The sequence below is a fragment of the Phaethon aethereus genome (assembly GCF_964289735.1).
Source record: "Phaethon aethereus genome assembly, chromosome: 3".
NCBI classification, from domain to species: Eukaryota; Metazoa; Chordata; class Aves; order Phaethontiformes; family Phaethontidae; genus Phaethon; species Phaethon aethereus.
The window spans coordinates 76393777-76537569 of NC_138576.1; the positions used below are offsets into that span (position 1 = coordinate 76393777).

The 143793-nt window shown below is 46.2% G+C and overlaps 1 protein-coding gene across 1 annotated transcript; it reads left to right on the forward strand.

Annotated features, from left to right (window-relative positions):
• Positions 1 to 28993: 28993 nt before the first annotated feature.
• On the forward strand, positions 28994 to 103781 carry FNDC1 (fibronectin type III domain containing 1; the record flags this gene model as incomplete). The annotated part of the gene is made up of 20 exons (XM_081997929.1): positions 28994 to 29081; positions 57056 to 57265; positions 58916 to 59014; positions 60684 to 60798; positions 62011 to 62198; positions 62839 to 62946; positions 66723 to 66911; positions 67624 to 70002; positions 71736 to 71857; positions 73390 to 73501; positions 74470 to 74838; positions 79625 to 79690; positions 81490 to 81666; positions 83661 to 83891; positions 85304 to 85412; positions 96636 to 96715; positions 98816 to 98845; positions 100425 to 100586; positions 101653 to 101775; positions 103227 to 103781. 20 exons carry the CDS (start codon positions 28994 to 28996, stop codon positions 103340 to 103342), a joined length of 5073 nt encoding a protein of 1690 aa, XP_081854055.1. The 3' UTR covers positions 103343 to 103781.
• Positions 103782 to 143793: the final 40012 nt, after the last annotated feature.

The window sequence follows — 143793 nt, forward strand, 5'->3', positions numbered from 1 at the left end:
TTTACAGATAGCATTTTCCCAGCCGGGCTTTCTTCCACAGTGTTTTGAGGAGAGAGAGGAAGCTTCTTGAGCCCCGAAGAGTTTGATTTGTTGTTAGCATTTATTGTGTGGGGTGATATGTGGTACAGCATAAATCAATTGCTCCAGTGTTTTAAAACTCCAGAATGGCTTTTCTTTAAATACTCTTTTCTTGCATTGTCTTCCTGTCATCTGTACTTTGAATTTTCCCAATCTTTATTCTCTCTGATCCAACTTAGTTACTTTTTTTTATTAATGCTTTCTAGTCATCTAGTGATTAAAATCTTCTCTATGTTACACTAAATAATTATATTAATGTGGGGTTAGACACTGTTAATATGGAGTAGGTGATGCAGAGGTTTGGGAAGAGCTAAACTGTTTTGCCAGATGACTTCTCCAAATTTCTCTTCCAAGAGGAGCATAAGGGTTGCTCACTGCAACTTTGAAGTAAAATGCCTTGAGGTGACACAACCTTGGATCAGAGTACAAACTGAACCAATGTTGATTTGTCATTTAAAATAGGCTTTCTATTCATTTGTTATAGTAAAAGTAAATTTTTAGTTCTATTGAATGGGAAGACCTCGGAGTAAAACTGTGAGGTTATTGCTTGGAGAAATTAGTGCTCTCGTTTCTGACATTGGAGCATTGTAATTGTGGGTGGGTTGTTCTTTTGTTTGGTTTGTGGGTTTTTTTGGGGGGTGTGTGTAGTGTTTTTTTTTTTTTTTTACGTTGGAGAGGGAATTTGAGTGTTTTCTGATATATTCAGACTGTATGCAAGCTTACCGGTGATTTTTTTTTTTTTTCCTTAAATTGGTGATCTCAAAACTTCAGTGATAAACTTCTCACACTCTTATAAAACCTACAAACTTTAAGTTTTTTGGTCTTATAAAACTTAGTTTTATAAGAACTAAGCTATTCATAATACTGTAATAAAGTAAGAAAAAGCATGTGAGCTCCTGAGGCCATGTTCAAGTCAGTACATCCATCTTCTTGAAGAATTCAAAGATGACACTTTTTTCCAGTTTTGTTGTACATACTGAGGTGGGGGCAAGGGTAAAGTGGTCCTAAATAAATAAGTTTTACCTGCAAGTTTTGTGGGGAGCTACTGCAATTTCCAATAAATGAGGGGGTTTTGCAGAAGACTGGTTTGCATTTTTCATGCAAACTGGTGCTTGAAGAAAATCTGTTCCTCACATACTGAGGAACATGGCTGAAGGATGTTTCTTAACCAGGTTCAGCCACTTACTAGTAGGCATGCAATGCAGTCTTGCAAAAACTGAGCAAAATTTATATCTTAAATAGATTTTGTTGTTATTTTCAGTAGAAGTCTGTTCTATGACCAAGAAACTTGCCTTTTCCCTGTACTAACAGGCAGCGTGCTTAGCGAGAAAGGGGTGGCATGGGAGAGTCCCACAGGAAAAGCTGCTCCTCCTGTTTCCCTACCTTACATATACCATAGCTGCTTTCTCCGGAGAGGAAAAAAAAACCCAGAAGCATCAATTTTTTTTATTGCGTTGCCCCACGAGCAGTTCTGTAAGGTGTCTCGTCTGCTGGCAGCCAGCAGACAGTTGATGAGTGCAACAGGCAGTGATACAGTGGTTAATTCGCTGATGGCGAAGGAGCTTGAGCCTCAGTGCTGGGACTTGGGAGCTGGAAGAGCTGGAGTGAGAATACAGATGCTCTTGTAATGGATTGGAAACTGAACTTGCAATGTTTTGTGAAGACAAGTCTTGATTCCATCTCTTACATGGAAGGACGAACAAACTATGCAACTTAATCTGCTCCTGCCTAAATTAGAACTTAAAGTAACATTTCAAGGAAGATTTCTTTGAATATAAACTGCTAACAGTTAGCTTTATCTGTGGATACTTTCAATACTCAAATATATGGCACGTAAGTAAAGATTAATGCCCTCTTGGAGGCCAGGTCTTCATTGTAAAGGGCAAACAACCTTCAGGAACCAGAGTGGACTGGGAGTTCTGCTGGGTTTAGTCACTCAAGTAACAGTTAAGCATGTGCTGCTTTTAGAGTGTCCGTACTAAGTAATGATTGTGAAACATTACAAACACTCCCTTAAGGAACAGAGAAAGCCAAAGGGAAGTTAGAATTCTGAAGAATTCAAGATAAACAACTCTCTTGTTGGGAGACACTGAATGAGTTTCTGTACTATTTTTCCTAAATCCCAAAGCATTTTAAAAACCAATGAAGGCAGTGAGCAGTTTTACATCTTAGCATTGGAAAGGGTAAAGCATCCCAAGAACAGAGTTAGTTACCCATCCCACTGGGGTGCGTCTGTTTTTTTTTACCTCTATCCTCATTGAAAGATGAAGGGTACTGTTTGTTTAGAAATTGGTTTGGTATTTATATTATGTTCTTTTTACATCCAAGCAGTATGTCTTTAACTGGGCTTCCCACTGTGATCTCTGGCTCATTTTCCTGACTTTCTGTAGCTTAATTTCGTATCGTGTGAAGCGTGAGAAACAAAAACTATTTCCAGCACGATGTGCATTGTATTTGATAAGAAGCACTTTCAGCTGCTTTTGTTCTGCTAGTTAACATAACATTGTAAATTCTCTGTAGAGTAGAACATATATACACTTTTAATTTAAAAAGTCTAATAGCTATTGCATGTAGTGTTTAATGACTCTGAAACGATGTTATCTACAACTTACTAATACAGTGGGAAGTATGAGGATAGCAGGTGAAAGGAGAAAGGTTTGCTTCTGGTACCTTAATTATAGATGATTCAAGAGAAGAAGAACAAAGCTTGGCTCTTTCAGGAAAAGCATGCAAAGCTTCATGCTAAGATGGTTTATTTTACTTGTAAGGGTTATACTTAATCCAGAAAATATTACCATAGAAGTGCACTACCACCTTCATTTTTAATTATGTTTGTTACCATTCTCTTGGTAATGTGGTGGTCTTTTACACCAGCTAGGATAAGTATGAGGTTTACTAATTGTTTTATAAATAAATCTTGGCAGTTTACTCATTTTCTATATTCCAGTTACTTTCCATTGTAAGTGATTTTTTTCTTTTTTGCTACACCAGAGGGCAGCAAATGATGCTGCTATTCAACTGAGGGCACAGATAACTAATGGAATTGCATGCTATCTTGCAAAGTTCCTTTGAAAAAAATAGATGGATACTTTAAAAGATTGCTAAAACCTTCCAGTAGGCAGAAATACTTAGCTTTTTCCAATTATAGTTCTAAGGTTCAAAACATAAATTATACCTTTTATTCACCATAGGTGAATAGAGCAGTATGGGAGCTCTAGCACAGTACCATAGCTGTATAGTTCTGAATACCTTAATTTTTTTATTTTCTGATTTATCAGAGTGACAGCAGTACATTAGTTAACATTTGCACAGTGAAACAATTGCACTAGTGAGTTATTTTCTGCAAACTGTAAAACTTGGGCCACTTCTTTCACTGTAGTCATATTCAACATAAAACACAGTTGGTTTTCAGGATCATTTGCCTATATTAAACATACATATACTGTTTTAGCATCAGGATTTTACTTCAGCACATCAGGTAACTCCTTTTTAAAGCTGAGCTATTTTAAGCATCACTGGTTTCTAAATCCTCATTCTGTGCTGTTCCACCACTAATTCCACAGATTTTCCAAAGCAAAATGAAAAAAAAAAAAAGCCAAAAGACCTATTCAGTTTCATACATCACAAAGGGGGCTTAAATGTGCGTTTCAACTTCTTGGTTGTTAAAATTTAACCATGCAATATTAGTTTTAGTGCTATTATTATAATACATTCATAAATCTATGCTCTTGTGACTTAAAAATGCATGCTTGTCTACTGCCCTGAGGCTAGCTTTGTTGCCCACAATAACTTAAATGCATTTAAAATGGATCAAACTGTGGCACATTTCACTAAGTTAGACATCCTTGTTCTAAAATTCCATTAATGTTCACTTATTCCTTGTCTATTTGCCACTGTCCTTCTATATTCTTTTTGTTGAATTCAATCAGATTTGATTTGACAAAAACCCTACCAATATGATGCAGTAGAGTATATTCATTGGCACTGTTGGAAACTGAGCCATCATTCTATGCTATCATGAAGAAATATGTCGAGGTGCTGACATACCTGAATGGTTCTGACTGCTCTAAAAGTACAACTAGATTAATGTTGTTCTTGGGTTCAGAACTGTAACCTTTTGCTTTCTTATTTTCATGTCAGCTTGATAATTACTTTTTATTGCAGTAGCACACAAAATAGGCTGGACTTTCCCCCTCTCCTTGTTAACACATGCCAGAACAGTCTCTGCCACAAATAGTTCATAGCTGGAATTTATTTTGAAACGCACCTCAAACAGCTGGAATAGTTTACCTCAGATCTGTCTACTCAGAGTCCTTGGTTTTTGTGAAAAAGAAATTTAGTCTAAAGGATTGATGCTCTGATCATGGGTGAATGACAGTTCAAACTTCATCATCATCATCGTCGTCAAAGTTCAAACTTGCAAAAGGAAAAAAATCCATTTTGAGGTGATTCATGTGAAATTAGAGTTTTTGAACAGGTAAATTACAACAGCATTTACTTGGGTTCAAGCGAGGCGTAGTTGCCTGGTGTTTTCTTCTGCGACACAGCTGGCTTAGAAGATCTTCAGAGTCTGATGCCCCTTGGGTAATGCTGATATCGCTGCTTGTGGGGCTGCACTGTAAATCACATTGCTGCAATAGTGTTAAGGTTAAACTTGCAAAGTTAGCATTTGTAAACATCCTCCAAAGTCATGAGGTTACATTTAATGTCTCACTTCTGTCATCAGGTTTCTGGCTTGACCACACACAGCACTGGCGTAACTGAATAGTGAACTGCTGTGGATTGACTGAGAATGACCAATGGGATGCAAAAATGGCTTTAAGTTGCTTTTGCTAAGGAAGAAAACCTAAGGTGTTTCATATTCTGAGCCAGAAGTTATTACCAGCGGTGCAGAAACTATGGGGTAGTAACCCGCAGGCTGTAACCGGGTACACGCATAGCTAAGCACACTTGCATAGCCAGAAGAATCAGACCGCTATAGTTAAACATTAATAACAGCGCACAACAGGGCAGACATCAGATGGCATAGGCAACCAAGTCTTGCATTTCCTCATGTTTAAGTAGAATGTAAGTACTGTTCTTTTCATATAACATTAAAAAAATAAAGCTGCTTTCTGGTTTTTTAAAAGGGAAATGAATCTTAATGCTTACCAGCCTAGCCATTTTCCTATCATGTATCAGCAGCTATGCTTGATCCTCAGATTTTTAGTATGTGTCACATATTCTGATTGCTGTCTGAGCTACAGAATTAATGGAGAAGCCAAAGGCTATTTAGAGGAGCTGGAATGTTTTTATTAGATGTATTTTTCCAAGAACAAACAGTGAACTTCCAATGTCATGTTCAGGACATAATTAAAATGAGTTAAATTTGAAGCATATTTTTTCACATACTACCTTTTCCAGTGATAGCATGGACCCAGTGTTTAAATTTTCATCTTAATGTTGTTATTCTGATAAAATTTCCTGGAGAAACAAGAAACATTAAGAAAATGGTGGCTTGAACAGTTACTGTCTTACTAACTGGAATGGAAGGTCATGGAAGAAAATAAAGCAGCTTCTTTGGCCCTGTGCCAGTCCATGTTTGTGGGGGAAGAGAAACTAAAGAGGGTTTGTAAGAAAGATAAGGACAGGCTTTTTATCAAGGCCTGTTGCAATAGGACAAGGGGTAATGGTTTTAAACTAAAACAGGGCAGATTTTGACTAGATACTATTACACGGTGGGTGGTGAGACCCTGGCACAGGTTGCCCAGAGAGGTGGTAGATGCTCCATCCCTGGAAACATTCCAGGTCAGGTTGGACAGGGCTCTGAGCAACCTGGTTTAGTTGAAGCTGTCCCTGCTCACTGCAGGGGGGTTGGACTAGATGGCCTTGAAAGATCCCTTCCAACCCAAAGATTCTGTGATTCTAATGTGAGTGAGGAAAAATCTGATCTATCAAAGTATTTTAGTTAGTACCTTTCAAGCTGAGCAAAATAGAGTACTTAGCTTTGCTCTAGAAAGGATCAAAGCTGTTGCTAAGGTTATGGGGGTGCTCTCAATGTCTCTTTCGTGTCTTTCCAGCACAGGGCACGTGTCGTGGTTTAGCCCCAGCCAGCAACTAAGCCCCACAAGCCCCTCGCTCACTCCATGACGGTGGGATGGGGGAGAGAATCAGAAGAGTGAAAGTGAGAAAACTCGTGGTTTGAGATAAAGACAGTTTAATAGGTAAAGCAAAAGCCACGCACACAAGCAAAGCAAAACAAGGAATCCATTCACCACTCCCCATGGGCAGGCAGGTGTTCAGCCATCTCCAGGGAAGCAGGGCTCCATCACGTGTAATGGTTTCTTGGTAAGACAAACACCATCACTCCAAACGTCCCTCCACCCCATCCTTCTTCTTTGACCCAACTTTATATTCTGAGCATGACGTCATGTGGTATGGAATATCCCTTTGGCCAGCCTGGGCCAGCTGTCCTGGCTGTGTCCCCTCCCAGCTCCCCGTGCACCCCCAGCTTGCTCGCGGGCCGACCAGCACGAGAAGCTGGACTGTCCTTGACTACTTAGCAACAACTCAAAACATCAGTGTGTTATCAACATTTTCTCATCCCAAATCCAAAACACAGCCTCACACTAGCTTCTGTGAAGAAAATTAACTCTATCCTGGCTGAAACCAGGACAGCATGTGACAATATGGGATGAGAGGAAATGGCCTCAAGTTGTGCCAGGGGAGGTTTAGATTGGATATTAGGAAAAATTTCTTTACCGAGAGAGTGGTCAAGCATTAGAACAGGCTGCCCAGGGAGGTGGTGGAGTCACCATCCCTGGAAGTGTTCAAAAAACATGTGGATGTGGCGCTTCGGGACATGGTTTAGGGAGCATGGTGGTGTTGGGTTAGCAGTTGGACTTTATGATCTCCAACATCCTTTCCAACCTTAATGATTCTGTGATTCTGTGTGATTCTGTGAATATTACTTTTTAACTTAAAAAAACAGGCTTTCATGGACTGTGTTGAAGGACACAGCTGTCCTTCAGCTGTATCACTGCCAAGACAATATTACATGTAAAACATTGAAGCCTTTAGCTGTTACTCCGATCTCCATTTTGAAGAATAACCATAGCGTGAAACTCATCAAACATGTTAAAAAAGATCGAGGGTGTAAGTATATGTAGTAGCCATTCCTCCTTGCATCTTACTTCTGCAAAAATAGTCTTCACATTAGTGTCTGAAAGCTCTTAATCTATGGAGTAGCAAACCTCATAAGAGCTAGAGGGAAACATGTTTTTTTAGTATTCCTTTCCTCTTTCTGCTACATCTGTAAAGCAACAATCTGGTGAAAAACAAACTAAGCTCTTTTCTGCTATCTTAGCATGATACCATAACTTCCTGACACACTGTTGTGACTGCAGATAAGGCTGATGGTTAGCCCTGGGCTGAGCTGAAGCTGGTGCAGGATTTTCTAAACCTTGCAGCATTTGTATTTTATGTCCTATTTGGTATAAATAAATATTAAAAAAAAAAAGTATGATGCTGATGAATGGAGAATAGTAAATGCTTGTGTTTTCTGTTTACTGCTGACAGGGTACTGCTTGTATAAATTACTTCCCACTTGGACGTCTTGAGTGACATGCATGCAGATTCAGTACTTCATATATTAAAAGGCTGAGGGTGCCTTTGGCATTCTTAGACCATTTGTTCATGTTGGTTTAAGGGATGCATAATGAAAATGGCTAAGCTCACTGCTTCACCTACAGCTGCTCAACAGTGCCTTTGGGGCAGCTTTCAAAGCGTGGGACTAGACTCTGCAAGGTATCACTGGGTCAGACTTGGTTGAGCCAGTCTTCCATGGGCTGTCCTGACAGTGTGACAGACCCATCCACAGACCAGGAAAATGGCTTGGGCCCACACCAGAGCTTTGTGACTTTACTAAGAAGCTGCAACAGGCCTTCATACAAGTATTGCTTAAAGAGCTATATGCTGCTTTTCCTTGCTTGTTAAAATATTTTCCTTCTACGACATTGGTTCTGAAGCAGCTATTTGCAGACAAATCTGTGAGCAATTCAACTTGTTGCACTGCAGAGCTTACTGCAGCTGTCCTAGGATGACCTTGGGAAGCTGGAGTGAGTGAGCACTTTGGCAGACAGCTCCCCCAACACTCTGCTTTGTGATTTTATTCCCAGTATTTTGACTCCTTGTTTATGATGAGACCTTAAGGGAAAGAGATGATCCATATGCTCATCAAGCAAGCCACAGAAAGCAACTAGGCCTGTGGGATTTCAGCAGCATCATAGGATGACTGTCTTGGTGGAAAGTCAAGACTTGAGTCAGTGCAGGGCCACAGGCTGGCCTTACAAGGCTTTGCTCACTTGCAGGCTAGAACTTACCAACCCAAGCAGGGCACTTGGATATTTGGTCTATTAGTCCAGACCTGGATCTTATCCAGTTTTTGCCATCTTAGCTGGAGCTTCCTAATGAATCACAGAGCTTCAAGTACTCTGTGCAATACTCCAGCATCTCTCTGGATCAGGCCTTTAGTTGACTTCTCATCTCTGCTGCTGAAGTCTCGTACCCTGCTAGGTGCTTTGCAAGCAAGGGAGAAGCCCCAACAGGGCCTGCAGTCTATTCAGAAGAAATGTATGTGTGAAACCCATTGGAAAAGAGGGTTCCCTAGTTGATGGAGTAATAGCCAGGGACATCTCTTTCCAGCTGCATGAACTTCATAGCAAAATCTTGTGGCTGAGAACTCTAGAACTTGGACCCCATCCTGACAAAAGTATCACTCCCAGCTCCTGTTTCCTTCTCAGATATGGAGCACAGTGCAGATGAGGCAAAGAAAAGCCAAACTTAAAACTCTGAAAATGAATTGAAGCGTCACTCCCCTACACATGCACTCATCAGTGAGTGCCAGCACCAGCAGGGAGAAAGTCAGCAATGTATGAGGGCTGCGTTAAGGCACTGTTTTTTGGGCATGAAATATGTTTACTAGGAAATGAGGAGGTGAGTGGAAGGAGGGTTAAGGGATTACAGTGCTGAGTAATTCTTAGAGGAAGAGATTTCGTCTCTCATGCTGCCCATATGGCGGTTAGCTATAAGCCTTTTGCTGAAAGCTTATCTCCCCGTACTACTTCTCCAAGGACATTACCAGAAAAGCTAACATTATGAACCAGGAACAGAGCATTTTTCTTGGCTGTAGCCAAGAAAAGCTGAGCAGAGAACTTAAGGACTTTTCTACAAGTTGTTCCTGGCTGTCACTCTGGGGATACTCTTTTCCTGCAATTCTTAAACTGAAGATAAGGACTCAGGAACAAGTTACTTGTGATAAATTAACTGTGAGGACGCATCAGCTGCTCTGTAGCTAGTGCCCATTGCACATCCTCACTTCAGTGTCAAATACAAGGTCTTCTGCCTCTTTCCCTGGAGGCACTTTCCTTGCATCACTGGGACACTGCAGGAAAAAAAAAACAGGGCAGAAAAAGAACCCCCAGGCAGCTGCCACAAAGTAGTTAACTACAGTGTGCTGCAAGTTCAAACCCTGATTTCCCTTGCTGTAACTCGCACCTCTTTGGTGTGAGCCATTTAGGAAAACAACTGTGGTAATTCAGGGTAGGTCTCTTGCTGAAGGGTAAGAGTGCCTTGGGCTGTAGAGAATTTGGAGAATTTGCCAGGGGTCTGTGACGGGGTCCCAAAGACATAGGGGGTGGCAGCCAAGGCTGCAGGGCAGTCCTTCCTTACAGGCATCTCCCATTTCTCCCCGGTGGGCAGGCAAGACGATGGTTCAAGGGACCCAGGGTTACACACCCACAGAGTACTACTTCCCTTCATGTATGGCACAGCTTCACCTGGCTGGCTTTGGGGGTGTTTGGTGGGTCATATAAGGAGTTTTTATTAGGAAAGCGGTAGCCACCAGTCACAAGCAGAACGTGCTGCTTTTGTTGTTTGCCAGGCGAGGTGGATCTGTGGGCTGCCTTTGCCGCTGCAGGATGGGGCAGGGTGCCGTGGGATGTTTCCAAGGGCACATGCACCCACTTGCCCCACCAGCACTCAGCTTACCCCACCAAGCGGCAGGCACCCACCTGAGGCCCCTGAAAGACAGTGGTCAGCCCAGTAAATCTTTTATACCGTTGGGAAGGGAGTCAAGACCTCAGAGAGCAGCTACAGCCTTTGGTGTCCGGTTCCCTTTCCCTGCCAGCTGAGCCCTCTCTGACTTGCCTCCCGCTGGGCTACCATGGGGTGCGGAGGGTGAATTGAAGGAGTAACTGGGTTTTCTGCAGTTTTCTGCTTGGTTTGGAAAGTATCCTCATGTAATCCTGGCAGCTCTGCTCGCAGGTTTTCTTTTGTTACCTGCCAGGGTTCAATCAGAGATAGCTGTGTCCCGTCCGTGTTAGTGCACAGGGTTGCTGGTGCAGTAAAGGAGACAGCATTGCAGCTGAATTCCCAGAGAGCAGAGCCAAAGTGCCGCTATTTTCCCCCAAACTGGGGAACTAATGAATTCCAGGCCTCTCTGTGACCTCCTTCATGTATCGCTTTTAATCACTGTATCCCTGATGTCAGTGGGTCTCCAAGCACGAGGTCAATGCTGAGCTTGACTGTTGTCCTTGGTGTAGCCTCAGTGCAGCCCACTGCATCCCCCTCCTTACTCGGTCTTCTGTCTGTCCATTCCACCCCTTTTTTCCCCTGTAAGCAGCTAGTTATGCTGTGACACTGAGTGCTCCCTCAGTAAGTTTGCAGATGACACCAAGCTGTGTGGGAGTGTTGATCTGCTGGAGGGTAGGAGGGCTCTGCAGAGGGATCTGGACTGGCTGGATCGATGGGCAGAGGTCAGCTGTGTGAGGTTTAATAAGGCTAAGAGCCAGGTCCTGCACTTTGGCCACAACAACCCCATGCGACGCTACAGGCTTGGGGAGGAGTGGCTGGAGAGCTGCCCGGCGGAAAGGGACCTGGGGGTGCTGGTTGAAACGCGGCTGAACATGAGCCAGCAGTGTGGCCAGGTGGCCAAGAAGGCCAACAGCATCCTGGCCTGTATCAGAACTAGTGTGGCCAGCAGGAGTAGGGAAGTGATTGTGCCCCTGTACTCGGCACTGGTGAGGCCGCACCTTGGATCCTGTGTTCAGTTTTGGACCCCTCACTATAAGAAGGACATTGAGTTGCTGGAGCATGTCCAGAGAAAGGCAACGAAGCTGGTGAGGGGGCTGGAGCACAAGTCTTATGAGGAGCGGCTGAGGGAACTGGGGTGGTTCAGCCTGGAGAAGAGGAGGCTGAGGGGAGACCTCATCACTCTCTACAACTACCTGAAAGGGGGTTGTGGCGAGGTGGGTGTTGGTCTCTTCTCCCAAGTAACTAGTGATAGGACGAGAGGAAATGACCTCAAGTTGCACCAGAGGAGATTTAGATTGGATATTAGGAAAAATTTATTCACTGAGAGAGTGGCCAAACGTTGGAACAGGCTGCCCAGGAGTCACCGTCACTGGTAGTGTTCAAAAAACCTGTGGACATGGCACTTCAGGACATGGTTTAGTGGGCATGGTGGTGTTGGGTTGATGGTTGGACTTGATGATCTTGAAGGTCTTTTCCGACCTTAATGATTCTGTGATTCTGTGTTTCTGTGACACACCACCCACAGCAATAACACTTTTTTGCCACTGCTCGACATCCCAGCCATGCGACACTTCTTCCTGGTGCTGATACCTCAGTTTCCTTCTTTTAATGATCTTTGAGGAGATAAAAACAATCTTACTTTGGCAAAGCCCATTAGCCTATGAATAAATGCTCTACTTTGGGCTGTCAGTGAGCAACTGGCTTGTGTCAGCTGCCCGGAGGAATAATTTGGGGAAGACTGTGCCTCCAAATTAATGCTATATATACACTTTTTAAGATACAAATCCAGAATGGAGACCTTCCAGAACTGAGTTCTCCCCCACAGTTGCTGTGGCTAGAGTAAACAGCAAAATGCCATCTGTGGAGTTTATAAAAGCAGTCCAGATGGGGAGCAGTAACTCCGAGCAGCTTTTCCGTGGTGCCAGGGTTTGTCCCATTCCAGGCGGTGATAAACCCACACGCGCCCGTTGCAAGGTCGGGCACTGGCAAGATGCACTGGAGCCTGTAGCTGATGCACCGTGTCCCACCGGGACCTGCATCTCTTGGCCGCACCGGGCGGCTGGCGGCTGCCTCAGCGGCGGGGAGCGCGGCTGCAAGGCCAAGAAGGCCAGGCGCTTTGCCAGCTGTGAGTGCCCACGCCGGGATGGAAAGGGCTGGCTTCTTTCGGAGGACTTAGCTGGGTGAAGGGTGTACAGCTCTGTTTGCTTTTTGTGCTTGTGGTGCCCCTGGAGATCATGCCGAATCGCGCAGCCGGGCCCCTGGGAGCGCAGTTCGTACTCCATAGCAGGCTCGGTATCTACAGTGTTGTGCAGCATCTGCGTGCACGTAAGCCCGTCCCGCGGGGCTGTGTCATTTCCTGGACCCCAGGAGCATCCTTCAGCTCCCTGCAGCACCCTAGCTGGTTTGCCCACATCTTCCAGCTTCTCCAACAAGGGAAGCGCCATTTTACAGAGTCAGCTCCTTCCCCACGCGCTGCTGATAGGAGTGCCACGTGGGAAAGGTGGCCTGTTTCTGGGAATCAGCTGCAAGGTATCAATGGGGAAATGACTGAAGCTGATTAGGTGGAAGGAAATCTTTTACCTCTGCATGGATTTTCTGGGGCAGGGAGAGAGAGCACTGTGAGGAGGAGAGGAGTGGCGAGGACAAGGCCCCTTTTAGCCCTGGGCACCAGGCAGTGCAGTCGGCAGTCCATATGGCGTCATGGAGGACAGGCTGCATGGTCCAGCCCCAGTGTCCCATGGCGTGGCTGGATCCAGCTCTTCTCCTGCCTTCCAAAAAACACAAAGTGCTCTTTAAATCTGTCTAGGTTTTATTATTTTCCCTCTCGTGGCATAGGAACAGAGAGCCTCGGGGCTTTTAGGAGCAGCAGTGGTAAAAAAAATCTCATGCTGAGCTGACACTCTGTGTGTGTATGTGTGTGTGCATTATACACAGGCTGGGCCAGCAGTTGGATAATGCGTGTTTAAGTGCTATTTCTTCCAAGTATCATCTTGGCACACTCCAGAGAGATATCTTTCACTTTCAAATCAAAGGAAGACTGATTCATCTTGAAAATCTGTCTTCTAGACACAATGAAGTTGCGGCTTACGAAAGCACACTCTTCCGAAGGATGCGGCTTTGTTTATCATTTCACATCGCGGACATGCGTTGTGGATGTGCGGAGCCTACAATCATCTCACCTTCTTGTAAGGACACTGCAACTACTTGTCAGATGTGCCAGAAACAAAAATGTGCCAGAAAAAAACCTCAAAAAGGATGGGAATCTGCACCACAGATGATGCAAGAGCTTCAGCACTCTGAAGCAACAGGAGCTTCTGTCCTTCCGTTTTTACCCTGCTTTTCAAACTAGTTGATTTAACATAACGAGGTGGTTGTACCTGCTGGGAAGGCTACTCACCATTGTGATTTCTTCTTTGTTGCTGTGTGTACCTGGAGGAGGACCCTGTAACACCCATGTCTGCTTATTTTCAGCTTCAAATTCCTCCTTAAAATATTTTTTAGTTATAGTACTTCCAAAAGGCTCGACAGTGGTTAGATCCTGAGTGAGATTGCCACCTCTTGGCTGTCTCGCTGTTTCTTCACGCTCTTCCACATCTTTCTAGAGTCATCCCGTCCTCCAGGCTGTGGTTAGACCTTTGATGGTTATGGGGCTGGTTTTGGTTGGTGTGTGCTCACCTGCCACTACTGAGAAGAGAGAGAAAACTGCTTAAAATAGCAAGATTAAGTTATTTGAGTAGTTGGTTAGATGGGCTTTGAGCTATTGGTTCAACAGCGTTATCTGCATGTCTTTCCTCATTCAAACGGTGCCTGCTTCATGCCACCCGCTTGCTCAGGAGCTCATTCACCGGCAGGGCAGGATGTAATGCAGAGGCGCGACGAGCTGGCCTGCCACCGGTTGCGGTGGCATTACCAAGCGAGTTGCAAAACCATGGCAGCTGGAAGCCCTGGTCCCCACTGCCAGAGCAGGGTGACAGCCCCCGCACAGGGGGGCTGGCCGCGCACTCAGAGGGGAGTCCCACAGCCGCTGTCCTGCCAGCGCCCACCCTGCCAGCTGTGGGGCCCGGGCCAGACCCCAGGCACCTCCCGAGCTGCTCAGCCCTGCACGTCCGCTGGCTTCTGCTGTGCCCGGATGGGCGACGCAAAACTGTCACCCCGGTCCCTCTCTCCCTCCTACCCTGCTCCCGTTTTTGGCCTCTCCAGGGGCCAAAAGGCAGCCAAGAGACCTCTCCTCCGGCCCTCTGCTGCCAAGCTGCCCGTGCACATACCGTGGCTGAATTCAGGCACTGTGCTATTAATGGAAAGCTGATGACATGGCTGAACGTAGAAGGTGTCAGTGCTATGGCCCTGGCAAAATGTAATGTGCCATAACAGGCCTTTTGTGGGCTCTGCCAGGGAATACCTGAGTGCATTAGGACGTCCTCCTTCTCCTGTGGAAACCAGTTGGTTACTTAATATGTTCCACTCAAGGGCAGCAATAAAAGAGGTTTCTCCTGCTTTTCTTCCTTCTTCTGTCTCCTCCTTCTCTTTCCCTTCCTCCTCCTCCTCCTCTCCTTCCCCTTCTTTCTCCTTCTCATTCTTACCCTCATGCTGTTCCTTCTTTTCTCCTCCTTCTCCTCCCTCTTCTTTCTTTTGATCCTTCTTCTCCGCCTCCTCCTCATCCTTTTCCCGTTCTTGTTCCTCCTTTTTTAATCTTATTGACCCTGACAAACGTCAAAGCAATCTCTGTGATCCTTGTGTGAAGGAAGCCTCATTTTGCCCCCTCCATACCTGGCCACTCGCCGCCACCACTTCCCTGCTGCAGGGAGTTGCCACATCCCCTCATCGAGCCAGCAGGCCCGTAGCCACCGATCTCTCCTCCACACCAGGATCTGCCCCAGCAGCTGCCTGAAAAGAGGGCTGCCCCACTTGTGGTTCCCACTCTTCCCCTCCATTCCCACTTTTCTTCCCCGTACGTGTACACAACCCCTTTCCGAGACCCGCGGAGTAAACGTCGCTCACTGGTGTTTCCAGCTCCCTGCCCTGAAAACGGCCCCGTACCGGGCTGCCAGCCAGCGGCACAGTTTTGGGTGAGAGAAGTGGCAAGGGGAGGCTGCGCTGAGTGGCGGCGCGCCCTCTCCCCCGTGCCCTTACCTTCTTACATGAGCGGGGTGCAGGAGGTTCACCCCAGCGACCTTCTCCTGGTGCCTCCTGGCTGCCGGCACACCCTGGGAAGGGGAAGCTGTGGCCGGAGGAAGAGGCTGGGCTGGTCCGGGCGCTCACAGCAGCCCGTGCTGGGCCAGGAGGCAGGAGGAGGTGTGGGGAGAAGCGCAAGAAAGGAGAGGCCCAGGCTGACGGTCCAGGTCCAGATGTTCAGCTGCCTGTTTGAGCACTTCACCCTGCTGCCCGTATCTCTGTGCCATCCATACCTGGCGCTCTGGTTTGGCCTCCACGCTTCAATCATCTACGTCTTTGTGAACAGCATCCGAGGGAGGAACTTGGTGACGCAGACTTTGCCGACAAGCCGGGGACCCCCACGTCAGCCATATCTGCAGGTCTCTGCACCTGCTCCAGCGTGCAGAAAAGAGAAAAACTGGTTGGCCATGAGCAACACAGAACTTCAAGGCTCTGCAGTGTTGCCTGGGGAGTATCCCTTGTCCTCAGAGAAACTTTAACATTTCAATATGTATTTTTGTTCACTTCAACGGAATGAATAAAGAAAATGCTGAAAGGTTTTGTGTAACAAGGTATTCCAAATTGTTTTCGTTAGGGATAGTTGAAACATAAAGTTTATTTTATAGTATGACAGTTTACACGAAGTGAAGAAAATTGAATCCAACATAATAAAAACACTTGAAATAAAACACTACGATGCTTTGAAAAACGATTTTGTTGACACTTCGTTGAAGATCGGTGCATTCACCTGAAATATTTCAAGAGTAGTTAAGGCATTTTTCTACTTGAAAATTTTTCACCGTTTTCACTTGACCTAGAGCGTTGTCTCTTCCTGCAATCTAGCTGTTTACCAGAAGGTGGGGCTTAATGTCTTTTAAGTGAGCTGGAATTGAAAGACCTTTTACAAAGTCCTGTCAATTCGAGGGCTCGAAATGTGTCTTGTCTCCTCCCTGTTTTGCAGGGGAAATCCTTCTAGATCAGCATGACAGCTCCCCAAACCATATAACCTCAAACTCGGGAGTCTTAATGGTCCCAGCCTGTCTGGTCCCAGCACAATCTAATTAAGCCAAAATATCACCTAAAAGACATCGAAGTCCAGAACTCTTGTACCAAAATTACAATCATTGTGTCCCTGGAGGTGCTACTGTGACTTTATTCGGGGTTACTGGGAAACTAATGAATGGGAGAGAGAGGAGCGTTCGCCTCATGTTTCTGTCCCAGTCCCTGTGTACCTACAGCCAGAAGCTGGTCAGCTTGATTCCTGCGTGGTGGGTCACGATGCTGTGCTCTGTGTGCCTTTTGGCAGTCTTGGGCTCACACAAGCTCTCTCTGGCACCCAAACCACTGCCGCCTTGCAGTGGAGAGTGCTCCTGTGTTAACTTGTCAACTGCAATTGTTACGCTGCAGTAGCGGGAAGCCCTTTGGGTAGCATGGACCCCAGTGCCTCAGGGGCAAGTGTCTCAGATGTTGAACGTGAATCAATTCTCTGTGAAGCCATGACAGAGCAACAGGAGCGGATGAGGGTGTCTGCAGCGACCTGTGTTACTAGGGTGCTGGACAGCAAAGGGCTGCACAAAAAGGAGCTTTCTCATGGCTTTCTGCTCAGATGCAGAGTGTTGCACAAGCCCACTCTGGGTCATGCTAGGTCATGTTTAGGCAGGTAACTGGAAGCTGGCTAGCTTTGGCTAGCTGCTTTATGGATGTGCTCAGCATTAAGACTTCATCTGGAAGAGTACTTGACCAAAAACATCTCCCTCAGCTTTCTTCAGCTGTAGTTTGTGGGGAAGGATATCTGCCTTCCCTGGATGATGCAGGCAGTGTTGGACTCAGAACAGCCCTTGGTCCTCTTTTACGGGCCAGAAAGATGCAGTTTGGGTTCAGATATCCTTGGCACAAGTTCATTTAGATCCTTTTCCTGGAGGATGTGGGTGGTATGAGGTGTTGACACCTGCCTCGTGTGAATTTTCTATTGAAATTGGGTGAACAGAGCAGCTGCTCTGCGTAGTGGCAACTCACATCACAGCCACAGAAATGTCTTTTTTGGGTCACACCAAAGTTTCATCTAGATCAGTGTCTCATCTGGCAACAGCCAAAGGCTGATACCTAGGGAAGAGGATAAGAATAGAGCAAATGTATAGTGATTGTTCTCTACATTACTCCTCTGACCAGCAGTGATTTCCAGCTGAGGGATTCATTGAACTAGAGATGATGCTTTTATGTTTGATTGTCCTTCTAGAGACATAGATCAGTTGTAGAGGGCAGTTTTCCTAGCCCATGTTTGTCCTAAGGCTAAATTCCCACCTCCTCGATTTAGAGACACTTTGGAAAATGTTTAGCTGTAATGGACCCAATGGAAATCACTTCAGTGTTGAGTGCAACAGATTCCTTTGGTTAGCCATCTAGGTGCTGGCAACATTGATTAGTGAAGATCCAGTTCATTGAGTTTTACACCAATGTAAATTCTGATGAATGGCACAAACCCATTTGCTCAAGATAGCAAAACCCAAGAGGTGTGGCCAAAAATTTGACCTATTGAATCAGAATGAGTGTTTCAGTGTCCTCTCATGAAAAAGAAATGAGAAATCACTTTCTGCATATTTTATTTCAAAACAATAGTCTTATCTCTATTTCAACTAATGTGTGGTTTATTAACAGTGAAGATAAGTCCCACTGCATATTCAAAACATGCCTCTTTTGCAGCCTGAAAAGCAATCAATGGACTCATAGCAATATTGGCAGTTAGCAGAAGTTAACCACAACTAAGAGTGAGGTTGACACGGCAAACCCACTTGCTCAGGAAGTTCTTGAGACAAATCTGAAATGCAGTGTTCCCGTTTGGCAGCAGAGAACAAAGTAAGCATTTTTCTTAATTCTTAAAATGCATTTAAATGCCAGCATTCTCATGGGGAAAATTGGTTTCTGAAAAGAATTTGCATCAAAATTGTCTTTGTACCCACTTCCCTATAAAAGGAGTTGATTGTCCTTTATTTTCATAACCTCTGTGCTAAGTATCCCAAATATGAGGAAATGCTGAGTTCTGCATCCTGCTTGCAGCAGCGGTTTCCTATCAGGCAGCCTCTTCTGCCAGAGAACTGATGCCAGTTCCCCTTGCAGTATGGTTTGGATGGGGCACTGCCGCCCAGCACGGCCCTGACGCCGAGGCGCAGCAGCTATAGACATACAACAGCTGGGCACCGGAGACTGCTGAGAAACGGCCACGATGTGGTGAGGGTTTTTCAAAGGTGGGTGCCTGCACAGGTAGTCTGGATTACCTGGAAGTATAAATGCAAAGGGAATTAGTTAAATCTCATCTCCATCAATCTTCATGGGTGTTCTCAATTCAAAGCGAAGATGTCTCAGTTGATGTCATTAAGCCAGTTTCACTTCACAATTTCTGTGAGTTCCAGTGAATTTTTCTGAGTGTCCCAATGTGGACAGGCCATGGTACAACTCCCTTTCCAAGCTGGGGCTAGAGAGAGGAAGGACGGAAGGAAGAAGAGTCATTCTGCTTAGGCAGGGTTGGAAATGAGAGAGCTGAGCGCCTCGTTAAAGAGATGAGGCTTGAGCAGAGACCAGCCCTTAACAGCAATTTGTCACATGCAGAAAGTCTACACAGGAGAAAGCAAGGCAATGACGAAGGCTGAGGGGTGATAGAGGCTGAGAATGGTCACCTAGGGAGGTCTGAAAGGTGAAAAGAGAAGCCTTTGATGAGGTGGAGCCAGTGGGTATTAGGAAGGAAGAGGGCAAAACCAGAAAGTTAGGAAAATTATTTAGAGTAATGCTCTGAAGGGTGTGGGTGCAAGAGCAGACAAATCTGGAAAGGAGGAGGGCTGTGAAATGGTGCGAGAAGAAATTAAAGATTTTAGAGAGGCTGGGGAAGGTGAAGAAAACCGAGACATAGAAACAGTCATATCCAGAGGAGGGAGCAAGTGAAAGACGATAGCCAGGAAAAGGACTGAGGGGACTTAGAGGAAGCTGGTATTGACTTGTCAGACACAGAGAGCAGTGCTAAAGCAGACATCAACATCGCAGTCAAGCAGACCAACGAGGGAGCAGTCCATGGCAAAGGTGAGATCTGTTTCAGTGAGGATGAAACATAGACCACAGCTGCAGGGCAAATCAAGGGAAAAGAGGGAAGATGCCAGGTAATCAAATGGATGTCAGCGTGGAAGTGAGAGTTGGCGAGGGTGTGGTTGGGAGGTAATGATGTAAGGGAAAGTTAAAGTCCAAGGGTGGTTGTCAAAGAGTTATCATGGGACGGCAATGTCAGGATGGGGCAGGAAGAAGAGTTGGATGAAGTGGTGATGATGGGAAGAGAGTGAGTAAGAGCAGGGAGGTGCTGGAATTAGTAGTAACGAGAAGCCCAGCAGCTTCCCTCCACTTCCTCTCACTGCAATAGAGGACTGGACTTGGTTGCTAAGAAAGGTGTGGGAGAGAAAAGGAAGGAGTAAGAGGACCATAAGGATGAAGAAATGGTGAGATGCTATCTGGGGTTGAGGAATGAAAGGTAAAAAGGGAGGAAAGATGACTAGGCAAAGGAAAACTGAGGGACGACAAAGCAACAGTGCCGGAGAGGACAGGGAGGTGGGTGCATCTGGAGAAGAGCTTTTGAAAACTTGGACTCCAGGCTGCTTGCACTTCCTAACAGAAAGGGAAATGCAGGTCCCTGAGACTCGGAAGTGCCTCCTGCAGCTGCAGCATGCTCAAACCATCACTAGCTCTTCTTCTGCCAGACTAAGCTCCATCTCCTTTTGTGGCGCCTATGTCCTGACAGTCCATAATCCCCAGTCCCAGGCCTGGTGTCCCAAATTAAAATACCTTGTCCCTGAAGCAGAGAAAGAACTTCATCAATGCAAAGCTGAAGGATAAAACACCCTGAATAACACAAATATCACAGAAGACCTTTGCCAGGCCCTATGCTGTGTTTCCAAAGTGGTGCTTCAAGTGTGCAGAGCCATCACGTGTTGGAAAAATCTTTCTCCTAGGGCACCAGCAGCAGCAGCAGAGCTGTGCCCCTCACAGCGCGGTGGTCTCATGTTCAGTGAAGCATCCTCCTTGTTCCCGTGTCACAGGCAGAGACAGAGCGTGTTGGTAGTATCTTCCAGCCCCATCTGGCAGCCCCAGCTGAGCCTGGGGGGCATGGTGCCCTCCAGGTTGCCCCCGTAAGTTCAGCTGGGCAATGCCGTTCCACTTTGGGGCCATCCGCCCGAGCCTACGGGTCCAATGAAGATGCTAACTGCACGTTCAGGGAAACCTTCTTCGGGTGATGAGTCGTAAGAGCCAAATACCAGCAGCGCCTGCTGCCGAGCACTGTAGCAGAAATACCCGGCTTTTTGTAGGGTGGCAGCCAGGGCGTGGGGCGGGGATCTGGCCTTCCTCATGGCCCTGGTGACAGGAAGACCATTCATGAAGAAATCGGGCACAACCCTTCAATGTTTTGGGAGTCGGCTTGTGCAACAGCGGTATTGTTTCCAGTCGCCAGGCTGACATGAAGATTTAGGCAATCGGGCTGCTTGGCAGGAGGGCTCTTTCTGAAGAGGAAGGGGAAGCACAAACATCTCAGTGCTGCAGGAGACTTGGCTTGAAGTGTGTGAGGAACCAGAGGGGCTCTGTCTAATTCCTGTGTGTAAAATGAGTGGGAGGTAAGGAGGCCTTGGCCAGGTTCCTCCTTTCAAGCTAACATTGAAGAGCCTGTACTGTGTGTGGGTCAGAGTGTTTAATAGGTCTGAGTCACGCTTTGTCTTCATGTTCATCATATAGCATGTTGTAAAGCTCTTTGGGAAACATTGACTTGAAAATATATGTAACATTCATTTTTGGGTGTGGGGGGGAGGGAATTGTATTTTGAGGAAAATCTCTTGACCTCAAAAAAGTTCATTTGTTCTTCTTGTCTATCTAATTAACCAAAAGTCATGTCTGGTCAACACTTTTTCAATTATCTGTTTAAGATCTACAACCACAGATAACTCCAAATATTTTAAGTCTTTCTGAATCAGTTGCAAATCTTTTATCTTTCTTCCAAATGTCAGTAGATACACCCACAGTTGATTCCAGGTATTAAATACCACAGGTTCAAAGTCTCCTGACTCTGCAGATCACCGTCTGCACTTTACCATATTTTCAGGGTACTGTTACTGAGGAATAACATGACTTCAGTGATGTGACTGGCAGCAAATTCATGGGGTCATACTGTGTAACAACAGGAAGAATTAGTTTTGACTAGTGAGATGCCTCCCTGCCTTGTAGCTGACAAAATCAAACACTAGACTGAAATTCATTGCACTGGGTGCCTGCCAGGAAATGCAATGCAATGCAATTTATTTGAATTCCAAGTGTTCTAAGCCGGGCTGAAGCTGGAGTAAACAATATCCCTAAAAAAAACACTGCGAGAGCAAAGCAGTTGCAGTCATTAAGGAAAAAGTAACCCCAAGCCATTGATCAATCTTTTTTTTTTTCTTGCCAAATAGGGACATAACAATAGCCTGCTCTTTTAACAGAAGGCCCTCAGAGAAGGAATATGCTTTACTGCTGTAGAAAATAGAGTTGCCTTCTCACTCCCGAGTTTCCAGGAACGTGTGTTTCTCGGAGGTGCCTGTCGGGAGCGGGCTGTCTCTTGCTCCCTGGCGGGAAGCAGGGGGAGCGTTAGGGAAAACGAGCTTGGACATATCTCTAAATCAGCGGAGTTTATATGGGCCCAGCAGACATTTGTTAGAGTTGGGAGACTAATCCTCTGAGGCTCTTATCTTCACGAAGCACGCCTGATCCTCTCGCAACGCCTGCGAGTGCCAAGCCTGGCGAGAGCCCTTTCCTCGCAGGACCAGAGCCCCTGTCCCTGTCCCTGTCACCATCCCCATCCTGGTCACCATCCCTGGGCCAGCAGCACGGGAGCTTCCCTGCCGTCACTGCTCTGAGCTTCTGGCCGTGGTGTCACCAGGCGAAGGGGAGCAGCGAGTAAGAGCAGCCCCTCCTGTGTCCTCAGTACTCCTAATTTCTGGCAGAGTGCTGTAGCTCCTGCTGTAGGAGTTAAAGGTTGAGGAGGGTAAAAATGGGGGTCTAGGAGTCTGAAACTCCACTCACAGCCAGGCTGTGCTGCAGTGCCCATCCGTGCAACTCAGGAGCCCTCTACCCCTTGGAGCTGTGATGAAAATCCATTTATTTTGGCAAAGTGGCATATGTCAGGGTTTTGTGTAGAGCCGCAACCTCTGTCTCCACTTGAGACTTTTCCCAGTGCCGCATCTGGATGTTACCACCAGCTGCAATATGGATACAAAAGAGCCATGCAGGAACTGCAGCTTTGAAACTCTACATGCCTTGGCAGTTCAGTGATCTTCTGTTGTGGGGGGCTCAGTGCAGAGGGGTGAGGCATTTTCTCCTGTTCTAGCAGCAGCCACAGTCATGTTTACTTTGGAATAACCCATGGTAAGAGTGGGCAAGCAGACACGTCTTTTGTTAGACTGCTGCTTGCCAAGATGAAGCTTTCAGGACTCAATACTCCTCTGTGCTGACTGTGAGCTTTAGCAGTTGAAATGGTCTTGAACCTGGCCAGCCAGTGTTGCTGCTTTGATGGTGTCCATCATCAAACTTCATATCAGTTAGTCTCTGTCTTGACAGTTCCCAAGGTGTGAACACTGATGTCCGGGCATCACACTGGCAGCGGTCTTGTACCTCTGGGGACTGTGTGCTTCAGCAGTCAACAGCATCCAGGGCTTGCTTCATTTACCCACCTTGCTTTTCATTGAGTTGTCAATCTCAGAGCAGGGCTTAGGTTTTCTGACACCATGCCAGAGCAGAGTGAACTTGTTCCTGAGGCTTTAAATATAAATTTTGCAAAGACTTGCATAAGCAGCGCTTATATTCTGCTGTTTTGTTGCTGCCTGGTTGCAGTGTTGAAAGGTGCCTGGTGAAACAGCAAAGGCTACAACTCTACCTGGCTGAATCACATGGACTCAGTCTCCCCAAGAAATGAGGAATGGGGAATCATGCCATCGTATTCTTACACTCACTGTTCTGACAAAATCACACTGTAGAATAACACGGTGCTATCTCCATATCCATAAACACACAAAGGAAAACATTCATTCACTCTAGAAGCTGAAGGTGTTCGATGGGGAGGAGCAACAATCCCTTACTGCCACCCACTCTCACCGTGTCAGATAATCAGTCTCTATACAGGCAGTGTACAGGAAAGGGAAGATGGAGAATCAGGATTTGGAGGCGGATGATGCTACCATTGTAGCAGTAACTGAGACACTCCTCCTGAGGTAGGCTGATGAAAAAATGAGAAAAATGACCAGATGAAAGAATCTTTGAATACATAGACTAATATAACTAACTTCTGGAGGTGGCAGACTGAGGTGCCATTCCTTCCCGAGGCTGTGATGGCACGAACCCCCAGCTCTAGGCTCTCTCTCACCGTAAAACCATCGGCCTGAATGAAGCCACGGTGCTTCCCAACCGCTCTGCTCGCGCTGCTCTGCTTCGCATGGTTGGCTCAGCCTTCACCAAAGCCCTTCTGGCTGGGTGGCCTGACCAGCTGTCTCAACAGCCCTTTTCATGGGGCTTGCTCTCTGGACCAAGGCATGCTTGCATAGCACGTGCAGGCAGAACGGTATCTGCTCGGGGGAGAAGGTGGCAGCTCAGGTGTTGCAGGTCTGGAAACTAAACTGCCTTGCCATGGCTTTGTGGGAAGGAGGAGCTGCTAAAACGGAGGCAAACAGAAGTAGTGCCAGGCATTTTGCACCCAAAGTCAAAACATTGGCATTTCTGTAGGAGAATGGCATGGAGAAGATACGGTTTCAGACATAAATGACTCAAGAAGCAAGGCGCGCCAGCTCTACAGCTGCCTGAAAAACCTTAGTTGCTCTGTGTTTGTGTGCAGGCATTCTTTAATGACATAATCTCCTCCTCTTTAGCTTTTGTTTAAATGAGTCTACCAGATGGGCACACAAGAATTCAGACTGCATTGACATTTGCCTGGTAATTTCATTTAACTTAAACAGCTTTTCAATTTCTTCTGACAGTTTTTTTTTTAGCTTGTATCTAGAAGCTGAATTAGGTAAATACCCCAAATAGCTTCAGGAATATGGGCTTGAACTATTTTATTATTAAAACAATGGAAATCTTCCCTTTGCTTTCAGTAGGAGGGTTATCAAAGCATATGAACGGAAGTAGTTAACAAAGACATTAAAGAAACTGTTTGCAGGCAAGTGATCACCAGAAGAAGAGGCAAAATTCAGCAAATAAATTATTGGCTACTAGTGATTTGCCCATAACAAGTATATATTCTACACTGTCTTCTTTTTTAAAAATAAGCATTTCTTTTATGCGATGCAGCTATCTCTGCTTCTACCAACCTCTGCACGTGCTGAAACAGGACAGCCTACAAGGAAGAGGGGCGGCTACCCGGTGCGCTCGCAGGAGTTTTGCATGGCACGAAGGCATTTCTTGGCTCTCTTTCAGCCTCTTTTTCTCCCTGTTACTGGCCTTCAACAGAATTGTAGACTTCAACTCAAAAGCATTACACAATTAACATGCTTAAAACTCTTTCTGTTCATCTTGAAGTAAAATAGGTGCTTGGGCTTAAGCATATAAATAATCCTTGCGCTTTGTGCAGGTTTAATGTTAAACAGTCACAAAAAGTTTACAGGACAAGGGTCCCAAATCATTTAAACAAAGTTGTGCTGAGCGATGATCGCCGTTAGCATAAGTGGTCAGAAACTCCCTTAGCAGTGTTTAATGCAGCATTCCTACTGTCTTGTGCATAAATAAAGCAAATGTCACTGGAATTTAGTGAAAGGCTGCTATGTTTCTCTTGGATCCAAAGCTGTGATTGCAGCTTGTGTGGAAGCTAGCTCTCTTAGACACTCGTCACAGCAGAGGTTGCTTTAGCTGCTGTGTGCTGAACCATGCCTGTATCGTAGCCCATGCTGCCACATCCATACCTGTACTGATGCTGGGGCCGAATCCTGCTTGCGTGTGTCCAGGTGAGCTGCAACCAGCGCTCCAAATTGCAGGGGAGGGAAACTGTACAGAATCCTTGGTGTTGCCTAGGAATATCTGGACAATTTGGCTTACTAAAATTCTTCTGTCTGTCTGTCTCTTCTATTTATAAACCTGCCTCTACAAACTGGTGGGATTACCATTTCTACCCCAGAGGCTGCAGCTATCTTTCTTTTGCATTAATGACAAACATTCTAGAAGTCAAGAGTGAATAAGTTTGTTTGCCAAATGCAAAAAGTTGTTTCATTAGCTGGTATTATTAGCAGAGCTTAAAAGAGGGTGAAAGGAGATGAGGCAAGAAGCTTTGCTAGATTGTGCCAGCTGAGGATCTGCTCCAATGAGTTATTTAGAAATCCAGAAAGCAAGCTGCTGATGTGCTGCATCTTCTCTGCTCGGGGATTCTCCAGCCTACAGTGATTATTTGTCTGGCCTCGTGTGGCTTTAAAGAGAAACATTTGCATAAGCAAGAGAGGAAGTATCATCAATCCCAAATATCCCTTGTCTTGCTCGTTTGGGCTATAATTTAATCTTAGGTGTTACACTAATGTCAATGGGACTTATTACTGAAAATGCCTTTCCTGCAAAAAAAACCCAAATTCCACATTACCATAGGAACAAGTCCATGCTCATTGAAACATGGCATCTTGGTTGATTCCTGAGTTATTCACGTTGTTGATGGAATTCTGCCTTTTAAATGAAAAACCTCTAAGGCTGCACAGCACGTGCAGGTGAGCAGGGTGGGTAATTTCATCCAGGTGGATGGCTGCACCCCTGCATATTCAATCCACTGTCTCTCCTGGATGCACTTGCACCAGGTGAGCTGTGAAGAAACAACTGAGGGAAACATAAAACCTTTCAGATTTGTGAAGTCTGCAAAAATTCACCCTTTCTGATACCATGTATATACCATCTTCCCTCCAGCTGGAAATTACAGTGGATTTTTGCCCTTTTCAGAACTACTCTTTAAAAAGCAGCAAGTGGGCTTGAGCCTGCTGAGCTCCCGTGGAGGGTCCCCTGTGTTGCCTCTGCCACCCATGACCAGCCTGGGGGCGATGGGGGGGCATGTGGGTGCTGAGGTGTGCTGAGGCTGTGCCTGCTGCCTTGCCAGATACCGTTTGCTCCTGAGAGCAAGCTCAGATGTCCCTGTCTGGGAGCACTGGCACAGCTGCATTGTCCAGCATCTGCATCCACTGCAATTCCCAAATGGCACCATGTTCAACCGTTCCTTCCTCACACAGAAATGTTCTTGCTACAGATTTTATGCAGGATTTGGTTTTCTGTGATGCTGAGATCCCAGACTCTGACAGATCTTTACCCAGGTCTACCTGCTAAAACTTTTGACCCAAATATTCATATCTCTTGTTTTGGGTGGGGTTTTTTCCCCCTAGCTGTCATGCCTTGCTAGTGGAATTTACCTTCGCTCGGGAATGGCTGCTTCCCCACGTGAGAACTGCATATGTCAACTAGTCAGTGTTCAAGTCAGTCCTTGATTCATAATCCAGAAAAAGCCTTTAAAAGTTGCATTCAGGGCACAAGTGGCATTTAACGTACAAGGTTAGCTAAGCTCAGTCCCCCACTGCACAACTGCTGTTATTGCACTGCAGGCCCCACCCTCAGGAAAGGGAGAATTGAAGCCGAAGGGGGATAAGGAAGCAGTGATGCTCAAGCAACAGGGCCAGCATCCAGAGCAACGAGGGGAATGGTGAAAAGTGAAAAGAGGAGAAAGTTAGCAGTGTTGCTTGTTTCATGCAGAGCCAACAGGCTGCAACAGGCTGCAATATATTGAATGTGTGGTATTACAGATGTGCCTTACCTTGAGCTGTCTGAAACCCTGTCACCTAGAGAGTCCTTCTTTTTAATTTGCTGCTTTGTTTTTAAAAGCCTCTCCCAGGCAGCAGCATTCAGGTTCTGGGAGGAAATATTCCAGGAGTGGTGAAAGACAGTCTTCTGGAGACCCCCACAGCTAAGGGCTGGGACTGGCTCCCTTTGCTTGTCACGGCATGCCTTTGCTGTCACATAATTTGCCTCCCCTCTTCACTTCTGGGCCACGGTCCTCACCTTGTGCATAGTTGCTTAAATCTCAGCCCATTCCCGGGCTCCCGACTGGGGTGCAGTGATCACCTTGCTCTGAAACAAAACCCAGGTGCAGTTCTGCAGGGGGCTGCCCCATACCCAATATGGATGAGTAGATGCCAGGTTTGGCTCCCTGTGCCCCACAGAGCCCTCCAACACTACCCCCACTGTAACATCATCAGGGTGTGGAGCCCACAACATTTTTCTATGAAAGCACCATTCAGTGCGCCGGTTAACACTGTTATCCCCTCATTTCAGACAGCACAAACTCATGAAAACGCACACACGCAACACCCGGGGCCCGAAGGAGATGGTGTGCCCGCTGCTGGCAGTGGAGTCACCACCAATGCGCTCCCGTGGGCAGCGGGGTCTGAGCAGCTCGGCCAGGAGGGCCGGAGCAGCGAGTGGGTGTCCCTGGAGCAGGTATGTCCAGCAGCAGAGGTGTGGCCTGAGCTTTCGGAGACGGCACTGTGCCAGTCCCCCACACGCTCAGCCATGGGGCTGGGTAGCAGCGTGCCAGGACAGGTGTCAGGGCAGAAGCAGGTGCGGAGCTGGCACCTGCCAGGTGCTCTGCAAAGCCTGACCATGTTCTTTGCCTTTCTTTGAATTGTGCTTTTGCTTGTTTTGTCTGAGTGGTTTTTTTCACCAGAAAATGCAGTGTTTATTTTTCATAGTGCCTGCAAGAAACTCTCTGTATCTTACCTCTCCCTCCATAGCAGGCAAGATCTGTAATGCCCATTTTCGGGTTTTTTTGTTTGGGGTTTTTTTTGGGGCATAGTTTCCACGGCAGAGGACCCGTTATTAATAGTTGTGAAAATAGGGGTATCCTCCAGCCATGCAGCAAAAAGCAGGCGGGGGGTGAAGAACCAGAGAAGTCTGACTGAGAAGTGCCTTGTCGACCTGATAGCGCAAGGTGCCTGAAGCAAAAACCCGCAGCCGGGTGTGGGATGGAAGTTCAGAAAGAGCAAAAGATGGTACGAAGGACAGCCCAGCGTGGGAAGGGCTGTCTGGTCGTCCACAGGTGCGAACCCCGCGCCGGGCCAGGGCTGAACACCCACCTCAGCCGGGGAGTCGCAGTGACACAGGGGACGGGGCAAAAAGGAGCGTGGTGCGCGTGTAACACGCGTGGGCCAGCCTAAACTCCCGCGGGTGCCGAGGGACAGGCTCAGCGCTCGTGGTCCCCCCGAGGGGGAGTTTCCCGAAGGAGCCCGGCCAGGGGACCCTGGGGGTAGTGTTGGAGGGCTCTATGGGGCACAGGGAGCCAAACCTGGCGCCCCCTCACCCATACTGGGTATGGCGCAGCCCCTTGCAGAACTGCACCTGGGTTTTGTTTCAGAGCAAGGTGATCCCTGCGAGGCCCCACCGCCGGGGCGGGGGTGCCGGGGGCGGGCAGCGGCGGCCGGGCGGGCCGGGGCGCGGGCGGCGGGGCGCGGCGGGGGGGCGGAGGGCCGGCTCCCGCCTCGGCGGGGCCGCCCCGCTGCAGTCTCCCGGCAGCCCGGGAGGAGGAGACGGCGGGGCGCGCAGGAAGCAGCGGGGCAGCCCCGCGGAGACGGACGCCGGGCGGGCGGCATCTCCGCGCCCCGCCGCTCCCGCCGCCCGCGCCCCGCGCCCCCCCGGCCCTATGGCGGGGCCCGCCGCCCCCCGCGCCCCGCCGCGGCGCTGGGCCGCCCTGCTGCTCCTGGCCGCGCTGCTGCCCGCCGCCGCCCCAGGTAGGCAGCCGCCCCGGGCGCCCGCCCGCGGGTGCCGCCGCTCCGCGCGCGCGTGGGTGAGCGTCTGCTGGCCCACGCGTGTCGCTGCCGGCCCCTGCGCCCGGCGTTGCCCGGCTCGCCTCCGTGGGGTGCCTGGCGGGGAGGCGTGCGTTTCGAGGCGCTGGCGGCGGCGGCCGGCCGGCTGCTTTGGGGTGCCGCGACGGCATCGCGGGGGGACACCCCGCCTCGCCGGGCCGGGCCGCCTCCCGTGCCCCGGCAGCGGCACCTGCCGCTGCCTCGGGTTTGTGCCGGCACCTCCGCCGAGGCCGGAGCGGGCGGACCGGCCACTGCAGCGCTGTCCCCCCGAAGGCTGGGGTGGGAGAGACGAGCTGGGGGGGCTGTGTGTGTGTGTGTGTCTGTCTATCTGTTTGCAGAGCCGGGGCGAGCCCGGCACCGAGGGTCCGGGGGACCCCCGCGGCTCTCGGACACCGGGACCCTCGGTAGGTCAGCCCGCTGCGCGGGGCTGCAGCCTGCAAGGACGCACCGGCTAAACGTGAGCTGGGGGCAATGGAGGGTTGCTGCCCTCCTGCCTTTAGTCCGTGCGTGCCTTGATCCGCTGGCAGCGGGTGCCGGTCCCTCCCGTCCCCTTTGGGGTTGGCTGAGGAGCCCCGCTCCCTCGGGGTGATACCGGGCAGCCCCTGCGCTGCGCATCTCTTCAGAAAGGCAGGCGAGACCCCTCTTTTCTTCATTCCCACCCTCGGACCCCTCTAAGTCGGACCCTGGCGAGGCTGGGGCTGCTGTCAGGCTTTCCCGGGCTCTCAGCCTCTGGTTTAAGCTGCTCTGGAGTGGCGTGGGGTGGCTTAACTTCCCCGTCCTTTCCCGCGTTGGAAGCGGCACACGTTAACTGCAGCCCCCGCAGCACTCGGCACCGCAGGCAATGCTGAGCCCCGGGTCCGTCTCAGCCTGTGCCCACAAGGTCTTTGCACCAGAGCACTGCTGAGGGGCAGGTATAGGGGGACATATGGAGGCATTTCAGCACCAGATTTTCACTGCTGGGGTCACAGTGGCCGGGGCGGTACGGGCCCACCGGCTCACTGGCTCTGGACCTGGTGGCTGCCCCATCTCCATCCCAGTGCTGTAGCTGCAGCGGAGCCAGGCAAGGACGGCAGCATCTCACCCCGCCGGCAGCTCAGGGCTCGGCAGGACCTAACGTCACCCGCGGTGCGTTTTAGTGTGCAGTTAAGCAGACTGGAAAGATCTTCTTAACCTGGAACAAGGAAAAGATCTTCAAGCCTGGTTTGAAGACCCTGCGCAGCCCTCTCTTCGTGGGCTGCGGAAGGTGCGTGGCTTGTGGGGTGCACGGTCCCACAGTAGCGGCGGAGCGCACTTCCAGGAGGCTGAGCGCAGAGCAGCTTTGTGGGCAGGTGCCCAACCATCTCCTGCCGTCTCTCTTTCCGTGACGTGCTGTGCCCGTCCAGGCTAAGTCTGGAATCACTCTCCTGGAAGTGGGTTTGCAGTGGCTTTGTGGCGGTGGGGAATGGAGGGGGAACTAGATCTGCTGTTGCTGGGGCTGCTGGCTGGCAGGCGTGAGGGGAAGGAGGGAAGGGAGCAGGGGAGTTTTTGTGCTGATGGCATGGGTGACATCCGTGGGAAATGTCATCGCCTCTGAGGAAAAGTGCTAGCTGTTGAACACAGGCAGGCTGTTGCTTCTCTGGCTGTGTAATGTCTAAAGTGATTCTAGGGGAGTCTGAAACTTTATGGAAGTTGCATCCAAAATTTTCAGTACAGTCTTTCTTCATTTGCAGTCCCACACCAATGTGCTGTAAAACCAGGCCAATTTCTGAACAAACCCAAATGTCTTGGCATGGTGCTGTGCAGAGCCCTGCGTGCTTCCCCAGCTACGGACCTCTGGAGTGCACCAAAACCTGCTCGAGTGGGAACACTGTGCTCTTAACCCCCAGAGGGGCTGTACAGGACTTGGCTGTGGGCTGCATGTGTGCTCCTTGTCCCTGGTGGTGTGCTGGCCATGCTGAGTGGTCACCTCTTTCCTTCTCCAGTCTAGAGAGTGGTTTATAAGCAACTAAACCCAGACTGTGCCCTGAAGAAGTGCAGTCTCAGGAAGGAGAGCTAGTGGGTGCTGGAGCCCTTTCTCAGGGGTTAAAAGCTATCGCTGAGCTGCCTTTGCTGCCCTTGTCTCTGCTTTCTCATCTTCTAGCCGGTTTTGAAGTGGTTCCCTTCCCGTTCTCCTTTCCTTGCCTTTCCAGCACGCACCTTGTCTAGCTGTCCTGACCCAAACTCACACTGCACTTCGAAGCCTTTGCCCAAGCGTTGTGTCTGGGAGATGGGGAGGCTGCTGTGGAGGGTGTCTGACAAAGGAAGTGAAAGAGCCCTTCATTTTTGTCCGTGGAAAGAAAGATTTTTCCCCACTGAGGGTCTGGTATTGGCCTGTGCTGTCATTGACTTGGCTTCTGTTTATCAAAATGGAAAGTCAGCTTGGGGCCTGTGCCCGGGGTTGCTATGCACAGGCTCTCGGTCCAAGGAAGCGTAAAAGAAGGGTGTTGTGCTGGAGCCAGTTTAGGGGCAGATCCCATTTGTGTTTTGCCAAGAGAGATTTTTGTTGCTTGCTGCCAGATCCTGCGTGTGGGAGGATGTAGAGCACATACTGACAGCGGAAAGCAGTCCTCCTGTAGAAACCCTCCTTGGTTGCTTTTATACAAAACAATACAAGCACCACCTGTGGCCTGTGGGAGAAATTTGGGAGGAACGTTAAGAAGAGGCTGAGCTCAGAACAAGAGCCTTGCTGACTGCAGCACTAACTCTCATTTTCCTTCCTTGTCTAGACTGTGTGACATAAACAGAGGAAGCAGAAGGATCTCCAAGGGAATTTTCCACTTCATTTAGCTCTAAGGAATGTATCATCTTCTCAGTTATTTAGGACAATGCTGTAATGGTCTTAACTGTATAGCTCTGTACCAGCCTCTGGGTGTGTCAGAGGTATGAAAGCTCTTGTGCTGTCCAAGTCTGTAGTTCCAGCTCTTCAGACAGTGCATGGACTGAGGTTGGCTGGACATGTGGTTAAGAAGCTGAGCTATACGGACAGGAAATAGAGGAGCGCCGAGTAGATCATGGAGCAAAATAAAGACATGGCATGCTTTCTGTCTGCCTGGAGAGGGAATGGGATCTTGTCTGTATGATCCAGTGCATTGAGTGAGCATTCGTATGCCCCAAAAATATAGCTCCCTCCTCAGGCACGTTCAGTGCTCGAGTGACATTGACATTTCTCATGCAGGACACTGAAATGGTAAATGTGGCTTCTGAGTCTCAAGATAACTGAGGTTGGACTTCATGTCTGCTGCAAGTTGTCTGTAGCCATCTGCATGATCTGTCCATCATCTTCAGATCAATGAAGCAAAGCAGTTACTTTCACTAGGCTTCATTTCTGGTGCTTTTCTGGGATCCGTGGTTTCTCCAGCTGGCAGCTGTGTCACTGTGTCATCCAGCTCTCTCCATCACTGGGGAAGTGTTCAGGCGTATGGCTAAGGTAGCGTTGGGATGTGCTGGCAGGCATTGCGTCTCTTAAATTTACACTACTGCAGCTCAGGTATAACAGGGACTGGAACCTTTTCCTGACCAAAGACCTCTAGAGTGAGCCTAGTGTTTGGTAGCCCGGGTGTGATCCCAAGTATTCAAAAACTTGCAGCCAAACCAGCACCTTTTTTTTTTTTTTTTTTTGTCCTACTTTTGAAGTGTCAGGATCCGCTTATCTTGTTTAACTTGAGTTACCTATCTTCATAAATCCTTAACTCCCCCCTCACCTGCCCCAGCAAGCTGTTCATAACCAGGTGCACTTGTGTATCCCGGGAACATTTACGGCTTGTTGCGTGTGTGACTTCTGCGGAGGGGGAAGAGGGAGCATGGCCGTTCGGCTGTGCCTCCCGCCGGCTGCTGACCCACTAGCAGGTGAAGCAGTCCCTTCTCAAGAGGGAATGGCCTAGACATTGATGTGTCTTCCTCTCGGGAAGCTCCATGCGGCTGTTTTCTCCCCGAAGCTGCAGGCGTACTGTGCTCCGGAGGGCAGGCCCAGCCCTGCAGATGCTGCGCCCATCGCTCAGGCGGGTACCAGCGCTCCCTGTTCTGCTTTTCTCCCCTCCCAAATCGCCACTGCTCTTTTCTGGTTTACAGCCCCTGAAGCAGCAACGATTTCGCTGGTGTGTTGCAGTGCAGGATTGCTTTTGTTCCTTTGAGTGTGGTTGAAATTTTAGTTGCCGGGAACTGTGAATGTTTTCATTATTCCCCAAGATGAGAGATCGCTTCACCTCTGCAGCTCGTGTCCCTGCCCAGCGCGGGAGAGAGGGATGAACCGCCGGGTTGTGTGGCAGCGAAATCCCGAGGGGAGCAGCAGATCTTGAAGCTGGGGAGATCCTTTCCCTCTGGCTCATGAAGAGCTCAAGTATTTTGCTTCCATGTGGGCTGAGAACTTGCATTTTGGCTGTGTTTGCACTGACACCATAGCCTCTGAGGAGTGGTCTGGCTTACATTTTCAGGGCAATAGAGGAGTAATGGGTGTCTTGAAGAAATGGGAGGTCGTCTGGAAGATCCTTCACTACGCGTGACCCACTATAAAGCCTTTGAAATCACGTTTACATTTTCTTATATGTGTTATACCAACACTTATTCTGCTGCGCTATTGGCTGCAAAACCTGCAGTCTGTGTTGAATGTTCACAGACTGAAGTGCCAAAATAAGCACTGCCAAGATCAAGACAGTGGCTTAGAAAGCACAAGATTTAAAAAACAAGAACTGCTGAGATCTTTTGCATTGCTGTCTGTTCTCTGAGTCTCAGGACACACGTTTCTAAGCTTTCCTCCACACCCTGGATGTCTAGGGATTTAGAGGGACGGTATGGCTTAGCTTGCATCTCCACTGCCTGCCTCTTACCAAAGAGACATTTAGACCAGCAAGGGGATTTTGCACTGACCCTGTACTTGGCTAGATGGACTCCTGCCACTCTGGTCCCAGCTCTCGCATTTATTCTTACTTGCAGGCAGAGCAGCGTTTGCCTGCAGCACCTCCGTAGTTGGATTCATTTCCTCTGGGGACGCACAAGCACCTGGAAAGTGTCAGGTTTCCCTGCTTCCCTTTAAACTTTAGACAAGCTTGTAATGAAAAGGAGTTTTTTCTAAGGTGGACCACAGGGTTGAGTGCTTAACTACTAGACTGGTAGCAGAGTTAACAAGGGCAACATCAAACAGTGTTTACATGGTGTCTCCTTCATTGCGTGGTCTTGTCTTGCCTGGGGAGATGGGAGGTTCTGCTGACAGCTCATGTGTCTCTGGTCCCCAGCAAGACCTGTGTGGGCTGCTGAGCTCCGTCCTCCTCCTTCCTCCTGCAAGGACAAAGGCGTGCGGCTTCTGGGTTTCTGACCCCCATAGCTCTGCAGATGCCGATTCCTCCTCCCCAGTTCCCCGGGACTGCTCTTTGGGATGTAACGTTAGGTTTTCTCTTCTCCTCCTCTGCCCCTCAGAGTTTCTGCAAAACGCGTATTCAAGCTTCAGCATGCTTTGTACTGTTCACAGCATTTACAGGACGGTTAAAATCTGTGTAGGTCACATCATTAGTCTCCCAAGCAGCATTCACCGTACATCGCTCTCATCGAACTTGTAACCCCCGGCCCGCGTTAGCTCTTCGTAAATCACATCTGCGCCGTGGGATGCGGGACCTCTTCCTGCGTGCCGGGCCCGGGTGCTTAGCCTGGCTGTGTCGCACCCCCGCGCTGCGGTAAGCGCTGACCGCGCTTCAGTGCCTCCAAAATCGGCCTCTGTGTGTGGCTCCATTTCAGTGGAGGTGTTGCATTTGCTAGAGTTGGTCTATATTTAAAGCAAACAGCCCCAAGGAGTGGAGAAGCAAGGGAAGGTGGAAGAAAGACCCAAGCCACGTAGAAATTGTGTGCTCTGAACAGAGAGCTTTTCCTAAACGAAGAGAATATTGTTAGTTACATCAGACAAAATACTGAAATCCTGTTGAAAGGAAGTCAGTCCAAGCTTCTTCTCACCTGGGAAGAAAACCTAAAAGGTGCATCCAGATTTAATGATGTACGTTTTAGAAAGCGGTCTGGAAAAGTGTGCGTTTTAAATCACCCCCCTTCAGTGAGTAACTTGATCATCAAATCAGCTCTTCATTAAACAAGGCAAATTACCCTTTGAGGACTGTGGAGTGTGTTCATATTTCATTGTTCCAGCGCAGCTATTTCACTATTACTTAGTCATCAAGTCCTCTCGAGCATCTCACAACGGTCCTCGTTCCAGCAAATCTTTCTGACTGTTGTATTCTTCTGGCGTTAAACTGATTATTTTTCCACTGGAGGAGTCGGTCGTTCTCGATATATACATCTGCTGTAAAATAAGAGGCAACTCTTCAAATGTTTATTTTTTGTCATGTTTACTGTATAGTTGGCTGCAATATTTTGGCTGAAACTTTTTGGGAAAAAGTACAGAGCTGCTGGAGCTGGAATGTTAGTTTTTCCTTGTCTCTAAAAAGAAGACAAAAATAAGAGAAATTGAATAGTCAACATAATTTGTTGTGGTATTCTGTAATGAAGTGCTTTATCCCTCCTCTCAGAGTGGCGTCCTTGGAAGGGTGTACGGAGTGAGAAGGGGTTTAGCTGGTAACAGGCAACAACTGCGGAGTTTATCTTAAAACTCCTACAACAGAAGGCAGCAGATGTGACTGGCAAACCATGCTGCCATGGCTGGCGACCAACGACGCCCAGCCCGAGCCCCGCCACCCGCCTGGCCAGCCCCCGCAGAGCCCCCGGATGCTCCCGCTGCCGAGGGAGGGGCGCGTGGGAGCAGCACCCCGTGCCGCCCCTGCCGCCCCTCCGGCAGCCTGAGACGTAGCGTCGTGTTTCCAGCCTCGGGAAACCAGCGTTTTAGTTTTGCTGAGGTGCTTGGGCCGGCTCTGAGAGCACCTCAGAATGCAGGCTGCGGCCAGGTGGATGGAGGGCTGGGTTTAGGTGCTGGTTTGGCTGGTGGGTAGTGTTGTGCTTCACGCGGCAGCGCCGCTGAAATACCTTTGGGCATCAGCATCCAGCCCTGCATGAGCAACTGAGCTGCGCTTTCGCGTGATCTGAGTGCCTTTCCCTCTCACCACCTTTTGAAGCCATGCCGAGCTTGGTGACGTAATTGTGTGGTCTTTAGCGTCGGATACTTGGCAGATAGCCCCGCAGCTCAGGCACGGAGAGGCTGGAGCGGCGTGGAGGGGGACTTGGCAGAAGGCTTGCCGCACTTTTTCCGAGTGGGTGCTCTGGGTTACGTCCCCGTAGCCTTTACTGTCTGTGTCAGCTGAGCTTCGCAGCGGCTCCTCTCCTCCTGGGCTGTCGGTTTGACATTTCTGCTTTCCCAAAGTACATGTATTACAAACAATTTAAAAGCGAATGGCGGTGATGGAAAGGCTCCATCTGGCTTGACCGGACTGAGATTTTGGCCTTGATTGCAGGTTGCTTGTATTTTTCATGTATGTACTTGGTAAGTGTCCGAGGTCTTATTACTGGGAAGGTGGGCTGGGGGTTACAAGACCTGGTTTCTTTCATAGGTCCAAGAAAAACTTAAAAAAGTGACACCTCACCTTTCTTGGCCCTGTTTTAAAAATGAGTTGAATGCTTTTTCCACGCTGTGGTACCGGAGGACTGCCCAACCTAAGCCGCTGTTCTCTTCTACTTGAAACTTTCCAAACAAGAAGTTGCGACTGAAATAATTTGTGAGATGCTCAGTAATATCTCCTCAGGGTTTTATCAAACCTCAGTAAGAGACAGCTGCTTTTGTGCTGTCCTCACACGTGGCACCCCTGCAAAGCAGCGAGCTGACTGACCCCTGAGGAGGAGAGGGGTGCAGGCACTCGGATTCCCCTCTGGGACTCAAGACACAGGTTTTGATGCTGTCCCTGCTGTAGACCCCCTCTTGTCTATTGTGTATTGGGCTGTGATTTGCGACACGCTTACACACGTGCTTACCTGCCATGTGTGGTGGTACTCCCTGAAACCGCTGGACGTAACTGAAGGACATATATGTGTATTATCCTGCTGGATGGAGCCTGCAGACTGATGTGGCTTGGTGTCTGCCTCTCCCACCTGGGGGTGTTAATCCAGCTGTACCACAGAGAGGTGCTTGAGGATAAATTCAGTTTGATGATCAGGACACATTTCTCTGGTGACTGAGACTGTGAGCAAAGGCTTGGAGGGCCTGAAAATTTAGAGTAGCCCAGCTTTCCATTTGTTCCAGTCAGTAAACTTCAGAGTCTACTTGGGACTGTTTAGAAAGTGATTTTCAGTTCCTGCTTTTTGTTGATTCCTGTGTCCTTAGCTTTGTGAGTGAAATGATTTGCTATCAGTCCAGACGCTTGCTATGTTGTAGGTGCTTAGAGCAGCTTCAGTGATGCTGGAGCCCTTCTCCTGAGTCTCAGGCCCAAAGGTGTATGTATGCAGAGCCTCTGAGTGCGTGGCTATAAAGACCTGAATATCTTTTCCTACCACAATGACCCACCAATGGCATCCACACCTTGAAGTGTCTGGTGCTTGCAGACACAGAAGAAATTGCTGTCTTCCAAAGAAAACAAACCCAACAGAAAATGAAATAAAACAGAAACACAGCTCCTCTGTGATGGCACAGCTACCATATTGAAAATCTAGAAAGTCTAACCCTTAAACAGCAATATTAGCGAGCCAAATTTTTTTCTTAGATATGTATATTAATGTACTTTTTTGTTTGCAATGTGGTGATTGCTGTGCCAGAGCGCTGAGTTCCTGTTCATCACACTTTATGGCTACCGTAAATCAAGCTGGTCCTCCCAGGTCTGGCGGGCGTACTTACATCGGTGTCAGGGGACTGCTCCATGGGCACCCTTCACGAAAGCCCTTCCCAGTCAGGATCAGAGCTGCTGGGCTTCAGTCGCGGAGTGCAAGGTAATACCTGCGTATTGCCACGAGATGTCTCAGACCATACGTGCTCCTCAGCTGCCCTCGCAGCAGGTCAGCCCCCAGCGCAGGACGTGCCATGCCCGTGGAAGTGCCAATTGCCGAGGGCCAGACACCTCCCCAAACGCACTGGCTTTCCTCTGCAAAAACTGCTGTTTAAATTACTCTCGGGGAGGGATTACTCTCAGGAGTCCTGCGTCCAGCTCTGGAGCCCTCAGCACAGGAAAGACATGGACCTGTTGGAGAGGGTCCAGAGGAGGCCACCAAAATGATCAGAGGGGTGGAACAGCTGTCCTGTGAGGACAGGCTGAGAGAGTTGGGGTTGTTCAGCCTGGAGAAGAGAAGGCTCCGGGGAGACCTTATTGCAGCCTGCCAGTACTTAAAGGGGCTTACAAGAAAGACGGGGACAGACTTTTTAGCAGGGCCTGTTGCAATAGGACAGGGGGTGATGGTTTTTAACTAATAGAGAGCAGATTTCAACTAGGTATAAGGAAGAAATGTTTCACACTGAGGGTGGTGAGACCCTGGCACAGGTTGCCCAGAGAGGTGGTAGATGCCCCATCCCTGGAAACATTCCAGGTCAGGCTGGACGGGGCTCTGAGCAACCTGGTCTAGTTGAAGCTGTCCCTGCTCATTGCAGGGGTGTTGGACTAGATGGCCTTGAAAGGTCCCTTCCAGCCCAAATTGTTCTATGATTCCATGATTCTATGATGAGTGGTACAAGACATTGTGGGGTTCTGCTAGTGTTTGGTACCACGCTGTGCAGGTCGGGCTGGAAACCTGCATCTGATGATGTGACGTGGTGCTGAGAATGAGTGCAAAATCTCAGAGGGGTGGAAATAGATTTCAGACCATCACTTTAGTAAAGTGAAAAGAGAAATGGCTTTGTATTGGCTTAAGTCTTTCCTTGCAGTGGCGACAGGCCAGCTGTCCCGCGCTGTGCCAGCACAGGGCAGTCGTAGCTACACAGGAAGGTTGGTGTGAGCATGGCAGTGTCCGCACAGCACTGTACTGGGAGTGCGTGTGGGAGAGGATGGTTTCCGTGCTCCCCTTTGGGAATGGAGGGAAGCAACCATCACTGCATGTGTCAGTGGAGGGGAGAGCAAAGGAAATACAAGAGAAAACGAGTGGTTTTTTTCTAACACCAGCAGGGAGAAAGGAGGGATGCCAGCCCAGTGGAGAGAGCTGAAGCGAGACCTTAGATAACTGATGGACCTCAGGGTCTGCTGTGGGTAAGCATCAGAGTAGCTGATGAGTTGGTATGGATGTTTCCGAAAGAAGGTGGTGTGCCTGAAGAGAGGGGGGTTATTTTCAGCATGTTCCCACCATTCTACCTGCTGCTTTCCTTGGGGAGAAGCAAGTTTTTTCTTAAGACCAGAGTCTTGAAGAACAACCTGCTAATAATTGCAAGAAGTGTGGTAGAAACAGACCCTATGAATCCAAACATAAGAGCCTCCATAAAATTAGCCATAGGGTTTGCAAGACTTTTGGCAATTAGGAGCCATTTGGCTTTTGCAGCAAGAGAGGCCTCTTGCAAATATATATTTTAAGCTGCTTGTGCTATATAAATATACATATATTTAAAAAAAATATTATGGTTACAAGCAGTCCCTGTAAAGACTGAGAAAGCAAATAGTGAAAGTTTGAAATGTCTGCAGGAGCTGTTGAGTAATTTGGAGCCTTTGTATGGAGGAAAATTGCTGTGTTTCAGGAAGCTTTGCTGCTTTAACAAAATGTTTGTGCTTCTGAACAATAGCAGATGGCCAACTCAGAAGACGGTGGCAAGTTGCTTAAGCTACTTGTAAAGTAGTGCAAATTTCTTTGCCTTGCTAGTAGCGGCCAGCTTTGGTTTGAGGGGTCCAAGCTAGGGTTTTGTCTCTGCTGTCACTGCAGGGCTGCTTCACCAGTGTTGGCCATGCAGAATGTCCAGATCTAGGCTGCCCATAACTCCGTTGAGCAACGTCTCCTTGCGTGCCATGCAGATCTAGTTGAAGCCCTGTGATAGTTGTAGATGTTACTCTCATAGAAACAAGAGTTGATTTTCAGCAGGAGCTTATTAGAGGGACTGGCCAGTGTTGGTTGACGGGATGTTCAGAGCTCACAGGCAAAGTGGGCAATGCCGAATGGGTGTTCTGGTATTTGAAAACTTCATTGCCTCTGAACTGCACCGATGTCAGCTCAGTGCCAGAGGGTCACCTACAAGGAGTCAGAGACTGTACTGTATCAGTACATCCTTTCACTCCTCCCCTCCTTCCATATTTCCCACTTTGGATATTCAAACCTCCCACTTCGGATATTCATATGAGGATACATTAGTAACACAAAATGGGAGTCTGTGCATGTTGGTAAGGTATGGCTCTGGCAGGCTGCTAGCTATGGTGTGTTAAAGACTCTGGAAGTCTAGCATGGTCCTTTCTGAGACTTGCTCTCCTGATTTTTTGCAGAGGCTTTGTTGAGTTGAAGGGTTGGTTTTCTTCCCCAGATGTCCCTCTTGCTGTGTATCCCACCGGTGAGGGTGCTCTGCACTGCGTGGGGAGAAGCCACAAATATTGCACCTCAACATTGGAGGTCAAACCATCAGTTGCTTTGCAGATATTTTTATTTTCAGTTCTAGATATGCCTAGGCTGAACCAAGGAAGATGGCATGGATCCTCTTTTACAAACCTGCAGAGCTGTGAGTGCATCTTTTCAACATGTTCAGCTGCTTTTCAAGGGTGTTAATTGGGTAAAATCTTTGCTGACCATCCCAGCTAATAGTTGGCAGACCATGATGTGTAAATTGATGTGGTGACTGCAAGTGGCTGCTGCCGTTTGCCTCAGTCATGTCTGCTCAGCTATGATAGGACTAGTTATAGAGTAATGTATAATACAGCCTGGGGCTTTGCATGAAGACACTGCCCTGAATATGACTGCAGAGATTTTCTTTCTGAAAGTGAAATGAAATAAGAAGGTCGTTTATCGGTAATGAAGATCTGTGCCTATCCATTTCATATCTGAGCCCAACCTAGGGCAGAGCTCCCAAGGATAGTGATAATATTATTCTGGCTGTTTTCTTGGCATGCATTTAATTTAGTAGCTATGAATTTTGCACTTTGGGAGACTTGGAATGTGTGCCGCCAGCTTCCCCTTCCAGGGTACAAAGCTATGTATGTACTTTTTGGAAGATCTTTTACAATAAATAATGTGGAATAAAGTTATTTAGAAGAGTCAGGGCTGGTGTTATTTCAAGACATGAATTGTGAACAGTTTTATATTACAGGTAGGTAAATAATGTTTTAGTGTTTTGTATTTGTATTTTTTGTGAAGAGGAAGAAGCGAAGACTGTGTTATTTTAGAATGTATTTTTTCCAATCCCTGTGAAGAAACTTAATCTCTGAGAGCTGCTAATGAAAGAGCAGAGACTAGCGTTGAGCCAGTGTTTTGTTCTTACCAAACCTGTACCTTGGGAAACTCAAACTTTTCTGATTAATGAAAGGTTTGCAATGTGAAATAAAAATTGAGAGTTTTAACTTTTTTTTCCTTCAATGCATGAACAAGGTTGAATTCCTACTCTCTGACTTTGCGAGTCTGAAGCATTTTTGGCAGTTTCTAATGGAAAGTTGAACGTGTACTTCAACTAGAGATGGAATGGAAAGATTTTACATAAACATGTGAATCTCCGGTAGATTACAAAATCTGTGCTACTTTACAGGAGAAGGGAACAGGTTTAGATATATTGAGGTGATTTTGGAGAGGTGTAAACCAACCCCTCCACATACAAATAATCCAGAGCCCTTAAGGAGGATGATTTGATGAAGTCTGTGATATGCATGAAGGAATGAACCAAAAGCAGACCACACCATCCACATAGCCAATGCTTTGGATCCAAAGCTAATTTTTGCTTCAGAGTCAAAGTCTCAAGTCTCGCTGCCTTTTGTGTGTGTGTGTGAGTGAAAATCCCAGTTTAGGTACTTAAACAACAGTTGAAGCCATGAGTGTCATTGTGTGTCACTTGTCATTGTTTCCACAAATGGCTGATGTAGTCCATTTGGAGGGTGTTAAAGTGCCCAAGATGAATGGCATTTCAGAGGCCCTGCAGAGTGGGGTTGTAAGGATGAAGGTGGCTGAGAGCTGTCAGTTCCTCCCCACAACCCGGCACCCCAAACCGATACAGAGAAGGTTAGCATTCGTCTCCTGCTTTGAGGATCTGCCATGAGCTGAGCAAGGTTTGGAAGGAAATTAGGTGTTTGACTAGGAGTATTTCATTAAATGAAACTAAGCATATGAAGTGAATAATACAGACTAAGCTTTATGGATGTGGGTAACCAATGCTTGATGAGGTTGGAGCGCAAGCCAGTACGGATAGAGAACTGTGCTTCCAGCTGTGATCCTCCATACGCCTAGTCCATATCTTCCATCAGGATTATTACTCACAATGTTTTCTTTAGCCTTTGAAAGATGCAGGGCCTCATTCTTCACTTGACTGCCTCTGTAACGTGCCACTGATTTTAACGAGATTGCACTAATGTAAAAGCAGGGCACTGGAGCGAGGACTTAGGTTCATAAGAAGTAATCCAGGTGCACGGCATAAAGATGCTGCCACGGCTCGGTTAGCCTCCTAATGAGCAGTGCAATTTTAGTAGGCATGTTTTCCTCCCGGGAGATCTACGGCCGTGCCCGTGGGGCGCAGGACGGATGCCGGCTCACGGGAGCGCATGCTCTGGCACTGGCTCGTGTCCTCCGCCAGCCCGCTTCAAGGCCAGCTCAGGTGCCGGGGGAATGCGTGACAGCCTGGAAACTGTACTCTCTCTTTTTTACTACCTTGCAAGCTCCACGCTGGTGTCAGCGCTGGAGAGAAGGGCATCCGTGGGCTTGTGATCCTGCACAGCCGGGTGGCCCTTCCCGTCTAACCATACCTGTGTGGGCATCAGCTGTGGGTGGAGAAGTACCAGTTTCATCTTCAACTTGAAGAAAGCTCTGCATATGCGGAAATCTCTAAAGAAAGCTTTCGTTCGGTGGCAGCTTCACAGAATATGAGAAAGCCACTGGGATTAAGTCAGTTTGAGCAAATTTTTTGTCTTAAACCATGTTTTCATGAAACCATGAGAAATTTCAGATAAATGGAGCGGTGCTAGCAGATGATGTCGTTTCTTCCTACTGCCATGGTGGATTTTACCATGTGCGTATGTACCAGGGGTCAATTTGTTCTCGTAGAAACTCACGCAGAGATTGTGGTTCAGAAGTGGCAGCTTTCAGCATGGGAGTCAGTATATTTTACCAGAGGGTTAATATCCATCCTGGTGCAAGCTTTGTGTTATTTTTGTGCCACCTTCTGCTGTTGTCGTGGACAAAATTGCCAAATTGTTAGAGGAGAACGAGGGTGCTCGTCACGGGCTGCGCAGCCAAAATCCCACCTGGGCTCCAAGGGGCACTCCCAGTAGCCCCATGCCCCTGACAGCCTTTGAACTGTGTGTGGGACGAGCAGGAGGCTGGGGCAGCGGAGAGCAAAGGGAGCCCTGCTTTCCAGGAGCTCGCGGCGGAAGGGCCCGTTGAAACCCATGGCTTCGCCCTGGGCACCAGCGATGGACGGATGCTGCCCGTGCAGGCAGATGCGTTCCCGCCTGTGTGCCCTTGGGTCTGCCCCGAGGAGCTGTGGAGTCGCCTGGGGGGACCCGGCGGCAGCAGGGAGTGTCTCCGGGGGTCATTTCTTCTCCTGCCTTCTTCCCCTGCGCTCAGAGGGAGCAGTGTGACGTGGGCTTAAAGCCACCGTCTCTCCACCAAGGAGAGCGTTACCTCTTGTGATACCAACGGGCTGCTTTAACGTCGGTTGAAGTGTGCATCCGGGGCCAGCGCCATTAAGGGCCCCAGGCCTTGCCGAGGCGCCTCTGAGAAGTGCGTAAGGGTGGTGCGCGGGTGTCCGGGAGAGACGTGGCTTCCAAGTATTCAGCACTGTGCGGTGGATTTCTCTTACTGTGGTGCCCATCTCTTCTCTTCAATGGACGGTGTGTTTTCCATGCCTGATGTGAAAGCAGACTATGCATAAAAAAGCATTATGAGTCAGATGACCCTGGTTTTAAAGGGGAGACTAACCAAAATTGTACGTCTGCTAGCTTTGCGGCAATGTTATGTTTGCTCTTTACTTTCCTGACATGGTTTTGAGGTACTGTATGCTTCATTTTAGACTGTCAGAAACACAGAAGTGGCCTCACTTTTGAGTAAATAAAGAATGCAAATATGAAAACAAGAACAAATTGGAGGTACAAATACACAGCGTGGGAAGACACAAGCTTTGAAGGGGTGCATTCTGTTCCAGACAATGTCTTGCCATGGCATGAGTTGCTCGGTGTGGGTTCACGTTCTAATTTGCACAGGTAGGTTTCCTTCCCATCACTGAACTTCTGATTAGGGCTAGAGAACAGCCTATACAAGGGTTATCTAGAGGAAAACAAGCCTGGTTAACTTTATCCTGTGCTTTTGTCATGTTTGTGATTGCAGTCAGATTGAATTCAGACTTCACCAGCTAGAGCACCCTTAGGCTCTGATTTATCTCGGAAACAGGGCTTAAGATGTTGGAAGTAGATACCTGTGCTATTTCTGCAATTGAAGATCCACCAAAGCCAAGGAATGTGAGTTTCTTGCCTGTTAGGAAGGGTCTGAGCGTCACGGGAGCTGACAGCTGGGACAGCCAGAGTACTGCAGAGAGGTGCAGTGTCAGCACTGGGAAACCTCAGGTGCATCTTGGAGAAGTGCTAATATTCCCTCCTTCCTGAGGATGAGGGACCGAAGGGATGTGTGTGGAGGAATCAGTTGGGATCAATGGCTTTATCAGGCCCATTGACAGCTCGTGCTATTCCTCTTTGTCATATGGATGGTATAAAAGAAATAGGTTAGCTTTTCTATATAATGTTTTTCTGTTAAATCAGTGAGTCCCTTCTTGCAAACCAAATTTCCAGTGACAGGCATGATAAAGGACAGGTTCCCACTGAATCCAGGGAGATTTGGGTCAAACCTGGAGTACCACAGAGGTCCAGTCCCTCCTTACCCCCTTCCATTTTTAAGCCTCAAAAGGTTAGACTCGAAGTCAATAAACAAAGATTAAAAGGATACCTGCATATTCATTTGAAACTCACTCAAATAGCGTAGATTTGACATTTATTTGTTATCAAAAGTTTAAAGGCTGTAAGCCTAATTCTGCTGATGGTGCCACCTAATCCAGCTGTGCTCTCACACTGTGACTCTTTGCTGGACTCTTGAGGAACAGCCGGAGTCAGAGCTGTGGCTCTGTCTTGCATCGGAAGACAAATCCTTATGTTATCAGGGGTTTTGGCAATACCTCTGGTCTGTTCGCTTGAGCCATGTCAAAGAGAACGATACACCAGAAGTAAAATTGTTTTTGCTAGATGAAGAACTTCAAATACTTCAAATATAAGCAAGCCAATAATATCAGGGCCTTGAAAGATGTATTGAAGAGAATCCCAAAGGAAAATTAGAAAGAGCAGTTCTAGCAAGAAAAACAGAGTAACACCAACGTGAGTTAGTATTAGACAGCCAGGTGGAGGAGGTGTATCTAGACAAAGGGATAGTTCGAGTGGCAGGTTTAAAAGCCACTTTCCAGTGCTGCTTTTGAAGTAGCTGGTTTTAAAAACACTTATGAAATGGGTCTGCCAAATGTTCAGCTTTTTCCATTTTTTGTTTATTAGGGAGTGGAGAGTAATTAAAGTTTTCATGACATAACAAAGTACATTCTTCACTAAATGTCACTCCATTTTCTGTTAAAAATTGAAGATTCTATTATAGAAGGATTACAGCTCTACATACCATACCTGGTTTTACAGTCTATGCTGTATCCATGCATCTCCGTCTCACTGCCTTATGCTTGGAAGTTCTCAGGAGGCCTGGTGCTGGAATGGGTTTCACGTTTTATTCTCCCAGAAGTGGCTGCTGAGTCGAACAGGAGGCTGTAGTTCTCCAGGAACTGAAACAGTGGCCTGATACAAACCATGTGTTTTGGAGCCCGGGCCGTGAGCCTTGTGTGGGTGGCAGCAGGGAGCCCCGGGGGCCGGCGCCGTGCAGCCAGGAGAGCTCACAACACTCCTGCTCAATTCTTCTGGACTGTCGGGGTGGGTTTTTTGTCATCTCGGTGGACCTGAAGGAGCAATGATTTGATGCCTCTTCCTCCAGAGTGGGAGTAGGTTTCCAAATAAGCTGGAGACAGAAGGTGCTACCAAGGTTTCAGCTGGGAGTGCGCCAAAGAGCTTGGGGTGAAGTCTTGAATCAAAGAATTCAAATGCATGTTGTGAGTGATATTTTTAAGTGCTCGTGAGACAAACGTCCGTCTCCAGGTGACGATCGTAAGTGAAAAATACATGCTGTAGTGACACAATTACCTAAAATAAAGCAAAGGGGCTTTTCTTAAAGCATAGCTCTCCACAGCATCTCTTGAGAAGAGCGCGGAAAGGGAAAGATAGAAAATACAAGATTTACTTTTTTAAAAAATTACAACAGTGGTGAATCTGGGAGCTGTGTGGCTCAGAACAGATGGCTTTTGCTGCTACTGCTCTGGGCCCACTTGGAGGAACTGTTTCTGTGAATTTTTTGTTGCTCGGTTTGTGCATGCAGCAAAGCACCACTTACTGAGTCTCCGTTCTCCCCTGCGACTGTCATGTTTTTACCCCCTTGTCACGCCAGCTGTTGGCGAGACATTATCGAATGCCATTTGTAGTTGTCATTCTGCAGGTAACCGGAGGTGGGCTGTTTCTGTATTTCTGAGCTTGGTACCTTGTTGGTTTTGTCTGGGTGTCTTGGCTGACAAGCCCGTCCCAAGGGATACGCTCCGGACAGTCGCACTGATACAAATGAAGCTTTTCCATCTCCTGTGATGGCAGTTCAAAGCCAACCAGTCGGACCTACAAGGCAGCAGATTTAGAAAGCAGCTCTGTCCTCATGGCAACTGACAAAGAGGAGGTTGTCCTGCCGAGGAGCGTGCAAACCAGATAGCCTCACGCGTGGCTGCAGTGACTGTGTGCTGCGTTGCTTTCATGCCAGTGTCCTGCGTAGTGCCCATACCTGCTGGTGAGCAACACGGTCACTGATTTCTTCTTGCGGTTTAAAGTTTTTGGCTGTATAAATACACTAGCAGAGCTAGGTGCGCAACGTCGTGTTTGGGAGCAAGATACCCAAGGGCACAGTCTTCAGGGAGGACAGACAGACAGGGAAATCCCAATAAATCAACGGAAAGGAGTGAATTCTCTGTCACTGCCTGTAGGTCAGTTCCAGGTCCCTGTAGGGCATAATATAGAAAAGCAATGTGACACCTTCTGCGCTTGTCCCTTGGGATCCAGCTTGGTTCTGCTAGCTGGAGAGGCACTAGTAATTAATCAGGAGACAATCAAGTTCAGCTTGAGATACAGCAAGCCTGGAAAGCTCTAATCTTTAAGCAGAGAATTTCTGGAGGAAAAGGGACAAATCTCCCAAAAACTTGCCAAGAAAAGCAGGGAAGGGGCTTAGTGTCAGCAATAGTAGATATTATAAAGGGGATAACGAAATAATTTGTATTTAGCTACCCCTGTACAACACGAAGGAGAGGACCAACTCTTTAAGTGGAAAACTGTATTTTTAGAACTCATGAGAAGACTTAGGATTTTATATGGCAAATAGGGTATCTGTCGAACTCATTGTCAGTAGAGAATATGGAATCAAAATATAAGCAGTTGAAAAGGAAAGATACTTTTGTAACTTCCTGAATACATTGCATTGCCTAGAAGACCTAAGGAATAGAGTGTGTTGTAGAGAGTAGACGACTGCTGGTAACTCCTCAGAAATACTTGGATTCAATAGGAAGTGACCTCTGCAGAGATTTTGCCAGTGCTCCTCATGGGAACTCCAGCATCCATTTGGCATTACTTTTGCAGATACAGCCCATAGTGCCTCAGTCCCTGGGTGCTGTGATGTTTCTCCTTTATTCTAGCTCCAAGGTCATGTTTTCTAGGTCTCTTACTGTGTTTATAACTCTCCTCTTGACTTTCCTCAGTGGGCCTGTATCTTTCTTAAACACAGTGACTGACTATGGGACATAGTTCTTACAGCAGTGAGTTTTCACTTTACAGTAGTGTAGAATAATTTCCAACTGATCCAGCCGGCATTATATCGATTTTTTGGGGGATGACATCGCATCCTTATTTAGGTTAATCTGCAAGCAACTGCAACCACCAGATCCTTGTCTTGAATACTACCGCTTTGCGTGATATTCTCCATTTGATGTTTACTTCTTTGTGGTGTCTTTTTTTGATGTTTCCAATGTGTGTTGTCTGTTCTAAATTTCATCTGTGAGTCATATATCTGTTTTTTCTATGCATGTATATATATCCATAGGGAAATGTTAAGCCTGCAAGCACATGCATGTTACTAGAATGTCTTTATTATTATATGTATATCTTGTTTTTCACAAATGTTAGGGTTAAAAAGCCTTTAACAATAGAAATTCAGGAAACTCCAAGTTGAAGTTGCAGTCTTGCCCCCGTGGCGGTGCTGAAGTCTGTCCTGGAGGAGCTGGGAGCATCGAGTCCTCCATCTGCATTAGAGGGAACAGCCCCACACCACTTCTGCAGCAGAGCTCCTGGAAGCCTGTTCGTGTGGTGGGTTAGTTAAGTAAAAAGTCAGTCGAGGGTAAACGTTAAATTGTTGCTATGATTTATGGGCCAGCTACCAGGCTCTTTTTCATGGTCTGGAATAGTATTTGGAACGATTTTTGCTGTTAGATACTATCGTAGTAAAAGTATGTACATCTATCATTTTGGATTTGTCAGGAAAGGCAGGGATGAAGCTGGGGTCCCTACAGATGCCATGATGTCTCACAGAGCCATACTGCTCACAGGTCCTCTGCCTTGTCCTCCAAGCTTACTGATGTAGAGCCATGAGGAAAACATCTCATTTTAGTGTGTGTGTGTGACAATGGAGCCGTGAAGCTTGCAGAGCAGGACACAGACTAGTTTTGGCTTTGAACATGATTTCTTTACCATGCAAAGGACGAATGGAGGTAATGACCTGGGCTGGGGTGTGAGAAGGGGATCTGCAATGGAGACTATTTTGAAATAAACTTGTTGTGGCCCTTTTGCCCTCTGGCCCTGTAGCAAAAGTGCTTCTTAATCCTCCAGCTTGGCCCGGTGGTGAGGACAGCCACAGCCAGGGCATCGCTGCACCTTTGCCAGCTGGTTTCGCCTGCTCTGTCCCCGCATGGAGCCCCCAAAGGTGATGCCCCTCCAGTACCACCTTTCCTCCAAGTCAGTGAAGAGGCGGGTGTTGGGCAACACCCTGGATGGACGCTTGCAGACCATGGCCTGTGGTGTGATCTCACAGCCCCTTTGGGGTTGCTGGGGTTTTTTACCACCATGGTGGTTTTGTCACCGGAGAAGCCCAAACAGGAGGTGTCCAAAGACAGCGGATGTGAGAGAGGAGGGCAGCCCAGGCTCGGTGGGCTGCCTTCAAAGGGCACTGATGCAGAAGGAAACCTGTGCGAGGATGTCAGCGGGAGAACGTGAAGCCTTCAATAACTCACTGTCGGTTGTTCTTAAGTCAAAATACATGCATTAAACGTGTAGAAATACGTTCTTGAATTTGAAAAATGCCCTAGTCCTACAGTACTTAGCATTCAGAGGGCTCTTCAAAGGAAGCACTGGAAACTTCTGTTGATGCTGTCAACTTAATGAATGTCCTCCAGCTGCCAGGTAACTCCTTTACAGACGTATAATAATCGCTTTACTTAAATCAGACATTACCGTTGGATACTGGTCCCCTGCCCGAAACTCCTGGCTGGAGCCTGGTGAATTATGGCACACTTTCCGTTGTGCTTTGCAGGAACTAAACCGTTCCAGTCCCTGCTTTCTGCGCCAAGCAGGAGTGTGTGGAAATGTGCTGAGTGCTATTTTTTTTTCTAGGAGAAACAAAGGATTTATGTGTCACTTGTCTCCCCTGCTTTAATTGATTGGCTTATTTCCAGGAGGCGATCTGATGCGTAGCGTGTAAATTAGTGGCATTAAAAAGGTTGATCAGCCCACACAGGGACAAGGTTGACCGTGTGTTTTAAAATGCTAGGGGACCTCCTCACCCAGTAAGCCTGAGGCTGGATTTGTTCTCCCATTTCAGTCCTGCTTTCTGTGATCGTATACTTGTGCTTTTACACGTGTTAACTGCTGCAACACTACGAAGAGCCCCACTAGACCTAGTTCTGTGCTCTGTGCCACGGCTGGTCTGAAGTAAATCATCAAGCCCAGAGTCTTCTGGAGTTAGAGCAGTCAGCACATCGCGGTTCAGAGGGCCACATCAGCACTGTTGGAGCTGGCTCACCCACTGCAGGAAATATCTTTGCAGAGCGAACTCTTCTCGGGATGGCCCCGATCCAGCCGTCATTGAAGCTGGTGGAATTGCTCCCATTTTCTCAGCGGAGCTTGGTTCAAACTGTCAACTTAAAAAAAATAATCCAGTAATACTTTGCCAAAGTGACACAGTGCACTGATTTTTGGGTGGAAAACAAGTATCTTCCTATGATATTCTGTCTGTCTGCTTTCTTCTTTACTTCTCTGCTGATGTGGCCTTGGGATAGCTGTATGGAGATAGGTAACAGTGAGATTATGTGCAGGCGAGGAGCAAAGCAGCTGCCCCTGTGTGGATTGCTGGATGAGAAAGGTGGGATGTTCTCTTTCCCTTGTGCCTCTCAGTTATGGTAAAATGCTGTTTTTCTTTTCCTGTTCATGCATAACAATGGGATTGAAAGCCTTGAGTTGCAGAAAGGACTACAGAGCTTCAGTCACCTGACTCTCCTAGTAAAGCTCTACCTTCTCCTTTTTCAAATACACTGTTTCATAATCTGTTTCAAATCAGTTGAAAAAACAAAACGGTGTATCGGGACTGTCCCAAACCTTAAAGTCAATGCAGACAGTGATTTACCTGTTGGAAGACTGTAGAGCACCATGTGGAAAACAGCGCCCGTTGTGGGCATGAAGAAGAGATGGGTGATCATGTTGCAAAGTATTTTTGAAAACAATAAACTCTTTTTCCTGGCAAAGGGCTGGCTGTGGTACAGCCCTTGGTCCATGAACACTGCCACCTGAATGTGGGGCTTTCCCCCTCCGGTTTCCCTGTTGCCTCCTCAGGGCCTGGTGTCCCTCAGTCTTTCTGCACCCCGGGCAGATGCCTGTCTTGGTTTCATGAGTTGCCAAACAAGGACAATTGTAAAGGTGCCTTAGGATGTGCTTGCCACGTGTGCTATGAACTTGAGCTTTGCCACTCAAGCAGTTGCATTTAGGAGAGGCCAACGCAATAGGTTTTAGGAGTGTTGATGTTTTACAAAGGGTCTTATCTCAGAAATGGAGTTAGTTTGAGGGTTGCCAGCTGAAGAATCAAAATGTAGTGCCTCTTTTTTTCTATTCACTTGTTCACTATAATTTTTTTCTACAAGTACAGCTGATACCGTCATGGTGGTAGGGCTCGGACACTTACGAGAGTGCATGGTGTACAGGAGTGTTATATCCCAAAGAAATAGCTCAGAGATCTAGGAACCACAGCTGGCTGGGGTACTTTTCTAGCCCTGGCAATGGGTTTGGGGAGGGCAGCTGCAGAGTGTTCATAAATTGAGTTGCTGAGCTCTGAAACTGGATTGCTCTTGCAAATTGGCAGTGGTGCAAGGTTATTATCTCAGAGGACAATTAGTTGTGCTTAGGGAGCAGTTAAGGACTTCTTAAGACAAGGATCTGCTCTTTGAGGAGGGTAAAGGAACTGAGCAGTTTTGGCACATCTTATTTAATCTTCCATACTGTTTTGTCTGGTAAAGCAGAAGTAGTCTCAAATCCAGGGTACAGAGTCAGTCAGCCTCATTTGATGCTTAGAACTTGATTTTTAAAATAAAAATCATAATTAAAAACCAAAACAAGACCAAAAAAACCCCTAACAAAATGAAATAAGCAAAAAAATCCCACCAGTTTGCTGTTGCAGTGTAGAAACTGATTTTTGGTCAAGTTGCCTATGACAGGATTTTGTTTGCCAGCTGGCATTTTTGGCCTTTTCTAATGAAGTTGAAAGTTGACCACGTTCTGATGAGTTCATTATCTCTAAGCAGCTGCAACTTCTCTCTTCAAGCTGTTACTTTGCCCATATGCTGGGTCACTCCCAAACTTCTCACTGAAGTGAAAAGAGAGGTTGGTAGATGTTTATGGACTATAGAACTATGCCAAATATGTGTCCTTTCTGCAGCAGAACATGTTTTGTAGGTCCACTTTTCCAGTCCTGAAGTAATGGCACATAGAAGGAAAATGCAGAAAAGTTTTTGCTGACTAGAGAAGGCAAAAGCAAACATTTGGTATCTAGACTTGTGGTAAATCGAAGTGCCTGATCTTTTTGTGACCTCATATTTCAACTACTTTTCTTAGCGCTTATACCTTAATAGGTTTGAGTTGCTTGCGATATTTTTCCCCACAGTTATAGATTGGTTACTAGGGGTCAGTACTTCCCTTTTCTTCCGGAGCTATTTTGTGTTTTCCTTTGCTAGATAATTGATGAGGCCCTCTGAAGAATCACTGTGTGATTTGGCAAGTGTAAGCTGCCTCCTTGTGTGGTTGTTTAGAGGATGTTTTACCCTCATCTTAGATCTCATGCTCTGGGCTTACATCATTTGTAAAATGTTCTCCCACAGTCCTGACACGCACAGAAACTTTGGCAATATTAGTGGACGTTTCAACTGCAGAAAGTATTGACTGAGGCTTTAATCAGCCCTGCATTTTTGGACCCAAGATACTATACACAAATTTCTGGAGCTGTAGGTAATGTACAAGTACAAGGGAGTGACTCTTTCTCATTTTCCACAACATAGAAAAGGATTTGATTTTATTTTAACTGCAGGTAGCTCTTTAGATGAGGTCTGAAGATGTTTACCAGTTTATTTAGTTTGGCCTGTTGAAGATGGATGAAGCCCAGCATCCAGTGGCTACAGTTCTGCCTAGTCCTTCCCTCATTTCCACCCACGCTACTTCACTCTTACCCTTTTCTCAGTTTCAGCATGTTTCTTCCCGGTCTGCATCAGATTTCCATGCGTGTCCCTATTTCTGTGTCACCCTTAATATTATTATAGTAGTTCTTTCACTTTCCCCTGTTTCAACTCCTCCTCTCCATGCCTCTTTTCTTGGACCTATTCTTGTCCCCCTTAGTCTAGGATTGAAATGATGCCTTGATTTTTCAAGAGGTTTTGCTTTCTTTGTCCCAGCGTGACACTGCATAGTCTCTTGAGCAGGTTCAGATCTTGCCATCTCCAGGTTCACATCCAGCACCCGGATGTGCAGTGAATGGGATCCTAGTGATGCCAAAAGGTGATGGGCTGTGTCCTCTTAGAGCTTGACCTGTGGTGACAGCGACATCTTATTATTTTTTTGTCAGGTGTGAGCTGTTCAAGACTATTGTTCCTGGGGAGTTCAGTGTCCCCACAGGAAAGGGCTACTTTGGGAACCGAATGACTTAAATGATGCATGGGATTTATTTCTTCCTCCTCCCACCTTTCCCTGTTGAGTGTAGCTTGTTTAGGACAATGTTTTTGTTCTTGTCCCCCCCGTCCCCCCCGAAGAGGAATAACACTGGCCAGCAGGACCAAACTCTGGTCCTTAGGTCACAGTGAGCTTTTCTTGATGCTCAACCTCCGCAGTCCCAGGGTAATCCATGGAAATCCAGGCTATTTCCTGGAGCTGAGATGCGAGGAGGAGACCAGGGCAGGAGGGTGCTCAGGTGCGGGGGCTGTGACAGCAGGACCAGTGACTTGCTGTCCCATGGGGGGCTCAGGAAGTGGGCAGCGTCCTGCGCGGGGCAGCGCTGGCCCTGTGGGGTGCCCGCGCCCGGCGGGACGGCAGCCCTGCAGCTGCTCCTGCGAGCTGGCGCGAGCCCAGCTTCACCTTCCTCCGCTTCCTGATGGCTCCCGGGCTGTGGGCCGCGGCGGGGTGGGCGAGTGCCTTCTGCTGCCCTTTGTTTTTAATGAGAAATCCCTTTCTTGTCAAGCCTGGCACATACTTCACACAGAAATACTGTTTTTGATGGGTCAGCCTTTCCCAGCAAAGCCATTTAAACCGTTCTCTGGTAGCACCATCCTGGATGCCTTCAGATTCATGCCGGTCAAACTGTGACAAGGAAAGATAAATAGAAACTGGGGCTAACTAGTGAAATAGGAGCAATGGGCAGTAAAGTGTGGTGCCACCATGAGGAAAGTAAGCGAAGCCCTAGAAAGCCCTGGTTTTAAAATCTCAGCTGTTCCCCTGCATTCAGCATTAGGGTCGATAAACTTCTCTGCCTAAAGCCACATTTGTTTTAAATGGAATATTTTCCATATGGCACTCTGGCTGGGCTGGTTCCCTTTGTATCCTCTGTCCCTTACAGCTCTTGATCTTAATTCCAGTTGGAAGCTGCGGCTTTGACTGGGGGAGCAGAGCTGATGGGCTGCGGCATCCCTCCCGGCCGCGCCGGGCCCGTGGGCTCGCGGTGCTCCATGGCGTATGTGGCCACTGAGAGGAAACCCCAGCGGTGTGTTTGCACTGCGGCCCGGCAAGCCACAGGTGCCCGGGGCAACGTGGCTAGTTGAGGGGAGGTGTCACTCCCCTCCGGCCAGGGCTGGGCTGCTCAGGAGGGGTGTTGAGAGCTGGGGAGGGGGTGGCTACCCACAGCACATGGGCTACGAGGAGGGGCTGCGGGAGTGGGGCTGGCCCAGTCTGGCAGACAGGAGGGAAGGGTGACATCCCACAGCAGCCAACTGCTACGTGATCTGGAGCTGCAAAGGAAGCCACTTCTTGGTGGGGACACGTGTGATGTGGGGCAGCAGTCACAAGCTGCTGTTTGGGAGGTTTGGGTGGGACGCTAGGAAAAGTTTTCACCCTAGGCAGCTGGTGCGTGTCCACAGGGAGGATGTGCAATCTCCATCCAGGGAAATTTTGAAGACAGCTGGGGAAAATCAGGACTGTCATCACGCAGTGCTGAAGGTAGTCTGAGCAGGAGGTTGGACAAGACCCTTCCAGCAGACCCTTCCAACTTGAATTTTGCCCTCTCTCAGTTCTCCATGGTGGTGCTGTGAATGAAGGAAGGCTGTGTGCCTAAATGATCAGTGACTAATGGGCTTTTGAAATCTGTCTTGAGCAACTCTCAGGAGAGCAAGAAAAAGAAACTGTCTGAGAGCAGGTGTTTTTTCTAACAGAGCGCATGATTGAGAACGTTCCTTGAAAAGCGGTCAGGGACCCTCATGGCAACAACCATATTTGTTGTATAACAAAAAGCATTTTATTGTTTGTGTAAACACTTAGGGCCAGCTCCACTGCTGTGATCCAACTAGTATGCACTGCTCTGGCAACACAAAGCTTGTGTAAAACTCGCTTAATTGGCTGATTAGTCTGGGTTTATAGCTGCTTTGTTTTGCTGGAGTGGTGAGGAGCAGCCAGCAGAGAGAAGCTGTTGAAGCACATGTGTTTAAACAGGTGAACTATCTCTGTAGGCAAAGTGAAAAGGAAAGGTTAACCATGCTGCACCATTGCCCAGTGTTTCAGCAGAAGAGCAGGGTTCCCTGGGAGTGTGCTCTTCTCCGCATACGCTACATGCTCATCAGCACCGAAACCTTGCATTTCTCACAGGGTTTCAAGAGGAGCTCTGCAAACAGCTTTGGGAGTCATTATGGTTCCTCCCAAAGGGTAATTTAATAGAAGAACATTTATTGGGAGGGTGTGAGAAGATGCAACCTTGTCAGCAGGTGAAGACCCAGTGAACAGCTGGGTTATAGAAGCTGTCACTGGGCAGAAATATTGGAAAAGGACCTGCTTTTGGTGGGTATAAGGATATGCAGGCATCAATACATACTTAAAGTAATATGTTTAAGCGCTGTCAGGAACACATATGAGCTCCTGGACTGGTGCTGGAAAGAGGATCTCACTATTGCTCTGACAGGGGGTACTTTGGTGCCTTGTCTTTCGCTGTCTGTCCGGGTGGCTGTGGCTGGTGGCTGCTTCTGTCCCAGTCTCTTGCTCCCTTGGCATTGCTGTGGCTGCAACAGCTGGCTTAGCCAGCGAGTAAGAGGGTTTGAATACAGCGTGTAACCTCTGTGCTGGCAACCTTGCTCTCGGTGGAATGGCATTGCTAGAAGAGACTGAGGGAGTCCTGCTTTGGGTGTGAAATGTGAAAGATAAGAGGCAGAAAATGGCTGCAGGTGTGGGAGGTCTCCGTCCAGGCTGGTGCTTGCCAGCACCCTTCTTCTCGCTGTTTCTGGCTGCTCTGCTTGCCGCCTGCGCGGTAGCGTGGTGCAGGTCGTATGCAACGGAGAGTGCCTCAAAACCTGGAGATGCCACTCGGGGCAAGCGAACCGATTGCTTGAGTAATCCTTGCATCGGTGTCACTTCTTAAAAGAGCGCTGCTAACTTGCCAGCAAATGTTAAAATAAATGACTCGCATAAGGTACCTGTTACAGTGCTGGATGCTCAAGGGATCATATAATGGGAGTTTGGGAAGCCAAGAGTTGAAGCATGTGCAGAACAGACCTGTTAAAATACAAGGCTGTCAGAGAGCAGAACCATTAGTGATGGGTTTAGGAGAAGAGAACTTGCTTTTAATGTGGATTACTTTCTAAAAGTTTTAAAATAGTGAAACAGTTCTGTGCTTCATTTTTCACTGACCTTTAGCACTTGCCAAAAATATAATGTTCTGGTGTGCCTGAACTAGGGAAAGGGGATTTTGAAAAAAAGGAAAAGATTAAACAGGAAAGCTACAAGACATCCCCAGTTTCTGGCAGGAGTCTGGTATTACGATATGTTTTCAGTTTCGGTGTCTTGCACCGGTCCGTCTGAAGAGCCTGGGAATAGACGCCATTGAATATTGTACATCCCACTTGGAAAACTTGTTGTTACTGCAGTTGCATTTTATAGCAAAATTTAAAAAATGTAAAATTATGCCCTTTATTCTGATGTAATTTAATAGGTGTGCTTGCAACCGATGTTCACGTGCTTCATAATAACTGTGATGGGGTTTGTGTGTTTGTTTATTTTTTGAAGAGAAGGACATGCCAAACAGACCTCTGAGAGTGCGCGCCCAGTCTCCAGATGGCAAGTTATCTTTTCGGTGGAAGCCACCTTACGGAGCAGGCTTCAGGGGTCCACGCAGCAGGTCCCAAGGTTACCTCCGTGGGTATGGCGAGAACAGCCGAAGGATGAGCTATGCTCCACTGCTGCAAGAGCGACAAAACCAGGAAGCGAGAAAACTAGGTGAGTCGGATCTCCCTGGTAGCACCTGGCTGAGCTGGCACACTTCTGTAACCCCCCGAGGCTGCTAGGTGATCACAGATCGCGTGGTGTCATAGCCATCAAAATAACTTCTTCCTATGAATGGAAATGCTCGCTGTAATTGTGTTCTGTAACGCGTTCTTAACAGAAAAATATGATGACCAGGGCAGGGAGCGTAGCAGAACTTGACGCCATGTTCAAGAGATGCCATGTGCGAGTTACTCGTATTAATAGCAAAGGGAAGGGCTGGGGAGAAGAGGCTTAGCTCAGATTCTCCTTGTGTGTGGTGGGGCTGCTCTTAGATCCACTGTTTCTCATCCTCTTCTTACACTTTGTGGCCCTATGTTATTTCAGGCCAGCGGAGAAAAAAAAAATGCTTTAATTAAATGTGTCCATGTTACACTCGGATGTCCATGTTCTCTCCAGTTCCTTCATGAGGTCCTGGTCACTAAGGGCTCCTGAGATAGTCAGGCCGGCCACGTCTGTGCTCCCTGCCGTGCTGCGACGGTTTGCACTCGTGATATAAAGGATTTCCCATCTAATGGCAGCCGCGGGGTTTGCGACAGTTTTATTTCCCCAGGGGCTGAGCCTTTCCCGTTGTGCTATTTGTGCCACTTGCCTGTGTCGTGGACGATCTGTCTCTGTCCTGCTGCCGGAGCTCCTCTCGCCCGAGCGGGCGCCAGGTCTGCACCCCTGAGCCCCACTTTGATCCTCTTCCTGCAAGCTCCGGCCGCTTTTTGTTATTCGGGTGCGTTTGCTCGAGGTTAGGCTTCTTCCTCGCAAAATCTCTCCCATAGGCTGGGAGCCCGTCCCACAGATGGTCTGGTCTTGGGTTACAAAGTGGGTGGTGATTCCAAAAATCACACGTGGCTGCCAGAATTCCTGGCTTTGCAATGCAAATGTCTATTTCCCCTTCTGCTTCGTGGCTTTTGTATTAAACGCACGTCTTTATCTCTGTCCAAAGAGAGAGAACCCCTCAGTCACCTTTAGCAATTACTCCATCTTTTGCTAACAGGAGTCTCTCACTCATTTCCCATCCCATCTCTAGTATCCCTTCACTTTTTTATCTATCCGTGCACCGCTCCCGAAGAGGCAGCTCTGGCGTCGGTGCCGAGACGGCGGGGTTGGACACGTACGTCTAGAGGATGCTCCCCCTTCGTTTGAAGCTCAGCACAGACCACTGCTCTGCAGATTGAGAGCCTGTCCAGGCAGTACATAGACTTAGTGGGAGTTCAGTAACGAACTTAATCTTGATGAGAAATAGTATGTAACATGGTTTTCAGCATCTACCTCTTGTTTTCGTTACTTTTATACTATGTTTTTTTAAAGGAGAACAAATGCTTTTTAAATAATCAAATTATCAGGAGAAGAACTCAAACCTAGAATATAGGGCTCTTGTAATGGTCTTTTCATGTTAATAATTTGCTTCTAAAATACTAACTTTACTGTACTTACTGCATGCATATTGTGACTTCTGACATAGATGTTATGTATCTAGATAAATTATATTTCAAGGAAGTTTCCCCTTTTGCATCTCAGAAAATAACAAAACAGAGTTCTGCCTGAAAAGACAGACTTTTTTTGCAGTGTAAAGGGTTACAGGAAAGCCTCTGTTTTTCCCTTCATGTACAGCCTCTGAATCGGTTCATGTGGTTTCACTGCCATCAAGGAGCTCCCAGGGACGGAGCCAACCTGTCTATAGGTCATCTTTAACTAAAAGGAAAGTCACAGGTATGTTTCTTTCACATCTGCTGTCAATTCATGGAGACATTTGAACACAATGAGATAGCTTTGTGATTTTTAGACTGCAAGTCTTTTGGTGCTGGAGCTGCTAGGTTTTTGTCTGTGCATTAAAGAGCTTGATGGACATCTCCAATTCAAGCAGGAGATGTCCATCAAGCTCTTTAATGCACAGACAATTCTCTAATTCAAGCAGGAATAATAAAATGATACAAGTCTGCAACATGGTTGGTTGGGTTTCTGTTGTTGGGTTTTTTGTTTTGTTTTTTACAATCTCCTCCTTCTCCGCATGAGAAGACTTGATTCACTCAAAGCCAGGATCTCCACAATGGTATGCCTTCTTGTCAGATCTCCACGCCCTTTTGTGAAGGGTTCGTTTCCAGAAGCCTGAGCCTGGTCAGCATAAGTTTTCACTTTCTTTTGGAAAGAAGGCATTGCAGACTGCTGCCAAGGTTAAAAAGGATGAGCGACATTCTGAGTCATCTCCATGCCAGTGCCGCGTTTGTGAATAGGTCCCCTAAGCCACCTGTGAGTAGTAGATGGGTCCCCTCAGCCACGTTTGTGTAGTGGCTGTTTGGCTTGGAAAACCCGGGGTTGTCTGAGAATCCTCTGCATTAAAAACCTGATTGGAAGAAGTGAAATGTGCTTCCCTGCTGCCTGCCTTCTGTGCGGGCACTGCTGGGTTCTGGGGTAACGTGCCACCCGCTGAAGAGGAGGGCAGCTGTTCCCTGGAGAAGCGTCATACATGAGTAAGGTCCCTTGAGAACGAAATCATACTTGAGTTTAACTGACCCCTTTCCTTTCCTGAGACATCAGTGTTTTTCCGGCGTTACTGGTCTGTAAAACTTGGGCATGAAAGTAAATTGCACGTTGTGCATTCTGTGCCTCTGGGAGACTTGGGAATGGTCACTGTGACACTAATCGGAAAAGTAATAAATATTTCTTGAGGCAGGAGGTAGACTTGACTGGAAAAACTCTGATGGACAGATAGAAAAAGGAGTCTCATCAAAATTAAAAACCTCAAAAAAATCAAATTAGTTTAATTTCATTTTAAAGTTTTGTAAATTATTTGCACAAGGTGTCCTGATATGTCAAAACAGCCCACTTCAATGACTTAATTTTTTTTAATTTTAGTTTTTTATTATTTTTGCCCTATATACCATAAAAATTGTAAAGCTGAATTCAAACAACCTGTTTGAAGCACTCAAAAATGTAAAATATGCAGGAATTATCTCTTGTGAAGCATTTTTTCCAGTCCCTGGTTTTATCACTCTTCAAAAAGAAACAAAATTTAAAAAAATTTCAGAATTTTTCATTAGGCGAAGTTTCTGCTCTCCAGGGAGCTCTAGCAGTGAGTTTTCCAGAGATGATGAACATCAATATGTTGATAAGACATTTGTTGTAAGTAACAGTTTGGGGACTGATAGAATATTGAAGGGCCATAGAATATATTAGTACTCTGGTCTTGAAGCAGACAACTAACAAAAAGAAATGATGTTTCCATGAGGTACCATCCGTAATCAACGTACCTGGTTTTCTACTACTACTGTATTTGTTATTGATCTGTGCTGTGTATTATAACATCATTTAAAGACAGTTACTGGTTTTTATGAGAACTCCGATATTGTTATTGACATGCTGTTTTGGTTTGCCATTCCAGAGGAGGAAGAGGTGGAGCAGGCACAAGACATAACTGTTCGAGTTATGTCCTCTCAGTCTGTGCTCGTCGCTTGGACAGACCCACTGTATGAAAAACAGAAGGTTTCAGCAAATAGGTAGTCAGCCCTGTGTTTTCTTTTCCGAATACATACTAAAGGTGAACTGCTGCCAACACACTAGTGACTGCTTTTGCATTTATTTAATTACAGCTGGGTTTGTGAATAATTTGGCTTAGGATGTAGGAATTTGCATATCCCTACCTACAGCAGTGGCTGGTAGGGGATGCTCCAGAGAAGCTGTTAGAAACCTGACATGGGTGGATGTGGGGTGATGTACCCTCCTTGCCTCCCTGTGCCTTGGTCTCTGGTATTTAGAGGACTGTGTTAGTACTGGACTATGGGGGTTTAGATTCCTTCTGAATGTTGTCAGTACCAGCCAGGGATATTTTTGCTATTCAAATGCCATTCAAATATCACCGCGGTCGGCAAATCCCCACGCATGCATGGGGAAGGAAGAGGTGGGGATGGGGCACAGACCGTAGATGCAGAGGCGAGCTGTTGAGTTGGATTATCAGAACAGACTACAGCTTCGAGACGACCATACTGTGGGTGAAGGAAGCATCGCTCTGCAACGGGAAAGACACCCATCACTGTCCCCTGCATCTGCTGACCCTCCAGAAACCTAGTACAGCTGAGGCTGAGCGGGTTGGGGTCTCCCACAAGTGGGAGAGCTTGGCTGCAGCAGTTGGAGACCAAAACAAACAGAGAAATGGTCTGGAAACTGCCAAAGGTCTGAAGGTGCTGGATTGTGTTGCTCAGCCTGGGAACAGTGAAGGGCTGTCAACCCAGGGCTGAAGTACCCTGAGGGACACAGCAGGAGAAGTGGTAATTCTACATGTTCTCAGTTTCCTCGTGGAAGCGGTTATCTGGGCAGACACATGGGAACTGAGCCGCCAGTGCTGCTCTAGGAGCGAGGGACTCCCAGCTGTCCGGCCATGCTCGCAGCCGTGGGGCGGCAGGAGGGTGTCATGGAGGCCCGCAGGATGCCTGGCTTGGTTTGGAAAGCCCTGCAGCGTCCCCCTGGGGCAGGGGATGTTTTGAGTAAGAGGCTGGAAAGAGCGGTGCGTCCCTTGAGGTGAAGGCAGTCAGACTCCATTAGAGAGGAAGGCAGATGCTTAGAAGATGCTGGCTCTTGGTGGTGGTGGTACTTTGTTGTTTGTGCTTTGGTAGCTCCCTGGTAAGCCCCGGCAGGCTAGCTGAGGGGAAAACAGCCCTGCCTCCTTCTGATCCTTCTGATGCTCCTTTATTTTCACGTGTTTCTGATCCCAGGCAATACAGTGTTCGCTATCGGGAAAAGGGGGAATCAGCAAGGTGGGATTACAAGCAGGTGTCCAACCGGCGGGCGCTGGTGGAGAATCTGGTGCCAGACACCATGTACGAGTTTGCTGTCCAAATCTTGGAGGGAGAAAAGGAAGGAAAATGGAGTGTGTCTGTTTACCAACGGACCCCGGAGGCAGGTGTGTATGCAAAAGGTCCTTAGGGTAACACAAGTCTTAGGGTTTGAGCTGTGAAATACTGCTCGCTTGAGGGAAAGCCAAAATAAGTAGCTGCCTGGGGCAGCAAAGGGTTGGGAACATGGGAAAAGCCTTGGAGCTGCTGCCTGTGTCCCTGCAGCAGTGCCCTGGAGAGCACACCGGGGCTGCTCTTGTGGTGCGGGGGGGATGGTTTGGGTATTTCTGGGGGACGGGTCAGCACTTTGGACCCTCGCAGTTGGGTGCGCCCTCTCCTTTGGGAGGAGCAGCCTGGCTGCCGTCTCTGTCTGTGGGCAGCAAATTTAAATCCTGCCCCCACCACGGAGAAGCCGTGGGGCCCCTTTGGTACAGGGAAGTGGTCCGTAACAACCAAATTACCACATCGTTCCAGCTAAGCCACAGTAGCAGTCTGGTGCAGACAGCCTGTTCCTAAAAGTATGGAATAAAATTTCACAACAGGAGTCTGAGACAATACAGGCACACATGGACCTGAGCCATGTGTGCTCTTCACATTTATCTTGAAACGGCTGCATAGGAATTTCTGCTATGAGAAGAAGGAGCAAAAGGTGTATGCTTGTAGACCAACTTTTCTTACTTGCCTCTTCTGCCTATGGGTGTTTCACAGCTCCTGCCAGCGCACCTGAAAATTTGGATGTTTGGCCACTAAAAGGGAAACCAACCTCCGTAGCAGCGTCCTGGGATGCTCTCCCAGAGAGTGAAGGAAAAGTCAAAGGTAAGTCATCACTGTCAGTTTTTAACCCTGTCAAGGAGCCGGTCTTCTTGAAGGCAGACTGCCGCTCTGCAGCGAGCTGGAACCCCCGACTGTGCCAGGACTTTTTCACTTGTTAATGGCTTATACCCAAGGAAGATTTTCTTGTTTCCAGCCAAGCATCTCCACACCGCCACTGGGAAGCCATTGTCACCGTGTGCCTGGGATGTCACAGAGCTTCCCGGGGTGTCACGCGTGCACGCTTACCCCTTCTTCTGTTAATAAGCAGGTCGAAATGGAGCTCAAGAAGGAAGTTTCCCAAAGGATTTGTAACAGTTAAGTGAAGAAAGAAAAGTTGGGTAGTTGCCAAGAAAGTGAGTGGGTTTATGTTGTGTTTTATTTCTAGTTTATCGCGGAAGGAAAGCCTCAACTTAAGAAGCAAGTGCAAATAATTTAAACAGATATCATGCATAAGTCCTGTGTACTATACCATTATCATACATGGTCATAAAGCTAATTTGTCAGTGTCTATCTACTTGCATGGGATTTAAAAAAAAAGCTTTGTGGGATTTTTCTTTCCTTTCTCCCTCTGAAAATGAACCGCCCGATCTTTTGGCTGCTCCTGTTCTCCAGTGGTTGATGGGATTGTGTTCTCAAGTTACACAAGTTTCTGGAGGTGCCTTATCAGCACTGTAGCATCTCAGGATTTAAAAAACCTTTGGCCTGGAGGGAAGCGTACCACGTCTGCATACAAGACCTACTTTATGTGTTCTTCAGGGCAGTGGTGGAATTCCTTTCTCTTTGAAGTCAGTAAGAGTCTTGCCAATTGCTTCAATGGAGCTGCAATTGTGTCCAAGAATTATTATTTCTTAAAGTAGGGTCATGCAGGGACATTATCTGAAATTTCAAATCTGCTCCTAATTTTGAGCAGTCTGTAGCCCTTTGTCGATTTTTGTCCACTGACCTTTAGATGATTTATCCAAGGCAATCATTTAAAAGATACCTGATATTCAAGGGCTGAATGCTTATACATGTCTAACATATCATTGTTTTTCTTGACTATGAAGTATTACAGGAGATGTCTTATTTTTAAACTAAATAAATGACAAAAAATGATATTTACACTGGCTAAATGAAATCACTGAATTAGCACTTCGTAGTCATTTTGATAGCACGTGGTAATCAGGAATTTTTGCCTTTTGGTCCTTTTGTTTTTCAACCCCATCCTTTTATGTACTTATACCACATATTAAAGTAATGGGAGAAAATGCCCTCCAGTAGGCATTTGGGAGTTACCAGTGCCTCTGCAATTAAAGCAACTCCTGTATATCTTAAAACAACAAACAAAAACCCCAATCCAAAGCCTACCATGCCTTCTAATACATTGTGGTTTTTTTTCAACTGAGTATTAAATGCATTTGTGTATAAAATATTGATTTTTTTTCCCTTGATTTTGATGACCTATGTACAGCTTATTTCTTAACACAGTGAATATGGGTTAATTTTCATAAAAAATTAAGCTTCCTGTTTTTAAAGGTGTTATGTTCTGGAGTTTTCACATCCTGCCCCTGTGACTCCTCAAGTGTTACTGTATTTCTTTGTGTAGAGAGAGAAAACTGGCAGCCCTTGGAATTTACTTTCAAACCCGTTTTGCTCTGATACCCGTGCCTCTTACAGAGGACTGAAAAGAAAAGGAAGCCTGCTCATGGCTGAGATCTTCCCTACACTCCTTGGGAGTGAAATGAGAAGTCTCCTCTTCAAGCCTATGATTATTCCTGTGGGGTGAAAGTTCTCTCAATACAGAAAGCTGATACAGAGCACAGGTACCACAGCAATCCTAAAATGAAAGGTGAGCGCAGGATGAGTTAAGTGGCGACAAGACCTTGCTTTGCTCTCTCTGCAGTGGTGTTTGGGCCCAGCTATAGTTAAGCGCAGTGTGTCAGATTTTGGTTTTGTTGGGCAGGCGTGGTATTGCTACCATTTGGCAATAAGCAGTGCTGTTATTTCCTGGTACGCTTAATGAAAGTGTAAAAAAAACTTAATTTTTTTTTTGAGGGGGTGGAGGGTGTTAAAGACAATTTAATAGGACAGAAAACGAAAGGAAAATAATAGTAATGATAAAAGAATATACGAAACAAGTGATGTGCTATGCAATTGCTCTCCACCCGCTGACCGATGCCCAGCCAGTTCTCGAGCGGTGGGCGCCGCCCCCCGGCCAACTTCCCTCAGTTTTATTGTTCAGCATGATGTCATACGGTATGGAATACCCCTCTAGTCAGTTGGGGCCAGCTGTCCCAGCTGTGTCCCCTCCCAGCTTCTTGTGCACCCCCAGCCTACTCGCTGGTGGGGTGGTATAAGAAGCAGAAGAGGCCTTGACTCTGTGTCAGCACTGCTCAGCAGTAACTAAAACGTCCCTGTGTTATCAACACTGTTGCCAGCCAGCATAAATCCAAAACATAGCCCCATACTAGTTGCTATGAAGAAAATTAACTCTATCCCAGCCAAAAACAGCAAAAAGAACCTCAGTCATCCAGTCATTAATTTTGCCTACTGGCCTGCAGATTACAGCTAAAATCCCTCTAAGCAAAGACTCAGCTGGAAACATTTATATTTGACTGCAGTAATATTGTTCCCATGATTAAAGGAAGCACTTTGGTTTTTTCATGGGGTTGCCCCTCAGGCTCCAGCACTGCTGTAGAAGGAGTATATGGCCTTTGGAGCTGGTAGAGTTTCACCACAGTGGACTGGCAGAGCTGCTTTTGCATGACTAGGGTCTTAAAGTACAGTGCAATTATAGCTTTGTTGGAAATGTAGGATAAGAAAGTAAAAATAGTAATGAATAATGTCACCTGATTTTAATACTGATGCGTTGAAAAATAATTACGTGGATACACCATTTTGTTCTTCCAAGTAATTTCTGTGGGAAAGAAAATTTTTAAACATACTTACTTGCTGTTCACATAGCTACAGTCAGCAACACAATTGTGTGTTGTCCACCATTGTGAGCAAGTTATGTTTTGGAAGAATGTTCTCTGGATCCTGTGTTGTTGATTGCAAATATCTTGGTAGCTAATCAGTAAGTTCAAAATTTCTCTTTCTCTTGGGAAGTCTAAAATCTGCTTGTGGTCCATCAGCTGTAATAGCACAGGTATTCTGATTTTAGCAATCTGTGCTACCCAGCATTTGCACAACCTTTCAGACTAGGTTTCCACAATTAGTAGGACTGTGCATATTTTTCTGGCAATGTTTGTACATGTTTTCTGCCTACAGCCCATTTTCTCTTTGTAGATTTTCTCTGTTATTTCTGATTTAGGGCAGTTAGTTTTTTCAGAGGACCCATTTTTTTCCTGTTATTAGTCTGTGTCCAGAAACAAAAAAAGGTCTCCTGGTGCAGCACACCAAACCATGCAGTAGTCAGTGCTGTAACTTTCTCATATCCCCCACACCTCCTCTGGAATGCACAGCTGTCATCTGGCTCCTGTTGGTGACTCTTCACTCTGATGGGCATTGTTGCTTATGTATTTTTACAAAGGTATAGCTAACATATTCTGTCTCAGTTATAAGGTCATCGGTGTGATTTGGTTTTGTCTGTTAAGATGAACAAATGTCCAACTTATCTACGTATATATGTATATATATTTCTCTGATGTCTTTATACTCCAGCTGTTGACTCAGCGTGCATTGCTAGTGTATTAATTTTAGTAATGCACGTTCTAATTCATCCTACCCATACAGTCTGTCCGCTGGAAACAGGACTGTTTTCAGTTTCCTCCTTCCAACCGTCTGCCAAATCATTTCAGAATACATTCTTTCATACGCCCCGGCTCTCAAGCCATTTGGAGCAAAGTCCATCACCTACTCTGGAGCTACAACATCAGCCATAATAGATGGTCTGCAGGCCGGGGAGCGCTATATTTTCAAAATTCGTGCAGCAAACAGGAGGGGACCAGGTCCTCAGTCTAAGGCCTTCAGTGTCGCCATCCCAGCAGGTGAGCACCAAGCCATGCACTGATTGCGTTGTCTGTCCATTTTTGCCGTGGTCCCAGTCATGTTCATTCTTACCGACTTTTCTTAGCTTCCTCTGTGCTCCATCGAACCCTTGGGGTTTTACTTCCTTAATACTGTTTCTGTTACTACAGCATGCAAAAGGACATTTTATGGATGTTTTAACATCTTAAATAAAAGCATACCATACTCTTATTTCCTGCATGAAAACACTATGTGCTCTTGTTATCCAAAGGCCAAAGAATACAATGCTTTGAGTCTTTGGATGTGCTATTCCTGACAAGTCCCACTCTTGAAAGTTGGTTAGACTGGCTTACTCGGATACGACTTCCTGCATTTGCTTCATGCCAAAAAGGTGCTGTTGTGGCAATTGAACATTTGCTGAGTTAACTAAAAATGGGCCCACAGCGTCAGATGGGATAATGCAGCACCATGCCATCAACATGACTAAGCTCTGCTGAAGATTTGGTTCTACTGATAGGGTGATGCAATCCCTGCTTTTAGATATTTGATTTTAATTGCTCTAAGTTTTACCCAAGCTACAGTAATTCCACATAGGTTGGTTAATACAGAATTAATTATTGTCTCATATTCTCATAAGTCATTTTGTTCTTGCTACCTGGCTTGTTTCTTCTCTTGGTCAGTTTTTTGTGCTGCTTCTATTGTTGTGAATAAACACTTTTTTTTTCCCCCCAGCTGCTCACGAGGATTCAGTTTCTCAGCAACATACAAATATCCAAGATAATTTAGAGGCTAAAAAACCTGGGAATGCTGGCTCATCTCCTTCTCAAACTTCCTCTGTTTCTTCAAAAGCCCAGCCATCACTTTCCTCTAAGCAGTCATCTGTTCGTTCACCTAATGTCAATGATAAAAAGAGTCTTCTTTCTGAATATAAGAATAAAATCTTGACTCGAGGAGGGGTGCTAAGTAAATCTCAGTTACCTTCTAGAAAGACAGGAGAGCTGGAACCTGATCTCCAATCCACTGAAGTGACAGACGATCGTGATTCCTCCCAAGAAGTTCCAACGATGCCACCAAAAGCCCAGGATCAGAGGAGGAATGTTAGACCCTTGTCCCCTAGTCGGCCGGTGCACCCTGTCCTTGCCTCAGGGAGGACCCCTGTTCGAATCCACACATCAGAGGTGTCACAGCAGACAAGCACAGAGAAACATGAGCCACCAGCACTGTTACCGTCATCTGTGCAACGCTCTTCTGTCTCGTCTGTTCCTAAATACACAGATAATGAAACAAAGCAACTGAGGCAAAGCAATACTAATGTACCTTCTCCTAAAACCTCTTCCCATTCTTTGCCTGCCAAAAATAATGATCTTGCAGGTAATGTGGAAGGAAAGCCAGACCCCATGCTGGTGAAAGTGTCTTCTAAAACTTCAGAGCCTAGCCACATGGCTCTGCCATCAAATCGACAGTCTGCCATCTCTCATGAGGTTGTCCCAAGCCATCCCAGTAGGACTGGCTCTCTAGGTCATTCACATCAAACCTCTTCCAAATTAGCAGATTCCCATGCTCATGATAGCCGTAACGAGTTTGACAGTGAAGAAGCAGAGGACAGAGCAGGACAGCCCAGTTCTAGGTCGCAGCAAAGAAGGCTGCCCTCAGGCTTCAGTTCTCGCACATGGAAGGATTCAAAATTAGCTGTGGTGGCAGTCTCATCGAGGTCTGCTGTTTCTGGTCACACTTCACCTCACTCTCGCTCCTCCACCAGTGCCAAATCCAAGGGAAAGGATGTTGATAAGAGTTACAGGGAGGACTCACAAGACGCAAACCCCTTATTTCCTTCTCTACCCTCTTCCAGGCAGTCATCTTCAGCAATCTATTCCAAGAGAAGAAATCCTCAGGTCGATTCTGATTCTCATCTCAGGGAGACACATGGTGAAAAGTCATCCCGTTCTGACTCAGAATTACAACAAAGTCGAGCGGTTGCTCCAGAAAAGCATTCTCATTTGCAGTCTCCTCTTTCCAAACATAAGCCTGAAGAGCGGGACAGTCGAGAGGTAAAAGAAACACTTGCTCGATCAAAACCAAGTGTGTCTTTGCCTAAAAGGACATTCTCCTCTTATCTTCTGTCGGAGAAGACCTCCCGCTCAGAGCCTCCACAGAGGGCACAAACCAATCCTTCCTTACTTCATTCAAGGGGCCGGCGCCTCCCATCTCCCATCTCATCCCAGAGTAATGAAGAATTGCAGGAAGATGATGATGAGGATGTAACAGAAGGCAGTGACAGGGCAAGCAGCCACTCTGTGTTTCCTAAAAAGGTGTCCTCTTCTAGAGGATTACCTGCATCTTTCTCTCAGGGAAGTTCAAGCTCATCTCTATCCAAGCAACAGCCACCAGGTTCTCAGGTACCTTCCTACAAACCAGAACTTACTCAGCCGGACTCCAGTTCTGCCAGTGATACAACAAAAGACAACCAGTACAATCCAAGGTTGTCATCCACTTCTTCGAGACAAACTCATCCTTCATTACCTACTCACTCAAGGGTCGCTACAAGAACAGTGTCCCACACAGAGAAAAAATATGGCCTACTGCCCTCAAAAACATCCAAAGTTGAAATTCCTCAAAAAGTTCCTTCCTCCTCTTCATCTAAATCTCATCAGTCAGTTTCTAATGAAGAAGATGATTATTACAGTGAATATGATCAGAAAGAAGTGGAAGAGAAACCCACATCTTTGGCAGCAAAATGGTCCAGTTCTGTTTCTAGAGGTAACAAAAACACATATGATGACACTACTAGCAATAAAAGGAAATCTATGGACACTCTTCTACCTCACAAAGTAAGCTCTGAAGAGGAAGAGAAGGAAGAAACTCCGACATTAAAAATATCTTCTCCTGAATCACCAGGAAGCTCTGCCATAGCATCACGGATTACTCAGTCCTCTAACAAGCACACCTCATCTAAACCAAGCTTTGTCTGGCCACGTTCTTCTGCATCTATGACCACACACACTGTTTCTCCAACAGTTTCTTCTTCCACTTTGTCCCCTCGCCAGCGACTATTGAACTCCAGGCTACGGAGCCCTTCCCAACGGCAATTTATTAGACCTCCTTATAGACAAGGTATCTTGTCTTTGTTGTAGTAATTCCACTGACTTGAGTTTTTCCTAAGATCAGCAGTTAGATGAAAAGTCCTCAATCAGAATGCAGGTTCAGTTATTTGGTATAACATATTTTTATTTTGGTGGTTCTCAGGGAGCCCCGTTCTTGAGGACATTGCCTAATTGGTGTAATGTGGTGGCCAGACCTTTCGTCCTGTGATCTGATCTGCACAGGATCCCATGATCCACAGACGAGATGAGACAGTTAGGTACTACAGTGGAAAAAGGAAAAAAAAATGCAAGAGTTCCTTATTGAGTAACAACTTCACTGAATGTGTACTGAAAGCACATTTGTACTCAGAATATGACAACCTCTCAGGTGTCTCTTCATCATATAGATTACTAAAAGGGAGGTTATATAGTGCTACCTTGCCCACAGCTAGGTAATAAGGTGTTTCCCTATGCTGTCCTGGCATGCTATGTTTTCTTTAATTAACTTTTAAGACACTTCCCTCTTTTTTCCTAAGTGACAGCTCAGAGTTATACATTCCTCTTGAGGACTGCTCACATCACAGTCAGGCCCTCTGATACCTTTGTTGCTGTGATTCACCGCAAATGTTAGAGGCTTGCTTTCTGGCAGGGTATCTGCTGAGCCTGGGTAGTGGAACAGAGGGTCCACTACATGTCAAGGTGTGTTACCTATTGATTCCCCATGTCATCTATGGAGTAGTCTCAGTAGAGATGTTTTTTATCCTTCCAATGCATGGACATCCAAAGTAGTATTGTGATTTAGTAAATACCTTCTGTGCTATGTGTAGATAATAATGTTTTGCTCAATGTGGCCTCACTGTTATACAGTGGGGACCATGCACCTGGGCTGCTGTATTTGCTGTGCTTTAGTCAGATTCAATGTTGAGTAGAGCTCCACCAGCTTGCAGAGCTTTCAGATGGGAGTGGACCTTAAATAATACCATGGAGGATGAGATGCATGGCATGAAAGTTTAACAGATTTCTCTATGGAGGTTGGATACCAGCTTACTGCTAGCAATTGGGAAGTTGATAGCTGAGTGTTCAGTTAATTTATATTCATTTCATATATATTTTTACTAGAGGCAAGTCTCTGAGCTAGGACGTGAAAATTGCTGCCCTTTCTGATCCGGGGAGCCTGCAGCTCAGTGCCACTGCTTCTCCATTTCTGAGCTGAGTGTGCCTCTGTGTAGCGATGTTTTTCAGCTAGAGAAGGAAAGTCCTTCTTTTACAAGTTAAAAAAAAAATTGAGGTAATTCCCATCCCCTCTCCTTTCAGTTCATTTGTCACTACAGCTTTGTATAAGGACAGGACTGAAAAAGTGGTTTTGTTTAATAACAGTTTCTTCCCTCACCCCACTCCTCAAATGTTTACGAAGATTGCAAACATTTTAATGTCTATAGTGCCATCTAGAAACGTTGCCCTGCTTTCTTAAAAAACCAAGAGGGAATAAAGAGACCAAATAAACATGGTAGAAACAAACCATGAGTGATTAACCTCTTCAGAAGAAACCATTTCAGATGCTTGTGTAAGCTGCAGGGATCTGACGGTGTCACAACAGTTGCTCCAAGCAGAAATGAGATGCCTAGTTTGTTGAGTGTGGTGAGGGCTCTTTCTGCTCTCGTTTATGTCTAGCTCAGTCAGAAAATGCATTTCTTTGCATTTTAAAATGTGGTTTGTAGTATGCACACCTTGCTTCAGAGTAGTGTGTTTTCTTCTCTGTTTCAGGTTACAATGGCAGACCTAATCTTACAATGAAAAATGGAAATGGAAATGGAAAAATAATACCTGGTAACAATGGAAAACCAAGTGGACAGAGAGTAATCAATGGCCCTCAAGGAACAAAGTGGGTAGGGTGACCTTCTCTCCAAATTCAAGATGCTTTGGCCTCTTATTGTACTTATAATTTCATTAAGAAAAAAGAGAACAGTGCCCTGAGTCAATGAAGCTGTAAAGTGAGATTATACTTAGTGCTCTAATTTCGTGTTCCACTGAAATCTAATTACAAATTCTGCATTTCATGATTTGAATTTTAAATCTCTGATTTAAAGCCTGAGGGCTTGAATTTTCAACTACAGCATTACTCCCATCGTTTTAGTGAAGCATTTTTTCCTCAAAGTCAGTGGAACTTAGGCTCCCCAGTGACTCGGGGCTTGTCTGCTGTGCAGTGTGAGTGGGGACTGCCTGGGATAGCTGCTGTGAACGACGTGTTCAGCAATGCTTCCCCCAGACTCACGCTCCAAGGAGAAGCTCGTGATCAAGAGTATCAAAATGTAAAGTTACTCTATAAATGTTCACGGTGCTTTAAATGCACATACGTAGGCATCTTTAAGCGTTTTGCTGTTCATACAGACACGTTTCCACTGGTGTTTTCAGAAAAGCTCAGGTGCCATTGATAGGAAAGCCCCACTAGGTGCCGATGTGCCCAGATCGTGTCTTTTTAAATCCTTTCCAGTGAGTTTATAACCAAACAACGCAGGGAAGGAACTGGTGCTTCCTGGGTGTTTGCCCAAACACTGAGCAGGAGACAGTGACCAGCCTCCCTGGCGTCCGTAGAGCTGCTCACACACTGCATGACACGTAAAGACATTTATTTTATGGCCACTTCAATCTTACTATTTGCATTAGAGGGACAGAAGAAGGTGCATCAGGTATGTCATGTTCAAGGGAGGCATTCTGAAAAGCACGCTCAAAGCCCTTTTAAATAGACTCCAGAAAGTGGGCTAGAAATGTCCTTGGGAGGCCTTAACGCCTTTTGCATTTTTGAGTTCTGTGGTTTGGTGTATGTTACTTCAGGATAAAACAGGATACAGTTCAGCTATTTTGGGCTGAAATTGCAATGAGGAATGGATTTTAACAGCAGTTACCTCTTGAATTCAATCCAAACTCTGACAGATGTGTTTTATGAGGTAGAGGCTTTTCTTCGGTCTCCTACCCCAACTAAAATCTTAACTACGCTTTTCACTACTGTTTCAATCTAAATTAACTAGTTTAATATTTCCATTTTTTGTGATGAGTAGACATCCTGTCTTCAAAAGGACTGAGGGTCATCTTCAAATCGGTATTACAGGAATCCCTTTAGGAGTTGCGCAGCCCAAGAAAATCAAGGGAGTTGCTCTTTTGCACGAGAGCTACAGTGGGCGACATGAATATGGTTGTTGTGCAACTCTGGAGCCCAGCTCCTGGGGATTTGCCTTCTTCAACAGTGATTTTTCCAGTGATTGCAGTTAGTGACTCACTTTTAAAAGTCTGTGGGTAGGTGTTGTAGCTATTCCTGAACATCACACTTAGCACCTGAATTTCCCCAGGATTTCTGTTGCTGTGACATTTCATTTCACCTCCTCTTGTGCTATCTAAATTTGAATCCATCTATTGCTTTTAGATTGTAGATCTTGACCGAGGGCTAGTGTTAAATGTTGAAGGAAAATACCTCCAAGATTCCCAAGGCAACCCTCTCCGAGTGAAATTAGGAGGGGATGGACGTACAATTGTTGGTAAGTGACAGCTTCCTTCTTACAGAAAAAAATCTACAGTTTTTGTGCACATGGTACAACTCTTTTGAGCTGTCAAATGCTTCAAGCATCCCCAGGTCCCATGCAAGCCATTTGGGGTTTCTTGTACCTGAGGTCTCCATCAGGCAGTCAGTGCGTTGCAGGGCCTGGGGATGCTTTGGGGCATTCTGTGGGGCTCTTGAGTGCGAGGCAGCAAGAATCACCCAAGTCTATCTCACTTGTATCGGCATGAGAAGGGACTGCAGAACCGAGGGAGAATAAGGATTGATGCTTCTTTATGTCTTTGTACACATAGAAATAATTATGCCCCACCACTAACACTGTACCATCCATACATATGTGATTTTTTTTTTCTTTTCTGACACTGACCACAAATAGTTAAAAAACCCTGTGTGTGATTTGTGAAAACACTGCTGGTTGCATATCAGTCCATCTGAATAGATCTCTTGAATGCAAATTCAGTGCCTGCTGTTAAACTGGTTACTGTGAATACTTGCAGTATTCAGAATTTGGCACAGAAGTTTATCTGCAGTGACAGCATCTCACCAGCTCATCCCAGTTTTTCCTAGCACAAGTTTGACATTAGGAGCAGAATAGGGATTCATCATACCTTTCATCAGCAGTTACAAGACTGACTTGGCTTAAATGCAGGCACTGTCTGCATGTTGTGATTCTGAAGTGAAACCTTCCTGCAGTTTTCCCAAAAAATCTTTATCAAACATCTGATAAAAGTGAACAGCACTGTGGTTTATCTGAGGGTCTTCTGAACCTTTTTCCAGCTTCCTTAGACATGGATCTTTTCTGGATAACAACTTTCTTCTCTTTCAGCTTAGTTACAGGAGGCTGTAATCTTGTTCTCAGTGCTCTTGTGGTAACTACTGTTGTTAAATGTCATGCCATAAGCCTGCAATTGATTAAGAGTGAGAGTTTTTGGGTTTGTTCTCTCCTAGATGAAAAGGGTGCCCCAATGGTGAGTCCTGATGGATTACCTTTGTTTGGGCATGGCAGATTTAGTAAACCTGTAGCAAGTGCACAAGATAAACCAATAATAAGCCTTGGAGGGAAACCTCTGATTGGTCTTGAAATGATTAAGAAAACAACCACTCCCTCAACTACTACTACAATACCCCCAACAACTACCACAACAACTACTACAACAACTATTGCTACAACTACCACCACCACTCCTGAACCAACCACCGCTGAACCACCCACTGAGAAACCGCCCCCAACCTGTCCTCCTGGCACCTATGCACAGTATGATGATGAAGGCAACGTGCTGCTGGGTTTTGATGGCCTGCCAGAGTGCAATGCAGAAGGTAACTTCCTTTTGTGCTGTTTGAGCTTCTTTGGTTGTGCTGTTTGTACAGTGCAGTTACACAAATGTAAAGTGGGAGAAAGAATCTGCCTCTGAGCATTTTGGTCCATGTGTTAAGGTAGGAGCTGAGATTAGAGCAGCTAAAGAAGTTTTTGGGCGTTAAATGGTTTTTCATTGGAAAATGTCAACTTTCCCCAAAACTGAAGTTTTTTGTGGAAATACGTTGATTTCAGCAATATTCTTACCTTGTGTTGGATCCAATTTTGTCACATATATTCATGCATGTGAGCACAAGTATAGGCAGTACTTTTGTGGTCAAAGCACTCACCTATAATGAAGTCCTCACTCCAGTTCAGGCCAGGGAAAGTCCTGAAGACACTATACATTTTGTCTATTTTGTGTTTGTTTCTCACAATACATTCTGAAAAGTCTCTCTTTTGAGGCATGGTGGGACCAGGCAAAATGAGATTCTTGTTCTCTTGCCAGCCCTCAGGGATAGAGATTGTCTAGCAGGAATGTAGCACAGCACAAATGAAGCTGGGGAAAGACAACTCTGGCTCTGCACAGATAAGGCAGAGAGTTATACACTAATTTCTTTCTCGTCTGAAAATATAAAACATGTTCGTACATGTTATTATTTCCCTGTTGCAGTTATACAAGTTTAGGATGTGGTGCCAAACTGAAATCCAAAGTAAACAAATATAAATGCACTAGTGTCTTTGGGCGTTGAGTCTGTTCCTATCATGTTTTATGGTACATGCACCATCCCTGGAAACATGTTTTACTCTTTCATCACCTGAATGTTGCATTGCAAACCAGCTAGCTGCTTATTTTTCAAAACCAGATCAGGGAGCACCGTGGTAGTCCTTATCCTTTCCATTTGTAGGTAATTTCCAACTCAAACTAAAAATGGGCAGTAGAAGCATGGCCATAACCTAAACAAAGGGATGGCAGTCAGACATTTGCCAACTGCAGTGACCAGTTTTAATGGGTAGTTAAACCCCCTAACCTTTACCCCATACACCTGTATCTCTGAAGCCAAAGTAGATTTTCAAGTAGGTCATGTAACCATGGCCTGAGAAGCTGAACTATCACTTTGAAGAGTGCAGAGATATGGAAAAATGTGTTTTCAACAACTCACAGTGAGTTTAAGGATGGCGTCTTTGCAAAGGATCTCAGAAGCAGAAGACTGGAAATTTCCTTACCAGCTACCCTGGGTAAGTAACGAGCCAGAAGTTCTATTGCCTTGTACAGATGGGATTACAATGATTTATAGTGTTAATATTTATCTAACAATTAGCCCCATGTTTGACAGTGTGTATTTATAGAAGTGTGCTTGCACATGAACATATGCATGGATGTGTATGTGTATATATACACGCACAAACATACGTATATGAAAATGGCCATCATCATTAAATATTTCTTTGAAGATTTTTGGTTTTCTCATTGATGCTTTCATCGTTCTTAACTGTATTTACCAAAGTGTTACAAATACTGCTGTATATGGTCAGCCTAGTATTTTCAAAGTTGATTAAAGGGGACCCTGTTTTTCAGTAGAGTTGGAGTCCCTCCCAGTCCCACCAGCTTCTTTTGCTTACCTTATACATTGCTTGCATGCTGTGATGTTTCCTCCCTTTGGCCTGTGCTACTTGATACCTGAAAAACCTCTTCTGAGAAAACATAAGAACAATAAGAGGTCCTGAAATATGTCTGGACTTAATCTAAACATAGTCTCCAGAACCTGAACAACAAAAACCTTTGCAGTATTGCTTTTAGCAGAGTTGTGGGCTGGGAAATTTTCACGTGATTTTATGAACATTTAAAAATATTCTGCTTGGTTATTTTGCCTTTTACCAAATGGGCTTGCTGGATCCTTCAGCTTTCTTAAAGGCATGAATGAAAACTAGTTCTTTTACACAGGCTGTGTGTTCAATGAGAACAGCTTTTAAGTCACTCCTAACCTGTCTGGCATTTTGACAATATGTCTGCAAACGCATCAAAGTGTAAGACTGAAAGGACAAAATGGTGCTGGATTTCCACTTCTTGCCTGCAATATAGCTTGAGCAATATTAATCCCTACCTGGTAATTATGAAAGTTTCTCTGAAGAGTAATTATTAGGATTTTCTTGAGCTTCTCCTCTTTTTTTCTTTTTTTTTTTTTTTTTTCATCCTGGTGACCTGCCTCAACATTTGACAAATGCAGCAAAACGACCTGCCAGTTCCACAGAGGAACTTGCTTGAGAAGAAAGTCTCTTTGTGGTATTTATTTAATGATGGCTGTCTTAGTTTAACAAGTGCAGTGTCTATTTCAAGACGGATAAACAACTACTTCTTGAGTTATCAAAACATTTAATGCAGTTTTCCCTTCACCATTTCCAAATCATATTTTTATGTTGTCTTTCCCTTTAATCTGAGTCTGGAAAATACTCCAGATCCTTTAATGAAATACTTACTTTGCCAAAGCTTGATATTTTGTTTCTAAGTAAGTGCTTTACTCCCAAACACCCCAGGGCTGCAAGCGCCAAAACCCACCGCCAAACATTCTACTTAAGCTTTGGCAAATTCACTTACTCTCTGGCAGGATTTTTTCTCGACCCAGCAGAATTTATTGTCAACGTTTCACTAGATTCAGCAGTCTTTAACTTTCAAGAAGGATTTTGGCCACACAAGCGTGATTTGTCAGTGAAATCAGCTAAACTTTTTTCATGAGCTCGCAAGTAAGAAAAAGGTGGAGTCTTAACTGCATGTTTCATGTGATAAAATCAAGTGATGGTTGCGCAGTCCACTGTCCTTACAGATGCCAAAAGACTATGGCAAGTGGTCATAGCAGGACTTAGGCTCATTTGGTTCAGGCAGGGTTCACTGAAGAGCTGCAGCGAAGGGTGATGGAGCAAGCTGGAGAACTGCAGCTGGTGTATGTGGAGAAAATTATAAAGCAAGAGGTCTTTTGGGAAGTGCACCTATTGTCTCCATGCCCCAGCTAATGCTAAAGAAGTACAGAAGGGGAGTAGAAGAGACTGAACAAGCAAAAAAAATAGAAAATAAAATTTCTTTATGCTGGATTGTACGTAGGCAAAAGGCTAGCTAGCCAGTAGGCGTGAACAAGTTGAAATCTGCCCAGGAAGGACTTGAAATTTCTGCATATCTGAGTTTCTTGTTTACTTGGATGTAGTCAAAGATAAGTGCATACATTAAAGATGTTGGTTGATGCTGGCCAACTGTGGTGAGAAGATCTCCAGAATTCAGTAAAGGATCTACTTTGTCACTGACTACCTCAGAGAAGTCAAGTGGCTTCCAAGTGGATGATCTCCTGAAGAGCGGCTGCAGAAGTCTACCATGAGAAAATGTCAGATTTTGCTATATGAAAGTCTGTGAATAATTAACTAATTTCCTGTGTTTTCAAAGCCTTTTTTTGGCATTAAGATCACTACTGTGTATTTAAAAGAAACATTGTAGTAGGCAAAAATCAGTCTTGTACAATAATTGTTGGTTCTAAAAAAAAAACCCTGCAAAACAAAAATGTATCATTCAGATTCTATTTGTAAACTATTTGACACTGGCAGTTGAAATTTAGCATTGTTCGTATTACTGGCTTAGTAAAAATAACATCGTTACTTCCATACCAAGTGTTACAGGAACATTATCAATTTCTGTGTAGTATCCTAAGGTCAAAGCTGTCTTTCTCTTGTCTTTGTTCACCCACTGGCCTGTCCCCAGCCCCATCATTTCATCGAAGACTTCTTATGGTACATGCAGCGGGTTCTAGCACAATGCTTTTGCTTTGTTTGCATTGCTTTTCGTGGCTAACCTAAGCTTTGTGTACTCCTTGGCTTCCCTGTACAACATGCGGAGAAATGCATTTCTCAGAGTGTGCAGGGAAGCCTCCAGGACTCACAAGAGAAGGTACTTGATAGGTGATATATCTGGTGCTGGGTGCAGAGATATTGAGATAATATATATGAATAGGCATCTGGGAAGTCTGTGGGTGCATTTGCATTGGTTTTTGGGGTGGATCGGGAGAGTGTTTATGATGTGCACCTCACAGTCATCTCTTCTTGCCATGCTCTCGTTTGCATCGTGGAGCAATCTCGGTGTGCACAAACTGAATTTCTGTTGGATGAAAGCAGTGCTTCAGGATGACATGTGTGTGCCCCAACCTCTAATGGGCATTCAGTCCCCAGGATCAGGCTAGGGCTAGTGCAAAGTAAAACCCTGGGAAAACCAGCACCAATTACTTTATTCTACAAATCCATTCCTTCTGGGCTGCATTACTTGCTAGCATAGGCACAGTCTTTAAATGTCATGGCTCTGTGGGTTGTTTGATTTTTATTCCCCCACAAAAGTATTTGAATAGAAGTTTTCAGCTTATTTGAATTGCTTAGTTGGTTTTTTGCATATAAATTTTTCACATGAGACTATAAAATGTTGTCAAATCCTGACCTGAGCGTTACGTGGTTGCTGGCAGCCTGCCTTTGCTCCAGAGCTCCCAGGGCCCCGGGGCAGAGCTCCTGGAAGGTGCCTTACTCTCTATTTTGAGGAGCAGCCCTGAACCCATTTTTCCCCAGCAAAACTCCTGGCTACCGCAGTTAGCTACTCAGCTGTTATTCTAAATATGCAGAATGGACTGTCACTGTGTTATCTGAAAACTAGGCAGTTGTCTTATTTCTTTGCAAATCAACTGGCTAAAGATTTTTATTTTAAGTTTTATTCCAGAAGTGTTTTACTAGGAGGGTGGGGATGAGACCATTGAATTCTTACAGCATTTTTTCTCTCTTCCTCAATAGATACATTCTCAGGACTGGATTCAGATGTGACAGCAACTCCAGAGGCATATGTGATATATGATGATGGTACTGTTTAACTGTAAAAGTCTATTACAAGTGGCATGTTTTGGGTTGGGATTTTTCCCCTCTTCTTTCTTTAGAATTGGGTTTGAGGAGCCAGGTTGGTGAATGGAAGCTTAAGCAAGCATTGGTGAGCTGGAAAAGCTTTCCAGAGTCCACATCACCTGTGAAGTTCAAGGGTGCAAAGCCTACTGTTTCTGGACATGAAGGTCCTTTTCTATCTGTCCTGCAGTCTAACAGAAACCTGTTGTGGAAATAAATTATGTTCAGAGCTGGGTCTTATGGTCACCACTTCAATCTTAGACTTACTTTCTCTCGTACAACTTCTAACTCCAGCCCAGTCAAAGTCAATATACTCTTCTAAAATACAAAACCATAGTACTGTCTCAGCCATGGAAACTTGAAATACCTTAGTGAGTTTTTAGCACTCTACAGCACTGTGAATATATTTTTTGTCTTTTTTTTTTGGATGTGCAGCCTGCATTTAGACTATAAAACATGCTTATACTGAATGAGATCAGCTATGTATAAAACAATTAATCTGCTGAATTCATGTGGAATTTAAATTAAAGAGATTTGAAATCAGATAAAAGGAGAAGAGTGAAAGATTTTTGCAGTAATATTCACGCCATCTTGATACTGTAATTCAGGACACACAAAGCTTAGCTGAAGAGGAAGCCTCAAGTCCCAGCACTTAATTGTAAGTTTGAACAGGGAATGCAAATTCTCAATTACTGGCACTAGCATTCACTTTCTGCCCTCACTGACTTCTGATGTTCTGCCCCTTTTAATCCTCAGATTCCTGCTCCTAACATGCATATTGAAGTGGATAAGCACACACCTCTGTTAAACTCAAACTTTTTAAAAAGAATTTATAGTGCTAGAATAATTAATAAGTTTTTTTTATTTTGTGCATGCAGTGCTGGGATATTAAGTCAAACCACCACCACCACCACCACCAACAACAACAAAACATTTTAAAAGAGAGTGCAGCAACTGTGAGGAAGTTATCATAGACTTTTTTGCTTCTTATTATGATTGCTTTATACCAAGGCCAACTAAGGAAGTGGGGAGAAGAGGATGGACTAAAAACTGTGCAAGCCCTGCATCCCACTTTCCTTACATCCCCATGAAAGCGGATTGTCCTTCAGTGCACAGGTCTTTTGCCAGGCCTCCCCTTAGAATCACAGCATCATTAAGGTTGGAAAAGACCTCTAAGATCATCAAGTCCAGCTGTCAACCCAACACCATCATGCCCACTAAACCATGTCCCAAAGTGCCAGGATCCCAATGCAGAAAACTGATGCTTTAGCAGTTTAAGCAGTATGAACCAGCTCTAACATTTTTGAATGGTAACACAGAGTTTCCTTAAAAAGAAATTTTTTCATTCCCTTATCTCCTTCCTTTGGCATCTGAGGTCTGGGGCCAGGGATTCAATTACTGTGCTGTCTCTGGGGATTTTATGGGGAGGTGGCAGGCAAAGCATGTTCAGAATATTGCTCTATGAATACATTTGTTTATTGTCACCCTTTTTACCTGTGTGAGCTAGGTCTAAATCAGCAACAGCACTAGTATTCTAAGGCACAGACTTTGTGCTCGCTATCCATTGGTTTGGTAGAAAGTTTTGCAAGGCTGAGGTGTGACTGACCCTGACTTAGAGGCCTGTAGGGAGTGTGCAGCGGCAAGGGCAGGGTGTGTGGCACTCCTCTGGGGCTGTGGCTGGTGGCAGAAATGTTTCCCTTCTCCTAGTTAAGCCAAAATAACATGAAGCAAACTAACATTTTCATCCTATGTTTCCTCTGAAGATTACGAGTTTTTTGAGAGCACTTTGCCACCAACCACCACCACTGTCACCACCACCACTGCCACCACCACCACTGCTTCTACGATGACCGAATCAGAAGTTGTCTATCCAGAAACTAGTCTTGTTGGCACTGGCCCTATGTCAGAATATGATATTGCTGGGAAGAAACGGTTCACTGGTAAGGATATCCTTTGATTTATGTAGCTTATTACTTGTGCTGCAAAGAATTCTTGTTCTAGCAAGGCCAGCCCTTAAGCTGAGACCACCGTGCAAGTATGTCCAACAGACTAGTGTGTGGTCCCTGTAAGGACTGCTACCTGGGAAACTCAAACAGCAGTACTTGGTTCATAGCTTTGATGCTTGCATGTCTACATGTGGATCCACCTGATTTGGTTGAAGCAGTACAAACCTTTTTGTACTCTTTCAGTGTAAGTGCTCTGCTTTGTATCCTGCATTGTGTTTGGTTTAGCTGAAGTCAGTAAAAGAGCAAGAGTGTCTACTCCGGTGCTCAGTTTAGCTCAACTGCATGACTTTAAGTTCACACCAGTAGTTCAGTCAGTGCAAGTCTCCTTGTAGGTGTGGGTCTTCCTCTGGGGGACCTAATTCTTTTCCACTGGCCCATGCAACCCTGATGGTATCACTCACCTTGTAGAAGCATGTATGTCAAAGGTATGCTTCAAAGTCAGGGAATGAATGGTATTTTGGATATGAACTTTCCAAAACATAAAACCAATAGAGATAAATTTGGCTTCGCTATTTGTGTCTTTGCTCTGTAGAAGGAATTTGGTGAAGGAACTCACAGTACATTGACATGAGCCATGAGGCTGGCTCCTGTGTATGTGAGCCATTCAAGTGTGTAGGTAGGTGTTGCAGCTCTGACTTCAGAGCTGCACCACTTCGTCAGAGAAGCAACTAGGGGCCAGACTGGAGGGACTTGGAGGTGGTAGGACACTGCATTCCAGCCTCTACCCCAGACTGATGCCACCCCAGCAGCCCTTTACAAACCTTTGACATTTCAACAGAGGTCAGGTCAGCTGCTGGCTCACGTGGTGTTTCAGATGGGAGTTCAGGGGATGGAGAGTCAGCTTTGACTAATGTCTTGCCTTCCCTTCCAATATCCACAAGCTTCACGTGGCTTAGAGTAGACCTCTGCTGCTGGAGTAAAATTGTTTTTATATATGCCAAGACTTTTTCCAGTGCATCTTCAGTTTCCCTGTCCAAACAATTTCATGATGTTTCTATTCAGCTCTCTCACTGACAGTGCTTCTTGATTCATTTGGCTGGAGAGGCTAAAATTAACTTCATTGCAAGATCTGGGAAAAATCCCTTTAGGGCATGAAATCCAATAAGATAAACCAAGAAATGTTGGTTTATGAACATTTCAAGGCACTAGGGAAATAATATTACCATTTCAATGAATTGTATTATTGCAACTGAATAAACATTTCCAAAGCAATTTTTATAGTCCTTACTTTGAATGTTACAGTGACTTTTAAGGCAAGAAAAAATGGTTTAATCTTTTAATGAACTGAAATGCAGCTCTGGTCAGTATAAAGCTTTTAAAAATAGAAGTTACAGGTTGGAAGCACATGCCTGGAAGGTGAGGACTCATGACTCCTGGTCCCTTAGTGCCCAGGGGACTACAGCGATAATCCCTTCGTTTAACCTGGTCTGACTTCTCCTTGGAATTGTTCTTCTGTTGTTTCACTCCAGCTTCAGGATGTTTGTGTAAGAACCCACCACTAAGACCTGGTGAAGTCTTAGACATTGATCTAAGGCCCTGGCAGGGATCTGTTCCCACATGTGGAAAGGCATAGAGTTTAGGTGACATTTCCACCCCACATCCACAGCAGCTGGAGGTGGAGTGCAGAGGGTCCTGCAGTCAGAACGCTCTCTTCTGCCTCTTGTGGTAAAGACCATCCTTCTGTCTTTGCATAAATTGGGTGTGGGGCAGACCTGAATATTGGCACCCCGTTCCCCCTGCTCATCAATCAAATTGAGTGCAAGCCATGCTTTGTTGGCAGCAGTGAACTGTCTCTGGGCTGGAAGGGGAAGAAGTTTAAAATGCATCACAAAAATTGACTCTTCCTTTCAGGAAATTGCCAGCCTGTGTGCTACCCTGTAGTACCTACAAACTGCTAACCAAATGCCACCCTTCCCCGTCTCTTCCAGCTCCTTACGTGACCTATCTCAATAAAGATCCAGCAGCCCCCTGCTCCTTGACAGAGGCCCTGGAACACTTCCAAGTGGAGAGCCTCGATGAAATAATCCCTAATGACCTCAGAGAGAAAGAGCTGCATCCCCTGAAAGCCCCTCACAACATCACCGTTGTGGCAGTCGAAGGCTGTCACTCTTTCGTCATTGTGGACTGGGACAAACCTGCTCGAGGAGACATGGTAACAGGTACTCTCCTGAGGGTTGCTCTCCTGAAGGGGAAATGGGAAAGGGGAGGTTTTCTTAATTACCATTTTTACCTTAAACTGAGTCAACAGCTCATGAAGTTCTCACTCTTCTGCATTCTCTGAGGGAGTTAAGCTACTTTCTGAGGAGCAAGAAAGGTCCCTCTGTCATCCCTCAGTGCCAGCCCAACCAGCCCATGCTGGTCCAGATATTCCAAAGATTTTGGTGCTGCTTTTGTGCCAGCGATTCCGAAAGCACTGCTTCTCACCTGTGATAGCACTTTGCTCAGCTGAGCGCTTCTGCCCTGGGGTAGTACCCTCAGCTCCACTGCAGGCACCTCCCAAGTCCACCTCTGGAACATCATTCACAGTCAGCTTCAGTCCACTCCCAGCTAAGGTGACTGTGTGGCTGGAGCTGGTCTGGGTTGTGCCTGGCTGTGAGTGTGGCTACAGGAGCAGTCTGCCTGTCGTGGGGCTTCTGGCTTGGTGGTCTTCTGCTTTTTTTGTAAGAAAAAAACATCAGAGTTGGTTATCTCCAATGGAGTCTGTGGCCCAGGCTGGCTTGTTTTACTGAAATTCTGCTCAAATACCAGTCTGACAAATGAGGTTCAGGGGTGGGGAATATGTTGAACAAATGTATTAAATTAGATCTCCTTTAATGTCTTTAGACCTTTATGAGAACCACAGAGAAGCCCAAATGACTTCAAGAATGAATCCCAAAAGCTGCTAGAAAAACACTACAGTAAATAAATAACAAAAATATTTTAGAAATTAATCAACCCCTGTTTGTCAGTGGACCAAAAAGGTCTGAAATAAACACTGGAAAACGCGACCACTTTGGTGCTAATGTTTCAGTTTCTTGCCCAGCTCTGCATCTGACAGTGATGGCAGAGGGGTGGGAGCTGGCAGAGCCGGCCAATGGTTGGGATAATGGTTGGGGCAGCAGTAATGGTTGGGAAAGGAGAAGGTGGCACTTGAACAGACCATGTGGTGTCTGTCGCACAGCGTTTCATTCTTCAAGACTGTTGACCTAGTACCTTACGAAGTGCAGCTTGCACAACATTTTAAAAAAACAGCTATGGTATTTCTAATCATATTAGTTTCTGCACAGTCAGTGTACCACTTAAAGCAGTGAAAGGTTGACTCTGTCATCTTTTTGCCTTTGCTGTGTTTTAAATCAGTATTTGTACCTGGGTACCATCCTCTGATGTAATGCTCCATCATTATTTGCTAATAACAGGAAATTCTTTTAGCCTGGGATTTTCCAAGACGGTTAGGCATCAAATCACTTTCGTATTCAGTGATGCTTCCACTCCTTTTAACCCACAAAATCTATCAAAACACCTAAGACTTGGGATATCATTTATTTAGAATTTATTTAGAACGCTCACAACTATTTGTCTTTCCCATTTACAGGCTATTTGGTTTACAGTGCATCGTATGATGACTTTTTAAGGAACAAGTGGTCAACCAGGACTGCAGGGACTACTCATTTGCCAATTGAGAACCTGAAGCCCAACACACGGTAAGTGTGTTCATTCTTTTTCAGTTGTGTGGGAGAAGTAAAACAAATTTTGAGAATTGTCAATGGTTTTGCTTGGCCTTAGTAAAAATGTTTATGTTTGATCTAGATTTTACTCATTCTATTTGACAGCAAATTGTTTTATAAACTGCACAGCTACTTACAATGATATATTTACTGTGTTAACCCTGGAGCAGATGACTGTGTGTACGTGCATATATGTTTGTGTCTGTAAAAAAAAATACTGGTAACAGAGAAAATCTTATTTTAAAAATGCATTTTCTAGTCTGGTGCATAACTGAATCAAATTTTGGGAGGAAGAGTATACTAAAGTATACCCTTGGTGTGATGTGGCCATTCCCACATACTGGCGTGGCCAAGATTTGATACTTAAGGGCTGGTGAGGAGATGTGCTGCTCTCTGGTCTGTTTTCGCTGTCTGTTCACCTAAGTTGAAGAGGAGGCTTTGTGGTATACAATGAGGCCATGTCAGTTGCTCAGAAGTCAGTTTGGCAGGAGCTTTAGGCCTTTATCTTGCAAAAAATCTCACTGAAATGGCAGAACAGAAATGCATGCTTTGTGTGATATTGGAATGATTCATGGCAATTGGTTGGGAAGTAAATAGCCACAAAGGGACTACATTAAAATTACTTCTTTTGACAGATGCTCAGTGCCTCACACTTTTCTCAAATTCTGAGTCTGAAATACTTTTGGTGCTGCCTTGGGCTAGGTGATTTCTCTTCATGTGCTGATGACTACAGTCTCTTAGACACTGGTAGCAGGTGTTGCGCCTGTATTTGGTAATGTGGGAGATGCACTGGGATTGTGGGCTGGGACTAGCATGCCTCATGATAACAAGCTACAGATCAGAGCATCCACTCCTAGGACAGGCACATAGGATTTAGAATCATAGAATGATAGAATCATTTAGGTTAGAAAAGACCTTTAAGATCATCGAGTCCAACCATTAACCTAATGCTGCCAAGTCCACCACTAAACCATGTCCCTAAGTGCCACATCTACATGTTTTTTAAATACCCCCAGGAATGGTGACTCAACCACTTCCCTGGGCAGCCTGTTCCAATGCTTCACATCCCTTTCAGTGAAGAAATTTTTCCTAATATCCAATCTAAACCTCCCTTGGTGCAACTTGAGGCTGTTTCCTCTCGTCCTATCCCTTGTTACTTGGGAGAAGAGACCGACATGCACCTTGCTACAACCTCCTTTCAGGTAGTTGTAGAGAGCGATTAGGTCTCCCCTCAGCCTCCTCTTCTCCAGATTGAACAACCCCAGTTCCCTCAGCCGGTCCTCATAAGACTTGTTCTCCAAACTCCTCACCAGCTTCATTGCCCTTCTCAGGACACGCTCCAGCAACTCAATGTCCTTCTTGTAGTGAGGGGCCCAAAACTGAACACAGTGTTCAAGGTGTGGCCTCACCAGTGCCAAGTACAGGGGCACGATCACTTCCCTACTCCTGCTGGCCACACTATTTCTGATACAGGCCAGGACACTGTTGGCCTTCTTGGCCACCTGGGCACACTGCTGGCTCATGTTCAGCCAGCTGTCAACCAGCACCGCCAGGTCCCTTTCCGCCGGGCAGTTCTTCAGCCACTCCTCCCCAAGCCTGTAGCGTTGCATGGGGTTGTTGTGACCCAAGTGCAGGACCCAGCACTTAGCCTTGCTGAACCTCATACAGTTGGCTTCGGCCCACTCATCCAGCCTGTCAAGATCCCTCTGGGGAGCCTTCCTACTGCCAAGCAGATCAACACTCCTGCCCAGCTTGGTGTCATCTGCAAACTTATGGAGGGAGCACTTGATCCCCTCATCCAGATCATCGATAAAGATATTCAACAGAACTTACCCCAGTACTGAGCCCTGGGGAACACCACTTGTGACTGGCCGCCAGCTGGATTTAACTCCATTCACCACAACTCTTTGGGCTCAGCCGTCCAGACAGTTTTTATCCTAGCAATGCGTATGCCCATCCAAGCCATGAGTAGCCATTTTCTCCAGGAGAATGCTGTGGGAAACAGCGTCAAAGGCTTTACTAAAGTCTAGGCAGACAACATGCACAGCCTTTCCCTCATCCACTAAGTGACTGACCTTGTCACAGAAGGAGATCAGGTTGGTCAAGCAGGACCTGCCTTTCATAAATCCATGCTGACTGGGCCTAATCACCTGTATGTGTTGTGTGATGGAACTCAAGATGATCTGCTCCATAACCTTCCCTGGCACTGAGGTCAGACTGACAGGCCTGTAGCTCCCCAGGTCCTCCTTCTGGCCCTTCTAGTAGATGGGTGTCACATTTGCTAATCTCCAGTCAACTGGGACCTCCCCAGTTAGCCAGGACTGCTGATAAATGATTGAATGTGGCTTGGTGAGCACTTCCGCCACCTCCCTCAGTACCCTTGGGTGGATCCCATCCAGCCCCATTGATTTGTGTGTGTCTAAGTGGTGTAGCAGGTTGCTAAACATTTCCCCTTGGATTATGGGGGCTGCATTCTGCTCCCCGTCCCTGTCTTCCAGCTCAGGGGGCTGGGTACCCAGAGAACAATTGGTCTTACTGTTAAAGACTCAGGCAAAGAAGGCATTAAGTACCTCAGCCTTTTCCTTATCCTTTGTCACTATGTTTCCCCCTGCATCCAATAAAGGATGGAGTTTCTCCTTAGCCCTCCTTTTGTTCCTAATGTATTTATAAAGACATTTTTTATTGTCTTTTACAGCAGTATCCAGATTAAGTTCTAGCTGGGCTTTGGCCCTTTTATTTTCTCACTGCATAACCTTACAACATCCTTGTAGTCCTCCTGAGTGTCTGCGCCTTCTTCCAAAGGCCATAAACTCTTTTTCCTGAGTTCTAGCCAAAGCTCTCTGTTCAGCCAGGCTGGTCTTCTTCCCCACTGTTTCGTCTTTTGGCACATGGGGACGGCCTACTCCTGTGCTTTTAAGATTTCCTTCTTGAAAAATGTCCAGCCTTCCTGGACTCCTTTGCCTTTCAGGACTGCCTCCCAAGGGACTCTCTCAGCCGGGCTCCTAAACAGGCCAAAGTCTGCCCTCTGGAAGTCCAAGGTAGCATTTGTGCCAGGGCAATACAGAAGAGAGAAACTGTGTCCCCTAAAGTATCTTTTATTTCCAAGGTGATTTATAGATGAAGGGAATGTTCTGCGGGTTAAAAGCAGTTGACTGAGCACCTCAACCTAGAAAAGAGAGGAGAATTGTTTGAGCATAGCTTTCATCTAAAATCTTAATAGATTAAATAATATAATAAGATAAAATAAATAAATTATGAAAAATAAGTGCAGTGTAGAATTTTAGTCTCAAATCTGACCAGGCATATATTTCTGACTGCATTACAGTGCTTCTCTGCACAGCCCTGACTTTAGCATAGACTCATGCACACCTCGCCCCTGCAGCTGCTACTGCTGGCCCCGAAATGTCCAAGCACCATGAAATCACAGTATGTGTTAAGAAGGTGGTGCTGCTCGCCTGTCTCCTCCCTGGAGGTTTCCCTCCAACCAAAGAGTGCTGGGGACATCGCATCTCTTTGGGAGAGCCAGCATTGGAGCCACTTCAGCAGCAGTTTCTGAGGCAGGTGCACCAAGGACACATGCACCAGAGGACATCTGCAGCATCAAAGACCTGGGAAATTAGCAAGCAAAAGGTGGATGGAGGGGCAGGAAAAGCACACACAGGACACCCAAAGAGTTAAAAAAACAGAAATAAGATGTTACAGGAAAAACATTGTGTGATCTTATCCCCTCCTGTTCTGTCTACGGCACTGTCAGTCACACACTTCCTGAGGCTTTTTCTTACATATCCAAGAGATAAAAAAAGGCAACCTATTCTCAAGATAAATAATCTAGACCTCAGTGCAAGTCCTTTAGAGTGGTTCGTGGTGCATTAAAGCAATATGAGTGTGCTCTGCACCTGCTAGTGCCCTTGTTATAAAACATCATTGTTACAAATGGAGGGAGGGAGGTATGGGGCACAGTTTGTCTGCGGGTTTCACCTGTTATAATGAGATGGAAGAGGTCTGAGATCTCCTAAACTCTGTTCCTAGATAGTGAGGGAAGCGGGTGCAGACTCTCCTGTACATACATGTTCTTGTGACTTGAGGACACCCTTTCCCTAAACCTCTCTCCTCCTGCCACTAGTCCCAGTTCCTGCCTCCGCACCCCAGACTCCTGTACATCCCCAGCCCTTTTCCCCTTCACTAGTTTTCCGTAGCCTCTTCTCTGCTGCTCTGCTCTCACCCGCTCCCCCACAGGGGACAGGGATGCATGGCCTGTATGCCCCATCTTCCCCTGGCCGGACTCCTCTGTCTCTTGCTTCTCTGCCAGTCCCACCTTCCAGCCACAGCTCCTCACCTCTTCACTGTCTTTCAGTCAAGTCTCTCTCTCCTACTGCCCCAAAGACAGCTCTCTTCTTCTCGTGCCCAACATCTCAAGGGCTCCAGGTCACCAGAGAGAACAGTTACAAGGAAAGCCCGCAGGAGCCCTGCGGCTGCTGTCCTGGACCCACTCGGTGCAGGGGAATTGGTGGGAATTGAGCTGCCAACCTGTGGTATATCTGCTGAGAGTTTTATAGGAACAGCAAGCGATAGGACAAGGGGTAATGGTTTTAAGCTAAAAGAGGGCAGGTTTAGACTAGAGAAAAGGAAGAAATGTTTCACAATGAGGGTGGTGAAACACTGGCACAGGTTGCCCAGAGAGGTGGTAGATGCCCCATCCCTGGAAACATTCAAGGTCAAGGCTGGACAGGGCTCTGAGCAGCCTGGTCTAGTTGAAGCTGTCCCTGCTTATTGCAGGGGCATTGGACTAGATGACCTTGAAAGGTCCCTTCCAACCCAAAGATTCTATGAGTCTATGATTGCATGAACCTAGTAACTCCCGTGTTGAATATTAAGGTTCTGTTTCAAAGTAGGGAGATTCAAGCAAGTGCTGTTTGTTTTAAGCATATTTTTCCCCAGCATCTTACTGAAGAATGGTATAATCCATTGACCTCTGTTGTAAGCTCTGTGGAAGCAATAAAGACTTCATGTGGGGTCTGTGGTGGAGAAGGAGGGCTCTTCACAACAGAGAAATTGTATGTATCGGCCAATCTCATTTACATTCTCCAAATCCACAGACCGAAATGATTGCATATTTTTTGCCTTAAAAATAACTCCTTAACCACTGGGAAAAGACCCTATGCCTAACTAAGAAAATATGGCGTGAAGTCTGAAGTTAGCCTAAAAATTTTGTATTTGCATTGTTAGAGCACTTTGTGAGAAATCTTTGATTAAGTCGGATTTAGTGTATGCAGATGCTATTGACTGCTGGGTGTCCCATGAGGGGCTATTGGCGGTACAGTCTTGCAGCATGTGCAGCGTATCAGAAATGGGTTGGCATTTTGGCAGAAGTCAGCCCCAGAGAAGATTTGAAGTTGTCAACACATCCTGGAAAACATCTGCCTGGTGTTTTGGTTTTACAAGCAAAATGGAAGTCTATGTTTAAACTGTGTCATAAGTTTTCTTCCAAGGCCCGATCTAACCTCCATTTGAGAAGTTTTTCCATTAGCAAAACTCTGGTCAGCTTCAGTGGGCACAAGGAAGCAGGAGGTGCTTCCTTGTGACATGTGAATGTAAATGCTAAAATTACCATAAACCTTATTAAATCTTAAAAATGGCGATCTTGACAACATCCCTTAATTCTCAGCCATCACAGAAGACTGATGCAAAGGCATCCACTCAACCACTAAATCCAGTCTCCTGCAGTCACAAACTTTATAATCCTGGTCATAAACATTTCAGTTTCCTTCTCGAGCAAGGTTAGGCCTTCTTCTGCCTTTCTGCAGGAAAGCTGTGTCAGTGCCCGATGGGAGTGGCTAGGTAGTCTCATGATTTAAAACACCATCCTTTGCCACTGTTATCTCCATGTCTTATCAGATCTTCTTCCCTGTCCACTTGGATTTTGTTCCCTTCAGGGACGTTTTGATCCCACAGTGCCCGCTACCAGTTCCAGTGTTGTACAGAGCATTTCGTAGGAGGCTCTCAAACATTTACTCAGGGCTCACAACTGGAAACAGAGCCTGGATCTTCTGGCTCTGGGCGCCAGAGGCACCAAAAATTTCTGTTTCCTTTCTGTACCTGTGTCAAAGCCAAGCCGCAGCATGTCCAACAAGCAGCATCAGCCCCAGCTGGCTGCTGCGTATCACCGGAGCAGCACAAAAAAAGAGGTGAGATGTCAGTGAAACCCGTGTCCTGGGCCAGCGGTAGGCCTGTGCGCCACACACCTACCTCACACCAGCTGCGTAGGAAGCTGCTCTTCCACCTCTGCTCTAGTGTCTTCCTATAATACTTGTTGCAAATATTCCTGACGGATGTAGTCCAGGCCATTTTTGATGGCGGGAGAGGCTTTGCACAAGCCTGTGAACCCGCAGGCAGCCGATTCACGTCTTTTTCGTTGGGAGGGGTGGTGCAGCCACAGCCGGCGTACCGCAGCCTGCTGCTGGGCACGGCGCGGGGCTGGGGGCCGTGCAGGCCTGCCTTCGGAGGCGCCGGAGGAGGGATTTTAGGGCTAACCGATTTTTTTTCAGAAGCAGCTGCTTCCCTAATGCGCATGCTGAGCGATTATCTCACTGTGTCGCTGCGAGTGCCGGCGGTTTGTTTCCAACAGAAGGGAGACACCTTGAATTAAGTCATAAAATAATTTTGCTCGAAGTGACAGGTATGGTGATATGATTAGTCATATAGTCTAAATGAATAAAAATATTACATGTTCATTGCCCCACTGCAGTTTACTGTGTCCTTTCTTGACATGCCGGTAGAAACGGTGTATGTAATCTCAAAGGAGGTTTATTCTTAGGAGGAGAAGCTTTTTTCTTGTCTATACTGAAAATGAACAGCTAACAGCATTGCATCTGTTGCAGTTGTGGTTCTTCTGTCCCTATTGGTAACAGTTCATTGCAATTCTGCCTAAGCAAAGTGTAATCAAAGCACAGTCAATGTATATATTACAAATTCTGTTCATGTATTTATGTCATGAGGAACAGTTGAGTTATACTGATTTGAGATTTCCTGGCAAATCCATCAGCTGAAGGATTATGACTAATAAAAATGTCAGATGCCTGGACCTAGGAAGGCTTTGGCAATTTCTTTTTTATTTGTCATGCCTGAGAAAGAAATATACCCTGACTGCATTATTTTATTGACATTCTTAATACAGCAATCATAGCATCGTCTGTGTTTAAATCACAGGTCAGCAAGTCATGAGACCTGACTCTCTTTCTGGCATGACTAAAGACTTCTTGTATATTTAAAGGCTTAGGAACTAATTTTCCAATTTAGTGAAGAAGAATGCTCTCATAACTTCTTCGCTGTTTTCTCCAGACAGGCAGGCAACTTCAACAATTATGTGTTCCACACGGGCTTTTATGTACATAACAGGACACCTGAATGCCCAGCTGCCCTGATTACGTAGGTGATGAGTTCGTGCATTTGACGCATTAGATACAAAACTGTATGTTGTTCCCCACTTAAATAGATGTGTTTTGAGCACGAGGTTCTTGGGCTGCTCCCTCCTATTCCAGATGATTTCATTGCACTGATGTATCTCGTGGGAGCGTTTCAAAGGTAGCATTAATACACGCATATTAAGTGCATTGAAAGGGTTGCTCAGAAGGTGCCACTATGTTGCAAGGGCGGTATCTACTTACACCTCGTTGGAAGCAGCAGGAAATCAGGCATCCGTACAGGTGTCTCCACTGTGCTTTGAAGCATTATGAGAAAGATGGGGGCGGGAGAACATTTTTCTCCTGCTCTTCTGAAGTAATTAAAGCAAGAGCTGGGCTAAGCCAGTGCAGCTCGGTGCTGCCTTGCGGCCATTCCGAGAGCTGGCCTGAGGAGTCACTGCCCTGTGTCCTGGGCCTGTGGCCAGCCTTGTGCTACTGGCCCCTGGCCCGATCCGAGTGGAGAAGGTCCAAGTGGGTGAAGGAGGTGTAGGTGGGTGCAGGTGTCCCGTGAGAGCATTGGCAACTTGGGAGATTAAAGCATCGCTCAGGCTGCTGTGCTCTGCTTGGGTGGCCAGAAGTAGAGGAGCACACGGGAGGCTTTTCGCCTCCCCTCTGCTCTTTCTCCAGCTGTGCTAAAGACTCACAAGCTGCAGTCAAGAAATCCAGGTCCATAGTTAAAACCACTGAAAAATATTTCTGCCAAGAGGATTGTGCTAGAAACGAGCAAAAGACACAGCCTTGCTAAATTTCACTACTTAATGTGGTTTCTTTTTGCCATAGTATGTGTGTCTTTTAAAAGAAAGCTGTGAGTCCTTTGTGAGCATCGTACAGTCATTAATCCCAGGTGAACGGGCTGCAGGAAGCAGGAGTGGAGCTGGTTTCTGGCATCAGCCATGGGATGCAGCAGGGACAGGGGGCATGGACGAGCTCGAAAAGTGGGCCGGTGTGAACTCATGAGGTTCAACAAGGCCAAGTGCAGGGTCCTGCACCTATGTCGGGGCAACCCCCGGTATCAGTACAGGATGGGGGACGAAGGGGTTGAGAACAGCCCTGCGGAGAAGGACTTGGGGGTACTGGTGGATGAAAAGCTGGACACAAGCCGGCCATGTGCGCTTGCAGCCCAGAAGGCCAAACGTATCCTGGGCTGCATCCAAAGCAGCGTGGCCAGCAAGTCGAGGGAGGGGATTCTGCCCCCCTACTCTGCTCTGGTGAGACCCCACCTGGGGTCCTGCATCCAGCTCTGGGGCCCTCAGCACAGGAAAGACATGGACCTGTGGGAGCAGGTCTAGAGGAGGGCCACCAAAATGTTCCGAGGGATGGAACACCTCTCCTGTGAGGACAGGCTGAGAGAGTTGGGGTTGTTCAGCCTGGAGAAGAGAAGGCTCCAGGGAGACCTTATTGCAGCCTTCCAGTACTTAAAGGGGGCTTATAAAAAAGGTGGGGACAGACTTTTTAGCAGGGCCTGTTGCAATAGAACAAGGGCTGATGGTTTTAAACTAAAAGAGGTCAGATTTAGACTAGATCTAAGGAAGAAATGTTTCACACTGAGGGTGGTGAGACACTGGCACAGGTTGCCCAGAAGGTGGTAGATGCCCCATCCCTGGAAACATTCCAGGTCAGGCTGGACGGGGCTCTGAGCAACCTGATCTAGTTGAAGCTGTCCCTGCTCATCGCAGGGGGGGTGGAGTAGATGACCTTGAAAGGTCCCTTCCAACCCAAAGATTCTGTGGTTCTATGATCCTCCATGCAGGGGTAGGAATGTGTCCTGCAAAGCAGCTGACCATGCATGTTCTCCAGGTCTGGCACAGATAAGAGGTAAAGCTTGTGCCACGGCTGAACCCAAGAATATCTCAATTCCTGTAGCTTCCACAGCTTACCTAGATTAAGGAAGTTAACAAGAAGTTGCTCTAGAACATACTTGGGAGATAACCAGCTTGCTTCATGGCAAAAATGTGTGTTCATGCCTGCCACCCTTCTGAAGAAGTGGATGTTATTTGCACTTTTTCAGCCTTTTCATAGGGATCAGTTTGGTTTTGAGGCAAAGCAGTTCACTTTGTATGAAAAAAGGCATTTTTTTAAATGAAAAAAGAGATTCACCTTTGACAAAGGGCTGGTTCAACTGGGTCCCCTCTGGTTTATCCGTGTGAGTAGTTTCATATGTGCTTAGCTGGTGCTTAGGTCAGAGAGGGTGCTTTCAAGAGCAACCTCCAGGCCCTGGTCTGTGTCTAACTCCTTGAGGAACAGATACATCTTACGGTATAGGAAAGTGCACACGGTAAAAATTGAGTGGCAGACTAAATATAGCAAAGCTCCGTCAACAGGATCATGTTGAGTTTTCCTGTCCCTTGTAAGCTGTAAAGCATGAGCACCTTATGTGGCATTAAACCATGTTACCCTCTTACGTGGCAAGGGCTGCTGTTGTTTCTTGTGGACAGAAGTGAAAACAGGGTAAAGTTTTTGTGGATCGTGTCAATGCTTGGTGCATAAACTGTGCTCGGTGGCAATAGCTTCCAGGGGACATCAGACCGCCTTTGCTATCCACCACGCCATCTCAGCCCAGTGAGGGCTGTGCAAGCAGAGCAGCGCTGGCAGGTTTCCGTGCAGGATGGGGAGAGCTTTGCCATCAGGAGCAGCTTGATGTCTTTAATGGGGCAGGCTCACTTTCACCAGGAGCATCAGGCTTGGGATGAGAGACGGGGTGGGAGATTGCCATGGGAGCTTATCCTGCGCTTGGTGGCACCTGTCCCCACGCGTAGGCGCTCGCCCTGTTATGTGGATCGTGTATGGTGCTTTTGGAGATGTCTGCTTTGGGATGAGAGGCTAAATCAAAATCCAAATGCTGTGTGGATATTACAGAGGTGTGGTCATTTTTTTATTAATTTCTTTACAAGAATGAAATTGAGCAAGCAGGCAAGAAAGGGAAACCTGAACTCAGGCACTTTAAAAATGCTGTGATGGAACTTTTTACAGTAATCTTCCATTATAATTGGTTTCTGCTGGACTGGATACAAAGGAAAAAGGGAAAGTAGAAAACATTAATCTGGGGGAAAAATGTCAGGAGAGGCATCAACTAAAAATCATTGTATTTGGAGATGAAATAAAAATGTGCTTACACATATTTTCTGAGAGTGAAAATAATTTTGCTTCTGTCAAGCAAAGAATGGAGTTCTAGTGGCAAGTCATGTGCTTCAAGTTAAGCATGTGATTTAAATACTGTGGGGAATCAATAAGGCAATAGGTGAAACTTTCTAGTATTACTCACGTATTGTGACCTTAATGCTGCTAGAGTTTTTACAGAAAGGTCAAAAGCTTAGCTTCTCATCTCTTATAAACCTGATCTAGTTTTAGTTTGCAGTTCACACCACTGATTTTGTAGGAGTTAATCTGGTTTAAAACTGTTTCTGAGGTCAGAATTTAATTTCCTTGCAACTTTTTCTTTTAGTCTATTATTGTTGGTTGTTTCATATAAAGTGGATGTAGTTGTGTGTGTTTTTTGGAAGGGGGTGATAAAATTAAATGATCAAAAAATATGCATGTGAGCAACTGCAAAAGGAGAAATCTCCGTGTAACAGCCAGCTCATACACTGGCTGAGTATCCAACTCCATTTAATGCAACAGACACCTGAACTCAGTGGAATTCTGCTGGTTTGATTCTCACCCTGTTTTAGTATTATTTATAATTTAGCCATTGCGGTGGAATCAATGTTTTAATCTTATTTTTCCTCTCTTTTTGTTTCAGGTATTATTTTAAAGTCCAAGCAAAGAATCCCTTTGGTTATGGACCTGTTAGCTCTTCAGTCTCATTTATCACAGAATCTGGTAGGCTTTGCTTTTTATTTTGATGTCAGAACTGAATTCCTAGTAACAGATGTGGCAGGGCAATGAGTGAAACCAGCATGGTAATAACAGTGATTATCCTGAACTTTCTGCTTTTGAGATTTTTTTTTAGGTTAATTATTTGTTTTCAGTAAAGCTAGGAAAGTAATATGCACTCCTAATGCCGCTAGGAAAATATAAGTGACATTAAAGTGAGCTTCAGGGGAACAGGAAGTTGAATTTAAAATAAAAAAGACTGCTAATGTTCAACAATACAGAAGCAATGGGAAGTTTAATGTTTTTGATAGCTTGACCAAACATTTAGTAAATTAACTTCCTAATGGTGAACAGCTGAACAGTTGGAAGCAGTTGTCTCTGGAAGAAATATAGGAAACAATTGTTCTGTCAGGCAGGCAAAGTTCTCTGTTCTTTTTTTGACAAGGCATGCTGCTCTTTCACAGGGCTAATGGTGTTTTCAAGAGCAACATCCCCTTCTAAAAATAGTATGTTAAATGAGCTATTTTTACCCATTTCTTCTTCTTCTTCTTCCATTGAGCCAGAGGCCAATGACTCCACTGAATAATAAAAGGCAAATTATTCAGTGTTTACTTGAGTGAAAGGTCTCTGTTGTCTCTTGCAAATTTTGCCCTTTCAACAACATGGGGTTTACACAGTCTCTGCCTTTGCTCATTTGACTTCAACCTGTACTGCTGGCTTCAGAAGCTCCATTAAGAACCATGGAAATAAGTACTCACAGAAGGGAGACAAAGATGCAAGAGAAGTAAATGGTCCTGCATAACACATTTGTTTTTTTTTTAAAGGAGCAAGAAGCTCAAGTACAAATCCAAGCATGAAGTTTAACATTGGACAAATACGGCATGCTGTATCTTGCAGAGAGTTTTGATGATTAGCTGGCTGCCAGTATATGGGCCTGGATTTCTGTTTTTTCTATCCAAAGTCAGCTACCTTGTCAGTTTTATTTAACAGGTTAAACCCACCAAATTTAAAGTTTTATTTGCAGCACTGATCTTTCATTTGTCATGTGGCCAAAGGTGGCCTTCCAGCTGGCACAAATACAAAAGCAGTTGCTAAATCTAAAGCCAAATGGTATAGTTACAGTGATGGAGTAGGTCAGAAGAGAAAGAAATTGTTTGTTCAGCATGCTCTTCTAGTGCAATTGAAAGATTTGAGCTGATGAAAATATTCAATAAAGAATGCTTCCATAGGATCAAGCAGCTTATTGAAAATGTTCGATCTTACCCCTGGTAACCCACTGAAGAGAACAGAAGACTGCTGTTCTCTTTCATCAAACTGTAAAAACTCCCTGCAATTTTTCTTCCCCATCAGTAGACAAGCACCATGCTTTTTCTTCAGGTATTTTTTGCACAGTAAGGGCTAGTTAAGAGATGACAGAAACTGCAATGTAATGAACACAGACAAGCTAATGCGCTAGATCGCGTGGTTTTGTTATCCCTGCTCCACACCTATTCCATCCTCCTTTCTTTAAAAAAGAGAGCATTTCAAGCGAGCAGAAGCTCCTGAGGTAGTGGACAGTGCACCCTGCAGTGCCCAGGTGGCTCCTGCGCAAATTCTGTCACTATGACAAAAAGACTTAAAATTATAAATTTCACATATTTATGAATACCACTGAACGACTGTTCTAAACATGATGGATGCCCGAGACTGAGATTTGCACTCAAGAGGTAGGTTACATTTCCCTTTGGAAGTTAGGCCTGTGGGTGTAACTTACTTTATATATTCAGAAGCCTACAGTGAAACTGTCCTCCTGCTCTGAGGGCCTTCTGAGAGGAGGAAATCTGTTTCAAAGCTGGCTTTGAACTTTGATACTATTCTCAATAGATTTTTTTACAGTATCAGAATAAATATACAATCCCGTGGCACATTTCATCAATGGAGAAAAACAGTGGAATAACAAACACTCATTAGCACTGCATATTGACGAGACACGTAAATCCCTCATTCATAATGTAGCTAAAGGTAGTTACTCTGCAACGGACAATTTCTTGAGTGACACTGCATCTCTCATTATAAAACAAGGTTTGGAACAAAATATTAATTTTTTAATTTGTTTCATTTTTCTAGACAATCCCCTCCTCATTGTCAGACCACCTGGTAAGTCTTATTCTGCTATTTCTTTCATGAAGTGCATAAAATCTGTGCAAAACAGTTACTGAATCAGTGTTAGAAGCATATTAACAGCCAGTTTGAGTTACAGTTTTAAGTGAGAACAGGTTCATTGGGCTAATTCAAAAAATGTTTTCTGTCTTAGGATCCCTTATTCTGGTCCTTGAAAAGAAACCCTGTAAAGATGTGTTAGATTAAGCACTTATTTTGGCCCATCTTTTGCCTGGTACAACAACAGCTTTAATTGCTTAGTAATAAGCACTAAACTATATTGCTTCTGTATCTGTGTCCCTTAGTTACCTGAGCATAGCTTTTCCTGTCTCTAGTTGTTAGGCTTATCTGTACTGATCATCACGGCTGTATAAATAAAAAATTTCAAGGATTTGTGGCTGACCTGAATGACAGGGATATGCCACGAAGCTGTTGAGTTTGCTTTGTATTTCCAAGCCTGCTGACTTTGCAGTAAGACAGTTCAGCCCCTAAACAGAAGAGCTAATTTCCTGCCGCTGGGACCAACCTTGCTGACATGTACGTTGGTAGGGTAACCCCAGGCAGGGCATGCTCTGGGGAGAGAAGCAGGAAGAAAGACCTCACGGTTATTACGCTCTGTCAGCTTTCCTAAGCAGTTCAAATGGTTGGTTCTGGGGCTTTTTGACTACATTGTTCATGAAAACAATGTCCAGTATCTCCCTCCCTTGCATGTTTTATTATGCTTGTTAGTCTGTTTTTCCCATGTCCTCTCAGATGTCCCTGATGATGCGTGGATATTGGACAGCACAAGCACGCTATGTCTCCTTCAGTCAGTGTGGGAGACCTCTGAGAGCAGGGCCTGCTGGTCACCTTCACGTTTTTTGTTGTCAGTTATTTTGCGGGTCTGCTCAGGGAAAGGAGGTTTTGGAAGGTGGTAGCTTCTGCACTTGTAGTTTCTGCTTTGACTGGACAAAGAGAAAATGTTTTTGGGTAGCTGCAGTAGTAGACATAAGGTAGACCAAAAAGAGGTCGCAGAGCTCTAAGTCAGTCCAGTTATTTTTGTGTCCATACGGTGGAGTTTTGAGGATTGCTGATCAGCGATGGCTTCTCACACGCAAGTGTTTGCAGGATTTGGTCCATGTGCCTAGAGAGAGGGAGGAAGAATGAGTAACAGAAAAAACTTTCAATCGTCTCATTTGTAAACCACCTCAACATAGCACAGTAAAAACAGGGCTTTGTGCTGTAGCTAGAGAGAAAAATACCAGTTACCACATTGGAAGCTTTTTGTGTAATTATATATACATTACTACAACAGCAATTTCAAACGGAATTATATTGTCTTGGTTAATATAAAGCAAACATTTAGGCAAGCCAGTAGGAATAGTTAATCTTTTGCGATACAGTTAATCTCCTCTGCAGCAGTGCTCTGGACAGAGTTCCCCAGGAAAGGTCTCCCTTGTCTGTTATTGGAGCTTCATCTGTTTTGATGTAATGTGGGAAAACAAAACAGAAAAGTACATTTCTGATTTGATCTTTTTATATCACAGGCTGTTACTCACTTCAGAATTTTTAACATCTGGGGTTTTTTTTGTCCAAGGTGGTGAGCCTATATGGATCCCCTTCACTTTTAAATATGACCCCACCTATTCAGACTGCAGTGGCAAGCAGTATGTGAAACGAACCTGGTACCGCAAGTTTGTAGGAGTGGTTCTTTGCAACTCCTTAAGGTACAAGATTTACCTCAGTGATGACCTGAAAGGTAGGCACCAAGATTAATTTCCTAATATATGATTACTTGTCATCTCCATCTTCTCACTTTCTTCACTGTGTCCATGAAGGAATTGTCTGATGGCTACCTGGGAGTCCTTCTCTCGAGAAGGTCCAGAGTGATGGCTGAGCTGCCCTGCTTTCGTGTTGCGCTCACGCCCTGGCATTAGCTTTCAAGCAGAGCTCTTTAGACTCAGGACAGGAGGAATTTTCCCTTGAAAAGCCTGTGTTTTTGTGTCCTGAGAAAATGACGTGCTTTGCACTGTGAGAACAAAGTTCTGCTCCCCACACGTCTCCCTGGGAAGTCCCACGCTTGCTCCATAGGTGGATGAGCCCCAGCTGCACGCAGTCAGGCAGAGCAATACACCCCAGAGAGCCCCAGGATAGATCAAAGTGGGGAATGGTGGAGGAAAGACAGGTATTACAGTGACTGGGTGAGCAGTACTCCTAAGGGTTAACAATAGCTCTTACACAGGTGTATTTGCTGAGAGATAATGAAGACTTTCTGTATCGTTGATCTGGGGTACTGGGGTTATCTTGGTGGCTTTTCTTGATGGTGCTGTTGTGTTGTTTTTATTGCAATGCATTTGTATAGTTTAACGGCAGTGTTTGAATATACGATAAGAAATAATCAGGGCGGCAGAACCCACCTCATCTGCTAGAGAGAGCACTCCACAGTTTTTAGTTTTCCTTTGAGACTTCAGTCAAACTGATGGTATTGACAGATGGAGTGGTTTTTACTTTCTCATTACATATTGAAATGACTGGTTCGGTTGAAATTCCCTCTGCCTGTTACCTGCGGTGCAGTGTCCATGGACCTGCAAAATGGGGAATATTCCTTACTGAGCTGTAACCCATTTCTGTTTTCCATAATTTCTCCTGCCATACTGTGAAGGTAGCATTCTCCCTTTTTTCAGGCACTGTTTGTTCATTGGTAATACTGTATTTGTCACTGTAGTATTTCTCCTGCTTTTTCCTACATCTATTTTCCTGTTGGTAAAGGACATTCCAAACAAAAATAATGCTGAGTCAAATCATCTGCCTGTATCACCCTTCAGACATTTTCTACAGCATCGGGGATAGCTGGGGAAGGGGCGAGGACCACTGCCAGTTTGTGGATTCACACCTGGACGGACGAACGGGACCTCAGTCGTACGTTGAAGCCCTGCCCACCATCCGAGGTACGGCAACATGGGAGTGGGATGCTGGCCGGGTACCTGTCATCCCGTCCATAGGTTTAAGGGGTAGGGAGCAGGGCAGAGAGCAGAGTTCTTTGTCCATGGTTGCTGGCAGCTCCCTGAGGAGTCCTGATGATGCAGTAGGTGATGAGATGGTCTTGTACTCAGGCCTAGCTGAATGGGTTATGAAAGTCCCAGAAGGACTTGAGGGTGTTGGGGAGGGGTGTCATATAATACAAATAATTTACAGGAACGAAATGCAAAAACAGAAATAAAAAAAAAAATGTATAGGTCTATGAAACCTTTCTCCCAGTTGTAAGATCTGCCTCACTGGTGCAAACTCTTCCACACATCACAAAGGGCCAGCTGCATCTGTGCAAATATGGCTTTTGCAAATGATTTCTGACTAGTTCATTCAATGCAAAACACATACGAGTATGTCTAGTGACCTAAGGTTGGACTGCAGGACCTTTATTCTGGCCTGGTAGATATCTCCCTCTGAGTGAAAATTCTCACCTTGAAGGAGTTCCTCTGAGTAAACTGCTCAGCTCACATAGCCAAGAGGGTGACAGCTTGCTTCACAACATGAACCCAGTCATGAAAGTCGGCCAGTCTTTTCAATAAGTCAATTGATTTAAATTATTCAGTTGGCTTTAATGGTTTCCATGTTAAGTTGTTTGTTGATACTCTTTTCATGGTGGCGTTACCAGGAAGAAACTGAAATAGTCACTGATATTTATATATCACTGGGAAGTACTGCATTTCTCAGTTCAAAAGAGGAATGATTAATCCAGATGTATATTACTAGGTCTAGGAGACAGAGATAGAGAGCACACAGAAATTATATTATTGGCACAAGTCATGAGTGTTTCAGATGTTCCAGTGCACAAGCTATGCGGAGAAGAATGCTGCACCTCTCCTAATGCTTTAAGCAGTCACATTCTTTCTGCAGATGAAGAAGAGGGGGGAGAATGGGCTTAACTCCATATTTACTGCATGAAATGATACCTTTTTGTTTTGTGAAATGCTGATGTTTGTTGATAGTCTCCTTGAGCCCCATGAGATAATACGATTTGATGGTATTTTTTGCCCCAGAGTCCTTCATATATTTAAACCGACTTGCAAACTTCATAAACACAGATGAAATATAGCCACCTTTTGGAGTGAAATGCAGAATTGCTTTGGCAGACCACAGCATTACAGAATAGTTCAAGAGATTTTGGACAGTAAAATCTATCAAAACTTCAAGAAATATAAAGGACCACAGTTAAATCATTCAAGAAAGATCTAAAGCAAATGCCAGGGCTAGCAAACATCCTTTTGAAAAAGCTCCCTACCAGACAGCTTCTAAGTTTTCATTTGGGCTGTGGGATTGAGTCTCACTGTGTCTGTTACTTTTGTTGAATTACTATGTCTTTGTTTTGGAATGCAAATGGGCATTTTCCTCCCAACAGGGTATTACCGCCAGTACCGCCAGGAGCCTGTGTCATTTGGACGCATTGGACACACAACACCCTACTACTACGTGGGCTGGTATGAGTGCGGCGTGCCTATCCCAGGGAAATGGTAGCAGTCTGCTTTCCTGTCTTAGGCAGACCACGCTTTTCAAATGTTTTCTATTAGAGGACTGTGAACAACTGATGCGGAAAAGGAAAAAAAAAAAAAAAGATAAATGAGGCAAACCAGTGAAGACTGGCTGCTCAAGAAACCCTCGTGAAGCCAAGCATGGTCCCCACTTTACCAGCCTAAATCTGTGGTGCTGCTTGATTTCTGCTTGTAAGCAGGGACAGGATATAAGTTTGGTCTCCTACCTTCCTCCTCTGGGTCTTTAAGGCACGGAGAGGCAGTTGCAATGTGCGCGACCTGTGAAAACTAGAACTGTATTAGTCATGAAAATTTGGAAGTTTCTTATACCTTGCAGGAACGACCTAAGCATGCTGTGCTTGCTTAATGGGATGCTAAACTGTCCTTTGCTGCCTGCCGGGGCTCCCCTATGCAATCGTGCTACGTAACCGGCTGCCCACCAAAGGCAATATATTCTCCTGAAGACTTACCCTGTGGGTTTGCCCGCAGCTGGACTAATCACCAGGTCACAGTGTAAATTCACTTTGAGATATATATATCTATATCTATATAAATACAGTACTGTACTTCTGCAGAAGTACTGCTTAGAGATGCTGAGTTTTTCTTGTTCACTAGATAAATATGTTTGAAATTTTTATGTAAAGGGTGCTGTTAATTCTTTGAGATATTGCTATGCACAATATATTAACCAAGGAATGAGCTGTATTCTTCTTGTGAGTACTGTTGATCTAACATTTTAATTATTGATCAAAGACCCGTGTCCCACTTCCTTGGCAGCCTTTGGACAGGACATTCAATGGGGATCTCCCCCTCTATCCATGTTAGAGTGGCACTGTATAGTCCAGCAAAAACACATATTCAGCAGTTTATCCGTATGAGTTAAACTTTTTATCTTACTATTTAAAACTTCTAGTGCACCTTTTCTTCAATCCACTCTCATCTTATTTGGTATGTTATTTATTCCTTGTCAGTACCTTTCACTTCACTGTGCAGAGGCATGGGATGAATAACTTGCAAATTAGAAACTGCTTTTAACTTATTTGCCCTCCAAAAAGAAGCCCAAGCCACCAATACGAGAGTCAACTAGCAGGAAACTCCTTTGACTTTGATCCGTCCTGGGGACGAATTGGAATATAGTTCATTTAAAATACTGCCGAAATCTCTTCCATTCAGATCAGAAAGCAAAAGCTGACACGGACGAAAGGTGTAATGATGATTTTTTAAGCAGGCATTTGGAAGCTTGCAATAACGTAGGATTTTAGTAGTCCTTCTGGGCGTTCTAGTATTAATGGTTTACTCAGTAACTTTCATGGTTTTACCGTTTCATAGTAACATCTCAGAAGCCTTTGCTCATGTTAATAAGACTCCACCATTCTGACAGCCTGAGAGAGTAGCAGCATACCTGGGTTTGGTCTGTGGTCGATCTCTCTCTCTAATTCCAACTTACACGTAGTGTAGGTCTAACACCTTTTCCGTTGCTTCCTGTAGTTATCGTAAATTGTATGGGGACAAAAAAAAGAACTAAAATGATTAAAATAGCATTTTATTTTTCATGGTGATTTGGGTTTCAGCATTTTAATTGTTCTCACATACTTTTGCTTCAGTACAGTGCCAAATATATTGTCTTGAAGTATAACTTTATTCCCTAATAAACCTATGATACATGGTTCCATTTCTATTTCATCCTTTCTGGTCATCTGTGTCAAGTAATCTGACAAAGTGACAAATTGTTAGCTTTCAAGAAGTCTTCCTTGGGAGAGGAGTAGGTGTCAACTTTTTCTAAGGGACTGGAAGCATCTGAGTGTGCTGTTCCCTTACGAAGGTGGTTAGCAGCTAGCGTGGAATTACCAGGGCAAATCATGGCTGACCAGCCTGATTGAGTCAATATTCTTTGCTGAGATGACTGGCTCTGTGCACAGGGGGGAAAAAGTGGATGTCATTGACTTTGGTTTTTGTAAGGCGCTTGGCATGGTCTCCCACAGTGTGCTTGTAGGCACCCTAGTGGGATATGGCTTGGATAGTTGGACTTTAAGGTGGATGTAAAATTAGCTGAGACATGAGGCTGAAAGCGTTGTGATCAAAAATAGTGCAAACTCCAAATGACAGCTGGTTGCAAGTGCCACCCTCAGGGGCCAGTACTGGGGCCAGTACTGGCTAATGACCTGGGTGATGGGATGTTGTGCGTGGATGGAGTGCACAGATGGACTGCACCATCAGCAAGCTTGCAGCTGATACTAAACTGAGGCTGGGGAGTGGTTGATGTGCTGGAGGGCAGAGCTGTTGATCAGAGGGACTTTGGTGGGCTGGAGAAATGAGCTGTCAGGACCCTCATGCAGTTCAGCAAAGGGAAGCGAGAAGTCCTGCACGTGGAATGGAACAGCCCCTTGCAGCAATACAGGCCGGGGTGACTGTCTAAGCAAGCAGCTTTGCAGAAGAGGACACGGGGGTCTTTGTGGACAACAGATTGAGTGTGAGCACTCGAGATTCAAGCGAATCTAAATTATTCAGTGACTTTTTATGATTCTAGAGGAGGCATCCAATAATAAAATGTATTTTTTTCTTTTATTGCATCGAAGTCATGACTTGGCACAGAGCCCAGTCTTCAGCACGTGTGAGTGGGACTTGTGCCACTGACTTTAAAGAGCTAGGCCTGGTTTCACCAGTCATGGTTTAGCCTAGTGTTTAAAGATGGATGTTCCCTCCCCACAGCCAATGCATTCTGCGTTTTCACCTGCAGACACCACAGGTGGATTTTGATTTGTTCATCTGCAGAAATACGGTTCCTTCATTCCCTGCTGGAAATACCCTTGGGGTGGGACAGTCCTATCCAGAGATGTCATCATGGATGAGGAGCTGAGCCATCATTTTTTCTGCAGCCTCAGCTGGAGAGGAGCTGGGGAGTGCTGGGGGCAGGGATGGAGGGAACTGCGCACTGTTCCCGTCCAGTGTAAATCTGCTCTGAGGCTAAACCAGCTGAGGCAGAGTCAGCAGTAGGACACAACAGGGCAACACATGCAATGCAGTGGTATGTGGTCTGTTCTCTTCACTTTGGGGTCTGGATAAGTCCTCTGTGCTGTATGAGGTGATCCAATCAACACATTTGCATCCTTTGCCCCATGCACAGGGTAACACATTAGTTAGTCATGATAGTAGGTAGTTTCTCAAAGAGATGATATTATTTTTCCACACTGCCCTTTGTTTACCTAAGAGGTGGTGGCATTAAAGCAGCAACTAAAGCCGTGTGGGTCAGGAAAGCCACTTCCCATCCAGATCCTCTCTCCAAGGACCTGGCAGTGCCCTGACCACCAGGCCACCCTCTCCTTTCCTTCCCTGCTTCCCACTGTCCCCATGATACACTGGTCCTGCTGTGCCACCGTCGGAGAAGCAGCATTCCTGCTTGGAGATAAGCCCTGTCCCCATCGAAAGGGCGGTACCGCTTTGTCACTGCAGTGCGTGTCAGGGGACACTGTATAGCTCCAGATAGTGCTAATAGGAGAGGGACGGGTCTTTCCCTCTGTCAGCTCTCCTCCCATGCCCCCCTTGCTGGCGAAACCACATCTGCGTCTGGTCTCCAAGCCCTTGGCGCCAGCTCGGAGAATGCCGTGTCCCTTCAGAGGCTCTGAGGGGTGTTGCACCAACCCTGTCTTCTTGTCTGAGCGATCCTTGAGGGAATGGGATGGAGAAGAGGGAGGATCCCCACAGAGAGAAAATTCACACAGCTTGTGCCTGCATCGCCCCTGGCCCAAGTCTCTCCGGGGCAGAGAGATGCCAGGGCCCTGCCTGGTGGGGAATTGTACAGAGCTGGAAAAGAAAGGGAAGAAAACACAACAGGGGAAGGGGTGGGGTGGAAAAGACAGGCAAAGAAGTTGCTCGAAGCATTGTCTGGCCCTGGTCAGTTCCAGATGCTAATCTCTGATCACTGTACCATATTTTTGTGAGAATTGGGATTTCTGCCTCAAAGGCAGCAGGAACAACCGCCAGCATGTGAGAAATGCCAAGGGCTCTTGGGGACAGCCAGAGCCCAGCATGGGGACCCGGGATGCAAACAGAAGAGCTCTTTGGTCATGAAGGAAGCATTGGGCGTCACTTGGAAAGATAACTGAAAGCCTTTGCGGGAGGTAACCCAGCCCACTGAACAATGTGAAATGCTCCTTGTGATTCCTCCCTACAAGAAACTGTACAGTTTTCTGTCCCCAAAACCCATGTCCTTTTTTCTCCCCAGGCAGATAGATGTTATTCATGTGAAGAGCTGTCTTCCTCTGGCAGAAGAGAATGAGGTAAACACAGAAGGGAATGAGGTCAACACTGCAGCAGCCTGGCTCTGCTTTCTGAGGCAAGGCTGGCATCCATGGATGCCTAAAAAGTCCCACCCCTGGAGAGCTGCCACTCTGCCTGAGGGCCCTTAGCTGGTAACATTTGAAAACAAAGCCATGCCTTATACTGCTGCTGCCTTTCTCATCGTGCTTCTGTGTCCCATAAAGCAGGACGCGCTCCCACAGGGCTTGTGTGCGTTGCTGTGCCAGATGCACAACAGTTGGTGAAAAGTATGGCCCTGGTAGGAATGCGCACTTGGAGCAGAATAGTGCCAGAATTGTAGCTGAGTGCAAGAATCGTGGTGTCAACATCGGGATGTCAAGTGTCAAAGGCTACGGCAACAGCCTGGGGGCCAGGTCCTTAGGTGTTAACAGTTGCTATAATTCCTCAGTGCCAGTTGTGTCACCCAGCTCCAAACACAGCCCAAACAGCAGAAGAGCTGGGGGAACCGCCACACGGCACACGCCAGGGAATCACGTTCTTGCATCAATGAAGGTCAGCCACAGACTGAGCTGCGTTAGCAAGGACACAGTCAGTGGGCTCAGTGACATATTTCTCCTCCCTTCAGCACAGGTGAGCCTGCACGTGGAGTACCACTGGCCCTTCCAGTACAAGGCAAACTGGAGTGGATCAAGGAGAGGGTGACCACAATGGTTAGGTGGCCAGTGCACGGGACATACAAAGAGAGGCTGAGCACTGGGTTTGTTCAGCCTCGGGAAGGGAAGTCTTGGCTGGCAGTGGTGGGTCAAATTAGCTTCAACAGGCTAACAGGATTGTAAAGAAGATGGAACCACACTTCTCTGAGACACACAGTGAAAGGATGAAGGGCAGTGAACACAAACTGCAACACGGGAAATTCCAGTGAAGATTTGGAAAATATTTTTAACGTGGGGATGATCAAGCACAGAGACAGCAGCCCAGAGAAGTGGGGGAAACTCTGCTGCTGAAGGTGCTCATAGCTGGCCTGGAGAGGGCCATGAGTAACCTGATCTAGCTTTGATGTTGGCCTTGCTTTGAGCAATGTGTTGGACCTGACTTCCAAAGGCTCTTTCCAACCTGAAGTCTGTGAATAATGTCAACCACTACATCATGCAGCCAGACAAAACCATAACCAAAATTTCACAGAAGCAAAGCGCAGACTCCAGGAAATTTTCACAGTGGATTTATTTATTGGGCAATAATGATCATAGACTCACAGAATGGCTGAGGTGTGAAGGGACTTCTGAGGATCATCTAGTCCAATCCCCTCTGCTGAAAGCAGGCTCAGCTACAGCAGGTTACTTGGGACTGTGTCATCTCACGTTTTAAATCTCTGTGGATGGAAACTCCACAGTCTCTTTTGGCAACCTATGCCAATGTTTAACTACCATCACACAATAAAAAGTATTTTTATTTTGTTTAAATGGGATTTTCCATATTTCAGTTTGTGCCAGTTGACTTCCTTCCTGTCACTGAACACCACTGAGAAGAGCCTGGCTCCATCTTCTTTACTCACTGCATCAGGGATAAGATCCCACTGAGCCTTCTCTTCTCCAGGCTGAAAAGTCCCAGCTGTCTTAGCCTTTCTTTATATCAGAGGTGCCCCCATCCCTTCATCATCTTCATGGCCCTTTGTTGGACTCTCTCCATTATCTCTCTTGTGCTGGAGAGCCCAGAACTGAACACAGAGTACTGCATGTGTGGCCTCACCAGTACTGAATAAAGGGGAAGGATCACCTTTTTTGCAAATAAACACCTTCATTAAAAAAAAGACCCCTTTTTTTTTTCCTAAATGGAAGTTGCGAGCTGGCTTCGAGAGGAAAGCGTGACCATTTGTGAGGGAGTGAGGGAGGCTGTGAGGGCAAGAGAAGGAAGGAGCGTAGTCTCCTAGACTCCTGTGAAGAATTTCTGACCTTGGTTTCTTGCTGTGAGTAGTTCCTGCACATGCTTTCCAAATCTGACTTGTGCAAGCTCACAGATGCATCTGGGGATCAAGTCAAACATGAACATTGGGAGATACCCTCATACTTATGCAAAAAGCCTCTAGATGGCAGGAGATGCTATTTGGCCAGGCCTTGCAGCAGGCGCCTACAAGGAGTGCAGATGGCATGTACACTCAGCATTGCACACATGTAGCAAGAAAATTGTTTTAATGAGAGCACAGTTTCAGTTCAGGAGCAGCAAAATCCATTCCCAAGTCTTAGAGAGAATCTCTAAGAAAAACCCCATTCCTCACAAGGCAAAACTTGCAGTCTGTTGTGTCTAAAGCTTTGGAAGGTTATAAGTAGAAACAGACAAAGTGCAAATACACAATGTCCTCCTGCTGTGCTTTCTCAGGAGATACTTTTCCTAAAATTGCAGGCACTGTGATTTTCCCTGGGGTACTGTGGGCAGCAAGAACCAGTTTATCTTGCAGTAGGAGTAAAGGCATTACAGACTATTTCCAGCCGGCTTTCAAACTCTTCTTGAATGTAACTGCAATAGTGTTTCTGCCCACCTAATTGCTTTTCTCACTTCATCCTTCTGGGGGTCTTTGTTCTGTGAGCTGCAGGTCCTCTTCATCTATTAAAAATATGGGCTGTGTTTATTTAAACTGCTAATAAAATTCCTGTTAGCTTTCGCTGATTCTCCATCATTAAACTCCATTTCTTCCCTTCACTGACCTTCTCCCTTCTGTAATTGGAGATTCTGTCTTGGAGCTGAGTGAAGCACTGGCTCTGTCCTGAAAGTATCATCTAAGTTATGTCCAAAAATGCTTTACAATGGAGCACTCAGATGATGGTGTTCCCTCCTGGCACCCATGAGCATGATCCGCCTTGCCCCACTCAATATCTTCTAGCAAATGTTTAACCTGTCTTGCCTACACAGTTCTCTCCCGCATAAACAGAGCAGATGTTAGTGCCACAGCTCTGTAAGTCCCCTTAAAACACCCAGCAGCACCATTTCCCTTTTCCCTGTGGTCAGTAGCATCATGAGGGAATGAAATGGAGGCAATAAAAGACAGGTGAGGACCTGAGATCGAATCTTCTCCACTCCTCCAGCTTACACAGCATCTCTGTCTTCATGCTAGCCCCTGTCCTTCCTGGCCCAGGCTGCAAAACTCCTGTACGAGCCCTTCTTAGGCTGAGTCCTTTCCCTAGGCTACAGCCCTCACACTGAGTGGTGAGGATCATTTTGACCAGCCTTGGAAGGCTGGTATTCATAGATCAGCTGCAGAGGGGAGGGAAGGCACTGCTCCAGATGGTTCCTCAGAAGGTCCTGGCTGCCCTGCTTTTTGGTTGGGACAGCCTTCAGAAACGCAGAGCCCATCTGCAGAGCTGCACCCCTCATCCCCCCAGACCTCCCTGGGCAGACGTTGGGAGTCCCATCCCCCAGGAAAGGGCAGGGCAAGAGCCGAAACCTGTGTGACATGGTCACCTGTACAGGCAGAGCTGCCTAAAGGCACCAGCATACAGATGAGGGACGTCCACAGGCTGCAAAGAGCAGATACACTATGTGTTTTTGCGTTCTCTACCCAAACAGCAGAGTATGTAAATACACGTCAGCTGAGGTCATATTTAGTTTATTCTGCTAATCAGCAGTGAACAAACAAGAGAAAACAGTTCCAAGCTGTGAATCTGTTACCATTTCCTCTCCCTGAATGTAAGAAAAAACAAGACCTACAAAATGAACAGTATTGTCAACACCAGCTTTAGGCAGCGTAACCTAAACAAAACAGAAGTAACTAACCAGAATGAGGACTTGTCCATTAATTTCAAGTAGCACTATGGGCTATTATTATCTCTGCGGTTCATTTTTTTGTACTTTCCTGCTCTGAATGTTTACCTTTCAAAACTACACACTGATAAGCTTGTCTGCCATACTGCATCAGCCTGGGTTCCTGCACAGAGCGTCCGTGGTCATGCTGCAGCCCACCAGGTCTCCTGCCAGCTACTCTCTTAGTCCTCTGTCTGCACAGGCTCAAAACTGATCTTTCTGATACACACAGCATGGCTTCCAAAGTGATGGGGTATCTTCCTCTGATGGGAAAGCTGGTGGTCCCCAGCTTTCCACTTGCTTTTTGCACAGAAGTGGTCTAGATTAGGTCAGAGCTTCTTATAACTGACCAGCCATTTCCCTGCTGCTGCAGCTATCATCTTACATTTTAAGTTATACTATTTTTCTGGATTTTCATCTCTCCTGCTAGAAATATGCTTTAAGATCTTTTGTTCCAAACAAAAATCTGCTTTGGTTTCTTCTTTTGGAAATTTTCTTTTGAAAATTATTCTGGAATCGCATGTGCTGAGAAATCTGCTTGGACTGTTTTTCTTTAACGTCCAAGGGTTCATAAACAAGAAAAAACGTGTTGCTCAGAGTAACTGAAATGCCCTTTATTCATACGGTTATTGAATTCTTGTGTATATCTGGAGTATATTATAATAATGTATACATCAATCAATATATTATTTCACGTTGCATTTGATTAACCTGTACTGAAAACACGATTGCTTCACAAAGCCATCGTATAAGATATCAAGACAAAAAGCTTTATGAGGATGGTTGGAATTGCATCTGAGGAGAGAAATGTATGGCACAGGTATAGAGTGGATGTACATCAGATGGTACTATATAGCAAATTCTTAGCGAGTCTTAGTGATACAGTAATGTTTCCGACAAGTGGATTATGTACATACTAGAAGAGCTATGATGCTTACACATTATGTATATACTAAAAGAGCAACGATGCTCACACTTTTTGCCCAAGACTGAGTTTGTGTCCCAGGACAGAGTGAGGGCATGGGGTTGCTGTTATGCTGAAGACCCACCACAACACACTTCTGCAGGCTCTGCAAAGTTATTGGACCTGCTTTAGAGTCCCAGAAGCAGGAGGAAAAAAATCCTCCTTAGACAAGGGAAAGATTTGCTAAGTACCAACAGTGGGAGGGCGTCTTAGTGCATGTGAAACCCACATGCAAGTTGCAAGAACTTGGCAAATTCTGAAAATATTTGGAAATTTTTCACCAGTCCACCTGCTGTGGCACTCTCAAGAGGTTGCACCATGTCCCTTGCTACTGCCAGTGACCCCAAACACATTGATCAAAATGTGATGCACTTCTTGTGATCCTTCAATCTTCTGAGATTCCCAGGCCTTGGCTTCCTTTGCAAAAAGGGAGACTGAACCACGGTCTGCCAATGCAAGCATGTTTGGTTCAGGGATCTTTGCTCTGCCATCAGCAAAAGAAAGCTGCTGAAGACAGGTGTCTAGTTTCTCCATGCTGAGGGGCGTTCCTATCATCCTGGTGCCTAACTGCAGTTTTCCCTTCTTGTTATCCGAATTGTCATTTATACAAACATTCTGCACACCTGAGGGGGACACAGCTCCAAAGAAAAGCTTCAGGCTTGCGAAAAATGTTTTCTTGAAATAATCGTGTAATGTATCAGTTGGGAGGTGAAATATTGTAATGTGGGTTAATCTCTGCAGCATATAGAATATTGGGATTTTTATAGCTGTTGTGTAAAGCAAGCAAGATAGATTGCCTAATTTGCCTCTCTCCATCCAAGGCTTTATTTGTTGGCTCTGTTACTGTGGAGGTGAGTGTGCTTCTGCACGGTATGCATTCATTTTTCTATAGCTATCAGCTGCTGTCAGCCACAACAAACACAACACATATATTTTCCAAACAGAAAAAAAGCAAGAATCAGTATGATAACCAGTTGTTGTCCGGGTTGTTGCTGATTTTACCATGTGTCCCTTGTTCGTCCCTTCGTGATGATAATATGTCTTTGGCATGCAACTAAACCTGAGGGCTTCTTACATTCAACACGTGGCATTTCATTCAACAGCAGTACGCCAAACGAAGGCTGCTTTAGTACTCTTGGATCTCACCCTGCCAAGGAATAACAGTAAAGGAGAGTGTCAATGGAGCCATCCCTGAGGGTTTTCCTGTATAAGAGAATCCTCTGATAAATATTATCCTTGTCTTAAAGTTGCTTTGTGCAATTACGGAAGTGTAAAAGGGACCTTCTGGAATCCTCAGTGACTCTTGATGCTTCATAGGGCTGGACTCAGATATCTTGGGGATCTCTCAGCATGGGTCAAAATGTGGCCATGGGTTTCACTAAGTTTCACTGCTCCTGGGAGACTTGTGCATTGTTTAGGAAGCCCAGTTATAGGGAAAGCTCCTCAGTATGTGGCCTTATCTTCAATCTTGTGTCTTTTCCACCTCTTTTGTTTCTGAGGAGCGGCTGAGGGAACTGTGATTGTTCAGTCTGGAGAAGAGCAGGCTGAGGGGAGACCTCATCGCACTCTACAACTACCTGAATGGGGGTTGTGGTGAGGTGGGTGTTGGTCTCTTCTCCCAAGTAACTAGCGATGGGACGAGAGGAAATGGCCTCAAGTTGTGCCAGGGGAGGTTTAGATTGGATATTAGGAAAAGTTTCTTTACGGAGTGGTCAAGCATTGGAACAGGCTGCCCAGGGAGGTGGTGGAGTCACCATCACTGGAAGTATTCAAAAAACGTGTGGACATGGCACTTCAGGACATGGCTTAGTGGGCATGGTGGTGTTGGGCTGACAGTTGGACTTGATGATTTTAAAGGTCTTTTCCAACCTTAATGATTCTGTGATTCTGTGATTCTGTTGTTGTCACCGAGCCTGAAAGACTTTGTGAAAATTGACTTTGGTACAGGGTCCACACTTTTCACACACATGGATCTGTAGTCCTTTTCCAGGGTCTCAACTAACAGCCAGAATCACAGGTTCCTCTATCATTTGGATACTCAGGGTGTGGGTTAGTCATCTGCTAACAGCTGCAAGGAAACAGGCTGGAGCTGGAGGCTCCAGACTAGCTGATTAATCCCTACCTCCTTCCTTAGATTGCAGCAGAAAACCTTTTCACTTCTTGAAAATGCAAAATCTGCCTGCTGAAAGCTGAGGTTTCCTATGAAAAAATGGCGTTAATTAGCACTAGTCGGTCGTCTCAGTATTGGGTTGGGGACAAGTTATGGTTTCACATCAGTTGTTAGCTTCAGGAGAAGAACATTTAGTGGTCTTGAATTTGAGTTGGTATATAAAATTGGACAACTAACTGTTTACAGATGCAATAAACTAAATGCTTGTGTTTGGGCTCACATTGCAGTTTCTGCCTCCGTGTGCTGCCAGGAGGGCAGAGCAGCCATGCCAATATACCCACGTGATGTGTCAGCAGAGGTGTCTCTGTTGTGCCTCACCTATGAGGCTCATTACTTTTAGGGCTGGAAGTGCTTATAGAAAACTTAGTATTTTAGCAAGAGTGAACAGTGCCATGTAAGGGCTTGTTTGACATTTCTCCAATTCCTCACTGGTTCTAGGAGTCTGTTCGAGTCACACAGCAGATGTGGCTTTCTTTACATGCATATTATCACTGTGTTTCCCTATTTTATAAGCAATGTTTATTTGCTACTGTTACGTTGCTTTGTTGAACTGGGAAGTGGTTCTCCTCCAAGATCTGAGTAAATCTAATGGGAAATAATACACACCAGAACACGCAGACATGTTTGACAGTCAAACTCTAGATGAGTTGAAATTCTTCCACTTAGGTAGGAAATGGGAATCTTAATATCTGGAATAACCACAGAGAAGCCAACAGAGCAGTGCCAGGTTTACGTTTGACTGCCTTGCTGTGTGGATGCTCCATTTGTTGGCTGTGTTGACATGGACAGCTTAACCTGCTCTTGAATTCCAGAAAGCGTCTGAAGGAATGGTGCATCCACATCTGAACATGTCTTGCTTGCTTAAGAGAGTTTAGTTCTTAAATAGGCCACATTCAGACACATGTATTTGCTTATCCAGCCAGCCAGCTGTAGAGGGGCTGGAAGCCAGCTATAGAAGAGCCTTTGCTGTTTCTGAAAACAGTCCGTCAATTAGTCACATGCTTTTTGCAATGTGGTATGGTGAATATGAACTAGCTACAGGGGAAACTCCATATAATAAATGTTGGCACAGTTACCAACATTTCATATTTTGCTCTTGCAAATGGTCTTTAAAACAAACTGCACTGTACTTCCAGAGTTTCTGAGCGAACAGGCCCAGACAGTAAGTAAGTATAATCTAGAGTTGCAGGAGGAAACAGAGACTAGAAATGATTTCTCATCCTCCAGAAAATAAAAGGGGCAAAACCCAAATTAACTAAGGCTAATGTGAGTGTTCAAAGAGACCTTTTGCAGGTCTGCCATCAACAGAGAAGGAGGGATGTGAGCTAGGACAGTGCTGGGGTTCTGTCACAGGGAGACGTGGGAGTTACTTGAGACCACGGGGCTTTGTTTTACCGTAACCTCTCTGTGCTCCTGGCACAAGGTGGAAGAGCTGCCAAATGCCAAGACCTTCACCAGAACTTTGCTTTCGCGAGCCAGAGTCTTTGTTTCTTTCTAAGTTGGTGGCATAGATGGCAGATATGAAGGCATATAGGTAAGACAAGTTCCCATATGAGAAATGGCTGAAAGCAAGTAGATTTGAGTGTCGTTCGATGGCCAAGAAAATTGAGGGAGGCCCATAGCAGACTGCAGCTATCCCAGGAGAGACCTGGACATGAGAAGGACCCAGCAGAGCCCAAGGACAGGATGGTTAAAAATCCTTTCCCCTTCTCTTGAGGTTGGTGTGAAAGAAGAGTAGCAGAAAACTTGGCATTCAGTGTGTGGGAAGCCGACTTGTATGTAAGTGTGAGGAAGAAGAGTTAATTGCTGAGTGGGAGGGAGGCAGAACTTCACACTGGGAGGTTTTACTTATTTTATGGGGCTTGCTCTGGGCTGTAGAGCTTTTATGGGTCTCTGAGGAAACATCTGAGCTGGCTAAAAGTTCTGCTGAGCTGGAAAGAAGACAAAAGTACAGTGAGCTGTAGATAAGAAAAAATACTTAACCCAATTTATATTTACCCTTCTTTTAATCTACACATCACTGATATTCCAGTATTTGCTCTTCCCCACCCTCCCCCAATAAAGCTTTCAAAGTGCTGAAGTGTCAGAACAATTTTTTTTCTAAAAGTCTAAAGACTGCAAAAGTCCCTGGAAATCTTAAACTGAAAAAAAAAAAATACTACAATTCCTAAGCCCTGCCATTTCCAGGATGTTGGGGACAGGGACAGAAATCCCTCAAGAAATGAAAAGTCATCAACTTGGTTTGGGGTTTCAGCGGTTTCACTGTTTGGCCTTGTGCTGAGAAGGCAATTCCAAAATACACAGCTCTTGCTGATGCCACTGACAGAGCACTGCTCCCTCACCCATGTTTTAAAGAGTCTTCTCAAACATACGAAGTAGAAGAAAGGGCCAAGAGTGGAAAACCTGAAGACATAACAGAGCCAGAACATTTCCAAGGTAGGTACCTACACATTGCATCCAGACCATGGCTGGCCAGGCTGAGTTTGTGTCTGCTCTGTGCTGCCAGTGCGACACAGATTGGTATGGGACTGTGCTTTTCAAGCCTATTCACTTCCCTTTGCGATTGAGACATCCTATCCCAGGTCCAGGTCTCCCTTGCCTCCTGGAAGCCACGGGTAAGTTTTCTGAAGTAAGCCATTTCTGCAACTGTAGCTTATTTTCCACTTTACAAATACAATGCAGAAACTAGACTGCCATTGAAACCTAGACCCACATTAAATACCCTGTTTGGCACTCCAAGGCACTATAACAAGCCCTTTAGAGCTTCATGGAGCATAGCGACCACCAGCAGAACCCCAGCTCCCCCATCTCTGTTAAGTCTCACTATGAATCCACTGGTTACATGATCTGAGTTCAGCATCTTCTGACAAGGAAATGCTGAGCTATCTGAAAACTTCTGAAATGTGATGTTTCCTTCAGAGCAGGGGTGAGGAGCATTTTCCTTGCTGAGAGCCAAACAGGCTCTAGCACTTTGGCAGGCCAGGTGCCTTAATGATATCCAGTAATGTAATAACATGGGCATGGAGGGAATGGGATGGATCATCCCATGCTGTTCCCTGGCCAACCCGGTCACCCATGCCCTCCTTCATAAATTAGACCAGAAGACTCTGCTGTCATTGCTCCCCTAGTGATCAACACTATCTCTGCTTCCCAGCATCATATGGACCAGGGTAATTTTAAAAGCTTAGTCTATAAAGGTATTTTCTGATATGTAATTATATTAAATTAATAGAAAAAAAACTTTTGTGAACAGAGGGCAGCATTTTATTTACTCTGTAACTACTTGCTGGCCCAAAGCTTGTGTTACTCTGCATGCAGGTCTGTGTCAGAACACTCTGTTCCCATGGGAGATAAAGCATGTATTATGCAAGCACCAGATGAGAAATATCTGGAAAAGGAGTAACAAAACCACTGATGTATGTATGTGCCATATGTCAACTACGGGCACATGATCAGATGCAATTGGCTCATGGTACCTTCCTTTCCCCTTCCGCTGAAGCTTAAATGAAGTTGCTCAGACATGAAATTGGTGTAGACACAGAGCTGGACAGTGTTTGCTTATTTACCCAGCTCATTAGAGGAACAGTGCCAGCAGGTGGCTTTTTATAATCATTAATTAATTATCCAGCATAATTCAGAATGAACCCCCTAAAAATGGTATTAACAAAAGCAGTGCTAACGAAGATTGTGCTGCTGTACCTGAGGTGGGCATTGCCTCAGTGTACAGGCACTGCACAGACGTGGAGTGAGGGGCTCCACCTGTGTCAAAGCCTTTAGGAATATGCCTGTCTATCAGTCCATTGACAACATGCACTCGGCCCTCAACCTGCTTTAGACTGCACAGCATCTCTGGGCAACCTGTTCACCTCCCAAACTGTCCTCAGGGTGAAAAAGCTTCTCCTTATATCCAAACTGAACATCTTTTATTTTAGCTTACACCCATTGTCTCTCATGCTCCCACTGTGCACCACTGTAAAGAACCTGGCTCCATCCTCGATGGAGGATGCCCTCCCTGTAGGTACCAGGGTCTGCTGTCAGGTCTCACTGAACTCGTCTCTTCTCCAGTCTGGTCAGGCCCAGCTCCCTCAGCTTCTCCTCACAAGGCAAGTGCTTCAGCCTTGGCCATACTGGTGGCCCTCAGCTGAAATTTCTCCAGTTTATTGATGTCTTCCTAGTATTGGGGCACCCAAAAATGGACACAGTATTTCTGGATGTGGTCTGTCATGTGCTGGATAGAAGGAGCAGTCACTTCCCTCGATCTGCTGGCTGTGCTCCTGCTCATGCAGCCTAGGGAGCTGCTGGCCTTCTCTGCTGCCTGTGGACAGAAAGGGCAGAGAGAACAGTCCAGACTTTGCTCACACTTAAATTAGTCACTAATTTTATCCCAGTGGATCTGAGAGCAGAATTTGGATCAGACTAAACAGCTTTCAGCCTGAGTACTTGAGCTTTGTCTCCCATCACGAGCTGACGAGGAGAGCCACAGAGGGATGCAAAACCCAATGCATTTTCAAACTGCTAACTACTAAAGCTTCATGGGATGAAAGTAGAGGAAACTGCTATTTATCTGATCCAAACAGCTAAATCCAGTTCCCATCACATACTAAGAGCTTTTGGGCAGGCACCTCTTCCCACCTAGCACCAGACATAGTCCACAGTGCTCTCAGCCTGAATCTTTAACTGCTCGTCCATTTTCCTACACCCACATGACTAAAGCACATAACACCAGCCATGAGTTTGCTGGGGCTCAAGGGACCTGTGCCACCCCTCTAGGTTTCCTCGAAAGCACTGCCCTGTGGGTCCCCCATGCTCCCTTTTGAGTGGGTCATGTCCCCAGAGGTATGACTGTGCAGAGTCCCTGGTCATACTGGAGCTGCATCCACTATTGCGAAACGTGTGACTGATACGGAAATTCAGAGATGTGGTGAAATGCTGGCTTTACAAAGTCAGTGAGAGCCAAAGGAAAATGTTTGTATTCCTTCATCAAGCTGAGCTGCCTGTTCAGATCTGTAATTCCTTCTTCACATACTTTGCACTTATGGCTACGGTACTGCCTGTGAAGCATCTGCACCAGCTCAAGGTCAGCTGCCCGCAGCATTCTGGAGGCCTGGGGGGACAGATGCCACCAGCCAGCAGGACACTGACAGTGGCATTACTGTGATCAGGGCCTGGAGCGGGTGACATGTTGCATTTTGGAAAACAAGAAGATTCAAGTTACAAATCCGTTGAAGGGTTGACTGGAATGGACCTGGAAAGGCTAGCCATTTCTGGAAATGTATCATATTCTTTCCATCTGCAACAAGCTTTCATTGCCATTTCAGCAAAGTTTAGTTAATTTCATTTCCAGTGTTTTTTCTTCTCCATGATGCTTTCTGCTCTTCAGGGGTCTGACTAATGGTAGAAGTGCTACAATTCTTTCCACTGTCTTACTCCTTGCATTTGCAGCCAAGTGTCGCTGATCCAGAAGGTTTACATAAGTATAAGTAGTATCCAAATCTCTGCATTGGACACCTAACCATCAGGGATTCTGCTGATCATTGCTAAAAAGATCCTTTTTGAGGACCCAGTTCTGCAAACACTTATGCGCACAAGCAAATTCCATAGATTTATTGACTCACGAGCATTTGCAGGATCAGATCATGAAATATTTGTTTTGCATTCAAGAAATTTCCCACTTAAGCCCAGGAGTTATGTCTTAATGGATCCAGGAAAAGTTTTTTGGTCATTCAAGATGAATATTTTGAACTCTTGTCAGGGATGAGAATTCATTCTTGGACGAGGAGGCAACAAGCACATGGGAGATACTGACTTAATTTAGAAGAGAGGTTGGAGAGAGAGAAGCATTTACCTAGCCCTTAGTCTTAGAGTATGCTGTTTAATTAGTGCAACTCACACAAAATCACCAAGTGTGACACTGTACTTCTCACCCTAAAGACAATTGTATCAATTCAGCATCTTTTTAAACAGGATATTTAGAGTTCTCTTCATTTCCATTCTTGAGCTGGAGCATTTTGCTTTCACAAGATTTCCTCTGAGATCGCCAAAGCTGGGCTCAAGAAATCGAATACCTCCGGTACTCTTCTGCTACCTTGATTTCAGAAGTTAGAGGATTGCTGTAGCTAAGAGCTCCGTGGTTCAGTCTGCTCTGAGGGGGGCAAAGAGGGGAGCTATGCTTCTGTCCCCACATTACAGCTACCTGCGGCTGTGCTGACACCAGCACTTGGTTGGAGAAGGAGCGTGCTTTTGAAGTGACTGTCTGCCTTCCCCACGCACAACCTGCAAAGGTTTGTACTGCAGACTGGCCTCAGGGAGCTCAAACTGGGCTCCTGCCAGGTGAAACCATGCTCAGAGTGGTCCCTGGGAGTGCTTGTAGCATGTGCCACCTCCTCATGGACACCCGGTCCAGGCTGGAGCTGGGCTGAAGAAAACCCCAAGGCGGTGGTGAGTAGTGTGAGGCGGGTCCTCAGCACTAACGCACTCTGAAGATCTGCTCCAGCTGTGCTGCACTGCTTGTTGGTGCAGATGAAGCCATGGTGTCCTCCAAAATCTACCTCAGTTATGAAGCGCAGAGTTTTGAAAATAGCTAAACATTCCTCAGAGTGATTACATACAGCAACAGGAAAGCTAGGAAATAATAATTAAAAAATAATCCTGCACACAGAGAGTGAAGCTAGGAAATTTGGTTTGTATAAAGACAGCACAGCCCTGAACTTTCACCCAGTTTCAAGCTGCACTTCCATGCAGTTTGAAGAAAAGTCTTCACCTTGCCTTCCTCCAGCTTCCTCCAGAACCATTTCCACTCCTGACAGCCTCCTCAGGCTCTTCATTGCTGTGCTGCTTTTAAATCACCTTGTAGCATCCCTGTGAAAGTGTGTAGCATTTGAGAGTATTTCTGTCCCACTTTGAGATCTCGGAGCTACTTGTCTGAATTTTCCCTGTGGCAGCCTGACCTACCTCAGCTGAGGATCCTATGCTGGGGAATAACAAAAGCCCGTGGAAATATTTTGACCACCAAAATTAGGGACAGAGTCTCGCGTTCCAAGTTCGCCAAGTTCATAGGCGATTTTACACCATTTTGGCTGGACAAGATTTCATCCCAGAGCGCTGCTTGCCATTAGCATCACTGTGAAGGATCAGCGTGCAGCCACAAAGTTTTCAGTAGGCTTCAAACCTTAGTCAGTGCTGAAGAAATCTGTCAAACTTATACTTATTTTAGAACAAATAAAATAGTTCCCGTTCTCCCCCATTTGCTAAAAAATTTCATTGGAAAGAAGTCAATACTTCCAAAGGATTTTTTCACACAAATGTAAAGACCCCCTCAATGCTCGCCCTGTGTGGTGGTGGTCATGATATGCCCCTAGATGAAGGTTCTCCAGCATCTGAAGTACAGCTGCTGCCACCTGCCCAGCTGGGTGGATTTTTTGTACAGTCAAAGAAGAGAAATAGGCATGTTTATGGAAAGACTCATCTCATCCTGAAGCTGAGCGCTGGTGCTTATGTGTTCTCTAGAGGTGAGACTCAGTTGCCTAAACTCAGGCCTTTCCCTGAGACGCAATAGTCTGTCCTCTGTCTCTAGACATGACCCTGGAAGGCTGTGGGTCACCAGTAGATGTTGTGTTGTAGCTTCCAGCCCCACAGTGTGCCTACCCTTAGACGCCTATGTTTAGGCAAAGGAATGAAGGTGAATTGCACATCTCTGTAGGCTCTGCTGACTCCATGGGATAGCTCTTCACTCAAGGATTTAAATGTTACCACAGACACTTATGGGGACACAAACATTCATGTGCCATATCTGGAGATAAATCCCACTGTAGATGCCTCAGTTGCTTGGGTGGCTCTTATCTTAAGGTTCCTTGCTGCTTTCTATTTCCCTATGCAGGGATGTTATATTGCACAAAATTACTTTTAGGCAGCAGTGTAGCAGATGACTCAAGTTAGGTGAGATGAGTGCCTTTTGAGGAGACCTGAGGTCAGACTCTTTCTATATCTGATCCTGATCCAAGCCTGGAGCGATGCAGCCTACATGGAGAAGGTAGCTCTTCTGGGTCACCTTGCCCTCAGCCCCTTTCCACAGCTGGGGAAAGGCCCAGGATGCAGCCTCAGGAATTGGGAGCTAACCTGGGCACGGCCCCTCTTAGCAGCTGCTGCGAGATCACTGCACAGCCTGCATCCGGCTTCCCTTCAGCTCATTTTTAATCTTAGCCACCACCTCAGAATCAGGGAGGTCATAGCCTCCATGCTTGGGGACCAGAGCTTGGCAATTCAAAGTGAGTGGCTTGGGGTGCCAGAGGCTGGCCATGAAGAAAAACACTCATGTTGATTATTTTAGAAGAGTTCATGCACTCTGAGCAAAGCCAATAGCTTGCAGGGCCCTTTGAACTGTCAGGGTTGGGGATATAGGATGTCTGGGGAGGGATGCCGGGCATTTGGTGCAGCTCTGAAACCCTGCCACGTGGCATGGGTTCAGAAAGTCTCATAATATTAGCGGAGGTAAGAGAACAAGGGGTCTGAGAAGCTGAACTTCTGCCTGGCAGTACCACTAGCGTGCAGGGAGCATCGCTGGGAATTTGTAAACCTGCCTTATAGTGGGAGCAAAGCATTTGTCATGGCTTCATTGCATTTAGGATACCAGATGCACAGTGAGAATAAATGCAGGGTAAGTGAGCCTGTACTCGCCGGTCGCCCTATGAGTGAAACCTCAAGATGTCCCAGCTGTCTCATGCTGTTGCCTTCACAGGGTCAGAGAGAGAGCACCGCCAATACCTTAGAAATCCCCACTTGTCAGAAGATAACTTTTGAAATAGAGAAGTTTTAAAAATAACGCCAAGGACAACAAACACGTTCAGGCTGAAGGACAAATTGCAGGATGACTGCAGACACAGGGTTTCTCTTTTATTTCTGAGTCCAAACGCTGTGAGGTTTGTTACCAGTTTCAGACTTCAATTATTTGATTTTTTTCTTGACTGGGAGAGGAATGATGAAAAACAAGAAATTAGTAATAATGTTCTACATCTGTTTGGCAAACAATTTCTCCTTCTTGCTTTAAGCGTGTTCAGCAGCTCTACATCTCTGCTGATCTGAGAATATTTCATGAGCAACAAGGGTGAAATATATTGACTTCTAAATAACTACATCAAAATTGCAATGAGAAAAACAGAAAAAGAAAAAAACTTCAAAGCTACAATTCTTGTATGGCTTGGCACATTCCTCTTTATTTATTATCTGTACTGGTATAGTGTCTGCATCAGGGAGCAGTAGCCCGCTGTGCTTTGGAAAGTGGGTAATAAGTGTATCCCGGCCCTGTGGACCTGACAACCAAAGTCAGAGAAACTGCAGGGAGTGTAAAATTTGCAGAATTCAAGTGACACAGAGATGGGAGAAAGATAAGCTTTAGGTCAAGCTTGTGGAGGAGAGAGAGTGGGATCTTTGTTTTCGAATGACAAAGCTGTAGGAAATGAGATACAGTGGAAGCTGTTTTCAACACTGATTTCCTTTATCACATTAAACAATAACTTTTGTTCTCAACATCTTTTTCTACTCTGGTGGTGGTTTCCTCTTGGAAGCAAATTGCTCAACTGGTTTACGGTCCAAGGGCCCATTTCTCATATGAATGATGCATGCACAGAAGGGCCAAGTGGGAGAGGCTCCTCCAGCCCCACAAGGACTGTCAGGATCTGACATTCTTTTCTGACCAGAAAAGAAGAAACGTTGAAGCCCTGGAAAAAAAAAAAATTATGCGCAGCAAATCCAAAGGAAATGAACATTTCAGACTGGGTGAGCGGATTCTCTGTTTTCCAAATGTTTATTTTGATTTTGACCTTTTAAAAATGTTTCCAAATGTTTTTTCTTCTCAAATAACTTACCAAACTTTTCAAAAGGAAATGCCATTTCAAATGTTAGAAAGTGAATACTTGGGATGCCCAAGTGTCCAAATATTCCAACTACCCTCAGACTTTTCTCTTCGCACCGGGACACTTCACGGGTGTGAGAACTTTGTGCAGTGGCAGCTCCTTGGCGAGGCGTAGGCAGGGGTTTGCCCTTGGCATGGCTCCGGTGGCATGGCTGGCGCTGGCTGTTTCTGCAGAGAGAGCCCTGAAGGGACCCACACCTGTTACCTGAGTGGTCTCCCATGCCACGCAGAAGGTATATGTGAGTGAGGTTTTGACCTAAAGCCATATGCACTCATCTTCCTTCCAGTGGCTGTGTGTCGCCAGAGACAGGTGGAGGTATTTATGGTCCTCAATGGTTTGCTTCTGATCGCATCAGCCATTCTTAAAAGATGGGTATTGCCTCCTGTCCCTTTCAGCCATGACCCAGATAGTCACTCAGTGTATAGACAGGAGGGCTTCTCTGCCCTCTGCTCGTGTGGCCTGCCACTGTATAATTTGAGAGAAAATCGGCAAGGGATGGTCCGGCAGCCTGCAGGACCATGCAGAGCTGCCTTGGAAAGGTTCTTGGTTCTTGGGAAAAAGTAGCGACCTGATGGATATTAATGATATGAAAGATGTTCTGAACTGATTCTAGGACAGGATTCCTTAGCTTCAATATTACATCTCAGACTGATATTTAAAACAGTTTTGTCGGTTTTATCCACCTGCCTATCAGAAACAATGGTTCTCCAGCTCTCCTCCTCTGGACCACAATTCATGACAGCTTGAAAGCCCTCAGCTGAGTTTCATTACATTCCCAGCACCTTCCAGGGATCCCAGATCTGAATTCCCAGAACCTCTCTCCCCTAAACCCTTCCAAGCCAGGCTCCCTTACTCAGTGCTTTTGGCTGCCACAGGGAATTTATGGCTCAAACTTTGATGGACCCTGAGTTCTGCTATCAATGAAAAGAACATTTTCCTGCCACCAAAAAAAAAAAAAAATTATGGTATGGCATGTTAAGTCTGGAAAGTCTGTGACTTGGAAAGCAAGCCTAAGCATTTAAGGAGAAGCCACCCAGTCTTCATCACAATACCCCACCTTTCTGACCTGGAAAGGACAATAATGACAGAATGAATCTCATCAAAGCTGCTGGCTCAGAGGTGTTTATCCCCATTTCATCAAACAAGTGAAATCTTGGACTGCAGACATTTCCATGCCGGAAGGACTAAGCCTATCTCTGCAAGTTAATGGGAGAAACTCAAGTCAGCCAAGGGAGGATGAATCCTTATGGTAATCAGCAGTTTCGTAACTCATTATCTCTTTCTTTCAACTCATAAGACTCTTTTCCCCATAAACATTTCAACATCGATGAGAAAGTGGTGGGAAGCCAGAAGTACAGCGTGCATTCAAACCTGCTCTCATAAATTTGTCTCACACTCAAGTTGTCCTGAAGCCTGACCCAGCTGTAAGTATCATCTTACACAAGCTGGAAGAAAGGGAGGAGAGCTAGCCACCTTGCTCCTTCAGTTGCCCATTGTAACTAACTGGTCTGCCTTAATCATATAGTCCGATGCACAGAGATGTAGGGTAAACCTGGCTCCCATCCTTCCATGTGAGCAGCAGAAGTGAAGCCAGGCATATGCCTGTTGCTGCTGCTGGTAAATGGAAATAATATCATACTCTTTCACATTCTCTTGATGTGGCCACTGAGAAGCAACTCTCCCAAAGAGACTACTTCAGATGCTTAGAAAGAAGCTCTACAGGGAAAAGGGCAGCACATTTTTGCATGGAAAGAATTTCTGTGCTTGTTTCCTTTCCCTGCAGTAGATACATTGCTCCTAACGATTACTTATAGTTGTTAAATGCATGGACTTAGGATGTATTGAGATATATATTTTGTAACTCTTCAGAATATTCTTTCTCTCTTTTACTTTTTGCTCTGACATTCTTTATTATGTTTATCTATCTTTGCACAAATATCTGAGTTTCTTCTCTGTTCTTGTGATTGGCCCTGAGCTCCTATTTCCTCTGTGCATTCCTCTAAACGTTTATACTCTCTGTTTATTCAGTTGCTTCCATCTCTTCTTGCTTTTCATCTTATTTAATAAGTCTTTCAGACCCACCCCAGGCTTTCATAGCAGAGGGACCTACACATAGGAGAGCTCTGATACTTATGATCTCTTACAGTGCTCAGTGGTAGGACGCTGTCTGGGTCTGGGAAGTGAACATCAGAAATACTGCCCTTGGAGGATGCCTTGCTTGACTTACTGGCAGCCTGGGAGCCATTCTTGGGATACCTGATTCTCTATGCAATACACACTGCATGTACGGGGACTCCGAAATCCAGATCCAGCTTGGGGCCTCAGAGCAATTGGTTATGGGAACTGATTTTCTTCACCTGTGGTAAACCAGCCTAACTGTGCTGAAGCTGGTGCAGCCATATGAACTTATACCCCTCCTTTTGTCTGTGAGTTGATCGATAACTGAATTATTTTGCACTACCACTTATTCCACATGGCAAAAAGCCTAATTTTCTCCAGGAAACATTGCCCCTGTTGCTCCTGCCATTTACTTTGCCACTGAACTGTAGAGACTGGTAGACTACCAGGTAACATTGAGAAGAAACATCCAAGAGAGAGGTAGCAGAGTTGCCTGTTAAGGGCAAGGCAGGGGAATGTGCTGTGGCTGGAGAGGGCACAACAAATTCAGCAACAAACACAGAAGACAGATACACAAAGAAGAGTGAAAGAAGATTCAAAAGTTGGGGAGGAGTGGCTGGAGAGCTGCCTGGTGGAAAAGGACCTGGGGGTGCTGAACATGAGCCAGCAGTGTGCCCAGGTGGCCAAGAAGGCCAACAGCATCCTGGCCTGTATCAGGAATAGTGTGGCCAGCAGGAGCAGGGAAGTGATTGTGCCCCTGTACTCGGCACTGGTGAGGCCGCACCTCGAATCCTGTGTTCAGTTTTGGGCCCCTCACTACAGGAAGGATGTTGAGTTGCTGGAGCATGTCCAGAGGAGGACAATGAAGCTGGTGAGGGGTCTGGAGCACAAGTCTTATGAGGAGCGGCTGAGGGAACTGGGGTGGTTCAGTCTGGAGAAGAGGAGGCTGAGGGGAGACCTCATCACTCTCTACAACTACCTGAAAGGGGGTTGTGGCGACGAGGGTGTTGGTCTCTTCTCCCAAGTAACAAGGGATAGGACGAGAGGAAATGGCCTCAAGTCATGCCAGGGGAGGATTAGACTAGATATTAGGAAAAATTTCTTCACTGAGAGAGTGGTCAAGCATTGGAACAGGCTGCCCAGGGAGGTGGTGGAGTCACCATCACTGGAAGTATTCAAAAAACGTGTGGACATGGCACTTCAGGACATGGTTTAGTGGACATGGTGATGTTGAGTTGATGGTTGGACTTGTTGCTCTTAAAGGTCTTTTCCAACCTCAATGATTCTGTGATTCTGTGACTCCACAGGATCTTTTGGACCAGTGCCTGCACGGGCAGGAGGCAGGCAGGCTGCACAGAGCACATGGCACCGCGCATGGCAGCTGTGCCTTAATGGTGAACGGCAGAGACGGTGAGCTGCTAACAGGCGACGTAATGATATGCATCACGCAATAGCAAATAGGTTATCAGATGTCAAGCCAGATGAGACAGGCGCATGGGCCTCGTGGGGCCGGGGTGGGGGACGCAACACCCTTTCCCTGCAGCTCAGGGCAGCCACTGGCAAGAGGCAGGGCAGAGGCAAAGCCTGAGGGTCTGCCCCTGGCCGGGGAGGGTGGCGGGCAGGCTTGTGCCCTCCTGGGGTTCGCACCTGCCTGCCGAGAGGGGCACAGCATGTGGCAGGGCTCGGGGTGCAGCCCAGCTGGACGCCAAGCAGGCATGTGGGCCGGCCTGGCCAGGACATTTCACACCGTCGCGTCAGACATTTTGACAACGGCCCTGCAGAGACTCAGCAACGTCAGGTTGTTTTTACAGCAGCAGCCCCTGTGTGCTGAGTAAGTCGATACTTTGCTATGCCTGTGGTATTTGGATTAAAAATAAAGGAAGGGAGTCAAAAAACCAAACTCTGAGCATGCCTGAAGTGCAGGGCTTCGGGATTTCAGTCATATGCTGAGCAAAAAGTGGCCTGGCCCCAGTGATGGCAGCACTAATGTGCTCCTTATGGTGCAGGGGCTGTGTCCGGCCCAGCCTGCCCCATGGGCCTCGGCGAGACCCCATCCTGGAGCCGTTTCACAACAATTTCTGTGTTGTGAAGAGCCCTCCTTCTCCACCACAGACCCCACATGAAATCTTTATTGCTTCCACGGAGCTTACAACAGAGGCCAATGGATGATACCATTCTTCAGTAAGGTGCTGGGGAAAAATATGTTTAAAACAAATAGCACTTGCTTGAACCTCCCTACTTTGAAACAGAACCTTAATATTCAACATGGGAGCTACTAGGTTCATGGAATCATAGACTCATAGAATCTTTGGGTTGGAAGGGACCTTTCAAGGTCATCTAGTCCAATGCCCCTGCAATGAGCAGGGACAGCTTCAACTAGACCAGGTTGCTCAGAGCCCCGTCCAGCCTGACCTGGAATGTTTCCAGGGATGGGGCATCTACCACCTCTCTGGGCAACCTGTGCCAGTGTCTCACTACCCTCAGTGTGAAACGTTTCTTCCTTAGATCTAGTCTAAATCTGACCTCTTTTAGTTTAAAACCATCAGCCTATGCTGTCCTATTGCAACAGGCCCTGCTAAAAAGTCTGTCCTCACCGTTTTTATAAGCTCCCTTTAAGTACTGGAAGGCTGCAATAAGGTCTCCCCGGAGCCTTCTCTTCTCCAGGCTGAACAACCCCAACTCTCTCAGCCTGTCCTCACAGGAGAGGTGTTCCATCCCTCGGAACATTTTTGTGGCCCTCCTCTGGACCTGCTCCCACAGGTCCATGTCTTTCCTGTGCTGAGGGCTCCAGAGCCAGACACAGGACTCCAGGTGGGGTCTCACCAGAGCAGAGTAGAGGGGCAGAATCCCCTCCCTCGACTTGCTGGCCATGCTGCTTTGGATGCAGCTCAGGATATGGTTGTCCTTCTGGACAGCAAATGCACATTGCTGGCTCATGTCCAGCTTTTCATCCACCAGTACCCCCAAGTCCTTCTCCGCAGGGCTGCTCTCAACCCCTTCGTCCCCCAGCCCAGAATGATACTGGGGGTTGCCTCGACCCTACACTAGGCCTTATTGAACCTCATGAGTTCACACAGGCCCATTCCTTGAGCATGTCCAGGTCCCTGTGGATGGCATCCCATGCCTCAGGCATGTCAACTGCACCACTCATGTCATCTGCAAACTTGCTGAGGGTGCACTCCATCCCACTGTCTAGGTCATTGATAAATCCTACTCCTGGTGCTTTGGAAATCAGATGGTCATCTCCAGCCCAGTTTTACAGCCAGGACATCATTCTATGCTGCTCTCCACCTTGTCCCCCACCTTTACAGAGGAGAAAGGAAAACACAAAGCATGAGCACCTGAGGAAAGTTTTGCCTCTGACTTTCAGAGGTGCAGGAGAATAAAGGAACAGTAGCTGTCCTAAAGCCACACAGGGCTTATTCCTGCATCACTCAAAGTTGCAGCTACAAACTTGTAAACAGTGTGGGGCATGGTGAGGGGCAGAGTACAGAGCTATGGTGTGCCTGTGCCCTGACATGAGCTTGCAGAATAGCCTGAAGGACTACTAGCAAACTTAGGTAAATGAGAGTGGTCTAAAGGCTGCCTTGCTTCGACCAGTCTGGAACAAGCCAGGCCAGCAATGGGAATGGGCAGGACACAAAGGATCATACATCTCCTTTTAACCCTTTCCCATTTGATTTCATGGAGAACCTGGTTTTGCTGGATAGCAGGATGTCAGCAGGGGGCCATAACAACATGTGGTGGTTTTAAATCAGCTCCTAGCAAGACTGGTCTGACCTCAGCTTGCAGCATGATGTCCAGTGTCCTGGTTTGAAGACACACAGGACTTCAGATGCCAAGTGCTGGATCCAGTGTGGCTCCCTAAGCCAGACCAGGAGCTGAGGTTGGTTTGCGTTTGTCTTTGGCTGCTTCCATGTTGTCTGAACTCATATATGTCCATGTTTATGATATATTACTAGGCTGTTTGTGTGCTCCATGCCTCTCAAGACTCATATTTATAGATCAAAAATACATCTTATTTTCATTTGAGAAATGTTGTTTGTAAAACTGACCAAAGCAACAGAGCGCTGTGAGATCACGAAGGGGAAAAGTATCTCCAGAAGCAGCTGAAAAGACGTGAAAGCCAAATCTACTTCTCCTTCAGAAGGTGATTATAGTTAGCAGAGAGGGGTTCTTCTCAGTTCTGGGCTGTTTATGACCACACCTAATCATGACATCCTTCTTTTGGGTGGTTCTTCTAACATCCCTTAGCATTTTCCCAGTCTTACAGTTTACAAGTACCGGTCAACAGCTTGAGGTCATATTTGTGTATATAACAGCAAAAAACAATAACCCCCTCATGGATTTGGTGGTCACATCCCAGTTGCCATTACATTTTCTTCTCAAGGAGGAGCAAGTTGTTCCCAAGATCTGGAAGAGGTAATACAACAACTGTGTTACCTGGTGGCACAAAACTAGGAACAGGAACTCCAGTGGATGTGGCAGTAGGAGGTGGTGTGGTGGCAACTGATGTGGAATTCTGCACATTCAATCCAGTATATGGAGAACAAACTCTCAAAGTTACTCTGGAAAGCTGTTTAAGCTGTTATTCATTAAGACTGGTGCTTCATTTTACTAGGTCAGTCCATGCTCTCTTTTCCACATTGCAAAGTCCTTTCATGCCAGGATTTAGCTCTTATGGGAACTTAATGCCTAGAAAGAGCACACCGGGATTACATATAGTGAGGCCATGAATACTGGGTCAGGACTTAAACTAAATCATAGCTTAATTTAAAGACAGGTTTGAGCCAGGCCTTAGCTGCTTAGCACCTGGCAGAGGAATTACACAGGAATATTACAGGAGGGGAACCCAGGGTTTCTTTGGCAACGGAGAGGTGGAAGGCATTCATACCATCCAACTTTGGGCATCTGACCCAGAAATAAGACAGGAGTCTCTTGACAGGGTTTCCAGAGGACAATCAAGACTACCTTGATGCCTCAATGCCACCGTCCGTCCTCCACAACATATCCTTAAAGCTATGTCACTGGTATGGGAATTGTCTGTGCAATGAAGGATCAGAGTAAGCGAAGGAAATCCTGGATATCAGTAGTATCATTCACCCTTTGGCACCACTTTTTACCTGGGAACAGGTAGAGCATGCTGATCTCAGTGTGGCTTGTGACTTGGATAAGGCAAAACCCTTTATCTAAGAGTTGTTTTCTTTGCTGTCAAGTATTGAGCAGCTCTGTGGTGACCAGCCCTGCATCGACTGGGAGACAGTGTAAAAAACTGGCAGGCTGGACTGGCTAGACCCTGCACAGGGTGTTAGAGACTAGGGTGCAAATGCAAATGCCCAGGAGAGCTCAGGGGTGCTGGACGGATGGGTGAGAGCCAGAGTCGAGGGGCAAGAGGGCCAGTGTTACACAGTGGGGATGTGTTTGCTGTTCGCTCTGTTTTATAGCATTCAATCACCAGTCAGAATTCCAAGTTAGCGACTGTGCTGCAGACCTCACAAAGCAGATACCTCCTGAGCTTTGCACCTACTGCAGGATGAGTTCTGGCATTCTTGTTCACCACGAGCAAGGCGCTACTTCTCATGCTGAAGGGATGGTCTGCAGAGAAGAGCACTGCCCGGGATGAACCGGGCAGGGAAGCCTCCTTGCGTGTCCACTGCCTGGTGCAGCAGGGCTGTGCACGGCACAGACTGTACTGCAGCCTTAGATGGAGCCTCACTCTTCTTTCATTCCTTTCCAAACAGTGATTTTTCACAAATCTGTACAAGCAGTGTTAGCCCTCACATACACCAATGGGACAGTAAGCAAAGAAACCTCGGTTATGACCAGGCGGCCTGCCAGGGAAGAAGAAAATGAACACTGTGGCTCCAAAAGCTGGGAGGGCTATGTCGAACAGATGGCTGCGGCAAACAGAAATTTCCAAGCCTTGGTAAAACACCTTCCTTCTCATAACACAGATGGAATTATGGGGAACTTATTGTGCTTGGTAATCGATCAAGATGTTTAAAATAGTTAGAGAAAACATCAGTTGCAATGTAAGTGAAAAATATTTACAAAAGTGCTGATGAATATGATTTTAATCCCATATAAAATTGTGGTGAGAAAAAGGAAATTTCTATTGGATGGTCTCCATGGTAAACCTTTCTTTTGGGTTGGTATTAATCCTCCTTGAATAGTTTCTGGTCTGATTATATTTTATAATAATGTGGAAAGGCACACCAGGCCAATCATGCACTGTGCTTTCTCCAGGTAGCTTTTCACATGAAAGGAGAACAGGAAATTAATGCTGGAAAAATAACAAAAAACTCTTGATATTGATTGGACTTTCCTGATCCTTTTAAACCTTACACAGTCCTAGAGGAGAAGGTAGTAATGAGTGAGCTATCCCCCACTGGGAGACTTACATTTCACAGGCAATACCTAGCACTGCCAAACCCTTGAAAGGGACAAAAATTTTGAAGGGTGGTTTAAGGTTCTGGTTTGGTTTCTTTTCCTTGGGGGGATGGTGTGGTGTAATTGAAATTTCAACTTTGCTTTTGCAAAGCTAATGCAGAAATAAATATAGCCAGGGAGTAAATATCAAAAAAGTTTTAGTCTGGGTTCCATTTTTGTTCTCCTAAGTCAGGAAATTAGATTTCCAGGGGAACATCTACATGAACCACAGTATGGTGCAAAGATACATAAGCTTGCCTTGAACGAGGTAACCCAAGAACCAGAAATAGTACAGCCACTGCAGCACAAAGTTCCCCATTGACTGCTTCGCCGATGCCTGGCTTAGCTGAGGTGAAGCTAATTGAGATGTCTCCCCCTTCCCCGTAGTCTGTGAGGCAAACATACTCCATTTTGGTCCCATCAGCCAGTATGTGGATGTGCAAAGGTCCCTGAGGACCTTACGCTGAAATTTGCAGTTCCTGGGAAGTGTTGTATTTACAGGATGCAAAGACAGAGCAGACAAGTTCCCTACTGTTAGCACTGCTCTTTTGACGAGCTCTAAACTCTAACTGCACTGAACTGTTCATGCCCCTTCAAATCGCTGTATTATTTAGGGGCCTATCATTGGCCAGGATGGATCTTTCTGAAGGTTCACCTGATGTCAAAGCAGGGTCCTGGCATAACTGTAAAATACATGCTGGTTCCAAGGAAGTAATACAGAAAATAGGACAATAATGACTAGCTGGGATTTTGTTAATATTTGGTGAATCTTGGGGGAAGAGTTATCCCTGACAAAATGTGGTGCCTTCTCACTAAGTCCATGTCCATACTCTATGGATGTCTGATTTGAAGAGCTGACAATTGACTACGAAAAATCTATTGTAAGACAGGCCAATGGTATTAGTCAAGTTTAGTTATATCCACACAGTGTTTTGCATGGATATTTTCTTACTTGGCTGCCAGGAATTTTACTGGACTCAAACTGACACAAGCCAGATTTAAACCAATGTTAGAGACTGAGCTGGGAACTACAGTCTTGGTCCTATTTAGTCTAAATGGAGCACCTTAGTGTGCAGACCAGGCCTACAGAGCAGACTGCAATGTTTCTGTTCTTTTCTCCAAACATCTGTGGCTTAACCTCTCTCTAACCTGCTGGGTACTCAAAGCCATTGATAAAACAAGCAGCTACTCCTAGAATATTAGGCACAAGTTGCTGGGTTTGTGCAGTATATTACTAGTATCTGTCCTTTACTTTTAAATGCAGAGCAAGGAAAGGTCTCACTCAAACTTACACCAGGGTCATATCCATCAAAAATGTTTTCTGCCATGAGAAACATTTGTTAGCAATGACTTAAAGCTTTTTCTGTGAAGCTGACATCACTAAGTCACTTAAGCACTTTTGAATATTGGTCATCACCTCTCATTTTTTGTGGCATTCACATTAGAAGAAGCATTTAGTTCACTAAGTTACGGGTCCCACTTGTTTTAATGATGCAAGAAGTTCCATTTGCAAAGCATTTAGGATTTGGGTCTCTAAAGCAAAGATGATAAAGTACACAAAATAAAAGAAACTCAGCTTGCCCAGATTTAAATCCTTTTCACTTTATGCTTTGCTTATGAAAAGAAAACTTGGAGGAGATGGGATTGGAAATGACAGTGCTCTTTTGAATTACAAGTTACATTTTGCTACAGGGGCACCGGAAAGACGTTGTCAGCATGGTGTCTATAATTTCTTGACACGTACAACAATTTGGAATTATGCACATTTTTATATAGATACTCACTTTGATCACAGTGTGCTATCAAGGATTTTCGTGCTGGGATCTGACCTCTTCTGCATGAGAGCTCTGTGTTCCCTAATACCGAAATGGCTTGTAAACACTTTTAGCTGCTCTCGTGGGTGGAGCTGATGATTCCTCACTTTGGTGGGTGGAAGATCTATGAGAAGCTATGCAGCCTTGTGAAAAGCTCTTTGACTCCAGGCACCTGTTTCCCTTAGAGTTGTTTCTTCACCTATTTGTGCAAAGTTTCCCCATTTGCAATGGCTTTTATGTGGGGAAACAACAGAGTAGAAAAAATCTCTTTCATAACACCTCATCTAACTGTGTTCGGTGCTGTCCCTCTACAGTGCAGCCCGTGACCACTTTAAATCCCTAGCACAAGCTGAAGTTCATCAGGTGAAACCACAGGTGTTTCTCTTATTATTTAAAGGCTTGTAACAGAAGTTGAGAGAGGGGGATCTGCAAAGCTGCATCTTAGATTTTGCCTTTTTATTAGTATATATCTGCAGGGATCTTTTGGTTTCTGCTCTCTGTAGTTGTTTCATATTTTCATGCATCACATTTGGTGGTGATCTAGTATTGGAAGGAGTACACAGTGACCCATTTGATAATTTAACATGGTTTATCTTCTGTATTTGTGTGATATCCGTTAAAACATGCATTTGGCCTAGCACTGTCCAAGCAGTGGGCACTGTGAGAGTCACGCTGCCGCTCCAGGAAGACAGAGATTCGGAGAGTCGGGTATGTGAGGGGACCAGCTCTCAGTGGCATGCTCCCCAGGTGGCAATTCACATTGAATGAAGGAGGGGAAATACACTATCAGTCCACATATCTAGCGTGGCTATGAATGATCCCAAAACCAGCAGGGAAAAGCCAAGCAAAAAATTGTCTCAAGGTCATCTTTCATTGAGAAGATTTGAGAAAATGATCACGTGCCTCAGGCAAGCAGAAGGCAAGGTCAAAGGCACTGTCAGTGTCCTCAGCCCATGCAACAGCAGAGAATTTATGAAGTTGAAATAGAGATGGGCATTTCCTCTCGCTCCAGAGTTGTAAGGAAACTGTCTGTAAAACAACGAGAGCTGCCTTTCTGCCACCTCTAAGTTTGAAAACTGGAGCAAGCAAATCTATTACCAATTCTCACTGAGCAGCCTGCCATGTCTGTATGTTCAGAAGGGGGCTTGATTCCCTTTCTTCACCTCAGAGGCCAGAAATAGTTGGCAAGGCTGTCCTGCAGGGACCAGGATCAAGACTTTACTCCACATTAAAGTGCCCCAGGGCAAGGTATGGCACACACTATGTATGTGCACACATGGCAGGCTGTGGCTACCCAGGTATGGTGCAAAATCACCATGTCCACCTGAACCTGCCCAGAGTCCCCCCAGCTGGATAAACTGGGGGTGGAGACATGCAGAGACACAGCCCATCCCCAGCTTGCTCCCCATGGTTTTCTTCTTGCCAGAGGCATGCTGCAACTTCCTGACGCAGCTCGTGAGTGAGCCCACCCGGGGAGGTGCCTTACTGGACCTGCTGTTTACAAACAGAGAAGGACTGGTGAGAGATGTGGTGGTCGGAGGCCGTCTTGGGCTTAGCGACCACGACATGATAGAATTCTCAGTTGTGAGCAAAGTAAGGACAGGGGTCAGCAAAACTGCTGCCATGGACTTCCGGAGGGCAGACTTTGGCCTGTTCAGGTCACTGGTTGAGAGAGTCCCTCGGGAGACAGTCCTGAAGGACAAAGGGGTCCAGGAAGGCTGGACAGTCTTCAAGAAGGAAATCTTAAAGGCGCAGGAGCAGGCGGTCCCCATGTGCTGTAAGAAGAGCTGGCGGGAAGGCGACCGGCCTGGCTGAACAGGGAGATTTTGTTGGGACTCGGGGAAAAGAGGAGAGTTTATCACCCTGGAAGAAGGGGCAGGCAACTCACGAAGAGTACAAGGATCTCGTTAGGTCAAGCAGGGACAAAATTAGAAAGGCAAAAGCCCAGCTAGAGCTCAGTCTGGCCACAGTCGTAAAGGATAATAAAAAATGTTTTTTACAAATATATTAACAACAAAAAGAGAGGCAAGGAGAATCTCCATCCCCTACTGGATATGGCGGGGAACATTGTCTCCAAGGACGAGGACAAGGCTGAGGTACTTAATGTCTTCTTTGCCTCAGTCTTTAATAGCCAGTCCAGGTATCCACAGGGTATTCAGCCCCCTGAGCTGGAAGATGGGGATGGAGAGCACAATGTACTCCTCATAATCCAGGAGGAAGCAGTCAAGGACATGCTAAACCACCTGGACACCCACAAGTCTATGGGGCCTGATGGGATCCACCCGAGAGTACTGAGAGAGCTGGCGGAGGAGCTTGCCAAGCCACTCTCCATCATTTATCAGCAGTCGTGGTTAACAGGGGAGGTCCCAGAAGACTGGAGGCTTGCCAATGTGACGCCCGTCTACAAGAAAGGCCGGAAGGAGGATCCTGGGAACTACAGGCCTGTCAGCCTGACCTCTGTACCGGGGAAGATTATGGAGCGGTTGGTCTTGAGAGTGCTCACAGGGCACCTGCAGGACAACCAAGGGATCAGGCCCAGCCAGCATGGGTTCACGAAAGGCAGGTCCTGCTTGACCAACCTGATCTCCTTCTATGACCAGGTGACCCGCCTAGTGGATGAGGAGAAGACTGTGGACGTTGTCTACCTGGACTTTAGTAAAGCCTTTGACAGCGTCTCCCACAGCATTCTCCTGGAGAAACTGGCGGCTCGTGGCTTAGACGGGTTTACTCTTCACTGAGTGAGGAACTGGCTGGATGGCTGAGCCCAGAGAGTTGTGGTGAACGGCGTTAAATCCGGCTGGTGGCCGGTCACAAGTGGTGTTCCCCAGGGCTCGGTTCTGGGTCCGGTCTTGTTCAATATCTTTATTGATGATCTGGATGAGGGAATTGAGTGCTCCCTCAGTAAGTTTGCAGGTGACAGCAGGTTGGGTGGGAGTGTTGATCTGCTGGAGGGTAGGAGGGCTCTGCAGAGGGATCTGGACAGGCTGGATCGATGGGCAGAGGCCAACTGTATGAGGTTTAATAAGGCCAAGTGCAGGGTCCTGCACTTTGGCCACAACAACCCCATGCAACGCTACAGGCTTGGGGAGGAGTGGCTAGAGAGCAGCCCGGCAGAAAGGGACCTGGGGGTGCTGGTTGACAGCCAGCTGAACATGAGCCAGCAGTGTGCCCAGGTGGCCAAGAAGGCCAACAGCGTCCTGGCCTGTATCAGGAATAGTGTGGCCAGCAGGAGTAGGGAAGTGATTGTGCCTCTGTACTCGGCACTGGTGAGGCCGCACCTCGAATCCTGTGTTCAGTTTTGGGCCCCTCACTACAAGACGGATGTTGAGGTGCTGGAGCGTGTCCAGAGAAGGGCAACGAAGATGGTGAGGGGTCTGGAGCACAAGTCTTATGAGGAGTGGCTGAGGGAACTGGGGTTGTTCAGTCTGGAGAAGAGGAGGCTGAGAGGAGACCTTATCGCTCTCTACAACTACCTGAAAGGGGGTTGTGGCGAGGTGGGTGTTGGTCTCTTCTCCCAAGTAACTAGTGATAGGACAAGAGGAAATGGCCTCAAGTTGCACTAGGGGAGGTTTAGATTGGATATTAGGAAAAATTTCTTTACGGAGAGAGTGGTCAGGCATTGGAACAGGCTGGCCAGGGAGGTGGTGGAGTCGCCATCTCTGGAAGTGTTCAAAAAACGTGTGGATGTGGCGCTTCAGGACATGGTTTAGGGGACATGCTGGCGCTGGATTAATGGTTGGACTTGATGATCTTGAAGGTCCTTTCCAACCTAGTAATTCTGTGATTCTGTGATCTGTGTCCCTTGCTGCATTTGAGCTCTCTGGGTGCCAGCAGCAAAGCGGGAGCTGCCGCTGCCTGCACACTGCCTGACGTCACTGGCTGGCAGCCCCTCGGCCTTCTGCTGTGTGGCCAGTGTGTGAAGTCATGCAATTGTCTGCAGCAGAGAGGAATTTGATGTACCAGACCAGTCCTCGTCTGTAAACACATTTATCTTAGTGCTGTTGTCACTAGCATGATTGAAAGGGGGAAAATGGAGAGAGACAAAATGTCTGTGGAAGACTAACCTGATGAAAAGGAAAAAAAAGAAGAAGAAAAGAAGAGCTTGATTAATGGACTCGTGTCCAGGCCAAGGGATAGATACACTGAGAAGCGCTTTGATTCATTCCTACTCACTTCCCACTTTGATGAACATTCACTTCATTGAGGAAGGGCTTTATGCCATGTGCACACTGCCACTGTGCCAACAGTGACAAGAAGGTGGTTACACAGACACATGTTGTCCTGCCATCTCTCCTCCTTGGCTTTCTCAAGAGGGATCTGCACAGGGATGGGAAGAGGGCCCTGATGAACCTTGGGGTTATGTCCCCATTCCCAACACACTAGTGTCCAATTCCTTGTGTCCCTGAAGTGACTGTGGCCCAGGATGAACATGCAACACTGCCACAGCAAATGATGAAATGAAAACTGCTTTGCAGTCACTGAAAACTGCTCCACAGTCACATTTAGGCATCATGTTGTGCCTTTCCCAGACTTGTCATTAGTACAAAAAAATGGAATGCCCCACAACACCTCAGCAGCCATGAAAATGCAGAGCTCTGCTTGGGAAAACCTTCAGCTCCACTGTCCAGAAGAAATGCTGAGCCTTCATTTGAGAAGCTTAGCAATAGATAATCTCTCACTGGAGGCTCTCCTGCCTACCTGGATATTAACAGCAATGGATAAGGTATGCTTTTTCCTGTGTGAGTGTCACTAAAGACTGAAAACAATACCACTGAAAAGCTCCGCGGGCAAAATTTGGCCGGATAGCAAAGGAGCGACAGTCTTTGTCACAAAACTTTGGCTTAGTTCCCAGACAGCTGTTGAATACTTTTCTTTCTGGCCATAAAATGTAAAGTTCTAACGTTTCTAGCTGGAAAATGCCATGAGGGTTTTATCCAGAGATTTTGCTTGCAGTTTTGCCTTGTTAAAAGTTTGATTTGTTTTCCAGGTCAGGAAACTTTGTTCTAACGCAGGTTTAAAGAGTAGCTAGCCTGTCAGCAGTGTTCAAAACTATTTTTCCAACTTGCCATTTACTAGAAGAATTGACTTCTCCACTCCCTTCCCAGCACCCGAGGGAACTCTGCTGCTCAAGTTAACACAGAGGAAGGCTGTGGTAGCCTTAGAGTGTACTCGTCTTGCAACATCATGTCAGCAATACATTGAGGGCCTGTTTCACTAGTTGACTCCAACACTGGAAGACATCCAGTCATTTTACAAAAAGAGCATTTCATAGCTTTTGCTTTTAAAGAATCTGCAAATGGCCTGGATGCCCAGAAGAACAGATGCTGAGGCTCATCAGTAGCTTGAAAGCAAGGAGGTACCACTGGCAGGCAGAGCTGTGAGAAGTTAACATAATGGAAAAAACAACACATTTTCCATGTAAAACTTCTCTGTTAAGTAGCACACGGCTGCATGGATTTTTTAAGCATTAAATAGTCTTCAAATCCCATTCCATGTCCCAAAGAAGAGGAAGTATATGCAGGCCAAATGCTGGAAAGAGGGAAGAGATGAAACCAAACTTGCAGTCTGATTGCAAGGAGACCTTCGTACTCTGGGAGATCAGAGATATTATGTTGAGTACACGCTGCTGAACGTCTTATCTGGCAGGTGCAGGCCATGGGACTGACTTCTGGCTGGTGTGAGACTGGCTGAACCAGCGTGTGTTCATGCCAGAGTGCAGAGCCATCTATTTGCACATCTCAGTTATTCTTGGCATAGTGTATGTATGTGATCAGGCCTGCATTCTCCTCCCCACCCCAAGGTACATAAAGCTACAACGCATCTGTCTACAAAGATACAATGCATCTAAAGGGCATTGCCTTTCATTGCCCAGCCAGTGACACTGCCCAGCTGGTGTGACTGGAGGAAGAAACTTGCAGGGTAGTTTCCCTTAGGGTGAGAACCAGCTATATAAAATGGAGGCTATCTGACATGACCGCACCAAGCATCCTAGGCAAGTATGGCAGCCCCATTTCCCAAGGAGGCAGGAGCAGGAGCAGTGCCTGCCAACTCAGCTGTTCCCAAACCTGCTGGCCCCACAGCTTGTCAAGCTCAAGCTGCCACCCGTGTTGGGCACAAATCCTCCTGGCTTTGCCTTTCTGATACAAATCCACAGCCTGTCACCAGAGAAAAACCCTGCCTGTTTGCTGAGGCTGCCTGCAAGTGTGGCTTGCAGCAGCCTGAGTGTCCCACTCTTTTCCTTGGACAAAATGGTTTGACAGCTCTTCAGTCTGACAGCTCATTCTTCCATGGCTTTAATGAAGCCTCTAATTGTCTTGGAGTATAGTAGTTAATTTTGGACTGTAGAAGCAGCCAGTAATTGGATAGGAAAAGAAAGGGTCTTTATATTGCCTGCCAAATTGACCTTCCTTTCTCAGACACCTTCTCTTCACCCACAGCATCTCAATTGTAACTTTCTTCCACTTCTCTCCTCACTGGCTCCAGGCACCTCCTCATCCTCCCACGGAGGTCCACATGGCTTTCCCTTCCCCTGCCTCCCCGTAATGCTTTCCCCTGCTCCCTTTGCCACGCGGTGCCTGATGCCATCTTCCTCCCAGGCTGGTCCACTATCCTCCCAGCACAGCCCCATCCCCATACCAGGGTGTGCAGTGGCAGCAGGGTGCTGGTCATACCATGGCCAATGGCCTTGCCTGCAGAGCCAGGTCGGTCAAACGGGAGATATCAGTCTGAGTGCATTTTCAAATTACCTTCATTTTTAAATGTGACTGAATTACATGGACGTAGCTCCACAGCAGAGAAGACTCATGCTGTTAAGCGAGCAACAGCCCAAGGAAGGCCAGGAGCCTTTCCAAGTGCAGAAAACGGTTTCAGCTCAGTGAAGCCACCTACCAAGGCTCAGTGCGGAGCTACACAGGTACTTTGAGTCAGGGAAGTGATTAAGTACCCTGCTGTCTCAGAGCCTCAAACTGTGCAACTTCATGACAGCAAAGATGTCTCAGCAAAATGGAGCCAGCTTTCTTTTACAAAACTTGTGACGTCTTGGATACAGTCTTAGAGAGAAGCTGTGAAGTATCAGGACATATATGACTGCTTGTTGCTATCGATGTGTTTATATGTCGAGCACATTCCCTCATGGAGTTTGCTTGCCTGGAGATGAATTTGATAAATGAGAACTCCACACAGGAAAGACAAGTTTTGTTTCTGTTTGAAGCAGGTTATCAGAGCAGAAAAGGTAATTTTGCATGCAGGGACAACTGTCAAGCTGTGTTTTACTCTGCTCTGGGGTGGCAAAATGAAGCAGGTCTGTGCCAAGTTTGTGGCTGCCTTGCATCAAAAGCCACCGGGAAAGCAGCCAGGGCAGCGCCGAGGCATGGGGTGGTAGGCAGAGCTGGGCAGGGGGGTCTGCTCTGCCATCAGGGGCTGCAAGCACCTGCAGCTTTCATGGTGTGTCACTGGGCATTTTAAGGGATTCTGCAGATTTCTTTGTTAAATCAGGTGCTGGTCAGTGCTGAGACCCGTTGCTGGTCGGTTTGCTCAGGTGCACTGAACTTACCAACAACGACTGCAAATGCATTGAAAGGTTACTGCTCGCCACAGGCCTGCAGAGACCTCCAACATGTCTACCAAGCTTGTGCAGGGTGCCTAATTTTGCTCTTTTCTTCTGGGCCTTTCGTATCGTACCAGTGTAATGGAAACATCCCTGTAGGGTCCAAGCCCCCAGCAAGCTCTTTGCATTACTGCTCCCACACTTTCGGAGCAAATGTGTCTGTGGGGGCTCTCAGACAAAAGGCGCTGGCTGAGCTGCCAGGTGCAGAGTTAATGCTGTTCAAGCCCCTGGGATTTCAAAGAATGGAGATGAACTGGGAGTCGGGGAGAAAAAGGGGTTGTGGAAGGGGCTTACGAGCTGTCTCACTTGGCAAGGTATTTCACGGGCAGTGTCACACACAAGCCTGGCGGTACGAGGCAGCCAGGATTTCGCTGCTGTCCCATGCAGAACTTGTGCAAGTGACAGGGTGGCTGTTGCTGGGGTGTCCTGCTGGTGCCCTGAGGCTCACGGGGGTCCCTGGGCTGGCACTCCTGGCCAGGCACAGAGATGCCTCAGTTTGGAAGTGCCAGCCATCAGGAACAGACCACATTTCTCCTGGAAACAAGCCCTTTCCACACCTGCCCTCTTCCACTGGTGGGTAAGGCAAACCCTCTGTACACATGTTAAAACCATGAGCATTCTCTTTGCATGCACAGCAATGGCACCGTGGGCTGGAGCTGCCCCATACAAGGCAGGGTTAGAGCAAAGCCCTGATCCCTGGTTTCGCCAGCCCCTGCAAGCAGGGTTTTTTTCAGTTCTCCATCTGAATAGCTACCTTGTTAATAGACCCAGAAAACAGAGATGGGGGACATAGTTCGAGGGGCAGCAGAACGTTGCCTCCAGTTTCAAGTTGCCAGCTGCTGAGGTGCTCCTGGGGCAGGGGTGCGCAGGGCCAGCCCTGGTGAGCCAGGCAGCAGGGGCTTCCCACGCTGAGCTGTGGCTGATGCTGAAACCCAGCTCAGTGAGACGCTCTGCACCTCCACCTGCCACGGCCAGCGAACGCCTCGGCTCTGCAGGCTTGCACAGCTCCTTGGGCACTATGGCATGGGTGTTATGGGAGATGATCTTTCCCTCTGTTTTTAATTTTCTGAAAGATATGTTGTTACCTGTCAGCAGAACTTGTTTCAGAAAGCATTTGAGTGGCTAGCTTTGCCTCCTAGTGACAGTCATTTATTGTGAAGCAGTGTTGTTTAGGTGGCCTGCTGCCGCACTCACATATGCTGTCTCAGTGCCGCATAACCACATGGCCGTCGGCAGCAGTACTGGAGTCGAATCCCCAGTTTCAGAGATAAATCTCATGCATGGATATGTCTGTTTAACCTGATTACTTCTCAACTGGTGAGATAGCGAGCACTTTCCTGCCTCTGTCATGTCCTGTCAGCAGCTTCATTGTGCTCAGA